General features: G+C 42.2%; 2 protein-coding genes across 13 annotated transcripts; one reads left to right on the top strand and one right to left on the bottom strand.

The window, feature by feature from the left end:
- The first annotated feature begins 3,178 nt into the window (after positions 1 to 3,178).
- mapk10 (mitogen-activated protein kinase 10) lies at positions 3,179 to 37,068 on the top strand. Of its 7 annotated transcripts, none has more exons than XM_035141419.2 (14): positions 3,179 to 3,549; positions 17,049 to 17,120; positions 18,978 to 19,147; positions 22,354 to 22,483; positions 22,924 to 22,982; positions 23,519 to 23,657; positions 24,270 to 24,435; positions 27,289 to 27,360; positions 28,205 to 28,387; positions 30,572 to 30,696; positions 31,344 to 31,370; positions 32,300 to 32,363; positions 32,797 to 32,874; positions 35,585 to 37,068. In XM_035141419.2, exons 1-14 carry the CDS (start codon positions 3,547 to 3,549, stop codon positions 35,725 to 35,727), a joined length of 1,431 nt encoding a protein of 476 aa, XP_034997310.1. In that variant the 5' UTR covers positions 3,179 to 3,546; the 3' UTR covers positions 35,728 to 37,068. The 7 variants fall into 7 exon arrangements, with proteins under 7 accessions (XP_034997310.1, XP_034997304.1, XP_034997307.1 ...); XM_035141413.2 differs by lacking the exon at positions 27,289 to 27,360 and adding an exon at positions 25,020 to 25,091 and having other exon boundaries at positions 3,182 to 3,549; XM_035141416.2 differs by lacking the exon at positions 27,289 to 27,360 and adding an exon at positions 25,020 to 25,091 and having other exon boundaries at positions 3,182 to 3,549; positions 35,580 to 35,731.
- A 4,392-nt stretch (positions 37,069 to 41,460) lies between these two features.
- Positions 41,461 to 107,719, bottom strand: arhgap24 (Rho GTPase activating protein 24). 6 transcript variants are annotated; one of them, XM_035141451.2, is made up of 11 exons: positions 107,253 to 107,719; positions 106,129 to 106,211; positions 97,295 to 97,504; positions 81,875 to 81,962; positions 53,326 to 53,448; positions 48,491 to 48,698; positions 46,765 to 46,897; positions 45,673 to 45,746; positions 45,471 to 45,592; positions 44,196 to 45,378; positions 41,461 to 43,560 (listed from the first exon to the last, which is right to left on the bottom strand). In XM_035141451.2, the coding sequence occupies exons 2-11, from the start codon at positions 106,129 to 106,131 to the stop codon at positions 43,284 to 43,286; spliced, it is 2,421 nt and encodes an 806-aa protein (XP_034997342.1). In that variant the 5' UTR covers positions 106,132 to 106,211; positions 107,253 to 107,719; the 3' UTR covers positions 41,461 to 43,283. The 6 variants fall into 6 exon arrangements, with proteins under 6 accessions (XP_034997342.1, XP_034997343.1, XP_034997346.1 ...); XM_035141452.2 differs by lacking the exon at positions 106,129 to 106,211; XM_035141455.2 differs by lacking the exons at positions 81,875 to 81,962; positions 97,295 to 97,504; positions 106,129 to 106,211; positions 107,253 to 107,719 and adding an exon at positions 70,190 to 70,700.
- Positions 107,720 to 107,994: the final 275 nt, after the last annotated feature.

Genomic DNA, 107,994 nt, shown 5'->3' with positions numbered 1-107,994 from the left:
AAGACAAATTACGAAACACAATCACAAATCGCAAAACACGACAACATTAACGTCGTTGCTATAGACAAGCTCGTCACTGACTGTTTTGTGATTTGTTGTTCAGTTTTCCTTTTTACATTGTTTTCTTATTTTCCTTTTCCTGCCATCTTTCCTTATTTGCAGTTGTGTTATATATTTGCTGTTGTGTTTTATGATTTTTGTGTTGTTTTATCTTATTTCCTGTTGTGTTATGTGATTTGCACATCAAGGACATCATATATTTTCTTTCCCATGACATCAAAGTTGCCTGACAGTCATTTCAAGCTGTCCGGAAGCAATTCACTGTTGAGCACTTCCTTCCCATGGTGCACTTCAAAGCTGCTGCCCCACATTCATGGAATGTCTTGTGCCATCTAGTGGCATTTAGTTGTCAGTACATGCTGCCTTTAAACAATGGGGGCTGTGGTGAAAGGCCTATCTCTCTTTCTCTCTCTCTCTTCGCCTGCCAGAGCCTGTCAGTGTTAAAAATGCATGATCATTATCTACACTGAGTGGGCTGAAGTGATAAGACGTGACGCTGGTTTTTCTCTCTGGATAGAGAATCCTCATGTGTTCCAGCATTTCAGAGGCTTTGAGTGATAACAGTACGTGTTGGTGACTGATCACCCATCAGTCTTGGGCAGGAATCCGATGCCTTGCCCCCATCCATTTGGGGGTTGGTGGGACTCAGTGTCAACAGGATTGACATGCTGGTATCACTAGCTCTCAGCACTTAGCGCTGCCTTATTTGATAAAGAATGATGGGATTTCTGACTGTTTTGACAGTTTTGGTATGTTACTTTTGAACATTTTCAAATTTGAATTTTATGCTTCAGTATAAGGCCCAGGGAAATTGTTTGTGACTGCTACTGTGCAACAGAATAGAATTAGAAAGCAGAAAATAGGACAAATTTAATCACATAGATTTTGTCATGGAAAATAAGCATTTTTGTTTCTCAGCATCATCAGCAATCTGTACCTTTACAAATACTCTTTCTCCTCATGTATGGCACAGAGTAATCTGATTAAATGGTGAACATTCCTGTTAGAGACAAGTAGCTCCATTGTTGGCTCTAGACATTGGGAATTGCTTGTTAGTGGCATGTAATGGTTAGAATATTTTTAAATTCTTGCCTAAACACCTCGTCTAGAAAAACTTACAACACAATATTATCTTTTAAACGACTTCCTCATTTATAGCTCATGGCACTTTCCAGAAAAGGAGGAGAATGTGTTGAGTTACTGGAAGGTTGGGTGCTGCCCCGTGTGTGTGAGCTGTCCTGAACTTTTACCAGGAGCTTTTCCCATTGGCCACAAAGAGTGCGGTATATATGATCACATGTTTCCCATGTTTAAGGCATTTCCTGCAGTTTTCTAACTTGTAGCAGCATGGAAAAAGTTGTTAGATAAACTGCTGCCAAAATGATGTGTTATCTCTGTAAAACAATAGTCTTTAATCTCTGTACATCACCTCAGGCAGAGAGGCCCCCACGCAGGAGACTGAGAGGCCGACGGGGTTGTGATGACTAATGTCTCATAAAGTGTAACCAAGAGGCTCTGAATTTGGGATTCCTACCTCTTTCTATTTCTGTCAGTGCTGTCCTAAATCCCTCCCTCATCAGAGCTTGTCTGAGCCCCAGGGGCCATTCGCAGTCAAGACTTGAAAGAGTGGATCTGCCTGTTCTGACGGTGTTAGAAATGTGGGGCGCCAGGTATTGTGAGGATGGAGGCATGTGGTTAGCTGACTGGTTGGTTTAGCCTTCGGGTCCAGCTGCAGAGAATTAAAAAGAAACTTTGCTTGAGCTCCTTTCTTTTCAACGCCTTTGAAATTAGTTCTGCCAAAAAAAACTCGCCACTTGTCGAGGAACCCTCAGAAATGAATGTGCACTTATGATAAAGCTCATGTGAGCAACTTCGGTGGGCGTCTATTTAAATCCTCAAGATTTTCTCAGGCCTTTGAGTGACCTGTGCTTTAAACATTCAAAATCGGTCTGAGTATAAAAAACTGAATATAATGTGCGAATAGAGTCTTGTCCAAGCAGGCCCAGAGACGTCCTTCCACTCTGATGAATTCAATCTATCTTTGTTGGGTGAGATGGGTCATGTGTTGGATATGTTTGATATCTGTGCCGTCCACATTTCTGTGAGGGTTTGAGAGAAGCCCAATGGTGGACGGCCCTTTGCTGTCACTTTTTCTCCTCAGTCAAGACTTGTGTCAGGGTACATCCATCCATTTGAGCCTCAGCCAGCAAAGCAAAGAAGTATTGGAGAAAAGAACTGAACAGGAACTGTCCCATTCACACGTGTCTTTATCACATCAATAGATAATATGTTCATGTTACCAGTGTTATGTTGGTATTTGTTACATTGCTATTTTGTTTTGAATAAATGTAAATAAAGTCTCTGCATATACACTAAACACAGTCAATACCTGCACAACACCAAACAGCAGACAAAGATGGCAGCTGTAGCTGGTTTGGTCAGGTAGGCCTGTGCAGCTGATATTCTTCTCAGGTATTATATTTGTTTAGCTATTTTATGATACTTGTTTCTGTACTGGTTCTGTAGTGTTGCTGTAGTAGATTGTACTTCATAAATTAATTTATATAGCCTTGATTTCACCATCATATCCAAAGAAAGAGCAGATACTTTCAGTTCCTTATTATTATTATTATTATTATTATTATTATTAATAATAATACTAATATTATTATACTGTTTGCTGGTTGCATCAATACAGACTTACATATGAGCCTTAAGTTCACAGGGTGGGTGGTAGTGGCAGGGAATAGAGTGGAGACACACACACACACACACACACACACACACACACACACACACACACACACACACACACACACACACACACACACACACACACACACACACACACACACACACACACACAGAGAGAGAGAGAGAGAGAGACGTTCCAAAACACCCCTCCCATCCGGAGAGAGCCTCACATGAGATCTCCACCTCTCCTCCCTCCCGCCCTCTCTCTCTCCCTGCTTGACGTCAGACGTGCTCCCGTTGGGTTGCCATGGGAACCTGATTCCCTGTACCCCCTCCTCCGTCCTCTTCCCTCTCTCTCTCCCTCCCTCTCCCTCCAACCTCTCTATCTCCCTCCCTCTCTCTCTCTCTCTCTCCCTCTCTCCTCTCTGTCTCTACCTCCCTCTCTCCCTCCCTCCCTCTCTCTCTCTCCCTCCCTCTCTCTCTCTCTCTGCTCTGGTAGGTCCACGATGGTACAGCCAGCATCTTGCAGCACAATGGTTGCAAGGTGGTGATCTGTGGGAAGCGAGAGAGAGACAGAGAGCGTGATTCAGCATCAGCCAACCTGCGTCCACCTCTTGCTCCTTTTTCCTTAAGACACATATTTTTGTATGTATTAATTCTCCATCTCTCTGATCGTCTGAATCAAGCCGTTGGCACAGCTATGGTCTCCGCCGCAGCACTGTCTCCCGTCGGGATGTTTTGAGAGAGAAAAGGACCGTCACCGGACTGGGGATCGTCATCAGCTGGCACGGAATGGTAAGGGCCGGTTGCGGGGTTTCGGTGTGTGATGCGCGGCGGTGGATGCGGTGCGACGCTCCCCCGGACAACCAGCTGCTGCCCGGAGGAGGGTCGAGTGATGAATATTGATTGGTAGGGAAGGTTAATGAAGTCCAATGTAGTGACGGGGGACAGGGACAGCCATGATTGGAATAAACAAATAAACAAATAAATAAATAACAGTATTTTGATAGATGTTGTTTCTATAAACGTGCGTAATGGCGCTATACTCTTGTCCATCAGTGCTCTCCATCTCCATCCTATAGGCTTAAAAACATCCCACCGCTTATTAAGAATAACATCACATAACAGGGTTGTCATATGCAGGATGCTTCTCTTTGTTTATTTTGCATCTGAGCACCTGGTTATCTCTCATCCCCTCGCTCTGGCTGTGTGCTCGAGTGCTGCAAATGGATGATGCAGGAACGATGCTTCCTCTTCAAAACACAAGCCTTGCCCATGCAGGCTCCATACTGTTAGGCCTCACATGCAGAGTTTGTCTCTCCTCCTCCTCCTCCTCCTCCTCCTCCCCCTCTCCCACAGAAGTCAGCTGCGCACCTTGTGCATTATGCAGACCGTCAGTGCTTCAACCAGGGATATGGCACCAGCCTCAGATCCATCACGTAAGAGCTGGGAGAGGTAGATGGCCCCATGTTCCCAGACAAACAGTCGGAATTGATGCTGATTTATTGATTGATGAGGAGTTCTGGTTGGTGGCTCTGATGCTGATGTGTACAGTGTATGAAGGGGAAGTTTAAGGGCCTGCTTATTAAAACTGAAGTCAAAGCTGCATGCGGAGGGGGCGGGATGCTACAGTAGAATACATTCTGTTCTGGATTAAAAGAGATGAAGCTACAGAGGATGGTAATTTTCTTAAATCTGCTTTGTTTTTCTGTTGTGGATTACTGGAAACCCACTTCATTAGCCTGAAACCCACACTGCCCATTATAGTGATTGGGATGCATCACATCACCTCCAGTTTATGAGCACAAACTGCCGGGGTTACTGTTGTGTTTGTGCTTCTTTTACCTTTCAGATTTTGCTTTCCCGTGCACGTACCTGTGTGTGTGTGTGTGGGTGTGTGGTCCACGCCCGCAGTCCAGGACTAATTACTGGTGCTGTGGAGTTCGGTGAAGGTTTTTAAACGGTGTCACAACAAACTCTCCACGTTCGGGACAGGAAAAGAGAAAACGCTTCAGCGCTGTGACCTTGGCTGCTGAATAATTCACGAGGCGGCCTTCCATGCTTGTGAAAGTGCTGCAGGGAACACGCTTAACAATTAAACAAAGCTTTTTATGGGTGTTTCTGCAGTGGCCGAAGAGAGTGACATCTCTCTTTTTAATAGAAGAATTAAAGGTTACACCATGTTCCTCTTCATCCTCTTCATCAACGGCAGCTTGTGACAAACGAGAGAAACGAGTCTGAATCATTCTTAAATATTTATGGTGAATTACACAAAAGAGGCTTCAGCATTTATACAGTCTGTTTCATTTGAGGTAGTACAGCCACTGCAGGTTTACAGACACACACACACACACACACACACACACACACACACACACACACACACACACACACACACACACACACACACACACACACACACACACACACACACACACACACACACACACACACACACACACAGATAATCACTGATATTGATTGGGAAGGTAGCTGGTTTAAGCAACGGGAGCTCATCAATTGGAAAGAGCCACCACAGCAGGCTGATGTTGCGTCGCAGACTGTGATGGCTGCACTGTAATTCCATTTTGTTTTGCAGACTTTGGATCACCAGTACTCTAATCCTGTGTTATGTAATAAAGTAAGGCAATGTATTAAACTGAGATAATGGTGGAATTACAGGCATGATTGATCAGCAAATTGGAACTGATGCTTATTTTTCACTATTGATTTATCTGCTGAATATTTTTCCCAATTAATTGATTATTTGAGTCCATGGCGACAGATTTAAATGTATTGTTCTGTCCAACCAACAGCCCAAAAGCCAAAAATATTTAATTCGTGAGAAAATCCCAAAAGCCTCACATTTAAGAAAACTATAGACAATATTGACAATTTTTTTGCTTACTTATTAAAATAGTTGCAGATTAACACAGGGCTGTGCCTAATGATTATTTTCAATATTGATTAATCCGCTGACTCTTTTCCCAATTTATTGATTTTAAAAGTCTTTGGTGACAATCTTTAAATGCCTTGTTGCCAGATGAAGAATCTGAAATTATAGGGATTCTTTTTTCTTATTTATTAGAATAGTTGCAGATTCAAGTTTTAATGATTGATTAATTGACGAATTGTTTCAGCTGTAAAAGGATCATAAAGATGCAGATTTATTTTAAAATGATATAAATTACATTTATTTAAATATATGATAGACATCAATCAATCAAATTGTATTTGTATATCCCATATTCACAGAAGGAGGATTTAATGAATTATTGTGTTGTGAAGACAAATAAACAAGCCAGCATCTCAAACCATGTATGAATGAAGATGTAATTGCCACCAGTTTTCAGGGGAGCAGAGTTTGAGCAAGCAAACGTTGGTGAATAAATACCAGTTCAGTATAGCATGGTGTGAGGGTTTATAGAGGTTGAGAAGTTCATGGAAAGACCTTTTCCACAAACCATCGCTGCTGGACATTAATCGCTGAAATATTCTCGTCTCTTTGTGGTGGTCTGTGGTTTGAATAATTATATGGGAGGTCAATGTCGTCATTAGAAATGAAATGATCACCGAGGAAGACTTTCCGTGACCTCGGCTGAGTATTACTCTTTACTGTGGTTTTAATAATCCATACTCCTTATGCCGTTACAGCAGCTCAAATATGATCCAGAAAATAGACAAATAATTTAAGTAAATGTATATAAGGTTTAGGGTTAGATGATAAATGAAGTTGTGCAATTAGTTTGTTTATAGTAGAATAAGTGTCACTTTTGGCTGATGTGTTTGCAGGAGTGTTTTTCTCTGTATGTGCTATTTGGTTCACATTGCCATAGATACATGAAACCAAAGATGAAAGGTTTCACAGTATGTATTTTTTCATCATAGACTGTACTGTAAATTTCAAAAGTGAAGCCAAAGCGTCTCAATCTCCCTCTGGTGCAGTATCCGGGATGTTTCATCTTCATTTCTGGATAGCGGGAGGAAGCGGAGACCCGTGTTCATTTTTATATATACAGCCTTGGTTGTCAATCAACTTAACTTAACCAACTGGTAGCATTAAATTAGACGTAATTATTACTGGTCAACAATTTATGTTTTAATATATTTCCCAAAGTGATGCCACAGTCTTATGAATAAAGTTTTATTGTTGCTGCATGAAAGTTTATTCGCTCAGGATACAACAAACACAGACAGAGATGGGCCTGCAGAGTGGAAACACAGTTATATAATTGGATCTGATCCGTCAAAAATGCAGCCTTCATTTGCTTTGCGTTGCTGATATCGCAGAACGCGAGACTTTTAATCTCCTCTAGGTTCGGCGCCAATCTCCTCGCAGCACATCTGTAAAGAGAATTAAGAGCCACCAAAGGTCAGACACAACTGTGAGGCCATCAAGGGATTTTAAAGAGGGGCATTTGTTCCAGACTAATGACATTACATAAAAACCTGCTGCATATCATCAAATCTCTTAATGCACTCTCATTAAAGACTTATTGAATGCTGCTGAAGCTAAAGGCATGTGCCATGTTATCATGTAGGCAGATATTGAAAAAAATCAATAACAAATGTAGTAAGATGTGATACAAGTACAAGAAAAAACTAAACACGAGCGTTGCAAGATGGGCAATGAAGTATCGCACCCAAAGGCTTATATTATTGTATTTTGGGAAAAATGATTGTACACAAGTAATATCTCAGAAAACAATAATACATAAACAATATTTTCATAAAACACATTTAGCAGAAGTATTTCACACCTCGCTACATATTTAGCCACGTGAAATAAACATGGTTCAATCTGAATTGACGCCTGTGTCTCCTACATCCTTTGCCAGTGTGCCATGTGCAATAGTTGTGGTTTATCTGGTGACCCCCCCCCATACCTTTGCAGCAGTGTTCTACTTTAGAAATCATTACTGTAATCTTAGCATTAGAAAAGCTCTGTGGTCTTGTCAGATTAAACATTTTTTATCATTTTATGTGTTAGGAGTATCCAGGGGGTTGTTTTACACAAGGCCCAGGAGTTTCAGCAGCGCTCCCCTCTTGCCCTCTTCCTCCAAATGTGCTCCAGGTTCTGGGAGAAAGGCTGTAAATCACACGAATGTGCTCACGCACCTGCCAAAGCCGTGCATGCTGTTACCATGCAGCTGATCAGAACGCTGCAGTGCCGGCAGGTTTTCAGCTTACATGTCTCTTGTTTGGGTCAAGTGAATCAAGGGATGTGAGCGAGAGACGAGGAATCTGTGTGTTTCAGCTCTACAGACACCAACCGGATGTCAGTGAACATTTGAATTCTCACAACCTGTAGATGAGCTCAGCAGTCGGCATGGTGTTGTTTTTTTCCCCCTCCTGGCCGGGGCCTGCAGTTTGAAGTGCTTCTCGTCCCCTCCCCTGAGCCCATGATGGGAGGCTGCTCTGCATTTGGCTCAGGCTGCACAGTGAAAAGGCAAGGCTGCGTACTGCAGGAGAGGCTGAGGCTGCTGAACCAAGCACTCACAATGGAGCTCCGAGGGAGGGGGAGGGGAGACGGCTGCAGCGAGGCTGGGAGCAGGAATGGTGGGAGTGAGGGAGGGAGGGACAAAAGGGAGAGCAGGGAAGCGGGAGACTGCAGGCTCTCGTTCAGTGTTGTCGGATAGATGGAGGAACGGAGACGTTGTGTTGTTGTGTTATGTTGTGGCATGCAGTCGGTGACTCACGCTAAATGTGAGGCTGACAGAGGGAGGAAGAGAGATGAGAGGGGAGGAAGCGAAGATGGAAACGACCAGGAAAAAAACAAGACTGGTGTGTGTGGTAGACATCTGGACGGGCACAATGTGCTCTATCATTCCTCCTCCATTGCTATGGCAGTCAATGAACCTTTAATGCAGACATATAACATTTCCTCTAGAACTCAACCGAAAGTCTTTGTTCCTCCACAGAACAGGGATTACAGTAACTGAGCAACTATGGAGAGGTATTAGGCTCAGGAAAACAAAAAAGAGGAGAAAGACTTTATTTAGTTTTCCATTTGGAGAATAAAGTCTAAATGTCAAGAATAAAGTAGAAATATTGAAAATAAAACCAGTGTTGAAAAATAATGTCGAGCTAAGGGCTCTTTCACACCCGCCTTGTTTGGTTTGGTTGTCTTTTCAGTCTAGATCAAACCAAAAGAACAGGTGTGAAAGGTGTCTCGGACCAATGGACTAAAATTCAGTTCCCCCAAAAGGCTTGGTCTGGATCACACTGAACCATGGTTCTGTTCGTTTGCAGAGTGAAACACTTTGTTGGATAGCTCAGACTTTTGGACCAATTGCAGGAAGTTGAGACAGAATTCTACAGTAGAAGAAGAAGAAGAAGCTGAAGCACGATTGCAGCAGTCTTCACCCCTAAAGACATTGTTGGATCGACGAGGACGTTCATTTGGTGCATTTAAACTAGTGTCGAGTACAATGCCTGAAGTTGCTGGTAGTAATAGCATATGATTTCTGACTGATTCATTAATGTTATCCATTCAAACAGAAAGACTACTTCATTCTGAACTAACAACACACCATCAAACTCACGCCTGTCTACAAACCAATCAATGTCAAGTACGCGTAGACGGAGCGCACGTTAGTGATAATGACAGTTCCTTAAATTGATTAAATCCCTAAATGTCAAACCAAAACTAACCAAATCAAATGTATTGTTTATTTGCTAAAAGAGAAAGAATTTCCCTATTTTTTGATTGATAACTGTTTCTGAAGTACAGTTTCTCCATACGCAAGGCATTTTGCAGCGGCAGGCATATACACTAATAAGAGTAGTTAGATATAATCTTAAAAGTTCGACTTCAATCTTGAAATTTCTAGTTTTATTCTCGATATTAAATTTTTTTAGATGCAAAATCAAGACTTTTCTGATTTAGTTTGACTTAATTCTCAACCTTTCAAATTTATTTTCAAAACGCAAAATGGACTTCCACTTCTTATTTTTGTCTTATGCCTGGACCCAATATTCTTCTGTAGAGAAATAGATGACAGTGACGTGTTTGGTTGAACTGCACTGTGCTCTAGGCTTGTAAAATGCATATCATTATTGTATTATTATATAACCATTATCAATTATTTCCCTGCATCTGTAACATTATTGCAACATGTTGACTTATTATTTTCAAGTGAAACTAAATATTCACTTTTCCCTCTGACGTATTTCATCACTGTGTCTTCTGGTAAAACCACTTTTGCGATCACACACACTTTCAGCAGATCAGATATTGGCCTGACGTGTCACCTGGCGGCTCTTCCACTCGTAATGAAAAGGACTCTCTCAAGACACAAGGGGAAATAGCTCATATCCTGTCCTTTATTAATAGTGTGTCGTTTTTTAACCTCGACACGAGGAATAGCCTGATGAATGTGATCACACTCATGTTGCTCTCCAGCTGGAAAAGCTCTCTGCTTTGCCCCTCAGCCTTTCACGTCAGATATTACAAATAGATTGCATAATAAACATCATCGTGGAATGACTGTTTGCTGCATTTACCTGCACCAAATGTTTTCTTTTGTTCGATGACAAGGTGTTTCTGCCGCTCACACTCACAGAGTCATGACTTTGTTAGGGAGCACCTGGCATACTAAAATATTTACGTGGGTGGTTTGCATTTTATTGAGGGTCTGTCGCTTCGGTTGTCGGCAGGTACGTCGTGGGTGATCTTCGGTTAATCAGGCACACAGGGCACAGAGATGGTGGACAATGTCTGTCACATGTGGGATTCGGATGCACTTACTGACCCATGCTTTGTGTAAAACATTTACAGACAAGTTCATGTTCAACAAAGGTTACCGGTGTAACCAATAGTATTAGTTCCAGTACAATAGATTTCTTACCTCTGCAGAGGAGGTTACGTTTTCATTGTCAATTTGTTTGTCTGTATGTCAGCAGGATTAGAAAAAAACAACACAACTTATTTCCATTAAATTTTGTGGAGGGGTGGGGCATGACCCAAGAAGAAGTTCGGAGTGGGTCTGAATAAATGGGGCGGATTTTTTTTCTCACTTTCTTTGACATAAGGGATAAGGTGCAGCCTTGGTGGATATTTTCCCATGTCGGAGCCGAAGAACCACACTCCAAGGTTCTCTGCTATTGTGCATTAGAGTGTGGAAACCCAATCCAAGCTCGTTGGGATCGCTGGGACCCGGATCAGGCCTGCCTTCAAACCAACATTTTGAAAGGATATTTGGGTCTGGTTGGGTTTGGCCTCCTTGGAAGGGCTATCTATTTGATCTTTCATGCTGCACGTGCCTGTAATTGGGGAAAACATTGGGCTCGGTCCCAAAAACGAAATGCCTGTCGAGTTGTGGTCTGGCCGAGCTAATTCTCTGTCGGGGCTCGGCCGTTTTTTTTACCGATTCTTTTTTAACCCGAGCTGAAGTCTGTTGTGTATGCTCACACAGTATCTTCACTGTTACACTCAAAAGAAATGAATGGAGGTCAAGGAGGCCATTTTTTTCAAACGTGTCTGATTTTTTATTTAATTTAATCAGCAGGATTACACAGGAATGACTTAACTGAGGGATGTGGATGAGCTGGTGAAGAATCCAGGTTTCTCAAGCATTAACAACCAATAACTCAATAACACATTTTTCAAGCAATAATATCTTCATCTTTATGTAAACAAAATCAGACATATGAATGCTGCATGAGTTTGTACAGTTGGGTGCAGTTTACCAGACTACCTCTGCCTTTTATTCTTTTATTTTAAGAGTAAGACAGACGTGTGGAGCTGCTTGGCCTTAGCGGAGGTGTGCGCTCTACTGAGTGCCACTCAAGTTATATCACCTGCTATGAAAGTTCAAAATTCTGCTGTGGAAAAAGCACCGTCGCTGACACACGCACTTAAACTGAACGCAGGCATTATAAATGTTATAAGGAAAATGTCCTCCTGTAAAAAAAAAATATAAAAAGACCCCAAAGGTCGTCTGTGTCAGAGAACTATTACAACCCATTGTTACCTTTTATTGCTGGACGACCTCTGGCAGGAGCAGCAGGGGGCTGGGGTGGATGGATGGGACTTGGTCAAAACAGAGAACTTAAAAGGACCTTTTTTCTTCAACATTTCTTCTATCCTCGATTAAAAACAACCTTAACAACAGGATTATCATTGTGACCATGATGATGAATGTCATTTTAAACCCAAACGAAGTAGGTTTTGTGACTGTTTGACAACCGAAATCTCATGTTTGTCATTTTTACCACAATTATGTCCATAATTGTGGTTTGGACATGTTGGCCGTAGCTGCTGTTGATCATAAAAAAGCTCCAGAATCTAAGTACAAGCATTTACTCCTTTGAATAATAATTTTGGGCCTCTTTGCCATAATGCCACATTCACATCATATTCAGTCCATAGTTACGTGCAGCTATAGGCAGTGACATCTTTAACGTCAGCCTCAGAGGCCATGGTTTGCACCTCGGCTTCCAGGTGAGAGTAGAAAACTGGTAAAACAGAAAAACTAAAGTATTGTGGAGACTGAGTGCCAGGATAGAGAGTTCCTGCTGCATGATGGGACCCTGCCTACCCAGTATGCAGAGTGATCATTGCTCTGCCTGAGGCGCTGTTGTGCTCATGGGGGTGGATGTAACAGAAAGCCCAGGATCCACATAACAAGCACCAGCTACAACTGCAGAACACAGACACACACACACACACACACACACACACACACACACACACACACACACACACACACACACACACACACACACACACACACACACACACACACACACAGACGGTTGCATAATTCAGCATCAGTATGGTCAGCACTGGAGATTAATGGTCGGCTAATCAGTAATATGCATTAGCCCATTCTAGATAATTAAAACATCCTCTCAGTGTTTTCTTCTCTCTCCATTTCATCCTTGTAGTATCTATTGTTTTTTTTTCTTAATTACATTTGTTCCATCAGCGCAAATGATCACTTCTTTTGTAATTGTGCGGCAGATTCGCGTCTGTGAATGTGTTTGTGTGTGCGTATGACAGAAAGGTGCTGAGGCGCAGTTTTGTGCGCTTTCAGATTTCATCTATTATGATACAATATGTTCTGATGAAACTGGAACCAAATCACTTTGTTTCACATGTCACATTTCATAGCGGATTCTGTTATTTTTCAACCTGGGCCCTATGTTTATAAATGCGGGTGTGTAAATGACACAAAATGTCCACTAAAATTACATTATTTTGGCAATAAAAGGCTCAAATTGTTATTCTGGTGTCTGGCAAAAATTGCACATGTCTCGCTCAACGAGAAGTTCGCCTTATTTTGTTTGCTGGTAGTGTTCTGATAATGAAACAGTGCATTCCACTCATGCTATTCAAGTCATGTGTTTTTATCCAAACAGTAATTATATGTTGCTGTGGTGTGGGCTTGATTGAAGGTTGATTACTTGTCGCTAACTGGTCTGCCATGAAATTGTTTTTGCACAGGCTCTACATTGTCTCTTAAACTGGTTTTGAATTTGCGACCACACTCTTTTAAATGCAAAAATACAGACATCAGCAGTCGATTCCAGAAGAGGGATATACTCTTAAATCCTCCTGAGCAGTTTTACACAACCTATCGCCCGGTGCAAAGAGTCCAGAACCCCTGCAGGTCCTGGATAACAGCTGTCGCTTCCTAAACTCTGATGCAACAGCGAGAAATACTCCTGAGCAAAGCTTCAAAAGCAGCAAACAGGAGGGAGAACTTTTTTCAATATCGTGGTTTTTGTTCTTATCTTGCAAAAGTTGTGAAATATGAACTTCCCTAATTATCTTTCTTTCACCCTAAGATCAGTCAGGATCAGTTCACCACCACTGTCCTGGCACAGTCTCTTTTCTAATGTATTTTCACTTTTGAGTTGGAATGGAAAATCTCAGTATCCGAGTCCCAACCAAAGTGCGTCTATAACCAAGTCTCAGTGCAGAGATTCGATCTCTGTGAGATTTGGCTGCTTTTATTAAATAAAAACCTTTTTGCATTAACATTTGTCAGTACTAGAAGTAAGGTTTCAAAATTGTACTGTTTTAGTATTGATATTCAGGCACTGTTGCACTGGCATTAAAAGAAGTAGAGTCAGTTGATCGTGATGCTGTATTAAGAGCATTCACCACACTCCTGATTATAGTTTATATAGTTTATAACAGCTAAAGGATCCTCACCACTAAACACTCACACTAACTTTGAGTCCATGATAGTTTGTATTGCAGAGCGAAGGACATGTTCACAGCAGAAATGTGGTTAGATCATGTCCATATCTGTTATATGCGGATCATTTTCACTGTCTTTATCACTAATTAATATGGATTATGATTCATTGTCGTGCATAATATCATCCAACGGGATTGAAAATCTCTATTATCACATCCTGGCCCCACACTTCAAGCTTCCTGTCTTTTCCCCCCTGCTTGTCAGAATGATCTATGGGCGTTTTAAGGACTGGTGCTGAGTGTAGAGTCTCAGCTACAAGCGGAACAGCATTTCAACCACGACCACTATCAGCACAATCTGGTCAGAGGGTTGAACAAACAAGCACAGAATCGCTGTCGCAGAATTAGACTCGTCACTCGTATCCACTTCATTTTAAAAAATGGCTGCTTCAAGGTAAATTTTTGTTTAGTCTCTAATATATTTATAGTTCTGCTCCATATTTACTATATTACAAATAATATTTTTTTAGTAAAAGTGCCTCTGAAACAGTAGTCACAAAATTACTCTGACAATCATATTTATCTATTTTTTTTATTTATTTGTCACCATTTTTACTCAGAAATTAAACGATTTCCAGAATTATCTTTTGTTTTCTTTTACTCATTTTGTGAATCTTATTATAAATTTAACCAGGTATTGGTTTAAATCCATATTTATGACTTCCCACATCTTTTATTTTGATGCTAATCTGTTGATCCTGCTGTGAAAATGCTCATTCCATCAGAAAACATGGCTCAGTTACAATTCAATAGGACATTCGTGCAGTAGTTTTGGTCGATTCTGCTGAGAACTAAGGAGAAAAACACGTTTTAACCATTGTTACCACATGTAGCATTAAATGGAAGCTACTACTCCCCCTCACAGCCTGGTATCAGATTCACAGAGGATCCAGGTGGTGTTTGAATTATTACAGCATACATACTGCTGCAAGACAAACATCTCGGCCATGTGAGAGGTTTTAATATCTAATGTACACAGAAGGCTAAAGATTAGAGCATCGCAGACACGGCCAGCCAGAGGTGGTCTGCTCGATTCAGCGTTGACTTGTTGGATTAACCGCAAATATTGTGCAGGTTAATGTGGTGCCGGTGGTGTTAGTCATGGGACACATACAGAAACGACTATCCCTAAAGGGATTGCGGCTGATGTATGGATCACGTGCAGAAATCCCATCTGAAAACACCGTCTCCTTGTTACCTTCCACTTTCCTGTTCATTTTATCTGATTCTTAATTCATCAGGCAGTCCTCCTCTCAGCCGTCCCTCTTTTTACTCTTGTTCTTTGATGGGACTTCATTATCGTGGTTCTTCCCGGGATATAGGCTCGGATGTGAATCAGTCAGTCCCTATTTATGACACACAATGTTATGGTTCATGCAAACGCAGCCCACTCAGACAGTACGAATGTCCACCACCACTTTGTGCTGTCACTCTGCATGGGTCTAAAGTAAAAAGGTCGGGCCTAAATAGGTCAAACCGGAAATCTTTTGCCTTTGTGTCCTGCATCTCTTATTTAAAGCCGCCCTGCTTCCTTTGGACGTGGCAGGGACACTGAAGCTTTAACCGTGGCATCATTAAATCATTGCTGGAGCTAAAGGCTGGTGTCCAGGAAGTCCTACATGTTCACCCTGAGAGCACTCCACATCCTTCGTGGAGGATGAACTAGTCAGGGACATCGTGACCACAGTCCCATTCTAACTGAGCCAGAAAAAAAAGAAGAAAAGTCCTGTTATTTCAATGCCATGTGTTATTTTATTCAGAAGACATGATCATTAGCACATCGGGGGCTTCATTACCTGGAAAAGCACTGAAGTCAGAGGCACTGTGGGCGAGAGCTGCAGCCTGGCTTTCAGCTTAATGCGGGAAGCCTCTGTCGTTCTCTCCTTCTTCTTCCTCCCTCGCAGTGTTTTGAACCGATCAACAACAAAAAAAAGGCTCCAGAAAATGGGCAAATTGAAATTAAACCAAGTTAAAAAATGGCTACACCGCTTTTTATGCAAGTGGCATCTCTAATGGTACTGACTATTTGAAAGCTTGTTTTTATGTATGACAGCGATTGTAAAATATAAGCTGTTAAAATTGAGTTAATTATCTCTGCAGTCTCGAAATAAACTCATCTGTCCCTTGAAGGTCGGAGAGGTTAGGAATTTCATTGTCCAAGTAATAAAGTGGGAGTGCAGTTTAGTGAAATGTTTATTATGTTGGTTTATAACTGTATTATTTTTATATGGATTTGTGGTGCTAAGATTGACTAATTCATAAATGCCATAAATTACCATGAATAGTCAATAAACACTTAAGACGTAAATATACACTGGTTTAAAAGCTCGCAGGTTTTTAAGGGCTTGATTGAGATATATTGTCATTAGCTGCAGACAGCGGCTGGTTAGCTTAGCATACGCCTGGACCCAGATTCACTTGCACCTCTAAAGCCCACAAGTTAATTAGATAAACTGCAGCATGTGAGATTGTATAGAAAAGATGGACGACATGACAAAATGTCTCGATTGGCACCTGGTCATAAACCACACCTCCTCCATGTAAGTGGACGAGACATGGACCAAATTAAAAAGTACAATGAAAAGAGTGTTCATTTTACACTAGGTTTGGTTTTAATTAGTTATTTGATGCTATAAGAACGGACATTAACAGACAGACATGATCAAAGAAGAAAAATAAAAAAATATCAAACTACTCCTTTACAGGGCGAATACAATCAAGCTGAAAGCAATAATTAAGGTAGTAAGATGTCAAATAAGGTGATGAAATCCTCCCATTGCATATACAAGGGAGTACGAAGACAAGAAATGTTCATCCTGCACATTTTATATTTCTCTCCTAATGACTATCAGACACATTGACGAAAGAAAACTGTGATAAATTAAACCGAGGTATTGTATATATTACATGTATTGTGATTCATCGGGACAGTAGTACATTGAATTTGTGTGGTCACTTCAGTTCCCATCATACACAATTTAAAAAAGTTGCAGCTCATATACTGTTACTTCCTGTTACTGAAGCCGACACCACACACACACACTCACTCTCTGATTCCCACTCTCCTCTGTTTGTCTTCCAGGTATTTATGAGCAGACATTTCTTATATAACTGCAGCGAACCTATCCTGGATGTGAAGATAGCCTTTTGTCAGGTGTGTGTTCCTTACAGGTAAAAAAGGTACAGTATACATTCCCTTACGTTTCCCCTTCATTGCTCTGTATTCTGTGTTGTAATATATACTGTTGTGCATGCTTTTTTTTATAAACATCAGCAAAATGTACTTAGAAAAAAAGGAATATAATCCTGTTAAAAGTTTAAATGCAAAAAGGTTTCCACTTGGGATGAGACGCTGGGGTGTAAATATCTCAAGGAAAAATTTGTCTAGACTATAGCAAGCTAAAAGTATTTCAGTTGGACCTTGTTTTCAATTTATCTGTAACTGAGATCCCTGCATGGGACAAAAAGGCAAAGTGTCTTCCTTTAATCGCCCGTCTCCTCTCGAGATGTGGCGGCGTAAATGCGAGTCTCCCGCGGGGACGTCATTTCATAAACTCTGCAGTCTACATCACAGGCCTGGGTGGGAGGACTGTGTGTTTTGCTACAGGCTAACGCTACAGGCTATTTCAATGTACCCAGAACTTATTAAGTCGCTTTGCATGAGTCGTGTGCGCCAGACATGCACGTGGAGCTGGACGTTTCACAGCCACTCTTGCTACTGCTGGCTGCACAGTAAAAGCGACTTCACTGCCGTGGTATATTTAAGTATGTTACATCACATATATTAAATTAGTGGGATCACGTGGCCCTCAGTAACACACAGTGATATTACTCTGTTTGTTTGGTCTGTGAGCTGTGTTGTAATCACCCAGTCTGTAATTAAGTGATATTTTTGTTGTGTCATCAGTTGTGCGACTCCTCCCTTCTCTGCCCATTAATGTATGAATATCTAGTTAAGAGAGTAAAGACATTAGTGGCATGAATGTCACTACATGGCTTTAAAATACTTTATATTTCTGCATGGAAAGAATTGTGTAAACACAACAGTACAATGTGGCCTGTCATGTTTATAGTGTGTCCAGTCAGTAGAGTGGATACCTCCGCCAAGGCCCCAGAGTCCCCTTCGGAAACCACATTTAAATCGGCTAGAACCAGAAATCAAGATCCATGAGGTTTAAAATTTTTTTTTTAAACTGGGAAATCGGCAAATATAAAAAAAAAAATGCCCCATCTCAATGTTAAAGAAAGTTATAAAACACTCCTGCCTCCTCACCTTTGTCCGGATCCGCATCAAAATGAGTTGGGTTCTGTCTTGCCCCATGTCCCATCCTTCCACTGAGTTTCGCTGAAATCTGTTTTTTGGTTATCCTTCCGAAAAACAAACAGATAAAGTAGAAAACATGAAATCCTTGGTGGAGGTATATAAGATAACATTTACTTTATGAATGTTACACTCAACCTGTTTTCAGATATGCACTCTGGGAAATTTGGTCTGGACATTTTCCTACCTTTGCCTTTTAGCTATGATGAACGCAGCAGGAGATGGTCCAGGTTAGACGCCTGTTTACAGCACATTGACATTGGCATTGACCCGTGTCTTTCCTAGTTGACATCTTCATTGGTGTCTTCTACGTATATGGAACCTCATTTTCATGCTAAGAAATGTCGATTTTTTTAGTTTTTTCAGTTTTGTGTTTGTGGCTTTTTAGAAACGTCATCAACCCTCGCACTCGCTGGGAATTTCCAGAGGTTTTCCTGCTGTATTCTCATATGGGCTCACTCGGAAATTTTACGGATAATTTCCAGAGCGACTGACTCGGACAATTACGCTCTCACTTTACATTCCATTCGGAAGGTTTCAGGAAAATGTCCAGGCCTCAGCGTACATCTGAAAGCAACTTTATTTTAAGAGTTGTTGATGTTCTCACAGATTCTTTCTCACTTTTCCAGGTCAGCAAACACATAAATAACCCCCATCGTGTTTATTTCCTCTGTTGTTTGCTTTCTGCAGGGTTTTGGAAAACAAGTGGATGTGTCATATATTGCCAAGCATTACAACATGAGCAAAAGCAAAGTGGACAACCAGTTCTACAGTGTGGAAGTGGGAGACTCCACCTTCACAGTTTTAAAACGTTACCAGAATTTAAAGCCCATCGGCTCCGGGGCTCAGGGAATTGTCTGGTAAGTACTGCAACCCTGCATTTCCTTTATGTCCTGTTTAATATCATATTAGGCTATTTGAATTGTTTTTTTATGTTGTCTTTAATGCATGATTATCTCATTTAGCTGTTAGTCGTTTCTCTAATTGCCTTGTAGTTTATTGCTGTGGGGGATAATTACTGGAGGTGAAACGCTGCTCGTTGTTTTTCAGCATGGAGCGAAGGAGTGTTAAATAGAACGACTTAATTACAGAAAACCATGTGACGTTTCCATGATTAATGCTGTTGATTTGGCAGTGGGGAAATCAACTTTTCTGTTCTCTGGTGTGGTTTCATCATAACATTTGAAAGCACAGAGGGGAACCATGTGACTCATCTCCACAGAAACCGTGAGCTGAGCAAAGTGGCAAACGGATAGATGGGCTCAACATTAAAGATTGAAAAGGTTGTGGATGTAGAAACAATTCATTGGGCTTTAATCTTGTAAAGGTAAACAGGTGCAGGCTCCCCCAGAAGGTCTTTTAAAAGCAGCCAATCAATCTGTATTATTCATGTTATCTGGTGCAGGTAAAATCTGTAAATGTCTGTTAATGGAATTATCTTTCAAAAACGTTATTAGAAGTAAGACTTATTTTATTATAAGTCATGTATTAATGGCAATATGGATAATATAATAGACCTTTATACAATATGTCTGGCTTTTCATTATATTTGAATTGATTGGGTTGATCTCCTCTCCGGCACGACGAGCTGATGACACATCTGTTGTTCAGAATGTGGACGTGTCGGCCATAGCGGCCTAACAGGATGGGGACTTAAGTGAATACTTAATCCAGATTGCAGGGAGTTGGTATTCATTGTAATTCATCTCACGCCTGCCCTGTCAGAATGCAGTGGAGCCACTGCCAAGGCTCCACTTGAAGGAATGTGTCCTACACTCTTTGTCAAACAGATCTATAAGTTATATTCATGTTAATGCCGTGTCACTGAGGCGATATACGCTTCCCCAGAGACCCTCCCTAGGATGACGCAAGTTAATTGCAAGTGTCTCTTATATAGTGTTTGAAGATTCACTGGCTCTCACCGCCGTAGACCCCCCCCCTGCCCTTCACTCGCCCCGTTTCGTTGTCCTTCCTTGGCGTCCCGTGCCCTCGGCGCTTCTCCCCTTCCGCTCCGAAGCGATTTTGTGCACATGCAAAGGGAGCTTGGGTGGTGCTGTAACTGCTAATGCTGGGGCCGTGCCCATTTGAAGGATACTGTCGGGATGGATGGCGGAGAGACGGTGCAGATCTAATTTAACCTGCTCTGGTGTGTGTCGCTTGGCTCCCTGCACAGCTGTCATCTGGTGTGTCATGTGGTCACTGGTATTACCACAACCAGACCACATAAAAACTGATATAATGTCCCTCTGACTATAGACCTAAAGCCACAAATAACAAAACAATATGATGGATTTATGATGATAGAATAATTAGTGACTTGCTCAAAATGCATTATCTGCAGCATAATCCCTTGATGACTAAATCACATGTATTTAAACATGTATTAAATATACAACAAGCATAAAGGCAGGGTTTGATACAGAACAGTATCTGTAAAAATCTGCAGTCAGTATGAAATCTGCTGTTCCTAAGCGATCCAACCTGCCTCTGCGAAGCCTGACAACATGGCAGCGAGGGGAAAACCCGCAACGCTACAGCAGCTAAAACTCTGCGTCGCCCACAAACGTCCCAATCTGTGCACAACTCTGCCCTCTGACCGCGCTCAGTCGGGATGAGCGTCCAGATGCATCTTAGGAGGGGATGAGGGCTTTAAGTAGTTTAGCTGGTCATGACATCATCTTTCACTCGGCTAGAGAAGTGATGACTGACTCAAATCCCTATTGGATCAATGCTTTCATGAAGGCCCCGCTGTTTCCATGGTCACACATCATCCCTGGCCTGCAGTCTCCACAGAGACACGACGAACCGCTGCACATCCCACTCAGCCGTCCAACAAACCCACACACAGCATCGTCTTGATTACGGTTGCAATGAGGCGGCATACAGATGCCCTGAAACTCGATTTACAGCCTCGTGTCTGGCGAATCTGTCAGAGAGCGCACACAGGCTGAGATGAAGCTGAAAATGTGGAGCGCGTGGCACTTTTATAGCAGATCTTTCTCGTCCGCGTACTGGTCTTCATTGAAAAGCAACTTAAATCTACGCAAAGAGCCCAAATCCCAGAGGTTCTCAGGGGTTTCTGTTGAGCCAGCAGAGAACTCACTCTGCTGTAATGACCTCTACGATAGGTTGAGCCACTTTGTGGGAAGAGAAACCATCAGCGTAAAACTTTCACTTCTCCTCTGTTTCACTGTAATGCACTTTTTTTTTGTTTATAGCTAGGCAACTATTTGCGATTAAGGTTTGTGTTGTAGCATCATTATCATCACCGTGATCAGCAGCAGGGTAATTAAAGTTCAGCATTTGGAGAAATATGATGATTTGCATTCTTGTACTGAATTCACACACTGTCGACAGAATGGAAAGAACAGGAAAACCTCCCGTTATTCCAACTCTCTTCCACTATTATAAGTAATATTATAGTTCCCATTTAAATACCCCAAAGTAGCCATTTTTGTTTTAATCAAGATGCTAAGGAGAAATACTACACTACAAACAATCCTCAGGTGTAACTAGTGACGTCTCTGAGTGGTGGAGCTTGCCGTTACCATGGAAATGCTGACCACAACTGTGAAAATCACGTTGGCTAAAATCAGATCAGTCAGTGTTTTGCGTTTACCACTAAATCGTGTTTTATTTGTCACGGTTCATCTCGTAGCTGGTCGGCCTGGTTCCAGGCTTGAAACTCTTTTTAGGATTTTCTGAAAATGTCAATGTAGAAAATGAACTGGAATTTACTCGCAGAACCAGAGGTTTTCTAAAAGTGGGCACCCACTGATCCGCTCTATTCCTTTAAATGCACATCCATTTTTTTCCTCTTGACAGCCACAACGAACACGATGTTACGCGAGGAAACAAAGCGTTTTACAGATAAAATTGAGCTCAAAACAAAGTCATCTGTTCGCTGGTGATGTGAGAAATCATCTTCTTGTCTTTGTGACCAATGACATTCACCATGGATTGTCAGAGTGACAGGCAATCACGCAGAGTGAATCATCCAGCTATGAATACCAGAGGAAGAATTGCTCAGCTGTTCTGTGTTTTCTTTTGTCCTTTTCTCCTGCAGTGCGGGCTACGACGCTGTTCTGGACAGAAATGTAGCCATCAAGAAGCTGAGCAGACCCTTCCAGAACCAGACCCACGCCAAGAGGGCATACCGGGAGTTGGTGCTCATGAAATGCGTCAATCACAAAAATGTAAGTCACCCAGGAAGCAGGAAGGAGGGGGATGCATCCATTGTCGGACAGAAAACCACTTTTTATCTGCACCCCAGCCAGCGTCTATTTTGGGTCCCTGATAAATCCCTGCGCTACAAAATGGAGATGAGCGACTGCAAATGTTGTGACTAAATTCCAGTGCCTCCAGAAATGTACGGAACTGGCAGGAGAGCGAAACAGAGAGCACTTCAAGGCACCAATGTAATCTACCGTCCCGCAGTCTGCGCTCTTTTCTTCTGTCTCCGCACTTATCCCCTTCTCTTTTGTTCCATCTCACTTCCTCGCCTCTCTCCGTCTCTGGCTCAGCAGCGTCCTTCATCGGGGTCGTCACCAACTTTCGCCCTCAGTCCCTCGCTTTAACTCTCACTGCTTGTGAGCACTGTGTGTTGATCCTCTCCATCTTCTCCTCTCTCTCGCAGATCATCAGTTTATTAAATGTCTCCACGCCACAGAAATCATTAGAGGACTTCCAGGATGTGTGAGTATACTCAACATTTCTTCGCATGATTGCATTTGCAAGAAAAAGATCTGATCACATGACAGAGACCAAAAAAAGGAAATTATTTGACATTATGTGATCATTACTCTTTCGCACCTGACATAACCGCTTGAGTGTGTTGAGTGAGAGTGACTGTACGTGTAATCTGAAGCTGCCTGAGATATCCTGTTCCCAGACTGATGAATGAGAGTGTGTTCACTTTCAGAACAAGCTCTTGCTAAAGAGCCCGACAGAGAAAGATTCATACAACATTTTTCTGGATTCTTTCAGTGGATTTTTGTATAGATGCAATAAAATGATGTCAATAAACTATAATCAAAAGCCGGGTTAAAGAGATAGGGTTTGTGGTGAAAGATTTCAGCACTTCTTGCTGCTCTCAGGTCCTCAGGTACTTTTTCAGTTTGGAGCCTGAAAGCAAAACAGCTGCCTCACTAATGTTTTTTGTCAAACTAGCTTAGTACACAACTCACCACATAGCTCACCAGTCACTCAACCTGTCAAACACCTTTCCTCAGGTACCTAGCAATGGAGCTGATGGATGCCAACCTGTGCCAGGTGATACAGATGGAGCTTGACCATGAGAGAATGTCCTACCTGCTCTACCAGATGCTGTGTGGGATCAAACATCTGCACTCAGCTGGCATTATACACAGGGTAAGAACCTAAACACACCTCCGTTTTCCGTGTTTAACTCCAGATTGATCTGTCTGATACATGTGTGATACATGAATAAGAATCACATTAAGGCAGGCGAGGGCGCCCCTGGTGGTGCAGAGGAAACAACTGGCACCAGGTGGGTATCCAGAGAAGTCCTGGACATGATGCATCAAATTTGACTGTAGCACGTGTTACAAGAAAAGAAATCACTATTTACAGTTTCATGGAATCCCTATATTCATATATAACTAACATACTATTTCATGACAGGATAGTCACAGTCTGCAGTTTGTTAGTTTACTTCACCATAAAGATTTGAAACTGGGGGAAACCGCTATCCTGACTCTTTCAAAAGGGACAGCAACAAATAGTTCCACACACACAACACCCCCATAGAACAGAACTGTTGTATTGACAAATTACATTACATACTGCACATCGATTAGGCCTGAGAGGAGCTGGAGAGTTTTGCTACATTTAGATAAAGTAAGGCTAATCGTTTCCCCTTGTTTGCAGTCTCTGTGCTAAATGAACTGACTTCTGGTTATAGTCTTTATAATAGAGAGAACTGATGTTTATATATTACTTATATGTTTCTCACCTCTCCAGGATCTCAAACCAAGCAATATAGTGGTGAAGTCAGACTGCACCTTGAAGATCCTGGACTTCGGTCTGGCGAGGACCGCGGGCACGAGCTTCATGATGACCCCCTACGTGGTGACTAGATACTACAGAGCCCCAGAGGTTATCCTGGGCATGGGATACAAAGAGAATGGTGAGAGTTTGTATGAGCTTGCATGAAACAAATTCAGCTCATAGAAACTAAACAGGGTTCTAATATAGCACTAAATGTAGTTTATTAGAGCTCTTCTTCCCTTAGACTGCACTCTCATATGGCAATGAACCAACATCTTGTAGTTGCAGTTCTGAAGCAACTGCTTTGTCTTAATGGGACCTTTGCCTATTGCATTGATTATAAAACCTTAAAAACCATTCTGGTCAATTCAAACTTTGCAAAGACATTAAGCCAAAGTGAAGTTTAAGCACCAGAATATCAGACTACCAGCAAAAGCTGACTCATTAGCCATATTTCTTCCATTAATGGGAACCAGTCGACTCCAGGGGTTTGAATTTTCAGCCACTGGTTGGATCTTCTCAGACTCCTTTCTGTATTTTCTGCTCGTCCTCTACTTACGTGTTTGTCATATTGACGTCTATGTAACAGACCTCATTAATTATTTCCCTCTCACCAAATAACAGCTACTTTCTAATCACTGTTTTCTCAGAGAGCTGGATGTGTCACTAACCTTCTCTTTCCTCTCTCTCTTTTCTTTTGCTCCCTCACCTCTGTGCGTGCAGTGGATATATGGTCGGTGGGGTGCATTATGGGAGAAATGGTTCGCCACAAAATCCTTTTCCCTGGCCGGGACTGTATCCTTGTTGACACAGAGCAACGTTAATAGATGGTAACACTATTTACTTGATGAAAAGTTCATGTGGTCTTTAAAGTTCCTGGGTAAAGATGGATTTAAGTAGTAATAGCTGGAAAGATTCAATGCCAAGTGCAACACGGTATTTGATGGTCATTTCCTGCCGGGCCCGGTGTTCTCTGTATGTTACTGAGGTGAACTAATCCCACACTCACATCTGTCTGGCTTCATAACACATCTGTCTGCATCAGTTCCAACAGATCCCCTTTTAACACTTTCAATACAACCGGCAATAACATCATAAAAGAAGCATAATACATTTCCGCTCTCTTGTCAGTGTGTCTGAATCTAAAGCTTCCTTCAGTCCCACATTTTAATGAGATGAAGTCTTCTCCCTCTCTCCTTCTCCCTCTGCCTCTCCGTCTGTGTGTCTGAATATTTAAGTGCGTTCTATTCGGGGTGTTTGTGCAGAGCTACCTGGTGTGTTCTCCTGCAGTGAGGGAGCTGCTGGCGCAACCCCCAAGACGACTTCTTTCAGTAGGATGGGTTCAGATAAACAGGCCCCCACGCTGGGTTCGTGCACATTTTGTGCACACGTGAAGCACATCCTGCTATCCCAGGGTGTCCCCATGTGTGAGTCAGACACAGTTATTAAGCTTTCAGTGAATAAATAATGAGTAGCTGGTGTATTCATGTTGAGCATCTGCATAGTCAAGCTCATTTGGCAAAGTGAGGAAAGCTCTCAAATGTTAGACACTAACACGCAACAGCAGGTTAGTGCTAAAACTATCATGATTGGGAAGTATCGAAACTAGGATAGATAGATAGATAGATAGATAGATAGATAGATAGATAGATAGATAGAAAATATGATCCAATTCCTCATTAAATGTGTAGAAACATCTACACCTATGTTATACATTTTGTAGACTTGCATTATGTTTCCAACAATGTTCAATCACAGAAATACCTAAAGATAATGCAACGTTTCATTTTGTTTGACCTTTAATTGCATCATATCGGCTTCACGCGTGGCTATAACCTTTGGGGGCAAACCATGTATGACAGGAAAAAAAAGACTTCTGTCATACAGGTGGTAATCGAGACGCATTGGCTTCACTTTTGGGCAGCAGTCAAGTCGTCCATCTTTATATCTGGTCTATGGTCACACCATTGCGCTGGGTGACATGATCTTTTATTATGATGAACATTGGAACTGTAGTTGGTTTTGAGTCAGTCCCACAAGCACCATCCTGCTGCCATAAATAGTCTCCATCTGATCGGAATATATACGCTGACGGTAGAATGTCAAGTTTCGGTTTCTCCGTGGGATTTGTTGGCAGTAACATAAATATGTAACGTCACCATGCTCTATCCCTTCTCATAGTTTAGTAGCATCACACATAAGAAGTGAGAGACACAGCATCCTTGTTACTGCAGGTGCTTTTATCTCATGACCTCCACATCCCTGAACTCGCAGTCCCCCGAAGATTAATGCTCTGGAGGACCGTGAAACCCCTGCAATGAGCTCTGCCGCAATATCTCTGCTTCTGTCTCTGCTCTCACAATGGCCTCCACTTCCTCCGCTCTTACTGTAGATCAATGACGAGCAGTCGCACACACACACTTTTGTTATCTGCTTATAGATCAGTTCTGGACTGGTACCCTGCCTTACTACTAATCTTAATTTACTTCGTAGACTTTTCGACCTGAGGTATCGACACGGCCGAAGTTCTCTGCGCCTTCCCGGGCGTCTATAAACCGATGATAGAGAATAGCAGTGTTTTCTACACAGGTCACCGCACAGCCAGCCTCAGGGTGACCGGGTGTTCGATGGCCATTTAGCACAGCGCTGTGTTAAATGAGTGGCCGTGGAGTGATGGCGAGGGAAATGGAGGCGTATTCCGTTTGTGGCACAGACGATATGACGGCATGTAGTGCATATTGTCATGTTGCAGAGGAAGCTGACTATCACACGTTCAAAAGCATGTTGAGAATTTACAGGAAAATAGATTCTGGTAGTATTTTTGACTCGTTCGGCCTGTGGCACAATATTACAACTTCAAATATATAACCTAAATGTATCTGTGAATGCAATAGGTATACAGGTCATCTTGGAGGTTGGAAGATGTAGGTAGAGTTAGTGTGTTCGTGGCTCGTCCATATACATGTGTGTGTGTTCATGTGTGTGTCCCCAGTGGACATGTGGTCAGTGGGCTGCATCTTTGGAGAGGTGATAAGAGGGACAGTGCTGTTCCCTGGGACTGACCGTATCCTTCTGACCTCCTGCCGCTCCTTTACTAACCGCTGCACATGTAAACCTTCACGAAAACCCACTTGAGAGCGTGTTGTGCTCAGCTGCACGATGCTCGAGCTCAAAACACCAATAACACAGCTCAACAGTCATGCTTTTTTGGCACTGGCACCGGTGAACCCAACAACTTGCTAAAGAGCCATGAATAAGAGCCTTCGCGGATGAAAAAAAACAAACCCTAAGCACTGCGTGGATCGCGGCCAATGTGCAATGGAGACAAAAAGGAGGTGGAAGAGTGTGGCGTTCCAGCAAGATGAAGTAATGGGGGATCTGTGGTGGGCCTGGCAGCCGACTACCGCAACTGGCACCGTGTGTGAGAACATGGGGAGGGAGGAGGGGGTTGATTTGGAGCGTGTGGAGGAGTAAGAGGAAATATTTGTTAATAGAGGAGGAGAAACAAAAGCCGACACACGAAGAGTGAACAGAAAATGTGAAATTCATGAAAAAAGATGGATCAGGAAAATGTTTTAGAAACACAAAACACAGATATTAAAGTTTCAATGGTTAATTTGGAAAACTTCTGCCTTTTTCACATCAATGTTTCTTATCGTTTTAAATAGCATGAGATCAACCACTTGTTGATACATTTAGTGATTATAGTCTATAACCATTTTTTTATTTGTTATTTTTTTCTGCCATCACAATGCCGAATATAATCAGGCCAACCTTCAATGAGGAAATGAAAAGATAATCCTTTTTTTTTTTTACTTGTCCTAAACACAAATAGCGTGTGTGTAGTATACAGGATGCTGCATATTCCATGTGTGTGTATTACCCTTAATCCTGACCCGCCACATCAGACATCGACCAGTGGAACAAGGTGATCGAGCAGCTGGGCACGCCCGCAGCAGAGTTCATGAAGAAGCTTCAGCCCACGGTGAGGAACTACGTGGAGAACCGGCCAAAGTACGCAGGCCTCACCTTCCCCAAGCTCTTCCCCGACTGCCTTTTCCCCGCCGACTCCGAGCACAACAAACTCAAAGGTGAGGAACCGTGGTTCTACACAGTGGACTGTTTATTTAAAATCTAAACTTTTAGGTCAACGTATGGAAACACACACTCATAGATGAACTGGCAACGAGGAAGTGGAAGCAGAGATTCAATTCAGACACAGGTGAAATATTGGAGCGAGTCATCCGAATAGGCGGGAAAGCCAACAAAGACAGGAAGTGAAGTGAGAGAGAGACACGCAAGGAACAAAAAGCTTCAAAGTAAAACGGGAAATAAAGAACATAATGTGCCAAAAAAGATGTAAATCGTTATAAATCCCCCAAAAAACAACACGTGGAAAACAAAAAGGTCAAAGTTCATAAACACAACAAGTCCAACAAAGTAAATCATGACAGGTGATACAATAATTCAGTATATGCAACAGAAGATAACTTATAAATAAAGGTATAATGTAACTGTAATGTGCTGACAGGTATGTTTTGCCTTTAGGCCTTCACGTTACACTGAAATAAAAGACAACACTTTTGTTCAGGCAGCCTTTCTGAGAATTCTATCTATTTCCTCCGTCGCACGTTAAACGTTAAGACGTCTTTTCTCTCGTTCGTCTCGACTGAGAAGTGCAGTCTCTCCGGCTCGTATTTTAAAAAGGGGGGAAAGTCTCTTCAATGAAATGAAGCAAAATATGCTTTTCATGTCGCCTCACTCTTACATCAAAGCTGCTGCCGGGTGAAATTCCTCATGAATCACTTTTGTATTCCAGCAGCTACCTGCTGAAGTGACAGGGTTGGAGGAAACCCAGAGAAGAGAGAGAAGCGGAGAGAGTGTGAGGCCGGGGTGAAGCGCTGCCGTGTTTTATGTCTTGTACCGTGACAGGCAGGATCCCAGTCTGACATCCTCTGGGCTTTGGTTATTTTGAACTTCAGGAGGAGGCAGACGATGCTGAGGAGGGAAACGCAGGGAGGAGAGTGATAGAGGAGTCGTTTTACAGATTCACCATCCTTCTCTTATTGATGTGTTGATTCTGAGGCAAAATGCAGCAGGTTTCACCAGGGCTCATCTTTCTTTCTCTGCTCTTAGTACAGTTTCTTCGCTCCGCTGCTGCTGCTGCTGCAGAGATATTTATAGTGAAGGTCAGCGTGTGGGAGAGGGACGGTGTGTGTGGCTGGAGGGTTCTCGATTTCGGACCAGTCCAAGACGTCCTGCTGGGGATAGACACTGACCGACTGAACCACTGGTGATGCTGAGGGCGTATTTTTTGGACTTTGAGAACCAAAGCCATAAAAAAGATACAAAAACAAATATAGAAATATACCAGTGGTGGCAGGTCATTTGAAGTTTGTGTGGCCAATGGTCATTCTGTACATATGTCAAATTATAGATCGCTACCATTCATAATGCACAAAAGAGTTACAATAGAGATACTGCTCCCTATGTTTGTATTAATGCTACTACTTGGCAAAAGACCCCGATTCTAATTTGTTAGGGCTAATAATCCAGTAATATTATTTGTTTGTGTGTGTGAAGAGTTGTGTAACTTTATCTAAATCATTGTGCGCATAATCAGATTTGTAAATGTGTAAAATGCGTACTGAGCTTTACAAATATGAACGGGGAGATTCAAATGTGTATTAAGAATCAATGGGTGCATAATCAGATTTACGTGTATGAGATTTGCAACAATTGCGAGGTCCGTCTGAGATGAAACTGATGACTCGTCTCTATTTCCAAATCTTGGAGCCAAAGATATTGTCGTCAGACGTCTTGTTTTTGTTCAACCAGCAGAATGAAACCTGAAAAACATTCAAACAAACAAACCGGACAAATATACTTTTGTATGTTTCCCTTAAAGAAATATTCATACAATAGACCATCAAAATCACAGTATATATATGTGTCTGTGCACACTTTAAATCGTAGCCACACATAATCCACAATATCAAATAGTCAAAATAAAGTCGTAATACTCTTTTTTCCCCCAAAGCTCTGACACGTGACTGAGTTGCTGTGAAGGCCTAGTTTCCTTTGACAAGCTGCAGATGTTCATTATTCTCTTTTAATCCCTGCTCTCTCCATCTATCTCTCCTCCCTTCCTGCTTTATTATGTTTTAAATCCCCCTCCGGCACATTAGCGACATACAGAGGAATAGTTCTCTTTGCCTCAGAAAATCAACCAGATGTTGTTTTTTCCCCCTCTCTTCTCCTTGTTCAAATCACAGCCAGCCAGGCCAGAGACCTGCTGTCTAAGATGTTGATCATCGACCCGGCTAAACGGATATCTGTGGACGAGGCCTTACAGCACCCCTACATCAACGTGTGGTACGACCCGACTGAGGTGGAGGCGGTGAGTAGGCCTTTGGCAGGACTGTGCATTGATTACAACCTCGATTCCCCCCCCACGCCTGTGATCGGACAGCACTGTCTACTGATTCTGTGTGTTTTTAAAAATTTTGTCGACATCTCATTTAAATCTTTTCTCCCATTTATGATTTTTCTTCTTTAAATCTTTTGTTTTTTACTTTTCCTCTTAGATTTAAGTTTTTTTAAAATACATATTTCTACAGCTACGGTGTAATAGAGTGACTCTAACGTAAGAGAGGTGGTGTCTCTGGTGTATTTGGTGAACTTTTTCATCAGCGCCTCGTTAGTAAGAGGTGACGGTGAGAGTGGGAAATAAAAAGCCATCTGCAGCTGGATACAGTTGCACAGATACCACACTGTTGAGTGCATGAGCAGGTGATGAATTTATTTAGATTTTTTTTAAAGCAAAGCCTTACTGGCAGACATACACCTCGATTGAAGTTATGAATCGTTTATGGAAAGTTTTCATGACTGTATCCGTGTCTTAAGTTGTGTAGTTGCTCGTACTGGTGATGGTTCCAATGAATGATATTACTGTCAGAGTTGATGTGGTATGTATAATATGGCTGTGAATGAAACCCCGTTTTCTGCTGTTTTCCCCTTCTCTAATGTCACCTCATGCTGATGAAGGCCAGAGATCTCATCCAAATATCCATGGTAAATAACAACCGCCCTGCATCGAGAAGGAAAGAAAGAAAAGAAAGAAAGAAAAATGACTCCTCTATCGGTCTTTTGTTTATGAAGGCTGGAGAAAACACTTATAAATCTAAATAAATTCATTATATGATATATTAATGCACTACTGACAATAGAGAACATATATTATCATCATATCAAAATGTCATTACCTGTAATGCTGCAGGTAAAATGGGTGCAGCTGATGTTATGCATGTGTTCATTCATGCATATGAATCAGGTTTAAGATATTAAGTTGAGAAGTGATAGATCCTGGACGACACAAGTCTCATCTCTGTCCTGCTGTGGCTGCTGGACGCTGACCTGTACATGTCATTTGTATTTGTGAGGAGGAGGAGGAGGAGGAGGAGGAGGAGGAGAGGATTATGTTTCCATATCTCTGTGAATGAGTGATAAGAGGAGGCTGTCTGAACACCAGACGACATATTTCTGTCCCATTAGATGAAATGACAAACCTCTTGCTGTTCATGTTCTTACCTCAGTGTCTGTGTCCGGTGTTCAACCCAGATTGTAAAGGTCTAAAACATTGTGATGTGTAATTTGCATCGAGGACAAAAACATTACATTGTTGAGAGTTTATTTTGAATGAATATACTTCATGAAGTGTAAAATTATGTTGATAGATATATTTCTTATGTTCAGACATCTTTTTCATACCCATATTTTTTATTGATTTATCACTAATTTCATCTAAAGCTGTATGATATTGAATCTTTTTTTAAAATGGGTATTCTATCTGGAGATTCTCAGTGATAACAGACACATTCATTTTATACTGAATTAATATTGTTGATGGGGTTGTTTTGCTAAACGGTCACTAAAATGCAGTCTCTCTCTCTCTCTCTCTCTCTCTCTCTCTCTCTCCCCCTCTTTCACTCTCTCCCCCTCAGCCTCCACCCCAGATCTACGACAAGCAGCTGGATGAAAGAGAACACTCCATTGATGAATGGAAAGGTGAGAATCATGAATTAAAATTATTAATAATATGATATACATATAGTAGTAGAAATGACCAAAAGTAAATAAAATAGTCTGGCAAAATGAGGACATTCTGTATGTGCGCTCTATGTACTCTAGTGTGTATGTTCTGAGAATGTATCACAAAAACAACTTATAAGCCATTGTTTATTTATTTTTTATACTATTGTCCTTTCATGTATGTATACTTAATTATATTAAAAAAAAAAAATACAAAATATATCAAATAAAATAAAAATAATAATAGAAATGACCAAAAGTAAGTAAAATACTCTGTTATTTTACATTAAAGTTAGGCCTTAAAGCCACCCATTACACCGTCACTGTAGCTTCTGTTGAAGGATATGAAGAATTGAATATAGTCTTATATGTTTCGTTGACCCTCTCTCGTAACTCTGCTCCCTGCTAGAACTCATCTACAAAGAGGTGATGAACTTTGAGGAGAGAACGAAGAATGGCGTAGTGAAGGGACAGCCTTCACCTTCAGGTACTCTCAGTGCATAACCCTAATCGCTCTGTAAGTGAATCTACTATAATCTTACTGGAGTTTTCCCCCCTTTGTAAATAGAGTAACCCATTGTGCTGTTGACCATGTGTCCCCGTCTCTTGCATCTCAAGTTGAATGTCGTTCAGTTCAGTGGTGTCGTTCTGTGTATTCGTTAAAGGAAACTTTCAGACAGCTAATTGATAATAACTGCTAATATTGCCTCTTATGACAGAATATGTGATGGATTGTGGTGTATATATGTATATATGTCATGTGTTAAGGTTTGGGTCCGATGGGATCCATCACAGGGAAGCTGCAGCTCACATTTACGCTTCTCTGCAAATGACCTCGAAGGAGATGCAGGTTTCATAGTTGGCCACAGAGAGGCAGTATGGAGGCACGTTGGTTGTTGTTATTTCTTCATCAAAGCAGCAGCTTTTCTTCACTAAAGAACAAACAATGGGTCAGTTTAGAAGATGAGAAACAAATAACATCCTGAGGAGACAACAGCGCTACCTGCTGTTCATTAGAGGTGACTGCAGGATGTGTGAGAGCGTAAAAATGAATGTGCATTAGAAATGCACTGACCTCACGCAGCTGACCTTTAAAACAACAGGTCAGACAACTTATACCCAACAGCGTTTCAACAGTCCCCTTATGAAACCACATTTAAATTCACCAGATCCGGATTTTTATTGGATCTACACCAAATTGCACACACTGAAAAATTAATTTCATCAAGATCCATGAATTATTCTCTCAGAAATCAATGAAAAATGTAGAAAAAAAATGTCAATGCTCTTGACCACATCCACCAAGTTTCAGGGAAATCTGTTGAACAAATACTGATGAAAACATAACCTCGGTAAATCTTTCTTCTCCCTCCGTCCACTTGTAATTAAGCAGATGGGCAGGCTCGGTGTCTGATGCTGAGTGTAGCAGTGCAGGAGCACTGCTACACCCCCACACACACACACACACCATGTCCTGTGTGCTGGGTGTAGGAGATTTAATGCCCTGCTATCAATATTTCACACAATAAGAGTTATAATCCCACATCATAGCTTTTTCTCGCTTGTTCTAAGATTACTATTAATTAAGTTATGATTTTAAGCCTTAATTAATGTTTTGTCTCAGTAATTTGTACTGTGGTTCACGTGGAGGTCATTATTCCCCTCCTGCATGGCCATTTTTAACAGATATTTATGATGTAACACTGTAAAGCTGACTTAAGACATTTGCGTTCTCACACACAGCCCGTCTGGATAATTTCAGGTTAACGTCCAGAGTTCAGTGCACGTCTTAGAGCAGCGACTGTTGGAACTGATGCCAGCCACTAATCCTGAATTACTGTCTGCTTTATTGTGGGTCAGCTGAAATGCCCACCAGCCTCCATTAAGCCCTTACCGCCCACAGGGAACAGACACAAACATTGCTCATGCCCTCTGCGCAGATGATGGGACGGTCGTTATGCTCATATTTTAAATACCCGTATATTTTCTCATACTTCTGGCTTTGCTCTTTCAACCCACAACTCCTATGGAAAGCAGTCCCTCCATTTTTGTCTTTTAATGTCTTCATAGATTTATTGGGGAGAGCAGAATCCACTCGCTAACGATGTAATGAAAGTGCCGTCCAAACCCGGGGAGGATGAACTGTGCGATTCCTTCTACACCTTCTGATCCTTCTTGTTTAAGACGGAGATTTACAGCCTCGTCTGCTCGTCCACAGCTCGCAGGCTGAATTAATAAGAGCTCAAAAAAGTTCACTGCCAGACGTGCCGGCTGCTTCCATCTTGACTTTGAAACGAGATCGATATCGGTAAATTGGATTGGTGTATTAAAGAAGAAAGACTGCCCTCAGCACAAAAAAAGATATAAACCCATTGAAGTGCTTTCCACTATGTCCAACCATCGCAGATCCTTTAATCCTTTAATAAAACATAAATGCTGAATACAAGTTCAAGATAAACTATAAGACGCTTGTATAAATTATTCCAACAACCACACACTTATGGATTTCTCAAACGCTACAGCATAGATCGTAAAGATGGACGACACGAGAGCTCCCCAAAAGTGAAGCCGAAGCATCTTGATCACCCCCCGGTGGCTGGCTGCAGTATAGATCATAAACCACGTTAGTTGAAGGGGCATGAGCCAAACAAAAAAGTTAAAGTGCACGTTAAATACATTTTCTCAAAGATGTTTTTATCATTTCAGGTAGTTCTATTTTCAATTATCGATTTTTCAACTTTTGGATTTAATTATTTATTTGATGCTATAAAAACATGATAAACCATAATGATTGACAGCTGACACTGACTCATGATTGGTCAAGCACGTTTATCGTGTTTAGCGTTCGCATCCGCAATATATTGGCTTCATTTCAGAATAGTGGGAGGATCAGGAGACGTGTCGTCCATCTTTACATACAATCTTTGCTCTACAGCTTTTGATGATCTTCCCTGTGGACCCCACTGGACCCAAGCCTTCATTAATGTCTCATATAGACTCACATGTGATTGTCTTGTCCCACAGCTGTTGAACAAACTCATTTATACTCAATGTATGTGATCATTCCTCTCACTATATATATATACCCTGTGTGTGCACTTACAAATGTCCTCCCCCTGGCTGTATGTCTGCTCCCGTCTTCGTCCGGGACTCTTTTACGTTTTAACCCCCTGCTGCTGTTGATTCCCTTAGCACAGGTGCAGCCGTGAACAGCAGCGAGAGCCTCCCTCCCTCCTCCTCCATCAACGACATCTCCTCCATGTCCACCGACCAGACCCTGGCCTCAGACACTGACAGCAGCTTGGAGACCTCCGCAGGACCCCTGGGGTGTTGCAGGTGACTAGCCGCCTGCCTGCGCAACCCCATGTTCTTCCGGAGGTGAAGAACCCAACGATCGGAATGGAAAAAAGAAATAGTAAAAAAAGAGAAAAGATCAAAATTAATATATCAAGAGCAAAAAAGTTATGGGATCTGAAAATGATGAAATCTAAAAGCCTGTGCATTGTCATTCAAAAACAGCAGTGGTATTTAAACTGAAGTAAATGAGCTGAGGTGTATGTTAATGATTCTCTAGTTGCTTTGCTTATATTACCCAAATATCTTGTATATGGCATCCGAACAAAACGACCAAACGCTTCGACTGGCATCTTCAAAGTGCAAAGTGCATATTGGCTGGCTGCTGGTCTCCCAACTCCTTACAAAAGCATTTATGCTCCAGTCATTGTGGCAAGGTGGGCTGCCCATTGTGCTCATCGCTACTGTACAATACAAACCCCATTCTCCTTTTACCCCCCCCCACCCGGCCCTTATGTAACGACACTGCTGTATTTCAACCCCCCCGCCCGACACAATCCCCAATGTAAGGTTGCCTGAATTTGCGTGTTTGTATGTGGTTACTCTGCAGGGATATGTAGTCACTCTCACCCAGAGCGACGCCACCCCCCTGTGATACTTGTAAATAATGTAATTCTGTACAGCTGAAGGGGCACACAGAGTGGGACTGACGGCCAGTACACTGGGAGTTTCTGTTTGGTTTTTATTTTAAACTTCATTTTCCACACTATAGCGCACCTTGCCACATCACCGCTTTCCACCTCAGTTGCCCCCGCCTATCGCTGTAGTCCTGCATGATTAGATTTAAAACAGTGCTAATCTCACTGTATGCTAAAAATGAGTCTGCATAGAGACTTTTGTTTATATATGATGTAAAACTAACACAACTCCAAGACATGTGGGGGGAGAATGTGTGTGTGTGAGTGTGTGTGAGTGTGTCACTGAGGCTACATCCACACTACTGCCTTTCCATTGGCCAAAATGAAGAAGTTCGGAAATGCTGCTTAAAACGCTGTTTAAGTTTGAAAACTCCGGGGCATGTTTTTAGTCTGGACAGATAGAAACGGAGATGTTTGGAAACGAAGACGTAACCTCTTGCTGATTGGGTCTTTTCGGTCACGACATAGCCTTTGCTGATTCGTCAGGCTCCTGTCACATGACCCCCCTTCCAGAAGAAAACAACCGGCATCAGCCTCGGTGGAGAACCAGTGTAGAACACGACATGGATAATCAATTCCAAGCTTTGCTGACCCTGTTGTCTTTGCACCCAGCTGTTGCGCAGTTAAATTCTGCATCGGCATGTGCATGCCCAGTGTACGTGAGTGGTCACGTGATATGCGTTTTTTTTTGGCGTGCTAGTATGGACGGGGATTAATTCTGATATGGAGCCAAAACACTTGTGTGGACCGTGATTGTTTTAGTTTGGAAAGTGGCGTTTTCAAATTAAAACATAGTCTTGTGGATGTAGCCTCAGACTTCAGTGAATGTCACGCCTGCGTTTGGACTCAAAAGGGTCATCACACTCCCAAACAACTGATTTGTGCGGAATGTCCCTTTTTTTTTTTATATCCCTGGCAGCATATGATTGGCCCTTCCACCACTTCTGCATGTCATTGTGTACCAATAACCCCTCGTAGGCACAGGAGGTCAGTCTATATTCCACCACTTGCGTATGATTTGACTCTTTGACACACAGAACACTTTCAGAAGGGGAAACGAGTGACGTGGTCGATAGTTTGAAGGCGGCTGATGAGTGTTAACGTCGTAGCAATGACTTTTGATTTCACGTCACGTCACGCCCCAAAAAACACGTGCTGTGTTTTTCATATATAAAGGGAACTGGACACAGGCACCCCCATCTGCTATGTTTTATTTCTCAGTTGTGAGATTTATTTATTGATTTATTTATTTATTTAAACAGACGGAACCTGAATATGGCAAGTGCCTTTTAGAATGAAGCATTGCAGGTGCAGGAAGTGTTATTTTTTTGGGGGGGGTATATATCTTTTTTCACTGCTTCTTCTTTTTCTGCCTTAAAACTTATTGTAATCCACAAAACCACCAGACCTTTGGTGCAGGAAACAAAGAAAAACACTTTTTGTTGCCACTTGAATTCAGTGTGTGTGATTGCTTTCCTTATAGCTTCTGACAAATCCAGTGCTTACGCTAGTGTTTTTCACATCATGGAAGGTTTGCTGCCGTCTTACATTTTCCAATTCCAGTTCTGCAACTATTAACCAGTTCCCATAAAACTGGGACACAAACACGTACAGCCCACTAAGTCACATCTAAGCTCTTATAAAGATCCATGTTATTACCGAGAGTAGGTGTACAGCGTGTTTGACTGAGTGGAATCAAAGGAGACAGTATCCTCACCTATCTATCTACTCTATTTATCTATTTCACGGGTCACAACAAGGCTTCGAGCTGCAATATGCAATGGCTGCATTTGAGGAGTTGCTGGGCACTTGATTTGTCACATGTTTATTTGTGTGCGTACCATATTTATTCTTCGTTTAATAGGAATAAGGGAAGATTTCGTCATTATTATTTTGTCATTTTCATTCCGTTACAAAATCATATTTTACGAGGAGTGAAATAACGTCTGTGATCGATGTTTGTATGAAGAGAAGAAACAGATTACTTTCTGCTTCATGCACAGTTTGCGTCAAAGATTGGATTGCCTGTTTTGCAGTGTTATCACTTGACAATCAGGTAAAATGACGATACACAAAAATCAAGCGCACACTCGCTGGGTCTTACACTGTCACTTAATGAAGTGCATTTCTCCGCCAAGGCCCCTTTGAATCAAGCAGAACCAAATTGCACACACTCATATATATCAGTCCCAGTAATATGCCTTTTTCTCATCAAGATCCCATGAATTATTCCCTGGGAAAATGGTGAAAATGTTGAAGACAGTGAAATAAATTCCCGGATCCACCCCCTCATGCGGATCTGCACCAAAGTTCTTTGGGTTCTACCCTGACCCATATCGCACCCTTCCCTTAAGTTTCGTTGGAATCTGTTCAGTTGTTTTTGTGTAATCTTGTTCACAAACAAACGAACCAACAAACGAAGGGACAGAGGTGAGAACATGAACCTAACAAATTGGCCCGTGTTTACTTTAAACACCATTTATCATCATATTTCAGTCTCAGCGGTGACGTCCTCGACGAGATGTGGTGACATCACTGCTGAGGTGGTCATTTCTCACACTTTCACACAGTCTAACTGTATCTCTGTGATCTCTGGCCGAGCTGCTGCGGCACAGTGCTTCTCTCAAACCCCCAACAAAGCTGACAGACCCAACTTCAAACAGCTACTTTGTTAACACTCACTCTGCCAGTGGCTCGTGTACAGTGAACCACACACACGCACAGACTCACACGCACCTCCACAGAGCGACGAGTGTAACTGAGGCCGGGCGCCTCCAGGATGAAGCTACGGGCTGTAGCTTGGCTTTGTGGTCAGGGTCTTGGGCCAGGGCAATGTGTCAAAACAGGGTGCAGCTTTGAAATTCTTTGTGCTTTGAAAAAAAAAAAAAATGTCTCGATCAATTTCTCACAAAGGGGTCTTTAGTGTTTGAGTCCGGCCCCCCCCCTGTCCCCACAGACACTATATACTTCACAGGGCATTTTAAACTGTCCCGACGACACTCTCCTCTTTAGTATCCGTACATGTTCTGGTCAAACAAAAAGTGAAACATATAATGATTTTTTTTCTTCTTTTTTTTTTTCTCTGAATGTGAACTTTCTTACTTTTTGTAAGACTTCCCCTCAGAGGATTCTGTGGTAATAAAAAAGGTGCTTTTGTGCCTGAAGCTGAAACGAGTCAGACACAGAAGCCGCCCGGGTTGTCGAGCACTGAATGTAGAGATGAATATGCTTCACGATGACGCACATCAATGTGTACGTGTGTGTGTGTGTGTGATTTTAAATTAACCAGCATTCAACTCAAACTGTCTGGATTTTACAGAGACTTTGTTTTCTTTCTAAAGTAAGATCATGACTTGTGTGTGATTGGCTTACAGAATGTTGATCGGTGCAGTCATGTGTTTGAAAAGTCCATGTATGTATTTAGGTTCAGTCACATTAACTTAGAATTAGACACGTGTCAGCTACAGTAGCTGCTCATCGATTTACGTCACAAGGGTCTCACGTGGATTCAGGATCCATTCATTTGTAACGTGGCGATGAGCCGACTCGTCATTCAGACACAATATTAGCGCTGGTGTGAAAAGTTAGGATGCATCGTGTACTCGGTACTCGTGATCCCCAGCTCATTGGATTCCACCTCTTATCTTTTCTTTCCAAGTCACATTGTAAATAACAACGATACAACAAGGCAATAAACACGTTATTGCACTCAAGACAGGGAGGCGAGCTACTGCGAAGGGTCGGGCGATGCAGAAAATGTTATAGTCTTAAATGTGGAACTCTACGACGACGAAACCCTGTATAGCTCATCTGAATCAGGTGATGCTGTTCTTTAAGGATTCCTTCTCTCTCGTTTCTTTTACGCCGTGCTGTTTTAATGAACCATTCTCTTGACATCGTCAGGTTATTGAAATCCAAGAAAAAAAAATTGTATCCGTTTCACGCTGATCTCAAAGCTTCAGGCTAAAGCGTTTCAAATAAAGTCAAAACAAACGCAGAAGAAAAAAAGAAAAAAATACTGAAAGCTGTACCTGTAAACACAACATTTTAAAGGAACTGTGTATGTAAAAATAGTATATGTATGTGATGGAAAATAAACAAAAACTTTGATCTTAGAGAACAGAGTACTGTGTTTCTTTTACCTGGGCTTATATTCATCCATTTATCCATCTACCCATCCACTCAGAGCCAGCCTACAGAGGAAGCTGGAGTACGCAGAGAAAACCCACACAGACATGGGGAGAAAATGTAAACTCCACTCAGAACAACCCCTGCAAAGCTGAGATTCAAACCATTCCATTCAGGCCTTCTAAACCATAGAAACCACTGGGACACATCCAATGTGTCCCAGTGACAGATACACAGTCCCACCTGCACAGTCTCTACTCCTGTATCAGACATGCAATCTAATATCTGGCATCTAACAATGAAACACATTCCTATGCCATGGACCAACAGTCCCCTGTCACACGTGTCCTTATAGACACCAGTCTTCTTCTTATTATTTTAAGATCCATGAATGATTTCCTGTGAAAATGTTGAAAACGTCAAAGTCTCACATGTTAAAGAAAGCAAAGACAAAGGTCAATGAGCAGGAAATCAGATTATTTATTATTATTTATATTTTTTTTAGGTATTTCAAATGATTTCTTAGAAAATGTAGCATTATACCTTACAGTCCATATTGACTGTCTCATTTCTCCAGGTCCTTTGACTTCTTATGGGATTGTCCAGTCACAGAAGATGTTATGGGACCTCATAAATTTAGCATACGTTTTATCCAATAATATTTTTCTGAAAGATGTGTTAAAACAAAAGATTACTATCACACCTAATCCTGTTTCATGTTTTCATTTCGTGATTTAATTCATAAATTGAGTAATTATTTTGGTTTTGGGTCATTGGTCAGAGAACTGGTCTTGGAACTTGTGATGAGCATTTTAATTTGGAATTGATTCATTGAAAAATAATAGTAAAATATTTATTGAGTGAGGTCGCAACTGTGTGAATGTGGGGCGAGCCAAATTCTTTCATGTCTGCCTGCATTAAATAAAAAAAAATTAAAAGACAGACATATTCAGTAACATGAAAATGCATCTTTATTCATATTAAACCATTTTTCAAAGTTCCTCTGTGTATCAAGTATCATGTCACGAAATCACCCCTCCGGCCCAGTCGTCCTCTCGCTCTCACCGCTCTTTTGTGTGGAATTCACAGAATGAGGTGACACTGTCGGCTTGGCTTAAGCCTATTATTTCCCAGTGAGGGCTGCAGAATGAGAAGAAGCACAGTCGACTCCCCCTCCCCTTCTCTCCCTCATTCAGTTGTTCAGGCACTTTTTCTTCTTTTACTGCTCTATGTGCACATTCCAGATGTCCTGCAATGACCAGCAGCAGGCGTGCGCACACACACACACACACACACATGCACATACAAACAACTCACAGAAGCCCAACCCTGGTCTGTACTGAGATGTGACCTGTTCTGCATCAGTCAAATCCACGTTTGGTTCGAAGCTGAATAAATGCACTCGCAGGGACTTCATGAAAGATGCAGTCACTTTGCAGACACTGACCCTCGTGCACAGTCATGCGAGAATCTCAAGCTGTAAATGTTGCCAGAGTTGACACACTTGATGCTGAAATCCCCCTTTTCACAGTCATGATACAAAAGCGCAACTGTGCCGTAGCTCCAGCTTGTTATTCTGAGCAGAGGTGAGGATGGGACGTGTCAGGTGAGAGAAATGCTCACAAGTCTACAGGGGAGTATTTCTAACCGACCGTAAGCCGCTATCTGCAAGAGCATCCACATCGACACCATCTCTAACTTGGGAAAGCACATTTTGTCACCTGCATTTATGAATCCGCCCACAGGCATTTTTTATTTCAATCTGGGATTTACACCTATGACCCGTCGCGCAGGTCGTCACCGTGCAAATGTATTTTTTCTTACAAGCGACATCATTCTTCCAATCAGCATCAGTCCATTTAGAATACGTGCCACATCCGTCTGAATACGCGTAAAACCACAGTACAGACTAACAATTAGTGTCTACACTTATAAAATATTTACAGTACAGGCTCGTTTTTTTTTTTGGTCATGGGGTAGAATAAAATACAACAGCACAGAAGCACAGGCACATGTACAGTATACTGTCCCATTGAAGTGATACAACATTCAGTACCAACTGGAGCGACACTCAACAAAACATGTAAGTGCAAGGAAAAAAATATAAAATATCACACATTGATAACTTTGCTTAAATATCAGATAAACATTTACGCAGTACTTTTCATTTCTCATTTACATACATATGCTGCTGTGGCTTGTCTGCATTGTTTCCCTCTATGTACACGAGCAGATACAGAATTACACGGAACAATAGGATGTTTCTTCTTTTTTTTTTTGGTTAGATTTAAAAAAAAACAAATGAATAAAGACAGGGAGGAGATTTGGCATCGTCGTCAGCTCCGTTTTTATTTCCACGTTTTCGCTGATCACAACCTTTTTAAATGTTTATTCTTCCCCTTCTATCCGGCTCTAGGAGCTAATATAAAACAATGGTAGCACTGTAAATCCTCAGGTTTACAGTCCCTTTATTCCACCACCAGGTCAGATGAGCAGGTACCGCGACAGTTTCTAAGAGGGTTGGCGAGTGTTTAAATTAATGTTGTATTTACAATGTCACTCTGACATCACTCCAGGTGACGTCTACATTTCTACAGGTGACCTGCATCAGCCGCACACCAGCTATTTCTTAAATTAAAACATGCCGTTGACGAAACTTCCCACTTTTCCTTCTACAACAAGCATCCAAATCCCGTTTGGAGCCTGGGTAATGTTCACATCACATTATTGAGTCTTACACAGTCTTATCAGCACCATGTTCCCCCCCCGGCCTCCCTCACTGTATCCAGATGGCGTTGGCGCGATCTGGCCGGCGTGGGTCAGCGGGCGTGGCCGTGGCCGTGGCGTTGCCGGTCGCAGTGAGGTCGCTGAACGTGGAGAAGAACTGCTCCATCTCTTTCTGCAGCATCTGATTTCGCCGCTCGGCGTCGTCCTTGGCGCGCTCGGCGTTGCGCAGCTTGATCTCGGCCATGGTGTACTTCTTCCTCTCCTGGTCCAGCTCCTCGTGGAGGCTCACCATCTCCGTCTCCAGGTCCAGGTTGCGCTGCTCCAAGCTGCGGAGGAGGTGGAGGTACAGGATTAGGAAAACTGCAACTGAGAGTAGATTTTAATGACCAAACAAGGAGGAAGGCTGCAATTCCGTTTAACCTTCAATAAACTTAATAAATAACATGCTGCAGCTTAAGTAGATATTTTGTAAAATTCACCCAAGGCTAAAACTGTTTATCAAACCACATCCAGATCTTTCACAGACATATCTGTATCAACGTTTATGTGAAAATTTATATTTTACAGAATAATGCAGAAAAGATGCATTCGAAATTACATTTAAAGTAAACTAATTTAGGTTTAGTTTATTTTCAATTCAAGTTCTATAAATATAGTTGAAGTTTTCTCTTTATTCATAGTTATTTATAATAAAGTTTATGGTTAAACCTAAAAAAAAAATCAAGCCTCATTTACATTTTTTTTTGATAACATCTTGGGAATCATTGCAAAATATACAAATAAAATATGCATTTATATTGGCCTGTTTACATCTGTATCAGAAATCTTTTACTGTCCAAGTAGTACTGTATTGCCCCAAAAATCTATGTCAGTTGGGCTCTAATGCAAAGGGAACATGCAATAAAGTGTCTGGGATTGTGATTGTGGTGCCTTCATTTGTCCGCCCACAGATGGATCATACCTCTTTATCCTGGCCTCATACTCTGTCTTCTGTTTGTGCATCTCCTGTTTGAGACTGGCCACTAAGCTGTGCAGAGCGCTGTGGCTGCCGGCTCCGTTAGCAGCAGGGAAACCGTCACTGTTCTCACTGCTGCTGGTTCCTCGGCTGCTCCTCCCTGCTCCGTCCCCTCCTGCTTCCCTGTTGCTGCCTCGGCCCTCCCCCTCTCCTCCTCCTCCTCCACCAGACTGTGGAGGTTCTGTATCCTGAGCTGGTCCATCCAGGTCCTCGTAGTGACCTCCATAGAAGTCCTGCTCAGGACAGGTGGTGGTGGAGGAACGACAGGAAGTGGAGTTGTCGGGAAGAGAGATTTCACAGGAGGATGTGGACCAGGTGGCGCTGTCCACGCTCTGCTTGTCCTCGCAGCTGCTGTTTAGACACGTGTTGGTGATCTGGTTCTGCAGCTGCAGGTTCTGGTGGTTCAACTGGACATTGTCGTACGTGGACAGACGATTCTGATTGGCGGTTTGTTCCCCGTTGGAGCCGTCGCGCGTTTTGTTGTTCACCCGTAACGTGACGCAGCCGTTTGGGGCCCAGAGGCTGTTGCGGCCGTGTAGGCCCCCTGTGACCACATCAGTGCCTGAAATGCCCATGCGCACAACTCCGTTCCCAACAGTGCTGCTCCCACCCGCCACGCCGCTGGTGCCCATTTTTGTGCCTGAGCCTTTGAGGGCCCCACTGCGCCGCATCGGTAAACTCCCTCCTCCACTCAGAGTCTGGCTCTTCTCTTGATTGGGGTCCGAGGAGGGCGAGGAGCTGAAGGAGCCGTTTGTGACAATCCCGCTGCCTTTACTGTACGCCGGGTTCTTTTTAATAGTCAGTGGGGGGCTGCGGGTGATGTCGAAGCGGCCAGTGACACCGTTGCGAGGGCTTGACGGCCGCGGGGAGCCACTCTTTTCTACGTGTTGGCGGTGCGAAGGAGACTCAGGGGCTTCCCAGACACAGTGGCGGACCACCTGCGTGTTGTTGTTCTCGGCGTTCTGAGACACTGTCGTGACGGCGGAGGTAGTTGTGGTGGCTTGTCGCCGCGGTAGCTCGACGTTGTTGTTGACGAGCTCGAGGGCCGTGGGGCTGTCCTCGCTGTGAGGGAATAGCACGTCCTGGCGGCCGATCAAAATGGCCATGAGCTGCTGGACCAGAACAGTACCTAAACATGGAACCACACATAGTTCTTCTTTAAAATCGTTTTTACATAAGATCAGAAAATGTTTCATATACACGACAGTCTGGAATACTCACCTTCCATAATGGCGACTGGATCCTCGATCTTTGGCCTCAAGATATTTGGCCCAAAGACTGTGGCCAAGTTCTGAACGCTCATTTTGTTCACTCCTGAATACGACTGCACTTCATCTAGGAACCTGTCGGACAGGAAAACATCTTCAATGTGACACCGAACAATAACGATCATTTCAGCCCCTTAATAATCAATAATCAATACCTGCAGATGTACTTGAGAAGGTTGAAGTTGACTTGAGGTAGACTTTCCACGAGGCGTCTCAAATCATTCATACCCTGCAGATGACAGACACTTTCTTGAGGTTACAGATCAATATTTCACATCAATTCATTGCACAAGTCGTGGACAATTTACAGCTTATGAAATATAACAATCGCACCAAAAGGCCAAGGAGAAAGAAAAATGTCTTGAGGTGTATACAAGTTCAAGATCAATGAACAAAGGACAGAAAGAAATAGAAATAGAAGGATATTAACCAGTGTTTGCTGCAGTGAAAGCACATAAAACATAATGCAGGACCTTTTATTGACACGGATAAGTGAACCATGTTTTTCTCAGAGTTTCATCACACAGAACACAGCCGGTCGATCAAAAGATCCATTATCTGTCGTTTAAAAACAATGAGTCAGAGGCAGGTGGTGCACTGTTCTCCAGGGGGCGCTATATCAAAATGAATTAACTTTACCAGAAATCAAGCAAACATGTGTTAAAGTATTACAACAGTGTTCTTTCACTAATGACAAGGAATTCATTTATATTTGTTATTAAATTGTGAAGTAAATATGGTCATGATGTCCGGCTGATCAGATCCAAGATTCTCCTTTTTTCTAACCTCAGGATTTTCAGCAACCAAACAAAAATTTCTCCTTCAATTTGCAAGTTACACTCTCTGTGACTCCAGCCTCCAGCTACGCTCAAGCTCAAGACTTCTATTCAGGCCCGACAGTAAAAATGTCCACTTGCAATTCTGCTCTCTGTGTTCCCTTTAAATTTTAAAGAGCTCAGACAGCTCCAATCCACACTTGAGACATTAAATAACACACAAACATACACACAAAGGCACAAACTCAGGTGACGATGGGGGAGAGACGTTTGAGACACAAACATCACATGACTGAGCAGCAACGGACGAGCTTTAAAGCCTCAAACCAGGACTCTGGAAGATTTCTGCGAGTTTTTTTTTAGTGCTGACGTCCGTCGATATAAAAATCAAACTTCAACTTGGAGGAATAAAGTGTGTAAAAGTGAATTTCTTGGTCGATATAGGTATAAAATATATTTCTTCTTTCCTACCATTTCATCATCCTTTCCGAGGAGCTTGCCGGATGCCAGGAAGTCATCGTACTTCTGGAAGGGGACGACGGGCTCCGGCAGCTCCCTGAGATAGAGCTTCAGCAGGGAGGCGACAGTGTGCACATCTGTGTTACTGTAGACGGAGAGAGAAGTAAAGGAGGGGGCAGGGAGAGGTTATAATTCATTATGGCAGCATGGCGAGGAGGCGAACATGGATCACTGTGAAGCTTCCTGCAGGGAGAGTGCTGCAGGAAATGGACAGAATCAGAAGATGATGTAAATACCAGAACCAGGAAAGAGATAAACTAAGAACACGAGGGAGACAGGTAATGCACTTCTCTGTCATTCCCAGTGATGGATGGAGGACTGCGCTTTACAAAACAGCTCTCAGTGCTGCCTCCTGTAGGTGGCAGATTAGAATCCAAGTAATGGAGGGTTTGATCTGGTCAGTGCATTTAATTTAAAGCCCTTAAATCATGTTTTTACACAGCCCCTTAAGTAAAGGCTGAGGGTAAATGTCTTGAATAACTTGTCTGCACAAGATCATTTACTAATTTACTCATATGCGTCTCACAACTCTAACAAAAACCATCAAGCTATATTTTTACCTTGGAATGTCATCAAATGAAATTCTTGATGCTCTTAAAAGCTGTAAAAAACTATTTACCTCTGTGGTTTTCAAAGCACAATCCAATCATCCATTTACTGTTTAGATATTACCTTGTTCCCATCAGGTAATTATTGTGTGCCAACAAGTTAACATTGTGTGCACAAGTTATTATCTTGGTAAAACGGGTAAATCTGTTGATTGTATTGTGCAAAACTAGACACATGAGAATGATAATTTCAAAAAGCTTGAGAAAAAAATTTGTTCCAATTGAAGTACAATGAGGAACAGGAGGGAACACAAACACCCGATTAATTTCCCATGTTTTCAGCAAGCACAGCATCCTGGAACTAACAGAGCAAAATGCAACGGCATTATCATTATTACTTTGATAATTGTACAGAACCTGGTCTCTCTCTCTCTCTCTCTCTCTCTCTCTCTCTCTCTCTCTCTCTCTCTCTCTCTCTCTCTCTCTCTCTCTCTCTCTCTCTCTCTCTCTCTCTCTCTCTCTCTCTCTCTCTCTCTCTTTCTCCCCTCTTTTCCACCCACCTCTCCTCTCTCCACCATTTCTCTCCTCTCACACTCTCACGCCCCCACACTCAGTTTGTTGTTTTGTGTTTGCTTGTTGTGGGAACTGTTTGGTGTCTCTATAATATTGTATGTTCTCTTCTATGAGAGATAATGTACGTTGTGATTTGGCGCTATACAGAATAAAAATTATTGAAATATTTGATAAAACCTTTTCCTGCTATATCATGTATCATATCATATTAGCTGTGAAAAAGACATAAGATCCCTGGTCACAATGCTGTGCTGTACAGATGAGGAAAATGTGATAATAACTGTAATAGACAGTTAACCTCAGCACAGCTATTGGAGGTAAAGTGAGAATAAACAGTTGGAGTTGTTGGATACGTCAACACTCCGAGTGCAAGCGTCGGTTCTAAGAAGAGGGCTGTTCAATAATGATGCCAATTCATCCACTTCTGTTTCTTTGAAAACGTCTTTAAATTTTTGCACCACTGACAGGAGCTCCCACAGTCAACATCTGAATATCAGCTACACATTAAAACCCACTGAGGAAGTCCGACCAGCCAGTAGGCTCACACGTCTCCTCACCAATCAAACGAGGGCTTCTCTCCACAGTCGAAGGCGTCCTGCAGCTCTTTGACCAGGTTGGCCTGTCCAGGCAGCCGGAACAGACCCTCCTCCTGAAGGCCCCACTGCCGGATGAAATCCACACACTGCTCCACCAGCATCGGGGCCAGCTTGTTCCCGAAGCGGCGCTCAAACCGCACCGTCTCCTCCAACTTCTGACCGAAGATCCCTGAAACACAGGAGGGAATATTAAATGACAGGACGAGATTGATACACAACAGAGGAACAACAACAAGCAAATTCCTTTATTTATTCATCACGGCCACGATTTGTTTAACACAAATTGTAAAGCAGCGATTTATAATGTGAGAATAAGGTGTTGACAACAGGGTCAACTTCTCACAGACGATAAGAACAGTGTCTCCATTGTTCAACAGGGTTTTTTTTAACCACAGATATAAGTATAGAATGTGGTTCTCTCAGCTGCACAATCCTCAAATCACAAAAAATGAAGGTTTATCTTATAAAATATGAATACTGTTTAATATTCCGCACTCTTTAACTTTCACTCTCCAGCTTAAAGCAGTTCAAAGCGAGCAGTTAAATTGATTGAAAAACCTATTTACGATAAGGTCTGACAGACAGCCCAAGCCAGAAAATAAAAAAATAATAGTACACCCACAAAGCTTTACTCCGATGATCAAAATCTCTAACTTCCTGCTGAGCACCTCTCGCCTTTTGTCTGAGGCAGTCGCCGTAGAAAAAAAGGAAAAAGCAGCAGCAGTCTCATGTGGACGCTACACAAGAGGGGATTAGGGCAGCCTTCCTGAGAGATTTGGATCTGCATACTTTTCCGGTCTCTAGATACAGACAGAGGCTACTCACACACACACACACACACACACACACACACACACACACACACACACTCACACACGTGGTACGACGAGGTACGGCACGGCGGCTGAATTCGACCGAGCTTACCCCAGGATCCTCGTGCGCTCGACACGGCGCGCAACAGCTTAACAACAACTGAACCCTCTGAAGTTAAAGTCGACATCAACAGCTTATCGACTGAGAATGCATCAACACGCCTTCACTTTGCGTGTGTCAGCTGTCGTCTCCACTCACCCTTCTTGAAACCGGCAAGCTTCCGGAAGAATCGCCGGTTGATAAACTTGTGATAAGATAACACATCAGAGGTGCAGAGTTTAAAGCGCTTGCACAGCATTCTCCAAGAAGCAGCCTCTGTGTTTGCAGTTGACGACAGAAAGAAGATGTAAAAGAGAGATGCATCGGTTTGACAGCAGGGTCAGTCAAAGCATCTTCATTTCCATCTCAGAGGAAAAAAAAAACACTTGAGAACAAGTCGCTCAGAAGTTTAACAGCCGAGTCTTGTGTTGTCTTCTCTCTCCTCCGGATCAGTCACTTAGGGGGATTGTTTGTTCCCCCCCACTTCAGTTGAAGCAGCAATCCAAATAAGCCCAAACAGTCAACAGCCACATGAAGATATTTGAAGCTCTCAGATGGATCAGAGCAGAATACAGAGAATGATGAATATCCCCTCACATCGATGATGAAAACGGCAACATCAGAGAACAAGTGAGAAACAGAAGTGAGTGAGAAAGAGGACATCCCTCCAGACGCTCCCAGTCATGAGTCGAGGAATGTTTTCCCCGGTCACATGTGTGAACCAGCTTATGAACTGTGCATGTGTTTGTATGATGTGTTTTGCTGTTTCCTCACTGGACAAAAGAGGCTCGGACCACGACCGCAGGGGGATTGGGCAAAAAGAGAGGAGCCTTCGCTCTGAAGGAGCTCAGCAGGAACACACAAACACACACTCATGTCTACACTCAAACACACACACACACACACACACATATATGCAGAGGGAGAGATGTGCAGACACAACACAGGCTATTTTGTCTCCCTCTCCAGGATTCCTGATTCCCTTTCCTGGTTTCTGGTTCTGTCATGTGCTTGGATGAATGTCCTTCAAATATGTGATATGATGCTGATGTTAATGGCGTCCTTACATTACAACGCTGAATATCTCATGTAGGAATAATGATTTCTGCACCAAAGAGAAAAACCTGCTTCTCAAATGCCCACAACACACTGCATCACTTTTGTATGGACTGGACAACTCTTAATATCGAGTTGCAAAAGCATCGGATCATGATGTATTTGACAAAATATGATGTTAGCAGATAGCAGATGTTATTTGGGGTGAATTTAACAATTCCAGTGATCTCTGCCTGTATGTGACTCGCATACATCAAGAATCATTGTTCACATTATTGGGTTTTTACTTGGAACGTGAATTGATAAGGACCCAAAAGGTGCAGTGTCCGATTTGGTGCAATTTGGACCCACAATATGTTCAATATTAATACAATTTGAATAAACATGTGACCAGTGCTCTGTAGCAGCAGCTGCTGGGACTCATCAGCGGATGTTACGTTGTCGATCCCTACAACAGCACGTTCACTACAACGACAAATGATTCTCCAGTTCAGGGTTCTGTTGTTCTTCACTGAACTTTAAATAAACAGGTGAACAGCAGTTTGTGCAGCAGCTTCATTGTTCTGTAGTCTTTAATCGCGATGGTTCAATTACTGCAGGTCACTTTTACAGTTTCAGACAGAAAGCTGCAGCCAGCATCACCACAGGCCGAGCACACAGCAGGTTTACCGCACTAGTAACTCCTAATTTTAAATTAACCAGGACAAAGCTTTATTCTTGTAAAGCCAACATGTATTTATGAAGTGTAATATTTGCAGGGAGATCATTTTATCATAACATATTCATTGGCGACCACAGGGAATTGAGTGAATGACTCACTATCACTTCAACATCTTGATACAGACATAATTAGAAATGGGAATTTCTCAGTTCACTTCAACTTCACACATGTTTGACAAACCTTTACACACTACAGAACCTTCCTACTTTTTAAGACTCATCAGTTCTGGTGCAACAAGTCATAGCCGAGGTCATGTCTGGTTTGGACAGGTCCTGTCCATATATAGAAGGCGAGGAAACTGTCATATTTTACTGTCAAGTACTTCAAATTGGGGTGTTATACTTTTTAAAACCATATATAAACTGTACGTGAGGAGAAACATTTACTGAAAATGTAAACTGTCAAATGGTTTGTGTTACAGACTGAAACAGACACAACACATGTCAGAACTATGGAGTGTGTGCAGGAGGAGGTTGGGTTAAAAAGAAATTACTCCAAACCAATACAAGAATGTGTCTTTGGTTGCTTGAACTGATATTTATATATATAAATTACTTTCATGGCCACTGCCATCATTGAATTTCACTGCACCACAAACATGAAATCAACAAAACAGTCTGTAAATTCCCAACACAACTCACTCAGGTGTAACTGCAATACTCATCTCTATCTGTGCAATTGTGTTCACACTGTATATACAGTAAATATATCGCTTCTATCCTATCAGCTGTAAGATGCACGACCCAATAACTGCACCAAACTCAAAAGGGAGTACCACCGAGTTTTGATTTCAAGTTTAAAATCAACTTCTTAACTTTCTACATCGTATTAATCCCTCTGCAACAACAAAGTTCAGAGATTCAATTTCAAACATCAGCTCTTTCCTCTAAACAAGCCGGTCATTACCATGAAACAGATCCCCCAGGATCCAGATGGAGAGGCCACAGCTGCACATGTCTCCCAGGTCTGACTTCCAGCTCTCTCTCTCGTCCCTCAGCTCGTACGAGGCGGCCGGTGATTAATCCGGCATCATAGTAAATGTTCAGCGCCACATGACAGCAGGACCGTTAGCCGGCTCCAAGTGGTTCTGTGGGTCAGACGCAGGGGGCTTCGTTTTGGGAGCTCCCTCCCTGTCTGTCACTCTCTGAGCACAATCACACGTCGGGGCCACTGACCAGCCAATCAGGGCTCAGTTTGTCTCTGTTGCTACAGCAAAACGTGAAAGGCTGGAATATGAAGTGTGTGTGTGTGTGTGTGTGTGTGTGTGTGTGTGTGTGTGTGTGTGCACGCTCTTCATGTGAGGGAGACAGAGGAAGCGGTGGCTCGGCTCCAGCGTGGAGCCACCTTTCCCGTGGCATCTTTGACAAATGGCTCGTCCTTTTGAAGAGCAGTCAACTGCAATAGACGTCAAACTCCCGGCGCTGGAAACAAGAGGGGGCCGGCTTGGCCTCGTCCATTCACCGTGTCACCGGGAGCCGCCTGAACTGCCCGCCCGCGCACAAACGCCGCGCTTGTTGTGCCCTGCTCTCACACAATGTGGGCCAATATCTGCCAGCACAGTCAATAACAGGCCACAGCGGCACAGCGGGACACCCGGTAATCAGCACAGTGATGCCACCAAAGTCAGGGACAACTTCATGAGAAGAATTTCCACACGGTGCAACTGTAAATCCACATCATGGATTTGTTCTTTTAATTAGTATTCAGAAGCCAAAACAAAGATCCATCCAATTATCTATTTTGCTTACACCTTTGAGTATTTTTTGCTCTGAACCCATTGGCCAGCTCACTGCAAATCATTTTTCTTTTTGAAAGGGCCTTTATCCTTTCTAGAGCACCGCTGTTGTAAACTTTCAAAGTCATCCGCATGAACACAAAACCTGCTGTACAGATCTCATAAACAAGCTAGTAGTGCATACTTCCACCAAGGCTAATTCGCCATGTTAAAAACAGTGCAAAAAGTGGGTTATGCCCCAGCTCTCCACAAAATTTTGAAAAGAAGGATCTGTAGTTTTTGAGTAAACCTGCTGACACAGACAGACCAACCCCCCTAAGCTGAGGTCATTAACAAGTTCAACACTGGCTGTGTGTGTAATGTAATACCGACCTCCACCAAAAGGCGCCCAGATGACCCTTCGGATTGTCTTCACCCAATCCTCCATGTCATTCTGGGTGCTGGCCATAAGAAGGTAGGTCTCATGGTTGGCTGTCATCCGCTCTCTGTCTGCCCCTGTGCACAGGAAGGAGGGAGAAATAAGAGATGAATTAAACATCTGTACATTGCCAAGATCTCTCAAGTCAGAGAATCTCATGGGACCTGAGAGAAAAGTCGAAGATTCTTCGCTCATCTGATTTGTTTCATACAGTTCAAACAGGATTTACAAGAAGTGAACAACTTTCAAAACATTTTGTGCAGACGCGTTTTCCAGTGACGCTTGGAATAATTTGGGTCTGGTATGTTTTTCCACAAAATTTTACATTTATATGATATTTATCCATATGCGAAATATTGCTCCTTTCAAAAATGTAACAACAGGACGTTTCTTAATTCTATGGAAAGTCCTTTATTGGTGTATAAGTGCAAGTTGCATATTTGGACAATGGCTGGCTTGCAAAATTATATGGTCACAAAATCATGCTTGTATGTGCACGTCTGAATCTCAGGTGTGAATGTAAAAAACACCTTCTAGTATCGAACTGCACATTCATCATACTGCACAGTGGAAAGCGAACATCAGGGTGGAGTATAAGACTATATATGTCTTTACGTGACGTGACTATTTTACTTGAACCGAACCCTAATACACCCACACACACACACACACCATAATAAATCAAAAGAAAAGTCAATATGTATGCGTATGTCCATAAGGCTCTGCATCCTCATTAGACTCAGTTCTCGGAAGTCATGTGACACAGGACAGATTGACGGGCAGGGTTTGAATCCGGTTTCACACAAGGAATCCACTCCAGCTCTATTAAGACGAAACATATAAACACTGACTGGTGGCATTTCTGCACCTGGTCGAAGAGATGAGCTATTAACAGACTGATGGTGTGTTGCACAGCGGCTGAATTATTCATGACTTTGACCACCAGGGATCCCGAGCCATTGATTTGTGTGGGGATGTGATCTGCACGACGCATTCAAAATATTATTTATAGGCTCAAATAGAAAATAACAGGCAGGTTCAGGGCTCAGGTCAATTGAGAAGGACGTGGAATTTACTCTCTCCATTTTCTAATATAAACCAAAGGACACTGGTTATTTTAATGTGAAGTCAAAGCTGCAAAAGTGGGATGACTCCACAAACTCATACATGCACACAATCATCTTTATTTCTTATTTTACAGCTAAGCTGCTGGGTTGTACTAATTGATTTTCTCAGTAATGTAACATTTTTAATTGTTTGTTCTCCTCCTCTGCTCTTCAATCTGCCAGCAAATGATTACATTTTAAGGTCATTATTATTATTATTGAGTGCCACCGATTTGCATTTTCAACTATGTGCAATATAATTGAAATAACCTTTACATTTAATTATCATATATGTAAGCTAACACGAGGTCAATGGTACAATGAAAAGTGTTGGACCAGAGGAAAGGTTGGCTCAGCAGTAAAGGCAAAGTTAGAAAAAATACCCAAAAATTGGAATAGAGCTAAATAGAGCTTAATATAAGAAAAAGCAGAAAAGCGTGAGTACTAGTAGATACGTTGTTGCAAATTTAATGACAAGCACAGTTTAGAATAAATATGAATAAGTTGTAAGATGACAGTTGTGTGTTTTGGGTGTGTGTGAGAGGTCGAGTGGTCAGTGTGACAGTGAGATTGATGTTTCCTGTCGGTCTTGATGAGATCTCATTAGCAGGCAGCAGACGTCAGAGTTTGTCCTGTTCGGCGCTCAGTATGTTAGTGTTTATCCACTGTGAGCTCCTTTAGCAAACACAGACGATGCAAACTCCGGCACAACAACGAACCTAAACACGACCACATGTTTCCATCTCACAGAGAAGACGTCGACTCAAGTTTCAGATGAGGAGTCTTTTCTAAGTGGAGATATTAATTACACATATACGGCAACTGTCCATTTGTCTTAGTGGACGTTAATATTCTGATATCAACTTAAAACAACAGTCTGAAAAAGACACAGTCGTGTAAACAGCATTTTCTGATGACCTTAATCTGAATGAGATCACAAGCAACGATCAGATTGGGCCTTGTGGAGTAATCTGACCTTCGTCACACTATGTAGACATGTTAACATCTTAATCACATAATTGGGCTATTGGACTTTTCATAGCATCAACATAAGACCAACTGCTTGACGACACATGCCCTGAGTTCGAGTGTTAACAAGTGGCATGTTTATATGAATCATAATCAGACTATGCTCTTTAACGTGTGAACAGGAATATGAATGGAATTTTCTTTTGGCAACTCATGTAAACATCATTTTTAAAATGTCTTTTGTAAGACAAATAAGGTCAATCCATACTTGGAATATTGCCGGCCATGTAAATTGTCATTGGCTGAGGATGATCATCAATACTGGTACCCTGCGCTAAATTCAATATGTACTTTTAATGTACATTCTCACTGCTTGAATACATTTAAGTTACTAAGGAAACAGCAGAACTCGAGCTGAAATGATAAATCAGTTTGACAGATAATCAATTTCTGACAGTTCTCAAGCAGAAATGCCACATTTTCTCAGATTCTAGATTTTTAAATGTGACTGCTATAGTTAGTTTTACACTATTGTTGCAAATTGAATTTATTGTGTTTGGGCAAAACAGAACATTTATGGGTGCAGCAAAATTCTAAAGAGTCATTTTTTGTAACTATGTTGAGATATTTCGTCAACTATGTAGATAATAAATTGAGACATTATCAGCAGATTATTTGATAATTAATTATCAGAAATAAGACTAATATTGTATATTATACATTATAGTGTAGCCTCTCTCTCTCTCTCTCTCTCTCTCTACTTTTAAAACTAATCAACAGAAACTGGTGCATTATCAATATGTTGTCATTTGCTGTTCAGTTCAGTTCATAAATATTTGTCACAGTTTAGTGTTGTACAGAGGTCTGACTGGTTTCATCACAGCAACCATTCATTCATGCATTATCCATTAAATCCTCCATGTTGTGCCTGGAGCAACAGTCACAGTGGTTTTTATTAATGCTTCTAATTCGAACACATTACAGAGTTTACATGTTTTCACCAGCTGATGTGACTGTGACATCCTTCATTTTAACAACAGGCCGCCGCTCTCTGCTCCTGATCCAGTGATTAGCCAGTACCCGATGTGGACTCAGTAATCACCTCCTCACATGGAGGAGATCATCCATTGACTTTACACGCACATCTTTTACACTGCAACGCAAACCTTTCTGTTCGATTCTGTGTCGTCTCTGCTCATATTTACACGTGCGCCATGTGTCCAGTCACCACCACAACAACAACAACAACAACATGTAAACAAGAGGCAGATCCACAGACACCACGTCACTTGATCTCCTCCACAACCTGCAGCGACACGTTCCTGTCTCCAGGTCGATGGAAGCAAACAGCGGTGGAATGAAACGATGCACTAACCGGTGAACGCGTCGATCACTTGCGCTCGAACATGCGAGTGATTCTTCAGCCGGTGGGAAAACAACGTGGCTCCGAAACAGTCCAAACACACATGAGGGAGATTTAGCCACAAGTCCTCCCTGTGACTGACTCCACACATCGGCTGATTGAATAAAGGATTTAACTCTGAGAGGATATCGATGAGCCACTGAGTCCACTGAGAGAGAGAGAGAGAGAGAGAGAGAGAGAGAGACCAGCAGGGCCGCTCAGAGCTTTTCCCGGGGCACGCCCCCCTCAAACAGAAAAGGGGTTAGGGTCAGGGAAGCCCCTCCCTCAGAGCAGCAGTAACACAAAGAGGAAGTTGTGACTTTAAAGACTGTGAAGATACTGGCTTCATTTGCCTAACTCTGACAGCTCCAGCCTGAGATGAGCTTCAGCTGAACTTTAGAAGTTGTTTTTTGCGGAGACTGTGGATTCCCCCCCCCCACTACTTGCGTTACAGTGGTGTCAGAAGGAGATCTTGCCGTGGTCAAGATGAACAACATGACAGCTCCCCTGAAGCGAAGACAAATCATCTTGATCGCCCCCTGGTGGCTGGCTGCACTATAGGTCATAAACCGTGCCTCCTCAATGTTGTTGGATGGGGATGGTTTCAGATTTAAAAGTCAAAGTACACATGAAATAGTTCCAAAAATGGTTTCTGTCATTTTATTTAGTTCTTATTGCACTGATGATGTAATTCAGGGTCAAGCATTTGTGTATCGGTATGTGCTCAATACTTTCACTGCACTGCTTTTGGCTATCAGCCCCATGTGATCCTACAGAAGGAAAAAAAACATAATGATGACAGGATCCTATTAATTAGGGGAGCCGTCTGTCTCTTTAGCCACATCTAGCCTATCAGGTTACCATGTCACAGCAGGTGCAGGCTATTTTTGCAGTGATTTATTAGGGTCTGTGTCACAAAAACACACTTTGTACTTTGTGCAAAATTTCCAACATGTTTTGAAAACCAGCTCAGGGAATAATCTGTTCCAAACAAGCAGCAATATAATAAGTAACAGTCCCTGTTTTTATCTGCCCCTGAGGTGGGTCAGGTGACCGGGTGTCAGGGCAAAAACTACTGTCAATATCTCGTGACAAGACAAAATAAGCACATTGATTCACTTGTGTAGAGAAAATGACATATTTCGATCAGATTTTTGGAAATGCTCGTCCCGTTTCCCATGGGCTACCAAGACGTTTTTTCTAGGAAGCTTGATTACACTGTCAGAATGTCATATCACTCAATTTATGATCACCAGATTCTCTGTGTCGACCACTGAAGTGGATCTGTCAGTGGGATTCCACGGTGACACCAATTAGTCACACTGACCTAGTTGGCATGCAACAGTTTTTCAGGCACGGCCATCCCCACCCTCAGCATTGTTCGTGTCGATTGTTATGCAAATTAATTGTGACTCCCCGGTGTCCCTGTGAGTGCTCTTGCCCAAATTTTTAAATGAGTTAGCGTTTAACCCAGAGCCTCTGTTTTCATCACTTGCGTGGACAGGCACCATTTCCTCTCGGAAACAACGGTCGTGAATCTGTTAAACAAGCATGCAACGGGATTATACAGCATACCACTGCCATTACAACACACTCCTGCTCCTCCTGCCATTTCCTGTTGATGCTCAGTTTTCTTCCACAGTGGCTGAGTTGGCCACTTGGTTTATAAAGACGGCGAGATGTCAAACACACTTAGCTCAAGGACAGCTTCCTGGACAAAACCTTCAAACCCCCAGTGAGACCTTAGAGAGAGCTGTTTCTTAGATTTCTCCATGACTGAGGAGAAATGCATTCTTGAAGCCTTCCCTCGCCTTTTTAAGTATTTTCATAATATAAATATTAATGTTATGGCTGCGGACAGAATGCCCTTGGCTGTAATGGAACAAAAACAGGCTCAGTGGTGGGACAGACATCTAGATCCATCCATAGGTGCTGCAGACGGCTACACACATAAATGAATAGTGTTCCATTTGCATTGTAATTCAAGGCGACATCCATACCACTACATTTGAGTTACAAAGGAAGAACTGCACTGCTCAAATAATAGCTTTTCTCCTACATTGGTAAGCAGTTGTATCATTGTAAAGACAACAGGGTCAGCAATGCTTGTTATTTATTATTCATGTTGTGTTCTACACTAGCAGCCAAGGTTACTGCCAGTTGTTAACCTATCGGAGGGAGGTCATGTGATAGGAGCCTGACGGATTTAAGATGTTTTTGTCTAACCCGATTGGAGCATCTTGGTCATCATTTCTAAACATTTACATTCCTACCCATCCAGACTCGAACGCAGCCCAGGTGTTCTCAACAAAAACAGGACAAGCAGTGTTTCCAAACAAAACTAAAGTTTTAGTGGATCTAAAATTCTGGACTGGTGTGTCCAGCGTTTTCAAGCGAAAGTGTAGTAGTATGGATGTAGCTTAATGCAGTAAAAACTTTCTCATGCACAAGTGCCAACACCCAGCGTTTCAGCATTGCCCTCTGACTTCAGACACAAAGGTCAATCAGTGATTTCCCTGTTGGGGTTAAAACCACCATCAACTAAATGGATTATCAGTTGAAACTAAAACCACATCTCTGGGAAGAATAAATATTAGCTTTTTAACCCCCCCCCACAAGAGCTTTCACAGCCGTCAAGATTTAGAAAGAAAGATAAAACATTAAGCTCAAATATCATCTTGTCACCTGTGGGTCAATTCTCCTTGTCTGCCCATTAAATGAAATGACTGCAGGCTATCTTTTGACAGATTCTTTACTTGCTGTGGTTAAGCTGCCTTCCAGTATTATTCTCCGCCGCACAGTTCCCGGACTACTTATGCTGTGACTGGCACTGCGCCTCAAAGGAGCCCCTCAATCATCGCCTCTTAAATGAGACCAATCCTAGCAGGGGGTTCAGTGGCAGAGACAGACGAGGAGCTTCACTCATTGCGCGACTGTACCTGAGGAGACAACCGTGGCAGCTGTTGCAATTCCCCCGATTCACCACGCTTGAGCACACGGCTCCGAAGTTTTACAAACTCAGTGCTGAACAATTGCCAGCTGCACGGAGGCATGTGGGCTGGTACTTCAGACGACAGCTTGTATTAGAGAAGGAGCGCGGAGCGGGATTCCTTATTCACAATCAGGTTCAGACTTCAAACAAAAAGAAAGTTCAGAAAAGAGAAAAAAATCGACAATCGACTCTTTTACTTTTCAAATGTGAGGCTGTATGTCACTGACAATATTATCTACAAGCATGTATTAAAATGACAACGTGGTTTACACAAGCTTTTCTACTTACATACAGGAAATATTCTGCTCCAGCTGCATCATGTCCCAGAAATAACCACAAACAAGTGGTTAATACAGGTCAACAACGTAAATAAATGAACTTTATTCATGATATTTTACAGTATGAAGCATATAATTAACACACCACTTGCGTATGCTTGAAGAAAACTACCATATCACGGACAAACTCTCAGTGACAGCCCTCCCAATATTTATAGTTCCCCTCTGTGTGTCATAATTACCATACGGGTTGTGCAAACAGCTACCACTGTTCATTCCAGTTGTGACCATTGGCCTTAATAAGTGGCCGAACCCAGCTGCACACTAGTCTTTAACTAATGGCTGGAAACAGGTGGGAGACAACAAAGGATCCCACTGTGCTGTAATTGTTCAAATACCTGAAAGCCCTGATACACTCCGCTCTGAGCTGTGCCTCTGTAAGTACGTCCTGTAAAAACAACACTAAGTGCATACATGCACAGAGAGGTACTGGATGATTTGATTTAGTATTTAGTCGCCATTTTTTGTGTAACAGTCTTAAATAATCTCAATAAAAGAAATATTTTTGGGACATTTTGGGAAATACTACCCCAATCTACGTCTGTCTAATAAATAAAAACAACAGCCAGGTGTATGTCCACATTAATACATTTTAAAATGACATGTTGAAGTCTAGACAAACTTTGTACCAGAAATAATCTCCGTCCAGCGAAACGCACCTAAACACGCATGTCACCTTGTTGCCAACACTATAATGACATAATTCACCTAAGCTTGTTAGGCATCACTCGCTCCTTTAAGGAGCCGGTAATAGCAGGGCCCACAGGGCTTAAAAGTGGAGGTGCTGATGCCACCATTTTGTCAGTTGCTGTGGGTTCAATTATTTGTTAATAAGCAGCCAAAGAAGTGTGCAGCCAAAATGAAAACACTGGCATCTTGTTCTTTTCAGCGACTACTACATTGGTGACCTCGAGTTCTTCTGGATGTTCCAGAGATGGAAATGATAATGTACATACACAGGTCACTGGCCCAATGGTCGAGTTTTGATTGATAAGACCCATTAAGGAAGAGAATGTCGGTGACTGTGTCAGCAAATGTCTCCATTTCTGCCTGTCCGGGCTGAAACACCAACACAAAGCTTTGAAAAGAAAAGAGGGTCAACAGCCTTTAGAAAAGTCTGTATTTTAAGTGCTCAAAAGGGATGTGGACTTAAGATTTAACATTGAAAAAATCATGCTTATAAGTGTTGATGTAGCTTTAGCTTAGCACAAACACTTCACTTATGTTATCTGGATTTTTGTTCTTTAGGCCAGAGCCAGACTAGTCAGCTAAATGTTAAACTAAGCCATCAGTCTCCTGGCTGTAGCCTTATAATAAACAACAGGTATAAAAGTGATATTAATCTTCTTGTCTTGTAACTCTCAGCCAGAATGAACATATTTTCCTAAACTATGTTGTAAAGAATGTCCTGTTACAAGAACAATCTACGATATATAATATCAATAAAAGACTGTACACAACAGAAGCTTGAAGAAATCGTCGTGCCTTTAAAATCAGTCTAGCAATGTGACAAAATATCATGTGTGGATTTAATTTGTGAAGGACTGAAAAAGTTCAGTTCTTCCAGACTTTGGTTGTGCAGCTTGCCAAGTGGAGGAAACAGCTGCTGCTGCCGACCCTGACAACAATGCAGACGCTGTGACTACCTTGGTTAGCTTTTAAATAACAAAAAAAATAGACATGTCACAATTCTCCCAGTGTTTGTGCGTCTGTAGGTTTGCACAATGGGAGATTAGATGACTCCATCAGTGTCAGTGCTCCCTCTTGTCTGCAAGAGTATTCTTGTTTGCATGCAAGCAGGGGCAAGTTGAGATTCAATATTGTGCCTAATGATAGTCTTCTCAGAAGTCCTCACATCATAAATACCTCCAGAGGAACAGAAAGTCGCTCGCTGAGCAAGACTACAGCGCAAAAGGGTTTCTTAGTTCATTCAGAATGAAGATGAGGATTAAAAGTTGAAGCAAAATGACCCATAATTCCTGCTTTTTTCATCTTTGCAAATGTTGCCCCCCCCCACCCGCATAAACAGTCATGTGTTGATTCATGAGTCATATAACTTCCAGATGATCTAACCCGTCTGCAAAGTGCAGCTGTTAAAACAGATGTCTGGAGAAATACATCTCTGTCGAGACACATTAGATATAAAGGTGTCAACCAGCAGTAGGAAAATAACAGTTATTATCTTTACCTTGATGTGATGATATTAAATCAGATAGTCCATACTGTGGTAAGCTATGAATGGATGGATGCGCCACCTCCATGCCTCCTCCACACTCCTGTCAGTGGCAGTCCAGAAAAAAGAGGCTTCCTGAGTAGGTTACAGAGTCCCGGGCTGCCTGGGTTAACTTGAGGACGGGAGTTCCTCAGTGGAGGAGCCGCTCTGCCACTTTTTTGGCCTTGCTCAGAATGAGTGAGTGAGCACAGCTGAGAGGGTGTGAAAGAGAAAGGGAAGGAGGGGAGGGAGGTGAGGTTTGAAGAGGGGGTTGGGGAGCACGCACACACACACACACATACACATATTTCTCTCAAGCACTGTAGCGGGAAACAATGGGCAGATCTCTCTCAAGGCTTCGGTTTAAAAAGGCCACTGGTTTCGACACAGGGCACGACCCCATAAGCAAACATGGAATCCCCCATTCACACTGCAGTGCTTTTTTAACACCTGCAACAAAATAATGATGTAATGACCCTGGCCATTGTGACTTTAGCATGTGAACTCAAATAAGCCTTAACATAACAATACAGATGCATATAAACCAAACTTGTAGCCAATGCTGTATGTTTAACTCCCACCAAGGGAAATGCAACAGGGTAGGTTAGTCCACAGCAATGACTATTTTGTCAGAACTCCCTTAAATTCAGTGAACAACACGGATGTGGTCGGAAATCCTATAATGCCACTAGTTTTCTGCCAAAAGCTTTGAAATTTCAGAGGTTGGATTGAAGATTAGAGTGACTAAATGTGTGTGTTTGATGTCCCTTAGATGGTGGTAGATTTTTTGTAATTTTCTATAATAAAAAGAATCAAAAGTTGGAATGATGTGGTTTGGTATCATGTGTTTAGTGTGGTCTGGTTTAGGGCCCCCCAGGTGACTTTTGCTGGAGCCTTCAAAGTCCCTTTCAAATGCTCCTGACTCCCACCCACCACCAACAACAACAGAACAAAACAAATAAATAAAAAACACAAGGCAGCTGCAGCTGTTTATAATCTATACAAAACCTTTAAAGGGGGCCTCTACCGATTTCACACTTAAAAGGCTGTAACTTTGAAACAAAGCTGTATAAAGCTTCAGAGGGAACTGCACCAAATCTGATAAATCAGGGTTTTCCTGATTACTTTCATCGAGATCCATGAATTATTAGTTTAGTGGTAATCCATTCAGTAGTTTTGGCAAAATCCTGCTTACAAACAAACGCAAATGAAAACATAACCACCACAACCTTCGTCTTCCTCCAAAAGCCTCATTACAACTTGTACACTTGTCCTCCTTCACAAACTGCTGGTCCCTCTCTCCGCAGCTACTGTATATCTTCCCATGTATCTGTCACTGGAGTCCTGTTTCCTCACCCCGACCCCCAGTAAGGTATTGATGTTCTAAATGTCTTCCTGGTCCCTTCCTGTCAATAGACGCGATCTGAAGGCAGCCACCACAACATTAGCCTCCACCTGAGTCCCCAAAGACATAGTCTGGTAGAGAACACAGACTCCATAGAGCTCCTATGGCTATCCATTACCATCTGATGCTGCCTGAGTAACAAAGTGAATAGGAGTAGGGAGGTCAAAGGGGACAAGGATTGCTCGGCTCTTTTGTCCGTCTACAGGTGCCCATAGGGAAGAAGGTAATCGTGGCACCAAAAAAATGGAGAATAATGGTCACATCAGCTCGTCTCTGGTGCTGAAAGGCAAACACGATACCTCCATGACTTGGGTTCTGCAGCTATGAGGTTAGCGACAACAATGCTAGATTTCAGCGTAGTGAGCCAATGGTAATAAATCCTTAAGTCGTTACCATAGACCGTATATAAAGATCTACGACATGACGGCGCTCCCAAAGTAAAGCCAAGGCTGTAATATAGGTCATAAACCCTGCCTCCACCAGTGAATGTGACGTGGACCAAATTAAAAAAAGTCAAACGAGGATATGTTTTCATCTTGGTTTGTTTGTTTGTTTGTTTGCTTGTTACCAAGATTATATGAACACTACTGGACAGATTACGTGAAACTTGACAGGATGCAGTATGGGTCAGGAAAGAACCCGATAAATCTTCGGCAGGACTTCGATACTGCAGCTCCATCCCCCAATCGCAGACTCAAATGCCATCGTAGCCACAAGATAGCAGCGTTCATATTTTGGCTTCATTTCTGGATAGTGAGAAGAAGTGGAGATGCGCCATCCATCTTTTTACACAGTCTACGATTCTTTCAATATTTCCAAAACGTCCCCTCGCCAAAAAGTGATTCAGTCAAAACATATTCACTCCTTTGCTCTCGCACAGGATGAAAGGGGGGAGGGTTTCATTTCACGGGTTGAGTATGACTGGGCAGAGTTGTCATGAGGACAGTCAGGGAAGGTCAGAGAGGGGCTGTCAAAGAGCCAAGTGTCTTCATTCTGATTTTAAGTGATGTCTCTATGTCCGGCCAAGGCTGCTGTAAATATATCATTATACAAGGGGAATTGATTTCAACTTTAGGAAAAGGAAACACGACTCAGACTTGACTTTACGTCCCAAGCGAGCGATGGAAAATAACCTGACATGATAATTAAGAGTAATAGAGGTGCAGCGGAGGGGAGCTGTGCAGCGTTCTCTGGTTGGACGGATCCTTTCCAATGTTTTTTCTTTTGTTGCATGTTTTAGCTCTGCAGTCCAGGCATCGTCAAACAAGCCATTCTTCCTCTTCTAATGTAACTGCAGTGTAATGAAAGGATACATCATTTTAATTATGATGGATTAGGCTGTACACAGTTTCTTCAGGCTTAAGGAGGTGTTCATACTCCACTGAAATGGAAACCAGTGGCTGCTCTTACACAGGAAATGTGAATTATACAACCTTCAATAAACATCTTTTGCTTTGGAAAATGTAAGGAACGTAAAGCAAATGTGATTTATAGGAAAAGTGCAAACACATTTCAAAAAACAAAAAAAAGGACCATCCTTTAACTAAAACCTGCACTGACAATTGTAAATATAAATCACGAATCACAGCCATTCTGTGATGACTTGCAGTATAACATGAGATTAATTCCGTACACGTATAAAGTATGCATGACAACACTTTGAGGTTTGTTCAAATACCGAAAACCTTACGAGTGGACCGTTGAAACGACCGACGGCTTCAGTGACTTTTGACGGGGGGGATTAATGTCCCATTAAAATGTTTGGAGCGTTGCGTGCAAGTGTTGAAGTGACAGCAGCTGCCAGCCCTCACCAAAACTCACCGCCGGGAGACTGGAACATTACTTCAGAGCGGACTGATACTTTCACAGGAAGTTTCTGAAAAGGTGCGATACGTTCAGATCCAAGAGGCTCTGCAGGAGAGATCTTTAAATTCAACCTGACTCACGTTTTAATGGCATCCACACATCATTGTCTGGTTATAATTGTGACCAGTTGGGTGGTTCTGTTTTCATCTTCATCAGTGTGCATACGTTCAGTGTGTCAGTGTGAAACATGCAGGCATCCCTACGGTTACGCAAGCATACCTCCCAATGACAGATCACCAATTTGACCAGTGTATCACACACTCACGGCCGTGTCACTGTAAATCTATATGGCCTGCATGCCATACATCCACACTTGGTGTGCACTCTGCAGCCCGAGACAAGATCTTGCATGATGTTTATCCAATGTTGAAATTGTGTTTCTTTTAGTATAGCAGATGTTGTTGGTGCTAGGCCACATATACACACAATGCAGATAATGATGCGACTGCAGGGAGGATAATGTCTCATTGAGAAAAGTGTGAGATTTAAGTAGACATTTGTGCAGTCATTTGTGCAAGTAATTTTCTGCAGTCTACCTCCTTGTTACCAAGCAGGTTATGCTTTCATTAGTTTATCTGTTAGCAGGATTACGCTAAAACTAGTCAACCGATTTATTTAAAAGTTGGTCAAAGGATACGGACCAAGAAAGAACCCATTAAATCTTGGTACTGAACCGGACAAAGGAGCAGATCCAGGAATTTTTGTGAGACTTTTGCATTTGTCAACATGTTCACTGATTTCTCCCTTGGAGGAGCTATTACAACTGTTTTCAATACTTTTAATTTTTTTAAAGGAAAGATTAAACTATTGCAACAGTTATGTAGGGAGGAAAAGACATAGACAGCCTGGTACTTGGAGAGTGGGGGCGAACCTCCCTTTATCCACACCAGAGAATGAAACAAAGCGAGGACTTGACAAAGTGCCTGTTGCTCTGCTCTCTAATACCTTCTAATATCACCTTTCAGCACTGATGAGGGCTTCAGGGCAGATGCACACCTGCACTCCCCAAAGCCAAAATTGGTAGCTTGTTTCAGTCCGGCCTTTGGGAAAAGCCCTTTGAACCTCTCAGGAAGGGTTGTAGAAGCCTGACTTCTGCTTTATTGTGACTAATGGGAGCAGCGAAGGCGGAGGCAAGACTGAAATTCAAGTTGGAATTCAGGCAGTTAAGCTCTGAACATGCTTTTGGTTAAGAACTTCAGCCAGGGAGAGGAAATTAAATACAGACCGCAGGGTACTAAGAAAAATGCTTCTCAAGATTTTTACTCACCTGAAGTTATTTCATTATAAAATGAATTCACTCTGGTTACGTGTCATCAAAAGCATTAATCACCCTTTTTTTTAATTTGCTAGATTGCTTCGGGAGATTGAAGGATCGAAGTGCCTGTCAGGGGTGAACATTATTGTGATAGAAAGTAGAGATAAATCTGACATTCAATCATCACCCTGCACAAGGCTTTACCACCACTTCGCATTTCCACTTAGTGATTGATGAGGTGGAATATGAATAACACAGTTTTTCTGCTCTCACAGCAGAAGGACCGTGGGTTATTTCTGATGCCATTTATAATGCTTGCACACATATCTGCATGAAATCAGCCTAAGAGGGCAGCTATAAAGCCTCCTGTCTCTTCGTCGCCCAATTATTTGAACAGCTAACGGACAGGGACATAAGGCTTCGGCAAGATAAGCGTGTTTTTAATTTTGACGGGCCTGTCCTGCTTTTACGCTTCCACGTCATTGTTTTCTCTGACAAATCTGGTCAAAGCACTGTGGGCCTGAGAGGGCTGCAGTGCACGGGGTGTAGGGTGGGGTGGGGGGGTTGTTGCAGGGAAGCTGGTTGAACGAAAAAAGATTGGTGGTGATCTGAGTGGAGAGACAGGACAGAGAAACGCTGACGATGAGTTTGGCTCTTTGTGTGTTCGAGAACGCAATGTTGGACTTTTGCTGATGCCGTTCGATCGGTTCTCTGGATACAAACCTGTGCGATGAAGCTAAAGTAACCCTGCAGACACTGGTCCTGCTATCCTGAGCTTCCACACGTGCATGTTGTCATTTTGAAAACAGTGTACTGTTGCCCTGCTAGATGGATTTACAGGAGATCTTTCTGTTTCATATATACAATGTTGTTGCAAGTCCTTGTCATGTGGTCTTTAGTACTGCTGCAATCATGATTATTCCCATTATCAACTAAATAATTAACAAAGATTATTTTCTCAATCAATCAATGAATAATTTCACAACAAGACAGAAAATAATTGTCGATTACAGTTTCCCAGAGCAGGATCTTAAAGAGGACACCTTCAGATTGGTCCAACTAAAAGTCCAAGGTATTCAGTATACTATAATGTAAGTAATGTAACATAACATAAGTCAATAAGAATGAGAATTATCAATGACAGTCTTTTATTAAGTTGACCAATTCAGTTGTCATTCAATTCTCAATTGGCTACTCCGTCATAACCCACTGTTCTCACAGGCAAGCAATAACAAAGATGTTGCACTGTTGACCTTTAACTCCAGTAAAAACATTTCTCAGTGTCAAAGTTGTTGCTTGTTCAGACGTATTTCCCATCATAGGCTTGTGCTGTTTTTTCTCCTCACGTCCAACATCACAGCCCAATCCTGCACCCAGTGAAAAGTGTCCACTCAGCTCAGACTGATGCAGTTCACTTTCCCACGCTGTTTAAATAAAAACTGCACCTGCCCCCATCTGAAAGCTGCCCTCATATTAGCAACCCGCTAAGGTTCAAGCGCTTTTAAAAGGAGTGGTAGATGTAAATCTGATTTGTTTAGCGTGTTACACACAAAACACACCCATGACAAATTTAGAGACCAGGAACAGTTATTTTGAACCACGAGTCTGCTGCTTAAACCATTAAACTGTGATTTGGACAAAAAATCATAAGAGCTTTATGTGCTTGGATTGTTAAAACAGAGCCCCAGAATACTGTATAATGTTGAGTCCTCTACCTTCTGTAGGTTCAGATTTTTGCATGAGAACATTTTAACCAGCATTGATGTACAGGTAGGCTTGGGGCTATGAATTCCGGAGTCTGTTCTCTTATCTGCCCGAAGCAGCCAAGCAATGTGAAACTTGATCCAGCTACGAGAAAGCTTTTACAGAGCACCATTTTTCTTTCTCTGGCACGACTGTTTTTAAAGCTACATATTTTGTACAACTACACCTTGGTGGCATTTAGACTACATGTACTTTAAAAACGGATTAAAACAGTTATTCTAATTATCAAATCCTAAACATATTATTACCCTGGTATTAGAATGATTCACAAAAGCAGAGACATTTAAGATTTTAATATGAAAATAGAATAATTTTGTTTTCATTTTTGCAGATGCTCTCTGGATGAGCGTGTCTTGTGGGACAGTACCAGTGTCTTTCATTTCAGTAAAGTTCACAATCTTATTGGACAAAGACATTTTCCCCAAGTATCAACAACTGGGAAAAAAATTACTTGGCGTTGGAATACTTGAAAAGTGTTTAGGCTGATTATGGTCATGTTGCAAGTTTGATACCTGAAATGAATTGGTCATTATGTTGCGTTGAAACTTTTTGACAAGTACTGGCACTGTGAGGCTGTACCGCACTGCAGTGCTTCAAGCTAACTGCTAACATTAGCATGCTAACATGCAGAGGTTTAGCTGAAAATAATGTTTGCAAAATTTACTAGCTTAGTTTAGCATGGCAACATGCTAACATTAGCTAATCATCAGAGTACAGCTGAAGCTGATGATAATGTCATTCGTTTTGACTTGATAGGGCTCGATCACCAAAGCTATTAGACTATAATTCATCATGAGTGAATAACTTGTATGGAGATCGATCCCTTGAGCTCTTACTAAAACACACCTAAATCAGTAGACTTAATCAGGACTAATCTTTTTGGGACATGTGTCTAAATAGAATTTTATGACAACCAATCATGTTGCTGAGATATTTCATCTGGGACCAAACTTGTGGATTGACCAACTTGCCATCCCAAGAGCAATGCAGCTAAAAGAGCAATCTGTAAGAGATTATTCATCCTGTGAATACAACACATCAGAGTTACTTCTTTGGAGAATATAAATATAGGAATAGCTTCACGAAATAGTTTTGTCAGAAATAACAACTCAAGTATTCAGGAACACTGAACATGTGTTTAGATATTGGAAGACTAACACTGCGGAAGCTGCAGTAATGTCCCCACAGGAAAATCAGGAATGCAACCATCATAAATTACTCATCTGAAATCACAGCTGTGATAACCATAAGCTGTTAACTGTAACGTGTGGAATGCCCGTCTGCTTCCATATTGAATGAGTGGCATACGGAGGACACCCTCACAGAGAACAGAGAGTAACTGCAATTTGTGGGTAGCTTTGTGCCTTCAGTTTAAAACAAACTCTAAGTCCTTCCACGCATTCCTTCAGTAGTAAATGAAACTGTCAAAAGTCCAATAATAGCATCATCATCTAATGAAACCACATGCAACCGTGTTAGTATCCGTTGCGGTTATGTAAAGACACAGACCTGGGTTGGAGTTGAGATCCATGGGGTGCAGAGGAAGACGTGCCCCCTTGTCTGCTGAATGGTGAGGGAGCAAAAGCCACACTGTCGCTGCTGACCGCCGGCCCCGAGTGCCACTTCTTCATCTGTTCTTGTTCTGTACCACAGACAAGTCTATCTCTTTCTGCTAAAACACACACCGCTGCACTCACTACTAACGTCCCAACTCTCCCCCTCCTTCCTTTGTTTCTCCTCCACCTCATATAACACTTTCGCTTAAAAACTTCATTTTTTTCCCTTGAGTCAAAGTCAGGTCAATGTGACACGCCAGTCAGCGGCACTTATAGGCGAGGTCAGGCTAAGGCTAGCCTGTCTGCCTGTCAGTAAACCTTTCCTCTACATGCACTTCTGTCAAAGGAGCTGGAAGAGCGGAGAACACGTATTTCTAAAGACACACGCACGAATGAAGAGCGCGGCCGAGACTGAAACTGAGTAGGACTGCAAGCCGAAGGCAAGATGGTGTGTGTGTCTGTGTGTGTGTGTGTGTGCCTGAGGGAAGTAGTGTGAGGGGTGGGGTGGGAGACGGCATTGAAGCGGGGGGGCGCGAAGGGGGAGGAGGGTGGTCTGGGGTATCGTAAATCAAGCACAGTGGGCACTCGGCCAAATGACTCATCCGCAGCGCTCTATAAATACAGCCGTGCAGGGTCGGAGAGGCTGCTGCTACCGTTGGCCAAGAAAGACACTGGGGTTTCTCCCTCATTGAGGAAGGTCTTCAATAACTCTCCTTATCGTTTTTTCAATCTCACTCCAGACTTATAGGCAAGCCACACATCATTGACTTCCATTAAAAAGGTCTGAGAGCCTGTTTGAACTTAACGTCAGAGGGTGATTCAATTTAAAACCAACACTACCTGTTGGATCTAATTCAGAGGGGGGAAAAGGCCTACTGGGGAGACATCCAAATATTTATCCAGAGACAAATCAGTTTACATAGCATTGGTCTGAACATTCAAGTCAAGTGTTCCTATGAGACAAACAAACTATGGTCGTCCAACTTCGCTGGGGGCCAACATGTGCCCTCGCTGAGACCTGACCAACATGATACATGTTGGGGGGCAGGGGGTTAAAGTGGGAGGCTCATGGCTGAGACTGGTATGTGACATGTCACATACCGATCCCTTCAATAAGGCTGTTATGTATGCATCTGTGCTTCCTGTCCTGTCCCTCTTTACGTCCTGGGACTCAGCCTGTTCACAGGCCTCAGTGCATTTCCTCCACCGGATCTTTACTGCTGCACACAGGAATAATGACACATGGTTGCAAGAGAGGAAGAAGGCCTGGAATTGCCTCACTAGAGCACGGATGACAATGAGGCAGATATTTCAAACGTCATCGACCACATACAAAAGGTATGCAGCATATTGTTTGGGCATGCTTGAATCCCCAGCCTCCCGCTTTTTGTCACGTACCATCATGAATCTGGAATTGAATGGACACAACAGAAAAGTTATGGCCTGTTCGACTTCATTTTCAATAACCTACGTAACATTTGTTGTCCTTCGCAGCTCAGATACCATTTTCCACAACCAGCTGCTACTTTATCATCTTTTTATTTTATGACAGCTTTGTTTTGGAGCTAATGGACGATACATCATTAAGTGACACACCTCTTCTCAACAACAGAAAAAGTGAGGCAGGCAACATTGCAAGTCCACTCATCCTACATGTAGTTCTGATGTTGCTGTTGCGGCTACCTTTTCCAATTTAGTACTTGATCAGTCATAGCTCTATGAAAAATGGGTTTTATCATCCATTGTGCAGTTTGAGTGATTATGTCGTCTCCCACAGGCTTTGGTCCCATCACTGAAATACACAGTACTGCCCATACACACAACTGCATTGTTGAGAAACATGAGAGAAATGCAAGAACTGTGACAGATCAAACTGATGTTGAACAAATACTTACGTCATATGAAGCAATCAATCATATTCATGTGCTTTTACAAAGTTGTAACCTCAAAACAAACATGGCTTAGCAGAAATACTAGATGCAACCGAAATAGCCTAAAGGTAACACAAATCTACCTACCAGCATGTCTTAAGCTGGCAAACTAACACATCATTTTCATGTTTGTTTCTCTCAGGGTTAAAGGAGAAATTTGATAGCACTCTAAAGTTAGCTGCCAGCTATTCTAGCCAGCCAGGCTAGCTTAGCAGAAATAAAGAGAAACAGTTTTGGTTTCACACAGGCTATGGGCCAGAATATTTCTTGTCTTGGACCATAGACTATATATAAAGATGGACGATGCGTCTCCACTTCCTCCCACGATCCAGAAATGAAGCCAAAATATCCCGGATACAGACGCTGCGATTTCGCATATTTGGGGCCAGATTCTGCTCAGTAGCAAAAGGGTAGAGTTGAGGGCTCATGGTCCTGCTTATAAACACCTTCAATAGTGAATCTCAGCTGTCAATCACGACATTTTTATAGCATCAAATAACTAAATAAAACAACACTCAACAGGTGGACATGCATCAGTGTGATGAGAACTACCTAAAATGCCAGAAACCATCTTTGAGATGTTTTATTAACATGTACTTTGACCTGTTCCCTCGGCTAACATGGAGGAGGTTGGGTTTATAACCTGTACTATAGCCAGCCACCGGGGGGCGTTTCAAAACGCTTTGCCTTCACTTCTTGGCAGCCGTCATGTCATCCATCTTTATTTACAGTCTATGCTTCAAATGTACTGTATGAGTGTTTGCTATGACTCACGTGTTTTCATCGCACATTGTTAATAATAATCGTGACAACACTAAAAGGCCAACATTTTCCATTTACTGCACATTCAACCTGTGACTAAATGCTTTCCAGACCTTCTGCCATAATGAGCAGTCTGTGAAAACCCCACACAGAAGGGAGGCATCCTTCAGAGTTCAATGCTCCCTCTAACAAACCTCATCATTATGTGAACACTCTTCTCCGGGTGTATAGTGACCAGACGCCGTGCCTGTGCAAGATACCGTGGGGAGCCTGGTCGCTGAACTTTTCCTAATCCACGAAGCACATTTGGTCAGGATTAGCAATCTCATAGTGTTTCAACAGTCAGTGAGGGGGTAAAAAAGTAATGCCTCTGCTTGGAGAGGCAACAGGAGTCTGCATTGTTACTTTTAAATCTGTTTGACAGTCAGCCAGAGTTTTCTTCCCAGCACCTTGTCAGAGGCTTTCAGCGGATTGGGAGTTTGAGATGTCTGCGATCTGTGTGAGTGCCAAAAAATTCTCTGCTGCCAAAACAATGGAGATGCTCCTTAAATGCTGTGTGACATTGAAGTGTGTTTTCAACCATGGCGCTGATTGAACAGATTTCACACAGATTTCATTCATGTCCACAGCCATGAAATTGTCTCAGCAACCTCTGCTAAGCAAAGTTTCTTAGGCTCCAAAATGCTCCTTATTTTCCCCTTGAATAAAAGGTGCGTTCCTCTGGGATTTATTTCTCAAACTGTTCCTCACATTTAACCACCATGTCCTACCTTCTCTTTCTGGGACACTGAATCGTTTTTCCAGAACTTTGTCGACAACATTTTTAATAGTGCCCCGCTTTTATTTTCTGCTCCCCACCCAAGCTTCTGCTTTGGCAACGAGGCAGCGGTGGGCTTACTGGCCTGCAAATAACTTTAAGAGTTAGGAGAACAAACTGGATCCTGATCTATGACCTCCTATTTTAAACTGGCAGCTCATTGGCAGCAGGATTTGAAGCTATTGCCACCAACTAGCCTTTGAAAACAACTCTAAATGGTCAAATATTTCTCTTCGTTGAGACACATAACTGATCACAGATCAGACAAGTGTTGACCTTAGTGACACCATATGATGATTGCCATTCTACAGCCATGCCAGCAGCTCTGTGATGCACTTACACACAGAAGAGCTAACATGTGCTCTGACTGAAATCACTACATATGTTCTGCATTAACTGTCCCCCGTTTTATTTGGGTGTTCAAATTCTTTATAGTGCAATATAGTGATTTATATATATACTCAAAAAAAGTGTTGGACCAATCTCAGCTGTCAATCATGATGTTTCACCTCGTTTTCACATCATCCAATAACTAATTAAAACGAAACTTACTTGGACATACGTTGGACCTTTGACCTATGCTCCAGCCAGCCACCAGGGGGCGATCAAGACGCTTTGGCTTTACTTATGGGCAGCAGTCATGTCATCCATCTTTACATACAGTCTATGAAGTATCCATGTACACTCAATTCTGCTAACACGTGTTCATTATACAGGGACACGACAATGTTCTTATGCTAATGTCCCCCAGTTCATGAGAACTCTGTCATATCAGACGTTCTGACACTTCATCATTTCAGAGGTTGCGTCTCAGCAGTGACCTTCACATGAACTGTCACTATCTCCAACACAAACATCCTCATCTGACGGAGAATGTTACGAATGAAGCCGGTGGGTGTTTCTAAAAAATGTTGCATTTGAGGAGGAAACTGTTCAGTGGAAGATAAAGATTAAAACTGACTGACGTAATCACCTAATTGATTGTGAAAAAATTCTGTTGCATCAGTATGGAATAGAAAGTGCCGTTGTCTTTTCTGAGGGACATAAATATCAGTCAGCAAGCTGTATTTTTTGTTCTGGGTTATATGAAATCCAATATACGATGCAGCCCAGAGATACTACATTTAAAAAACACTTCCTTCTGCCTTAATTGATATTCACTGTGTATGTGTCCATGTGGGAGGGCCCTCTGCCACTTTGTAATAAATTCAGATATTAAGAGAACAACCACCAGAGATGTGAATCTGTAAACCTCCATATGATGAATGTCAACAGCAGGAGGCCACAACTCCTCCAGGAGGCCGTACACAGTTATAACACACACTCTGGGGTTATTGACTTTATATTCTCATGCACACTAAGTATGTGCATAAACATGTCCGCTAACAGGCACACAAACACTCCACACGTATGAAAATGTACACAGACGAGGAGGAAACGCCAGAGAAGTTCAGTTATTGACCTTTCTGAAAATGTCACCTCGCAAAGTGAGTTCTTGAGAGAAAAAAGGACACGGAGACGTCTCACAGGCTCTGAGCAGACAGAGGAGCGGGCAGCGTACGACAACACTTCTTTATATGCAGAACAGAATCCTGTCACTCAAGCTTCTCTGGGCTTCATCGTTTCGCCAGAGCGACGGCCATAAAAATCAGTTTCACTCTAAATGCATGACCTCACGCCGACGCTCATACTGCTCCTGGATTTATGACGCGTAGGAAGTTGTGTGGGCACTTTACATGCAGCTGCTAATTAAATCAGTATATTAAAGATGGGGTTTGAACATGTAGAGGTGCTTGTTCATGTCATGTGTCAGATTCATTTAATGAAACAATGTGTATAGAATAGCATCTATTCCATATCTATATAGTCTACGCAGTGTGTGTGTGTGTATAAATATGTATTTATAGTATATTTGACAGTATTTTTATAGTATTGTTTTGTATTATTATATGTATTATTATATTATATATATTATATGTGACCTATTTATTTGATATTGATCATTTGTTTGATTATACACTTGATATGGCTGCGCAATCATTAATCTTACACTATTTAAACTTATCTTGTCATCCAATTTGTTTTTATATTGTCTCATGTTTCTTTCATATCCGTCCCTTGTACCTTTTATGTTCTACCTAAAGCATCTTGAATTGCCTTATTGACCGGTGCCTTACAAATAAACTTGATTATATGACACGTTGAAAAGACCATAGACCGTAACACAGCCGAAACGTGCACATTTAGAAAGACAGTAAAGCAGATGTTTGTGCTTCTTCCCCGTTTGTCTTGTAAACGGTCAGGGCGCTGCCTCTCTTGTATATTTGAATTGGAATTGAAGATAAGAAAACACCATTGCAGACTCACATGTGCACAACAGAGCTGCAGATCGGCTGATGCATAAACACGAGATAATAAAAACCAACTGCTCGTCCAACCCTCTGATTAGATTATTTAAGTGAAAACATCATAAAGTTTAAACTGTACCAGGGGTCCCTTTACTTTTGCTTATAGTCACAAACATGCATACACATATATAGTCAGCACCAGGAGTTGTCCGTGAGTGATGTGACATTGGGGCCTATTTGAAAACCACCTCCACACATCCTGACACTGAAATGTCAGCACCGCAGATTAATACACTCTCTATGACCCCACTGGGGCTTCCTTAACCTTAAAACCTTAGACGCTGATGCCTGTAGAGGGAAATACTCTCATTCTGCCATATTTACTACCAAGTGGAATAATCGTTATTAAAGGCCCGCCTGATTTGAGCCTTTTAAAATTTAAATAATTCATCCATCTATCAATCTTTCCATCATTAACTTAAGGCACTTATAGTCTACATGCCAGCTTTGTCAGCTTCCACGTAACATATGGCTTCCTGATGATGAATAGTTCAGTGGCCTGTGGTCTTAAACCTGCTCGTCTGTCTTCACCCTCCAATAGTCATCAGCAGTATAAGACATTCAGTCATTGCTGTTTAATAAGACGTGTCACTATATACTGCAGCTGTAGGTAGGATTAGCATGTTACCCTGATGAAGCACATTCCTACCTGGATCATATGATGACTGTTTATATTTGATTTTCTCATTAACCTGAATAAGAGCGACGAGAACATTTTCCCATCTGCTGTGTGGGTCTGATTGACTCCCACACCCACCTGCCTACTCATAATTACATAGTAATTACCATAAGTCAATCAAACTAGTCACATTGTGTGAATGAGACCTGCACCTTGGTGACATATGACACCAGTAACTCAATGCAGAGGTCACTACAGGGTCACCTGTCATGCATACATGTCAGAACGTGGCAGGAGCAAGATGGAGCATTAATCACAGATGAAATAAATAAAATAATGAAATCATGCGACACATTTGGAGTTACACTTACTTATAAATCAAATTTGTAATTCTTTTGTACCAAAACCAGAGCAAACATTAAGCAAAAAAATACTTTAAAATACTGTGAATACACATTTCTGCACAATCATGTTGCTATGACTGATTATTGCTACTGTTTCACAGTCTTGTGAGAATGAAAACAAAATCCCTCAATCAAGGGCATTACGCTCAAAACGACTGTTACAATCAGTAAAATCATGAAAAATGTATTGAGATTTAATCATACAACAGTTGTCTTTTGCAACAATAAACAAAAAGGATTCTTCTTATTCTGCTTAGTTACAAATTCAACTTAAACCTACTACTACCAAATATGAGTCATAATAAGATTAGGATTTCTTTCGCCCAGTAATTCCTCATAAAACCACACGATGGCACTGTCAGCTTGATTTAGATAAACGCTCTGAGGCTTTGCCACATCTGAACCTCAGCACAGCACCAAGTCAAGTTACTCAAACATTTCAGATGCTTTGATGCAAATTTACGTGAGACAGGAGCCAAACAAACAGTTTGATACTCGTTTTCTCTTCACCATGTTCATGGACCCTTTGTTCCGTTAACAGCATTTAAGCTTAAAACCTTAATCCACCTGCTCGTAGCAACACGATCCCACGCCCCTCTCATGAATGAAGGGATGGTAGCCTCTGTGAACAAGCAGAGAAATATTCCCATAATTCAGCAGCAGTGTCCTGCTGTGGCCTGACCAGTAATCATACCAGGACTGAGCCTGAGGCAAAGAGAGAGAAAGAGAGACACACTGAACTCAAGGTCTTGTGTTTATTAGAGCTGGGAGTGAAGAGGAGCGCACAGTTTCACTGTCAAAAAAACCAGCAGGGAGTGTTTCCTGTGTTGATTCTTGTTTTATAGGAACGGGCTGATTAATAACAGTTGGCCCATGAGAATGACATTTAGCTACAGGTATTTACGGAGCTCTGACAGGTGAATAAATGAAGAGTCTGTGCAGTTTTGTGAAAATTCATAATTTGCCAAAGGCAGACTCTGCTTTCTCACTGCATTGAAGTCTGGAAATCCAGTTCCCAGGTGCTCAGAGCTCTGTTGTACCATGCAGCCGTGTTCACATCATACCTGGCATTCTTTGGAGGATTCAGCAGCATCAGACTAAACTGCACACTGATCCTGAGCGGAGATGTTCTGATATGTGTTCCAGATATATGGACTGAGAGAGATCTGGTTTTTAATCTGTCAATGCCACTTTCAATGATCAGTTAGGACATTTTGACGATTTTGAAACGTTTACGGGTTCGTCTATGACTGTCAGAACGTAATCCTCCGGTAATATCCCGGGCAGATTATCTTAAAAATAAACTTCTAATGCCCAAAACATGACATTTTTGACAGCTGTATTCATGCACTTTGTTTGTATTCCTTTCCCCCGCTTTAGCTCGGGCCCATGTGTGCTGGTACATGTTGTAACGTGTCAGTGTGATGGAAGACAACGTCACCGGTGCTTAAAGTCTTGGTTTGGGTGAGCAAAACAAAAGCCCCAGTATGTCTGTACCTGTGCGTCTCCGTCAGATGGTTGGAAATGTGACATAACCGTGAATCCAGTCTAAATATTGTTGGCAATGTGGTGAGTCTGCCACAGAAACCCCCCTCCCTCTCTTTGTCTTTCTGCAGATTTAACACAAACGGTGTGTTCAAAGAAAAAAACAAAACAAAGACGAGGGAGTAACAAAAGCACAGGAGGGTGCACAGAGCAGGTGAATAAAAGTTTTCCGAGGCGCACCATAACTTTAAGAATTTGTTTTTCCTAAAGCTTAAAATACAGAGTTAATCTGACAGCAGGTTCTGTCCACTGGTCTGAGAGCTGCAATCCAAACCCCCCGGCGGTCACCGTGAATTTAGACCCGTGTCGAGTTCAGATCTCATCGCCGCCCTTTACAAGACAACGGACATCTCTGTACAACCCTTGACTTCCACCCCATTTCCCTTGCAGTTCTCCAACCCCCCCCATCACTTCCCGTCTGTCCGTCCGACAGAGACTGTGTGTCCATGTGTTGTGTTCAAGCTGCTGGGCCACATTTTTAGACCAGTGGAATATATGTGTTGTGTTTTCCTTTAATTTGCTCTCGCTGCTTCATAGGCCTCTTTATATGCAGCCTCATAACAAGTCGCGTTCTTGTTTTCCATCAGTACGAGGGCGGAGTACATGATGCAGAACACTTTAGTGGAACTGGTCGGCCGCTGCTGAATGCTTCAACTCTCTTGAGGACTTCTAATATGTCTTAACAACCTTCAATGGGTCTTTTTGTTTCACATTTCAATCCACATGTTTTTATCCGTGTGAACGATTTTTTACAACATCTGAGACAAAAACCATAATGATCTCAGCTTTTGAGGAATAAAGTTTACGACACACTATGGTCATTGGAGTGAAGTACGAGCATGTGTGTTCGGAGAAATTATGGATGTGAATGGACATTGTATACCAACTTGACACCGCACTGTCCTCAGAGGAACATCTGGATAAAATGACCAGAAAATCACATCAGAGTGATAAGAACAACATAAAATGACAAAAACGACCTGTACTTTGACCCTTTAGTTTGGTTCATGCCCCAGCCACTAACATGGAGGACGTCCCAGCTGTTTGGTTGAGTTGAAGCCTGATACTCAAGTTTTGGACGCCATTGCCTCTTTGAAAAATGATTCATCATCGAAGAACAATGAATCCTGGGATAGTTTGGGGCCAGGATCCACCAGTTGGACTCGTCTTTTCTCTGGGATTGAATGAAGCATTTGTCGGCCACATTTGAAGGAGGCCTCTGAAATGGGACGGACTAGACCAAACATAGATAGTCGCCCAAAAGTTCACAGGGGCAGAATCACGACAGTTACAGTATTGCTGCTATTACAGGAGGGAAATTGAGGTATTTCACATTTCCTCTCATCTCTTTCCGAACTTTAACAGAAGCTAATACAGCCTGGTCCTACAGGGGAAAAAGGACAAATGGAAACGGTTTTGTCGTCGTAGAGACTGAAACGCACCAACAAGGAGCCTCATAAGTCAACAGAAAATAAATAACTGTTATATCACCTCATATATCCTCCAGGGGGAAGAAATAAGCTGTTGTACAGTGTGTAACTACATAGTCATCACCTGCCTCTTTAAAAATAACATATAGGCTACCACATCCTAAAATAACAATATATTTCAGAGTCAAACCTGGACTGTAGCAGCTGCAAAGGGGGAAGTGAAAGTGAGACTGAAAGTGGGAGCAGTGAGGCTTGTGATTACATTTTGGTCCCACTATATATTTTAAGTCGTAGCACAAAATATGAATTTAAGGGGCACAAGAGTTCCCATTCTCACCAGTAACAGTTGTATCAATCTTAAGGTGGTAGCCTGGCTCCTCCCACTGCCGTGTGTCAACAATCCTCTGATTGCAACATATGTGCTGGTCATGCATTTCTCTAAATAATGTTGGGTCAGTGGGATCATGTGTCACCGACGCTGCCTCCTCAACTTTATACAGCGGTTGAGTCAACAGGAAAATAAAAATGCCATTCTTTGATTTAAGGAGCCATTGCCCTGTATTGTGGGTAATTTTGAGCCAAAACAGAGAAGTGAAATTGTCTATCAATAGACAAGAACAATTGCTTTTATCTTGGTGATAAACAGCTCAACAGCTCAACAGCTCAACAGCTCAACTAATGCAAATCATTACCAGAATGCCGAAGTGAACAACTTCGGCAACCATATGGTTTCAGTACGTGAGAAAAAAAGCAGTTATGACTTTGAACACGTCTCCAAATCCACAAATGCATAATCACTGAAATATGACAAACATCAGAAATAGTATTTCATATGGTTATTATTTTGTATGGCTTTGTATTTTTGTTCCTCTGTACTACGTGCTGAAACTTCAAAATGCATCCTACTACATCTAAGGCACAAACATATGGTAAAACTGTGCTTAATCTCATAGTTTTTCTCCAATGACACAGGCACATTCAACTATTCCTGTTCATCATGAACTCCCAGACAAACTCAAAGTCTTGTAAAATGTCCCAGCATGGAACTGTTGATGATATTATGAAAAGGATTATTGACCAGCAGTGTCATAATCCCCAAAATAAAAACAGCATCAGGAAGGATACCTGTCACATCTGGCCACATGCCCTCATAATGTGTACGATTTATGCAGTTTATTTTCCCTTTTACTGTAAAACGTTAAAAAGTACTTGCACTATAATCTGCCAGTTTGTGGACAGTGTTTTCCACTGGGAGCCACAAAAGGCGTGAGCAAATATCTCGATGGTTTCCTCTGAGAGGAACTTTAGTGGACACACACCAGGGAAGCAATGAAAACAAACAAGTATGAATGGTCATTGCACACATCCGTAGTATTCTGCAGGGTTTTAGATGCATCCGCTGGTGCACTCGGCTACTGATAGAAACTTATTTCCCCAGTGCATGTATAACATATTCTCAGCATTGCTTCACCTGACAAAATACCCCCTCTATTTCTTTGTGTCATTCTTATCTCTGTCACTAAAAGTAAAATGTCACAAAAAGATATATCTGTTTAATGATCTTTTGGGGTCTTTTCAGTCCATAATGAGATTTTAAAACATCTTTAAAAAGGTGGCAAACAAACAGAAAGCAGCTTGAATAAAACTTATAGATGCCAAAACTGTTAAAGACTCAAATTTACTCGCTGTAAGAAAGAATATATAGATTTTATCTCCTCCTACCTGGAATGATCTCAAAAAGAAATTTCCCCCCTTCATCGCCACTGGTTGGATGCTCTGTGACTTTGTTTCCAGGTAAGAAAATGGCTCCCTGTGGGAAAAAAACAAAGAACAGACTGGTGAGAAGAGTGTGGGTAAAAATAGTCTTGGAAGGAAAGTTTATGACAAAGAGAAATCAAAAATACAATATTTTCACTTCATATGAATGTCGTACATTCTGTGGGTTCAAGTTTGTTTGACATCTGATAAAAAGGTTTGTCATTTCTAAAATGTGGATTTCCATGGTTTTAAACTAAAGCGGTACCAGATCTAAGACCACAGTCCACATCAGGTTTACACAAACCATATGTGTAATGTGCATATTATCATTATTCAATGGAGTTCACATTGGCTATGGGAGCTGACACTATACTTTGCAGACTGCACATATGCAGAGTTTCTCTTGAAGCGGCAGCCCTCCTGAGCTCAGCAGCTCTCAGCTGTCTGACATTATTGTTGGAGAAATATGCTCAGAACACTGACGTGTCTGTCGGAGGATTTTTTGCCGTGTCACATGTATCAGCATCTCTGCCGGGCCCGGGAGGTGGTTGCACAGGAACGTGTCTGGATGATGGAGCTGAGTTGTTATGAAATGTGACAAAGTGGCCGCATTATAGAGGATCACCATCTCCGCAGCTCAGCTCTGCCCATAATGATACATCATCTGTGTGACACTGAAGGCCAGAGACTCTCTCCTCCCCTAAATAGCGGGAGCATCAGCATCTTTTCCCAGATTCAACCTCGCGGCGACCTTTGCTGCCGAGACGCAGCGTCTGTCAGAAATGCTGCGGGGCAGATTTGGGAGTCAAAAAGTCACGGAGCACCAGCGTCGCAGCAACAGAGGCTGACTCACTCCATCTGACTGGAGGAGGGACACCATCACCAAAGATGATGCTGGATGTTAATATGTTTTTACTTTGCCTCTAATATTGGTGGACACGGGAGGTCAGGGTGTGTGTCTGCAGAATGCTACGATTCACTGATAGCAATGGTAGCAGCTGCATTTACTGTGCAAGTACTGCGCTTAGAAAATCGGTTTGTAACTACATTTACATATATGTCATGCTGATTATATCTGACCAATAAAACATGATTAGCTATGAAATGGTAAATTGACTATTTATTTGGGGCTTTTCCAGTCATATCCACCACTCAAGCGCTTTAAAGTACAATTAACACTCACACATATTCTTACGGTGCTTCAGTACATGGCACTTTTTTTATTATATCACACAACGTTGTCGGCACAATCTTCAGGGTAATTTGGGTTAGAGTATCGAACCACCGACTTTCTAGTTAAAGGACAGCCCTCTGTCTTCTGAGCCACAGCCATGTCCCGAAATATGCTGCAACTTTAACATATGTTTTATGCTAATTCAGCTAGAATAATACAGTAAAATAGTAATTTAACATTGATTATACTGTAGAGGCCATTTAGCTGCCTAATATTACTTTGGACATCAAGTACATTTAGATGATAATACTTGTACTTGTACTTGTGATAGAGTTAAAATAATAAAGAGAGAAACAGAGAAGGCCATTATCCACTTTTGACATTTCATATGCCAAACTTCAGATTGATTGATGATGCAGATAAGAAAAGCAGCAGCTGTGAGAGAGTACACATTGTAAACACCACACACACTTCACCAAGTACATTATGAAGTAGACTACTTGCTTGTACTAATTCTGAGGATAACAGCGGCTATGACCTGCGGAATAATTACTGTGTAGGTTTCCCATTCTTCAAACATAATACCTCACCTTCTCCCAATTAGAGTGACTATAAAATAAGGATTGCACCATAACATTTACCGTTTATGCAATCAAACAAAGGCTTTTCACTTGATTAACAACTCTGACCTTAATACCACAACACAGCATCTGACAGTCATTAGGCCGGCCTCTATCTGGGTTACCGCTAATGAAGACAAGATGTGCGCCGGTGACAGCGTCGGCGCTAAGGACCCGCACACATGAACGGGATCTGAGGGGCAGTCGGCTTCCTTCCTGCTGAGAGACAGAGCCCTTTAATGAGCCATAACTGTGACAACCAGGAAGTGGAAACCCTACCTGAGGCCCGAGATGAAGTGCTTTAAAAGGGGGTTGTAAAGATGGGACGTGCTCCACAGTGAGCGAGGGGAAATGAGCTCGTTTGATGTGGTTGTCAGACAGAGAATCTGTTTGGCTTCAGCATCTCGGGATTAAAACCACCTTTAAGAACTTTTTTTTTTCCTTCAGAGGACACAGTGAACTTTTTGTCATGCACAGAGAAACAGGAGATGACTGAAGTGAATTGTGTCTGGATGAGATACTTATACGTGTGTGTGTGTGTGTGTCTCAAAAAAGGCCTGTGTAGTCCCTCCGCACTGTGAAACCACAACACCGTGGATATTCCTCTCCTCCATTCCCAAGCCACAGCCACACTTTCCATACCGACATCCCCTGGTGGTCTGTTGTTTGCTGCTGCAGACGAACCCGACCACAGACGGAGTAATATTTACCCAGCAGAGAGTACGGCGGCCTGGCCCAACCCAATAGGGCAACAAAACCCAGCCTATTTCAGGGCGGTTCATGCATTTTTATATTGTTGTTAACTAGGATGAGGTCACTTTTGGAAACTGTGTAACGACACAAAAGCCAATTATCCTTTGTTCTACAAGAAAGTCTCACACACACACACACATATGGACACAAGAAGTCTGCGTGAGGAAAGTGACAGCATGAGGCTTGTAAGCAGCAGCACAGCTGGTCAGGGGGCCTGTGTCCAACAGTCCGCTCCAAATGAAATCCAATTTGTTGTTTTCTCAGACTACAAGCAAATACCACAACACTGACTGGGACTCCAGCTCTGTTGATTCAGTGGCCACTATACACGCTCGTCAAACCCTCCAGTAATTAAACCCAAATGTGACTTTTTTTGGGTCATAAACCATATTTTACCTCTATAAACATTCAACTTAGTAATTGGGTAAATGTCTATGCTACTATTTACCGTACTGTTTTGGGTTTCATTAATAACCAAATAGGTAAAATAGGCTTTCTCATGATTGGAAGACGTGTGGGGCCAACTACACCGTGGCTATCCATTGTCGTTTTAATGAGTTCACACTATTAAAATGGTGTTCTCTCTCAACCATAAAGAACAAGGACTCAGGGGAAATAGCAGCATGGGGCCAGAAAGTTGCCGCAACTGATGTTCACTAAACAAGAAGGCTAGCTGTATCTTCTCCAGACTTAAGAAGGATCATCGTCATTCAAATAACATTCTTATATATCTGTCTCTGTAGAAGCTACGTTTTCCATGAACTTCACCTGCACAGTAGATTTTTACAGAGGGTTAGGATAAGGCTAGTGTCTGGTGAAGCACCATAAAACATGCTCAGTCGGGATAAAGTTAGGTTCAAGTTAAGGTGCAAACACATGTAAGACATCAGTGGAGAAACAGACTTTTATTTTCCACAATTCATTCATTCATTTCATATAGACATAGTCATGTGATCTATTATCTGTATAAAAATATTAGATATAGCTGCTTTAAGAAGCCTTTGGAATCGTTCCCGGGGACTGTTTCTCTTGCATGTTGCAACAGTTGTTCAACCAAAGTTAAAGAGTTGAGATATCATCAAGTCTGAGGTTCAAGTTAAGACGTAACCTTGGTTTGCTGAATAACGATCTGGTTTGAAGAATCGGTGAAGAAAACAGGGGCACATGTCAAGAAAATAAAATGCAGAGCAATATATTGTGGAGCAGAAATTGATTTCAGATTGGAAACATGAAAAGGTTCACACTCTGGTCGTTAAACCTGAAGTTAATGGTGTCATAGATCATGTAAGTGCTCATTAAACCTGGGCTTGTTGATCAGAAGCCTCTTTTCAATTCAATAATTACTGTTCAGCAACTTCAGTGACCTGCCAGACACAGGAAGTGGAACTCGGCAGGGGGGCCTGGAGATGTTAAGTATATTTATCTGTGCTATATTAAATGTGTGACTGCATTTGTGTGTTGATGTTCTCTATTTTTGTCTATACCTTCTATAAGACCTGTCTGTTCAAGCATCAAACTGATGGTTATTCTGCTCTGATCGCTCCACTGAGTCCATCAATCTAATAAATGTCATCATTATCCCACAGCTATTAAAGAAAAGGTAGCTCTGGTCCTTGACTCTGACGGCTGAGCCACGTTCAACAGCCACACACCTGCAACTTTCAATAAAATATTAATGTGCCAGTCAACTGCAATAAACTGGAAATATGGAGGTCTTCCCCATTAATTTTTATTCACTTGGATTTGGCTGAGGGTGAATGAAGTGAGAAGTCGATATTGATACTGAGACGGATGAAATTAACAAGAGGGGGAATTAAAAAGTTTGTGAAATCTCTAAATAAGTGCCAGGGCCATTAAATGGCAATTGTGAAATACTTGCTAAAAATAGTGAGTGGCAGACAGATATGACATTGAAGATGGTAACCCACGAAAAAGGGAAGAGTCAATTCCAGTTATAAATATCCAAAATAACTAAACACTTAAGCAATCATCAGTGTGGTAAAAACTAACTAAATGACAGAGACCAAATTTGAGAAAATGTGTAATCTGACCGCGTTCAATCTGTTAATATGGAAGAAATGGGATTTTCCTATGTTGCAGCCAGCCACTTTTTTAAAAAATTGTTAAAGGTCTAGATGAATCACCACACAGCCTGGCTTAAACACAGGCAGACTTTTAAAAAAAACACACAATCTCTGGCACTAAATACAATCACAAACTGGTCCCTTCTAGCAAAAACTTCTAGCAACAAAATCTGGGACAAAAATGCTACAGCATGGAGGCAGACGACGAGGATGAGAACGGCTTCGAGTGTGTGTTTCTTTGACACGTTGAATCCATCAAGAACCACAAGAACCCCAAAAAAGTGAGAAAGCCGACAGTGATTTGGGTGCAAGCAGCTGGAAAACACACAATGTCCCTGTCACTGTAGGAATACCTGTCACTGCCGCCGCTGCCGCTGCCGCCTGCTGCAAAAATAAAAAACTTTTATCTCCCTCCAACAAGCACTTGAGTTACATGTATAAAGTTTCATACTGTATCATCTGCCAAAACCAGCGGCAGTAAAGAAAAACACCGACGGCACATCGGCAGAGCCTTTTAGGAAAAACTTCAAAAAGCACAATGATGGATGAATGAATTATTTTCACTGTGGTCTGCTTCTCTTTTTACATGACTATAGATGCCAGAGCAATTACCCTGAAATCTAATAAATATCAAAGGATTGAGATTGACGGGCACTCGTGTCTTGGCATGTGGAGAAAGTAATACCTTAAGAGGGAAAATATTATATTTAAAGAATGTTAATGGCCGGGAGTTTCTACAACCTGCTCCTGACCTTGTGAGAAACGGCCACTCGCTGTCACAATTTGACTTGATTTGAGTCAAAATATCACAACATGCATGTGACAATCAACTTAATATGTTATATACAAGCAAGAGAAGCATCACAAGGTGCACAGAGTCAATAAATGTTTCTCCCCTTAAGTTAAGAAGAGACATTGACACATGCACACACAAAAACACACACACACATCTATCTTAGTAAGGACACTCATTGGCATAATGCATTCCATAGCCCCTTACCCTAATAATCCAAACTAAATGTCTAATCCTAACCCAAAGCTTACCCTTACCCTTACCCTTAACCTAATTCTAACCCTAAAACCAAGTCCCCCAAACAGTCAATTAAAGGGGGGTCACAAAGTGAGGACCGGCCAAAAGGTCCTCAACCCTAAAACACGTCTTCACCTTAAAATGTTATGATTCACATTATGGGGATTTCCATTCATTGTGGACAGTCTAACCAAAACCAATTTACATCACTAACCTTAACCAGGAGCTCAGAAATGACATTTTGCCTCATTAGGATCAGGCTTTAGTCCCCATGAGGTCTACTGGTCAATGTTGAGCAGCGAGTGTTGGAAAAACAGTTAAGAAACGAACAGCTTCAGGGGGCTGGCAGGTAAAAACAACACAGGTGATCCAAAAACTGAAAGTCAGGTAAAACAGAACAGGAGCCACCAGAGGAGAGCTGAACTAAACAGAACCATGGGAGCACAGAGACTGAGTACACAGGTAGGGACGACTGGACACAGGAGCACAGGTGCAGCGAGACAATCAGACAAAGACAGGAAGTAAAGTAAGAGGTTTACACAAGGAAAGAAGTTTCAATGTAAAACAGGAAATAAAGCTCAAAGTTTATTCAGCTGAACTCTCGGTTCCTGTGTATCTTCACCTTGTAAAAGTAGAGCACCGCTGCAGGAGACTGCCTAACAGACAGGAGCTATATTATTATAATAATTATTATTATTATGACATGAACCATCTTTTATTCCTCGTGTTCTTAAACTGTTTATAAATTAATTTATTTTTTGGTATTATGTTCTCTGCCCTTGCTTATGATTCAAAAGATATGCATTACTTTATCTTCCTTATTATCATTGTTATTATTAAACAGTTGTTGAATACGTTTTTTTTGTTTTTTTTTGTTCATGATGATGAGCTCTGTTAGTTTTAATGCTGTTCAGGATTCACAGCTAAAAACTCTCTATGCTGTTGTTTGACAGATTTTAATAAATGAAACCCATTAGAGATTAGAAATGCTGCTTTAATGGCAGCAAGTTTAATCCACTAAGAATGAAATGATCCACAGTCCACATTTGAATCAATGTAACTGTCACTATATGTATTTTTATTACGCCGGAAAGAGAGAGATGAACAGATGAGCACAGTGAGACGTCTCTCAGCAGACAGTCTGGAGTCTTACATGATAAACATCCCGGAGGCTTAAAGATAACTGGCTGCCAAGAAAGAATGCACCCTACAATATAGCTCTGATGTACAGTGACGCTCCTGAACTCACGATAACATGACTTTTAGCTTGACTGTATCTTTAAACAAGGTTGGTAGGTTGTGTGGATGGAACCTGCTCCCAACATGACATAAAAGTGACGCTTTGAGCAACACGGGCGCCATAAAATAATGAAAGACATAAAGTGCAGTAAATTAAAGCCATAAAACATGAAACGTTGACGTCTCTGATGTGGTCAGAGGTGAAAGGCAGGTACCCAGAAACACACATGAACGTATGAACACACAGGCGTACATGTATGTTCAGTGCATTTCATGACTGGCTGCAACAGCGTGAGCAATTTTCTTTTAAAAATTGAGTTTTATCAAAAGAGAGGAAATAATGAACAAATGATGAAAACCAGAGGTCTTCCTCCGGGGAGCGCTGACACCCAGAATTCAGTGTGGCCATTAATTTTCAAGATAGCTTGTCACGGAGCAGAGTCTTGGTCAAGGGGAATATCTGTGTACTATTGATAGAGGAGCAGTTTTATTACGCTATTTTGCAAAGTACAGAGATTTACAGCTTTAATAAAAACTCATTCTCCACGCTGTGCGCTGTTTGTATCAACAGAGATGGCATAGTACCATGCACCAGTCCATATATCATTACCCTTTTACCCTTGAAATTAATATGGCCAGTTATTGTTCATTGGATATGCAATCCTTCTGCAACAGAGATACCCCAAAAACATTTCAGATACAGAATACGGGCTCTCTGATAGCGGTGCATTAGTGTGATAAAGTTGTGTTGCACTGAAAACACCGGAAATGTTTTATTCCTCCACAGCAAGGTCACATGCAGAGTTCCCTTCAAAATATCTTTAGGTTCTCTTGATGGCTCATGGTCTCTTTTTATACGTGTAAAGTGTTTATATACATTGTGTCGCCCGTGATTATTGAAGACCTTTACCTTAACCGCTCTGATCTATTAGTCACAGAATGAGATTATTTGTAGATCACAAAGGTTTAGAAATCTAGGTTTGGACATTAGACTTTGCGGAAACTTTTAAGTTGTGAGGTATCATGAAAAAATGTACACACAATCAACAAGGGTAAAGATCTTTTGTGTATTTCTGACACCTGATTCTCCTCTCTCACCTCCTTGTAGGGTTTATATGCCATACACTGATACTGGCGATGCACATTTTTGTGTGACATGCCACTTCTATCGCTGACGGGAGCAGAAGCACTTAGCTAGAATATAGTAACGTAAGGTGTTTCTGTCGGACCTTTGCTGCTTTTTAGCCATAATCTGGCACAAACCGGCTGAATGGATGGGAGTTCTCTAAATGAGACTACATGATTTGTAGCTCGGTAACTTATTCCAAAAAGAAAAAGCAATAACAGTTTTTTTGGCCTGTTTGGCCACTTGAGAGCAGTGGAAACGAGCAGTTAACGAAACAACTTCTGCATCCAGCTGACACAGAGCAACATTTACATTCATTTTTGGCGACCTGGTGATTTCAAGTCCAACATCCACTCTCCTTTTAGCTCCAGAGACCTTTTTATCTCTCTTCCTGTGACCACTGCCTCCAGCCGACAAACACTGCTGACCATGCTAGTTTCTAACGGGCTGTCTGTATTTTCGGTACGGACAGATTTGCATTGAGTTTTTTTAAGCTTGAAAATAGCTGGAGCACTGCAAACAGGAGAAGCAAAAACAGTAAAGGCTCATTTATGCTCAGAGAAAGATACGTAGGCTGTACAGAAACGGATGGAGTCTTCTGTCTTCTGTTTATTTCAGCTGTATTTGTGCACGTCTTCTGAAATCTTACAGAAAAGGACAAAACAGCCAAAATGGAGCCTCTGGAAACCAATGGGGGGGCAGTATTGTAGGGATCCATGGGAGGAAGTAGTCGGGAGATTTCTTGTTTGCTGCACCTCTCGGTGTGCGATTATTTACAATCTTTTTCGGCCACAGAGAATTTCCGGGTGTCATTAAAACATCCGCTTCTAACCCCTCCCGGTGCCCTTGTTACCATGGTAACCCCACAGCTCCTTACAGGAGTGAGTAATAGTGCAAACCCCATAGTGCAACTCAAATAACAGTGTAAACCCCATCGACAGTCTTTGGTGAATTCTGTCTATCACATGTGTCCACTACTTACGTCCCCCCCCAGAATTCCCACACAAAGTCAATAGCTGAAGCCAGATGGCCAAAAGGACACGAGGAAAAACTTTCGACAATGGTTGAGTTTTTTGAGGAATTGTTTGAATTGTTTGAATTGTTGTCGTCAGAAACTCTCGACTCTAGCTGATTTGTTGCCTAACACCCATTGCAACGTAAAGCTCATATGGAAGAATGTGGGTAATATCGTCTTTTCATACGTAAAAGGGAGATGAGCCTAATATAAACAGAAACAGAACAGTACCACTGGAAATCATGGGGGCCAGTGAATTCAATAGTTCAAACGAAACTGCTGCTTTTGCCTCTGTCTTAAGAGGCACATTATCACAGTCCCCTCGACCGTCGCCATGTTTGTATTACTTAACAACCATGCCAACGTACAAGATGCATGGAAGTATGTGGGCAGCGATGGTTGCGTAGTTTTAAACGGACGGATCTCTTTTCATATATTATGGCAGCATGAATGAGCCTTAAAGGTGTCGATTGAAAAACTAAAACAATGAGCTAAAAGAGGCTGAAACGCTTCATAGAGCTGCAGGTTTGTCACTGGCAGCATCACCTTTCACAAGTAACCGTGTAATCCATAGTCACTATATCTACTCGTCTGTGGGACAACACAGGAGCTAATACACATAGCCATTGAAAAGTGAAGTATTCTAAGTCAGACAGGGCCTCTGGGATTCCAGCTGAAACCTCCGCTGTGTGTGAAGAATTCCGATGTGATTCAGGTCCCCGTGCGGCTCCTGCACCGGCTGCTAACTCATTTCTGGTGAGGAGATTTGCTCTGTGTCTCGTATAAAAACCGCTGCACCTGCACATACCTGGAATTCATAGCAGGGCCCGGTTACCACCTCAGGTATCATGAGCAGAGAGACGAGCTCAGAAAACCGTTCTTGCAAGAACTTGTTGGGAGTCCAGTGAGAGTGAACTGGCTTTTCCCTCCATTGATTCAGAGCTTATCAAACATGCAGTAACCACACAGGGATCGAAGTGAACAGTCTCTGAGGTTAATGGGCGTACTATTGGAACACTGACAACCACAAATGTCTCAATGATTAATTTGTTCCTGCTCTTATGTATTGAGCCTGCTGAGAAAAAAAAGGTATTTGCTTAAATATTATTCTTTAACCAGAGTAATAATGACATGAATAGGAGAAGAAGGAGTAATGTGACATTTAATTTTGCACTTTAATGTGAAACTCAAGTTTGGTTCTGTATTCAGAATATGACACATACATTTTTTATTAATAATAAATAATAAATGATAGCAATATAATAACCCTAACCCTTACCTTTGTAATTAAAATCCATTAATTTAGAAATCAAATTTAACAACAATACATCAAAGTATATTAAATAAATTTAGATTAACCATTACAGGATTTGGGGGCCCACACATGCAAAAGCACAATATAGCCTTCAGTAATCAATTGGGCTCTGAAAATGACCAGAGGTCGTAGTAAACTCTTGATATACACTTAGCGTTTGGCTTATTCTCACATTATTGTCCACGTTCCTCTGACGTTCTAATACATTGCGAGTCGGATCTCACTGAAACCGTCACACCTCACACTAAGTTTACATTCTGCTGTGATCACTTGGTGCCTTAAAAGCCACAAGTGGAACCGGCGTCTGTTTCCGTGAGCGAGCTGAGGAGGTCAGAAGAACGGCACAATATTAATGTTTCATGAAAGCAGCACTAACACGACACAGTCTCTCCGTGTGAATAATTGAAGAACTGTGATGGCATTTTATTTACTCCTGTTAAATGCCAAGGTCAAGCTGTTCCCAGCCCAGGCAGAGGAAACAGAGGATCTTTAGAGCATTATTGCACTGCTGAATTATTGATTTAATGTGATTTCTCATTATAGCAGCCAACCACTTTTGCTTCAGATCATTTTGTCTGGCCCCCTCATACTATGAATATTAATTAACCGGCTTCGTACGTCTTAGCATTCTAATATCCTCTTCCATTCCTACATTATAATAAAATAGAAATGCTTCGATGTGTTCATTGACAATTCTCCCATTCACTTGCTTCCCTGGCATAGAGATCCAATGCTGAGTGGTTTAAATTACAATAATAATTCCAAGTCCCTCGCTGGACTGAATTCTGTCTTTGTTTATGACTCGGCCACATGAAATCTGAGTGCATGTTATGGTGTGTGTGTGTGTGTGTGTGTGTGTGTGTGTGTGTGTGTGTGTAGCACATGCATGCTTGCACACTCATACATCTCCACGGACGAGTGTGGGCAGGCAGATGGCATGTTGACGCTAAGCCCACACGTGCCAAACCCGACGCATGCTTTTCACTGACCCTTCACCCCCAGCTGACTGCCATTCTTCAGATTCCGCACGTTGCTCAGAGAGGTTTGGCCCCTCTGCACGGGACACAGCAGGGTCCCCTGTACTGACAATAATCATACGCCCCGCGGAATAATTCCATCAACCAACATCAGAAGTCCTCTGAGCAGCAGTATGTGAAAAAATCCCTCATATTATATCTGTTTTCTGATCTGGTGTCTGCATTAACAGGAATTTATATAGCTGAGACAAAAACAATTCATATCAGCATTTAATGATCTGCCACTAAGGTTAAAGCAGCTCTAATCAATAGTATATAAATATGCACTGACAGGTGTGTTTACGTGCTCCTCTGAAAGTCACATTTCCCGAGTTGTGAAGTCGTTGTTCCGACTTTAGTGTGTTCATGTGCTTTGAGGTTGCAATGTGGAAGAAAGCTGGACTCTGTCAACACAATATTCTGTATTTGTGTGTTAAGAGCTTGACACCTCTTTCTAATATCTGCATATCAATAATATAAAACATGTGCACGTCTAGGATGGCTAAAAAGTCCTGTGTTAGGAGCTTGTAGGAGATGAATGTGAAGTTTGCAAGTGACAGACGTGTACATTTACATTTAAAAGCAACTATTTAGAGTAAAATTATGTTGATAGGTTTATGAGTGATGACTTAAGCAACTCTGCAACTCATCAAACCTTTTGCAGAACCTCACTCGAGGTGGCGTTCACATGAATTTTCCCAATCTGGAGCTAATTTTTCTGATTATTCTGACACCACCTCAATGCCCCAGAACTATCAAACTGGGAAATATCTCTGACGCAGCCTTTGAATGTAAAAGTGTGACGTGTCTGAGTTCTGTTGGCGTCTGCGTTTCCATGGGCAACGAAGAAGGCCAGACGCCCCTGCTCCCCTGGAGGAGGCAGCAATTAGGCTAATGTGACAGGAGATAAATGGAGACTTCATCGGACGTGAGAGAATTAATTAATCGCTGATCTAAATGTGGCTTCACACCTCTACATCATGTGGTCCAGGACGGCTCAGGACAGGGACGTTTAACTCCAATGTAGTGTAAGACACAGGACACACACACACACACACACACACACACACACACACACACACACACACACACACACACACACACACACACACACACACACACACACACACACACACACACACTAAGATTTATTGAGTGAGTGTATATTATTGCCCTGATCTTGAACATCAGTGTTCAAGGCTCAGAACAATTTCGGACGAGGCTGCCTCTCCTCTCTGCCCTTCTTGCGTTCTCTCTCTCAGGCTGTTAGAAAACTCTGGACTATTGTTACCTTGTATATACTGCCGGGTACTGTATCTTGTTTGGGTGTTTTTGTGCTGCTCCACTTCGGAGGTCATGGAGATTTAAGGGCTTTCAATGCACTTCCCTGTGACTGACCTACTTTTATTGAATTCCCCACTCTCTGCAAAAGAAAGTTGCAGGTTAAGGTATCTGAAATTTATGTCTGCTTTATTTCCGAAGAAGGGTAAAAGAATGGAAAGTTGCACAGAAGAGTGGAGTGTTGCTCAGGTAGCTGAAGTTATGCAGACATTGATACAGTACAGTATTTCTGGGCGTATAAATATAGATGAGAAGACATTTCAAAGTGAGACTAATTGTTTCTTGTCATGTGATGAAGAATTACTCCTCCGGTGTTTGCATCATTCCCTCAGGATGTTCACGGCACCGAGAAGTGAAACGTAACTTTAAATATGGAGCTGCCCAGAAATAGCAACGAGGAAAAAATCTCCTTTCTCTGAATCTGGCCAGCGGCCCAGCTTCAGGTCTGCTGCTTCAACCTTCAGAGACTGCTGCTGCTGATGTGGCCTGGGCTTGGCGGCAGCTGAGCATGCTGGGAAGACGGCCAGACAAAGAAAAAGTGTGGGTAGTAGATGAGCAGCATGAAGATTTCAATTGTGCTCCAGTATTTTCCCATGGAAAAAAGACAGGATATCGATGGGTTGGAATAGATATTAGAAAAGGAGGTTGTGGATATTTGGGGATTTTTTTTTTCTATGCAAAGAAAAAGAAAAACACCGCTTCTGGTCTGAAACTTCTACAAATGCAAAACATGGCATTTTAAGTAACTGAGTTTTTCACCTTTGGAATTGTTTTTATAATTTTGGTGATTTTAAAACCAGCATCATGCTTTTCATCAAAGAACAGTCATATTATTGTGTGTAATATCTCTATCTGGTAGAAGCTATAGAGTGGTTAACGATCTTTTGAAGCACGAGAGCCTTTAAGCATTTTTCCCAAAATGTCAAACCCCTCCTTTAATATCCCCTGTCCTCTGTTTTTCAGCTGTCCTTGACTCCCTGACACTTAATCCGACAGCAAACTGATCCCTGAACAGCCCTTAAACAGAAATAGCATTAATCAATGAGACCAGATTCTATTGCAGTCATCCGTCCAACTTCACCAGAAGAGACAAGTTTGTTAAAAAACATACATCGGCTCATTGAACTCAACTTGTGGAATCAATCATGTGTCTTCCACATGTCTGTGATGGGAAATATGTGTGGCTGCTTCTTTGTTCCCTCCACACATGCTCAGTGAGAGACGCTGCCTGGTTACAGTAACGTTAGCGACGCGGTCTTATTGCCAGAATTACTCATCGTCTCCCTCTTATTTAACTGTAGCTTTTGTGCGTCGGCTTCAGGAGTTCACTTGGAAAACGGTCCAAACAGCGACTCATCGGATTCAGAGTCGGGTCTGTGTCGTTGCCTCTGCTCCGTGGAGCCGCCGTGTTCGTCCGACGTTTCAGGGGCATGATGGTAGCAAAATAACATAATGTGCACGAAATAACATAATAACAGAAAGTGGAGCGAAAGATGACAGACGACCCCTTTTGTTTTGCAAAAGTATGATACAGCTGCAAAGTAATTTTATATTCACAGAGGTAGATAATGAAAGTGAACTATAAGTATTTTAGAATGCTCATTAGCCAGCCATGTAAAGATCTACAACACCTTTTGCAATGCTGACAAGTTTTATATTATTTTGTATAATTTGCCATTATCCCCATTGAAAGCTAATATTGATATGATTCTTTGGGCATCAAATAGTTGTCATGTCCAGAGCAAGGAGAGAATATAGATGGGTTGGTTTCACTGATTGGCAATATTCAATATACTGTGTATATATATATATATATATATGTAACTAAAACTTAAACTTAACTTCACCACAAAAAAAACCCACAACTCAAGCAGAGACATGAATCCCGAAACCAAACGCAAGGAAGAAAACGAGGCTAAAGTCCATAAACACAAGACGTCCAACAAAAGATCCACAAAGAAATAAATCAAAAGATCTTTCAGAGTTCAGCCAAACGCAGGCTCCAGACAGCGGCAGGATCACGACAATTGTTATTTAAATGAAACCAAATAGAAAGCTTAAAGGAGACAGCTCTTAAAAAAGACTCGGAAAAAAGGTTGAGAAGAACTGGTTTACAGTCTGATAATGCATTTAGTTATATAAACTCAAGCTTTTATCGGATTTTGTGTCTTTATTTCAAAGCTCAGCCAGGAGCTACTTCTGCAAGATTAATATAGTCGAGTAAACTTTACAGTATTTATCTCCGTAACATAGTGGAGTAGAAGAGCAAAGTAGCATGAAGTGGAAAAACGTAAGTAAACTAGGTAAGTAACGCATGTCAAAATTGTGTTCACAGTTGAGTAAATGTTGAGTAAACGGCGAGTAGATTTCCCAGAGAGTACGTTTCCATCTGTTTGCTCACTTGAACAGCTCAGAAGAGATCAAATGGATTTTTTTGATTTAGCTGACAACTGTTGAAATCTGCTGTGAGTTTTCATTCCAAACTGAGCGATCAGCGCCAGTGATCGTGTGAGTGTGTGTGTGTGTGTGTGTGTGTGTGTGTGTGTGTGTGTGTGTGTGTGTGTGTGTGTGTGTGTGTGTGTGTGTGTGTGTGTGTGTGTGTGTGTGTGTGCGGTGCTATGATTTCAAGATTAGTCAGGATTAGACTTTTGGTGTGTGTCCACAGCCTTACCAGGACTTTGGTCTCCTCCTCGTCTTTGTAATAGTACAGCTGGTCCCCTCGCAGCACAAACCAGCGACTGTGCCAAGTCTTGACAAAGCCTCCTTGCTTCCTGAGCCACCCACACCTGATGACATGCGGCCGCCCCTGCCTCTGAACGTCGGCGCCGGCCGGACCTCCGCTGTGCTGGGGACACTGGTCGTCCATTGCAGCAGCTCTGACCTGCAGACGGACACAAGAGTTTGAATCTCTTTACAGAAACATGAGGTAAACAAGCACATACAGCAACATAGAGGATGCAGAATTCATACTTCCCACAGTATGGGCATTTAGAATGGAAATCATTTAAAACTAGATTTACTGCCCAGTGGCTGCATGCCTTCGCCAACCAGTGCAGTTTCAGTCAGCATGAAAAAACTGTCCAGATTCATATGAGGTCACTGTGGCAACTGGTGAAAATGTGAAGACATCCCCTAAAGGCAGACTTGAGATGCAAGGTCGAGGGGCCAGAAACATGATTTCTGAGGTCACCATGGCCTTTGACCTTTGACCCCCCCCCCCGAATCACATCAGTTAATCTGTGCTTGAATTCTCTTGAGGCATAACACATTCTCAAGGCAAAAAAGAGTCTTGTGAGATTCCCTGAGTGTTCCTGAAATATCAAACTCCCAAGAACTTGAGGTCTCTGTGACCTTCGACCACCAAAGTTTGAATCCAGATATCCTTGAGTCCATCGTTTGTACCAAATTTGAAGTTCATAGGAAAGGGAGGGACGTACAACCTGAAGTCATAAAGCTCCGGCTTCGGGCTGTCCCCAGCGCAGAGGCATAATAAGACCAGGGAATATTAAGTCCCAACATTATTAAAGATTTTAACCAACAGAGGAATCAGCTTGACACCAACATGTAAAATTCTATCAGCTCATTTTTTAATGATTTTTGTTTTTTCATAACACTACAGTCTTTTGATTATTCTGATTGACTGGAACATCAGTTCTGACAACACACTTTGCTCTTGAGTGTTTCAATTGTCTTTCTTTTATTTCTAACAGAATTCAAGGTGAGTATAAGGGATGTGTTTGGGGTTATTGCTCTTTATTTCGTTTTTATGGTTTAGAGATGTCAACTCTTTAACACAACTTTCCATCCAGACTGCAGTTTGTCTTTCGTGGAGTATTATGAAATCCGGGTCAGACAGATTTGAGTGTTTCAAAGGAGACTTTGACAGTAGGGAAAATGTGGGAGGAGGAATTCATGAGCCAGATAACAAGACCACAGACTAAACCTCGAAGGTCTTTTTCTCTTTTTTCTCTTGTGTTGCCCTCCCACATATGTTGCCTCCCCAAAACCCCACCCGCCTGCTTCTTCAAACGTACTGTACCATAACACACATCAACACATTCACCGCGACACTATGCGTGCAATAAACCACCACTGCACATATAGTTTAAACCGCTGCATCATCCATGGACAGACGCTTCTCCTCAGTGAGTGCTGCTGTTGGCTTTAAGCACGGCCTTGTTATCAGTGGCTCAGGCCAAGCTTGGCTTGGTGCACGTCCAAACACCCCCACAGGTCCAGATGAGGTGCAGATGAGGACCAGATGCAGTCCAGCGGTGTTGCAGGCGATGGCGCAGCAAGTGCAGCAGGGACTGTTATGGTGATTTCAAAACTCTGCCTGGTCTCATGCACACACACGCACACACACACACACACACACACAATCCAAGCAGTGTGTCCTGTATGCATGTGCATGCAGAAACATGCTCGATCCTCTGCATTCCTCTCAGAAAGAAAGGATTTTCTTGGCACTGTGATAGCCACAATCTCTCTACTTCATCTTTGCTTCACCTTCAAAACTAAAGAAAAGAAAGTGTGCAATGCTTATCGTCAACAGTGGAAACTTTTATCATTACTCTCATCATTATTCAGGAAAGTCTTTATATTGGCTCATATAACGCTCTTCAATACTCTTTTTAGCTTGAGCAAAGTTTATTTTCACATATGGACACACACACACACACACACACACACACACACACACACACACACACACACACACACACACACACACACACACACACACACAGAGAGAGTGTAATTCACAGTCTAGGGTTGGTGCACACATTGTTTTGATGGAGTCACCTACTTTGTTGCCAGTCTGGTGCCACAGCCCTTTTCCAATTGCATGCCTCCTGCACTGGGGACTATAGTTAACAGCAGTGCAGGGACCCGGCCTTGTGCTGCCACAAAGTGAAATAGTAAATAACTCTGGGGTTTCTTAATGGGAATTTCTCTGAGGTGGCTGCAGAGTAGAAACACTACTTAAACTTTACATCACACCGTGTTCTAGTCCAGAGGTGATAAATTGCTACACAGGGGCAGAAGGTATAATCATTACTAAGTTATAAATTACCAGACAAGCGGAATAAGATTTATTTTGAAAAGTTAGTGGTTCTCTGGCTCATTCAGTAACACTATGATGAATCGTGGGCATGGGAAAATTATTCATCTTCATTTTGGTGTTCCTGATGAAAAACAATATGTGGGTTCTAGCAAATAAATACAGTGAATCAGCATTAGGTTATGAGTTCTACTGCGAGTCTGCATGGAAGTAAGCATACTGAGACACAGATTTTAATTTAACTCACAACCTGTGTTTTGTAAGGTTTGTTACAACAGGCAACATGATTTGTGCAGCTTCAACATGAACTGTATTCATGTGAGCAGTGACGGGACCAAATCAAACTGGTAAACATAAAACCCATTGTCCCATGAGCCTTTCCACTCTTACTGTCCAATCAGAGTGACCGGTGCATTGATCCCTACAATGCTAAATCCTACAGATATATATCATTCTTTGATTATTAATTTTTCATCTTAATTTGAAAAATTGTATGATTTTTATATTTACCCAAACATATTTACAATATATAGATTACTTTTATGCTTATAGTCGAATGGAAAAACTAATATCTGTTTGTCAAACCATTTCCACTAGTCCAACGGATTCCAAGTTTCCAAGTGGGTTGGATATTGTTTAGTTTTCTAGACTCAGCTTCCTAAACCATTTAATCATTTCACACTACTGAAGTTCAGAGTTAACCCACATGGATTTTCAGCTGCAGTTGCATCAAAAGCTGCTGACTTTTGATTTCGTTGGATCATTTTCTCATTGACTCACTCTTTCAGTTTGGTAACTCTCCCAGGCTTCTTATGAGACTGGCACATAATAATAAATCCGAACAGTAGAGGGGCTACAGGGGCTAATGGGCACACCAGCAAAGCAACTGCATTGGTTTAGTTCCCTTAAGGTTAAAGCAACAACCTAACAAGGACTTAAAGGCGAAGATAGCTGACCTGTTTCCAAACCTAGTTGTCAAATTAGCCGTTGTTTTTGCAGACACTTCTCCCCGATGGTCCCAGATGTGGCTGTTTGCACATTTACGAAGCGACTGCAAAGACTCCAGACACATAACTACCCGACTGTTTTGTCCGTTCAGCACATTAAAAACCTGTGTTCCCAACACCTGCAGGTGCAACGCACACTGTGCAGGTACTGTACGTGCATCTTGTTGCGTGGCAGCGTTGTCTCTCTCCCCTGAGCCTCAGTTTCCAAAATAAGCAGTGGAGCTGGATGCGTAATCGTAATGTAATTCAACAACCTTGACAAAAAGATTAGAAAAGCCGCACTGAAAACAAAGAAATAGGATATGTACTTTACTCAAGGCAGCCTGAAACATGAAAACTTTTATATATGGTACTTGCAAGAAAATAAATGGGATAAAGACCGAAATTCAAACTTTCTGAAGGGCTAGTTTCGATCAATCTCTGGGTCGGTCGTGACATTGAGTCTGATCTCTGGTGGCAGTATGACGGAGTGGAGGATTTAATTTCCAGTTAATGCAGCAAATTAACACATTACCATCTGCTTACGTACGGTAACACTGATCTGTTTCAACTGTCGAGTAACACTGAAGTTTTCAAGGAAACCCCAGAATTTTTCTCACAGCACGTCTCAGAACTTTCACCATAGTGAGACATCTGTGGGAAGAGACACTCTGACCTTCACTCTAAACAACAACAGCTCAGTATACAGCACACAGACACACACACACACACACACACACACACACACACACACACACACACACACACACACACGGTCTGCTCCCTCTAAAGGACAACACGAGTCAGCCCCCTAAGGTTTTGTGGCATGCACTATAATTTCTTAGACGGATGCAACATATCTGCGGCGGTGTGGCAGTCAAAAAAAAGAATGAGCTCAAACCCCACATGTAAAAGTGAAAAGAAGAGAGGAAGGCTACAAATATGTCATGCTGCAATTAGTCTTTGTCTCTTTTTGGACACATAAGTATATGTGTTCTTTGTCTGCCTACATGCTCATGCAGATGCAATGTTTACCGTGACAGAACCATTTGATGTAAACTGGGCCCTGCATTTTGTGGGGTTCCATTGGGATGATGCACAGTTGAGGATAATTCTCCATTATGTAGACTTAAATAAAGCGAGAGCAACTTTATTTAGCAACTGAATTCAGAGACGCCACATGGTGACAACATCCTGGGGACCATTATATCAACACACTGATGAAATAAGGACACCGAGAACTAGAACGGAGGCTTGCAGAGGTCTCTGAAATGTGATACTGAGGTCCCTCATGAGGACCCGTCTCACAGCATCGAGGTTGTCTGTGCACACAAGGACTGTTTGCTCCCCATATGGGAAAGTAGTGAAGCTAACGGCACACAAAAGCATGACCTCTCTGAATTGAGCCAGTTTGGAGGGAAGGCGATGAGGCCTGCACTTCGCCGTCTGGCTCATCCTTTTTGGAGAGTAAAGTGGCGCTCGCGGAGACTTGAGGGGGTAAAAATACAACACTCACAAAAAATCATACGTTTGCGCTGCACAGAGAAGAGGAAATTCCCCAAGATTATACAGAGTGTTGCTTGTAACCTGCTGAAAATGTTGGTGTCGGGCAGCGACAGTGGCTGAAAATCCTCTGTGACCACAGGAAGTGGTCGGTCAAAACAGCTGCGAGGGAGCAGTTCAGCAAACTGAACTCCACAAACTTCGGTCGACTGCCTTTCCCATCCTGTGGTTGTTATGAAGGGTGACAGACCGATGGTAAACATAAACCTGTTAAGTGCATTTTTACCAACATCATGTGATGTGAGCTTACAGTTTTCAAACAAATGATAGTTTGCTAAGTTCCTTACATCGAGTTACTGTTGCTACACCTAATCAAAAGTTTTGTCTTGAAAGAAGTCCCCTCGTGGACTTTAAATGGCTTAAACATAATTCTACAACTTCCTGCCTCACATCCTGACTGGGACCCATGAATATACTAATGTGGCCCCACCCCTGCTCCCCGTCATTTTTCCAAAACATGTTGATGAAAACTCATAGCATCATCTTATTGTGTTCATATATCAGGTTACCACTGGTCAGAGTAATACATATAATCTTGCTTCCTCTTACTTAAGGGGTTATAATGGCCTACTGGTTAATAGCAGACACAAATTCTTTATTCATGTCCTCTTGCATGTGGCAAACAGTGCTATCACCATCTGTCTGTCTTCAGTCCTCAGCTGCGGCTTTTCTCTACGCTGGCCCTAGTAATGATCCCCCATGCCAAGTTTTATTGGATGATCCAAAGGTCTGTTTATCTATCTATCTATCTATCTATCTATCTATCTATCTATCTATCTATCTATCTATCTATCTATCTATCTATCTATCTGTCTGTCTATCTGTCTGTCTGTCTGTCTGTCTATCTGTCTGTCTGTCTGTCTGTCTGTCTGTCTGTCTGTCTGTCTGTCTGTCTGTCTGTCTGTCTGTCTGTCTGTCTGTCTGTCTGTCTGACTCACTTGCAAGTCAGCATGTTTGACAGCTAATTTAATCCACTTGAGAATGACTGAAACTCATTCTCTGTTTCAACCATCTCTCAAAGGCTAATTCATTCAAAGCCAATAGCTTACTTTTGGCATAGTCCATTTTCACTTTATATATAACCCATGATTCTCATTTGTATGTGTATATGCTCAAACCTACACTAGCACCCAGCTCACAGCTAAAAACACAACAAAACATGCAACAGAGGAAACATGACCTCCACATTACCAGTCTGTGCTGTCAACCCTTTAAATATCCCTGTGCAACCTCTCCCCTCCGAGTCTGAACAGTGGGGCCTCCGTGACCCACATGTGTTAAAGACAAATATAACCCTCCGCTACCAAAGCTGCTACCTCGAGAGCCGCATGTTTCTGTTGAGAGTCCTGCTGAAAAAGTCAGAGAGGTGAGAGGAGGGCATGTTCCTCGCTGTGCTAATCGCTGGAGAGGATGTGAAAGAGGAAGGTTTTGAAAGTGGTCACAGATGGAGGTACTCACGCCTCGTGCACACACGCACACACACTTCTGTACTTCTATCGCTGGCATAACACATCCCCTAACCCTTACCCTATTCTAACCCTATAACCCTATCGTAGGTCTTTGCATTGTGGACAGCCTAATTAAAACCTTATCCCTAATTAGCCATCCTTAACCATTCATGCCTAACCCTAACTTTAACCTAACCACAATTCACATCATATCCCTAACTTTAACTAGAACCTCAGAAAAGACGTTTTGTCTGATTAGGACCAGGCTGTGGACCCCATGAGGTCAATTGGTCTTGACAAGGTCAGTGTTTGTACTGGAAAAAGTCCTTAAGAGGTAACAAAAACTAGTACATACACACACACACGTACACATGTACACACACACACGCACACACACACACACACACACACACACACACACACACACACACACACACACACACACACACACACACACACACACAACAGCATCTAAGAAGCGAACCTTTATTGTGGGGTAGATCTATGATCAGTCACTATACCACAACCCACTGTGAGTCACAGCGGTGGATGGATGGCAGCAGGAAGAGAGGAGGGGAGGTGAGGGTGGACAGTGAAAAGTATCACAAACACAGAAGGATTAGTTCACGGCGATACATTTTCTTTTTTTGCTGAAAAGCCTAATAAACTCTCAGGCTTTCCTGCATGAATCAATGTGATGAGTCAGTGTCTTATTTCGTCTACGCACGGATTTAGACGCCATATGTGGCCCCCTCCGCGGTCTACAATCCAGCCCTTTGGTGTGATACACTTGTAACCCCTTTACCCGCTTTGCAACCCCTCCCTCTCTATTTTCCTCCATAGCATGTGTCACAGTATGTCTGCGAGCCGAGCCCCAGAGATGAGGGTGAAGACTTCACAACGGCCTCTGACTCATTCTAAGTGGCGACTGTTACAACTGAATGACGGATCCTGTTGATGTGGCTTTCGTTAACGCAGACACGTGAAGAGAGGAGGATATTTTCTTCACAAAATAAGACGCACAAGGTCACACAGTGAGAGGCTGAACTGAAAATCACACCTGGGATCATTCCCCCCCCCGGGGATATATTGCTCGCAGTGGCAGTTTGTGGAAAGATGACTCTGCATTTCAACCTTCGTAAATGTCACCTCACTATAGATTTACTCAGTGATCTCAACCTGGATTAAGTACATTTAAAAGATGTTGAATGGGTACTTTGACATTTTTACCCCACTTTATTCACTTTTGGCACAAAGTTAGATGAGAAGATACTGTTCTCATGTCTGCCAGCAGCTGAGCTGAGCATAGTGAGTGGAAACAGAGGCAAATCAATGTATGTTTGGGGGGGTGAATGGCTGTTATCACCCATTTATTTCATTGATCCAGTTCATGGAGCCCAGTAGGTGCAGAGGGTCTCTCTATCTATCTGTCACACAGAATTGGGCTACTACACCCACTGGTAGGTTCGGGAATTGTATTTCTGTGAGCCAAACTTGTTGGAGCCCAATCTGCTGACATGACTGCCACCAACGAAAAAACAACTACAGAAAAAGACCATGGTGCTTACAGTGCTCTTTGGCAAGGCCGCAAGGTCTTTTGTAAGCTACTTTGTGAACAACTCGGAAAGTTGCATGATGCATGGAAATGTAACTATGGTTATATTAAATGTTTACCTGTTTGCTAGCCAGGACTGTAAGTAACGTAGCTAACTGGGTTTTTTAATAAGGTAACTATAAAGGCTCATTTATGCACAATGTTAGATATGATTTGATATCTTTCTTTCATTTCATGCCTATTTGTGCACATCTTTTGAAAGCTTCCGACGACACAGACAAATAGTGGGAGCGGGCTGGAGAGCAAATAAGTACATTCCCTTTACCTACGATTTTTTCCTTAAATCTATCTGAACTCCAGTTTTGCTGCAGTGTCGCCCGTCAGCGTCTCCATCCCTCTCTCTGTCTCAATAAACAGATGTCACAGTCAGACCTGGGAACAGTCGAGTGCAGCAGCTGACACGGGGAACCTGATCCCTGGGCTTTCCAGCAGCATAGCTCATGCACTGCAGCCATTCCTGGCACACGGGGTCCATCATATCGTTCCCTCCCTTTACCTCAGCTCATATGCCCTGTTCGCCTCTCTATCTTCCTTTTCCATTGACACACTTGTCCTCTCCTCACCCTCCTTTCATTCTTATCGTCTGTTGTTTTTTTCTTTTTCACTCCCATTTTCGGCTTCTTTTCAACAGTATTGGTGTGGTGTGCATGTGGAGTCATCCTCACACATGCAGCACATACAGCCCATTAATCCAGACGTAATCGAGTTTCTCCTCTGCTTGTTTAGCCGACAGCCAGACAGGGTGGAAAGAGGGGTGGAGTGTGTGTGTGTGTGTGTGTGTGTGGGGGTGGGGGTGGTCAGTGTTTTGGATGGCACATGCACAGGTCTCACCATCTGTATGTCCTGCACCAGAATTAGAAAGTCCTTGGAAAAACGCTGGCCCAGCAGAGCTACTGGATTTTTAACTGTGTCACCTGAAAAGTCCAGAAAAACGGATGAGGCATTGCTACAGTTGCCCCACAGTGAATCAGTGTTTCAGTTACACACCAACAATGTTGCTAACTGGCTTTGGATAAAGATTATAGAGTCCCAGCTCCTATATAAATGTGTGCGTGCTTATATCCCCCTGATGGTGCCCAATCGCTTCTCAAATGTCAATATGACACTTTGTGCTGGTGACACGGCTGGATGAGCTCTGTCACTGGTTCAACACTGGGAAAATCGATGAACCATTAACCTATAGCCACCACATCCTTTAGTTACAGAAGTCACTAACAGCACTGATTGTATCTCAGCATTGTTCAGTGAGTAAAATTCACTTGCTGACCGCCTCCGCATGTGTTCTGAGGTAAAATGAAATACATGTAAAATAAAAAATAGCCTTTAACAGATCTTGGAGCGGCCACCGAAGCACAAAATGTGAAAGGTATTGTTATTCTATAGAGACAATGTGATGTTACTACTGCAATTTATACATAGTTCCACTCCTGGGATACTTCCCTAAAGTGTAAATTTCATAATTGTAAGTGTGACGTTATCCTTCCACTATATTTGACGACAGCATCTTCACATTCCTTCTTCTCTTTTGTATAATACTACATTAATACACCTCTCCCTTTTGTTGATGTGCTCTGCTACATGCGGCATCTATCACACTTCTGTCGGTCCTGGGAGAGGGATCCCTCACTTGTGGCTCTCTCTGAGGTTTCGAAATTGTTTTCCCTGTTTCCCTGTTTTTTTGTGGTAGTTTTTCTTTGCTCTTGTTGAGGGTTAAGGGCAGAGGACGTCGCACCTTGTTAAGCACTATGAGGCAGATTGTGATTTGTGAATATGGGCTATAAAAATAAAATTTGATTGATTGATTGATTCCTCAAACTGTGTCTTGATCTTGAATCGAGCTCAAGATCAATGCGGGCACTTCCCCAAAACAATCATACAGCACTCAGGTAAAACAACACACCAGAGGCAAAACCGCACAATGCAACAGTACATCGTCAAACAGCAAACTCACTCACCTTTCAAGCAGCCTTGTTGAATCCCTCAGCAGTGATGTGTGTGGTGATGCTCGACCAGTTTATCCAATCCAGTGACAGGTAATCAATCAAAACCAGCAGAAATCCTTGGGCTGAGACAGGTTGAGGTTGTACTTCAGCTCCTCTCCTGCTGCTGCTGCTGCTGCGGCTGCTGCTGCTGACTCTCAGTGACGAGCAGAGTGGATCTGAGTGAGCTGAAAACTTTTTCCCCTGACTGCTCACACCATCTGTGTGCAGAGAAAGGAGTCCCCGCTGTGGAGCGTATGGTTGTCGTGGTCAGCCCAGTCACACATGGGGCACCATTATACAGTGGGAGTCCACCCAAACACGCACATGTGCACACACACTCTCCCAATGCTGAAGCCTATGCAGCACTTACTCCTCCAGTCATCGTCGCTGGTGAGACGCTCACACTCAGTGAGTAGAGTGTGAGTGTGTGTGTGTGTGTGTAAGTTGGTTACAGAGAAGAGAAGGAGGAGGAGGAGGGATAGGAGAGGGAGGAGGAAAGTGTGTATGTGCTCATGTGTGTGTGTTTGTGAGAGAGAGAGAGAGAGAGAGAGAGAGAGAGAGAGAGAGAGAGAGAGAGAGAGCATGTTTGAGGAAGTATTAAGATGAGAGCTCTAGCTGAGCAGTGCTCCAGTGGTGCAGCAAACTTTCTCTTGTGTTTCCGGTTCTAACACAAGGACCTGGAACTTTTTTTTTATTCACACTGTGTTCCACTCTT

The sequence above is a fragment of the Hippoglossus stenolepis genome, chromosome 18, assembly GCF_022539355.2.
Source record: "Hippoglossus stenolepis isolate QCI-W04-F060 chromosome 18, HSTE1.2, whole genome shotgun sequence".
Classification (NCBI taxonomy): Eukaryota; Metazoa; Chordata; class Actinopteri; order Pleuronectiformes; family Pleuronectidae; genus Hippoglossus; species Hippoglossus stenolepis.
Note: the sequence above shows the minus strand (reverse complement) of the source record. Positions and strands in the feature narration are given on the sequence as shown.

What these genes read in the sequence shown, in the direction of transcription:
- mapk10 (XM_035141419.2), top strand. An exon ending in GGGGCTCAGGGAATTGTCTG is followed by an intron (nt 19,148 to 22,353) that starts GTAAGTACTGCA and finishes TTTCTCCTGCAG; the next exon opens with TGCGGGCTACGACGCTGTTC. An exon ending in ACCCGACTGAGGTGGAGGCG is followed by an intron (nt 30,697 to 31,343) that starts GTGAGTAGGCCT and finishes ATGCTGATGAAG; the next exon opens with GCCAGAGATCTCATCCAAAT.
- arhgap24 (XM_035141451.2), bottom strand. An exon ending in TCTTTTTGAGATCATTCCAG is followed by an intron (nt 53,449 to 81,874) that starts GTAGGAGGAGAT and finishes TCCTGTGCACAG; the next exon opens with GGGCAGACAGAGAGCGGATG. An exon ending in GAGAAGCCCTCGTTTGATTG is followed by an intron (nt 46,898 to 48,490) that starts GTGAGGAGACGT and finishes CTCCGTCTACAG; the next exon opens with TAACACAGATGTGCACACTG.